Genomic DNA, 129,901 nt, shown 5'->3' with positions numbered 1-129,901 from the left:
ACTTGATCCCAAGTCTTTTTTTTCCTATGAGTCATCCTACCAACTAACCATGGTTTTCAAAATCGAACCAGACTGGATAGTCGGACCGGAAAAACCAGGAACTGATCATTTAAGTGGTTTCGTTTTCCCCCAAACCTGTTTTTTCTCCCAAAACCGTTGATTTTGGTCAGCAAATCATTGAACCGGACGATTTTCAAATTTTTTAATTTTTTTATTAGAACGGGCCGACCGTTTGGATCGAACAGTTGAACCATTTGAACTAGTAACCTGACACCTGACCGATTCAATCATCCGTTCGTTTTTAAAAATCATGCAACTAACCACTGTCAGTTCGCACTAGATTTAAGTTAGTGCCTTCAAAAATAAAAATAAAAAAAGTTTCGGCTTTTTCAAATTATCCAAAGCATTAACGCAGAGAATATAAGCAGCTCTTCTTCCCTATCCTTTAAAATTTGTGGTGGTTCGCATGTTTATGCTCTAACATGATGAAATCAATGACAACCTTAAATTTTAATTAATTTTGGATGAGATTCCAAATATTTTCGTTGGCTTCATGGGCCCACAACAGGGGTAGCCCGTTCCCTACCCATAACCCTCAATCTTGGTGGCAACAGGGGATTTAATCCCAGGTCTTCGCTACAAATAGCTAGAAAATCCATCAATTAAGCCACAATCGATTGGTAATGTCTTTGTGGTATTATGAAAAAATTAATCAATTTTGAAAAGATCAAATCGTTTTAAAACAAAAGTGAAAGATTGTAGAAAGTATGTGGTATTGAACTTTGTGTGAAAATATGATTCTAAAAGTGGGTAGGCAACACAAGAATCATCAGCGCACGCCCATTGATATAAGATAAGAATATTGAATTTGATTGGAATAAGTCAATATCCAGTCCATTGATATAAGATAAGAATATAGGTGTCAATGGACCAGATTTGGGTTGAAACCAATCTAAATTAAAATGAATTTGAACAAATTGAATGGTCTGAATATTGAATTGGTGGACCGAGGTTATCCAAATTATTCATTGAATTGGATTGGACCTAGTCCATTTATAATGGTCTCACATTGGACTAGATCGGATTGGACCAAATCCAGTCTAATTGACACCCCTAGGGAAGACAAATTCGGCTATAAATAGATCAGACTAAATCAGACCAAAGACCCCCACCCAATAACTGCATGGGCAAACAAACAAATAAATGGGTTGGAAAAAAAATCAAGAAGAGACTTGACAAAGCCTGGGTCAATGGAGAATGGGTGGGAACTATTCAGAGAGAGTTGGGCCTGGCACTTAAATGTTGAAGGATCAGATCCAACTGTGTAAAAGAAATTTTCCTTTTCAACCCTTTTGAAGTCATGGAATAAATATCGTTTGGCCAAAGGAAATTAAGAGAGCTAGTGCATCAATTGGAAGAACAACCAGAGCAAGAAACAATGTGAGAGGCATAACAAGAAACTGAGAAGCAGATGGCTTCTCAATGAGTTGACCTCATACTTGGTTGTCTGAACCAGATTTCAGAATCAGACTAATTACCGAGCTAGCTGGTTTGAATGAACTAAGCCCGAGTGCCAACTGCCAAGTAGATTACCCTAGTGTTTTTAAGAGCTCTTGTACAAATGATTTTTTGTTTCTACAATTTGTGCATTCCTTTAAATAACATCACTCTTTTTATAATAAAACGTTAAATTTTAAAAGTTGTAGAAATCACGCTCATGAGATGAAACAATCAAACTAAATGGAGAAATATCTAGAGAGAGAGAGAGAATACAACATAACATACCAAGGTTCTTAAATATCGACACAGGCCCATACGCCCATCGGCCTGTGCTTTGTAGGGGCATATCGGGAATCCTCTGAATCATGGTCTGACCCGATACAGTCTTTGTAGGGGTATATCGGGAAGCTCCTAACATGATACGTATCGATACTTTGAACCTTACAATATACATATATAGCACAAAAAGAGACGTAAGGCATAAAAGAAAACATCCAAACACTAGGGGACTGTTTGGCAACTCTCCCACCTGTTCCTATTCTTTTAGAAATTTCAGTACTAGAACACGAATTTTATTTCTTGTTCTTCAAGAATAGTACAAGTATTGGGCAATTTGTTCGTTGAGAACAGATTTTATTCTACATAAATAAAACAAAGTTTGGATAATGAAACTATTTCTTAACATCAGTTCTATAAATCCATTCACATTAAGCCTAAAATTAAAAAAAAAAACGTGTCACGTGGCGGGAGGACATGAAATTTAAAAGAACGTTCTGAATCAGTGGAGGAGAGGGACGAGCGCAAGGATTGTCCTGCAATGGCGACAACAAATTTTGGGTGGTAATGACCTCCATTCCTGATAGCAGATTAAAATCATCCCATGCGTAGCAACTCTTCAAGGTGGAGGAAACTAAGATTGGACCTTTATGATGGGTTGAATGACGACAATGGCTGCTGATGACCTGTTGATGGCCAACAACCAATACTCAATGGCTGTTGAACATATGAAACCAATGATGGACGACAGCTGAGACTCAACGGCTGGTACTGACTTGCTACTCGTTCTTAAGCAGCCTCTCCGACTTAGCTTTGGCGATTCCTTTTACTGTTTTTTCGGAGTTATACAGGGCTGTTATATAGGGTTTGAGTTTATATTTTTTGCACGAAATGACAATAGCACCCCTTCTCTCACGTGAGGACATTTCACTCGTGTTTGTTATTAGACATGGATGTTGTGGGAACTGTACGTTCCCATAGAACGTATTCTTTGAGAGCGTCAATTTGTCATTTCCAAAGGGTTTCGATTATGATATGGGCAAGATATGATATCTGAAAAACTTCTAACCAGTCAACTGGAATCATAAACGTGTAGCTAATCAGGGTCCGGATGTAGCAAGCACGCTAGGTGAGCAAATTAAGTAAGCACCTAATAACGTGTTGACATCTGGCCCAGCTAAAGCGCTTTGCATCCAAACTCTAAACGTCTTGTTCTTCCGTTAGTTATTATTTATTATTTTAAAATTTGTGTTTAAAAAAAAAAGGAAAACCCGTCCCATTAATGCGTCGGTCTCTCCATCTCCAATTTATTTATTATTTTAATATTTTTGTCAGAAATAAAAAACAAAAAAGCAAAAAGGAAAACCTGTCCCATTAATGCGCCGGTCTCTCCATCTCCAACCTTCTGCCATTTAGGGTTCTTCCACACCTCTGGACCTTCAGCGCCACTGTAACTGGTTACTTGGGGCAGCTGTTCTTCAAGTCCTCACCTGCGATTTCATCTCAAGAAACCCATTCATCCAATCTCTAGCCATTGTATTCCTCATTCGCGGGTTCTGAACTTCTCCCACCTCTGCACCTTCAACAGTTGCAACTGGTTGGTTGGGGCAGCAGTTCTTGAAGCCCTCACCTACCATTTCATCTCAAGAAACCCATCCATCAAATCTCAGGTGACTATAATCTATAATCTCTATATATGCTTTACAGTTTCAATTTATCTCCCACTTTCATTTCTTTAGGGATTTGTATAAACAACATGGGATTTCAATCAAAACGCAAATTCCTGATTTTCTGGAATGGTCTTGTTGGATTTTTGTGGAATGCAGATTATGTTACTAATCATTCATGTATGGATCGACCCTCCCCATCTTGTTGCAAAGGTACTGGTGGGAGATCATCTATGACGTATGTTCTTTACCACTTTTTTTTTTCTTTTAGTTGAAACTTAGTGATTTAATCCCTTTTAATTTGGTTGGGCAGCAGTTCTTGAAGCCCTCACCTGCAATTTCATCTCAAGAAACCCATTCGTCCAATCTCAAGAAATCCATTCATCTAATCTCTAGCCATCTGAAATGAATTGTTTGTTTTCCCAAATAGCAAATAGAGCTTCACATTTTAAGAATGCTTACAAGGTTGTTATGGAGATTACAGAAAAGCTTTTAAAAGAAGTGACAGAATGTTCAAAAACTCGTATCAATTCATGATATCTGGTGTAGGTAAAAAGTGGAAAAAGGTGTTTCCTCTAGCTAAGTTATCTATGTCATTTAAATTTTAAACTTTAATAATTCAGTCGTAGATCTTTTAGTTGTATTTGAATACAGGAATTGAAGGGCAAAGAGATAAAGGAATACAAGAGATACTTGGACAATTCTTTTCTATGAAATCTGATTGCATATAATTGTACAAAAGCCTTGCAATTCTCTTTTGGAAGCATGGCTATGATTTTTGATATAGTTTCTTTCTATACATGCTAAGCACATATTTTATAGTTTCTTTTATTGGTAATTTTTTATAGTTTCTTTGGTTAATAATATCATTGTAACCAAGGAAGTAATTATCTTTAAGGATATTTTGCTTAGTTGGGATATGAATTGGGTATTGGCCTTTCATTCCATGCTAATTCAAGCTTGAAATTTGGAATTTGTAGCCTTTCAATGAGCCTAGTGTGTTTGGGGAAGCTTTTTCTTGCTACTATATATGCAAAATTTATGAATTTTTCCTTTATTTTTGCACCAAAAGGTAACACTTAATTTGAGGGATTTATTTTGATTGGATAGAATTGGAATTTAACTCCAATTCTTGGTGGAGTGACATTCCCCCATTCCCTCCCCCCCCCCCACCTCCCTAGGGAAGAAGAATCCCCTACTAGCTTATTTCAATTCAGGTGGGGGAATAGACCAATTTCAATTTCGATTATGATTATGATGCAAATGGACCCATAGTTCTTAACTCTCATAAAATAAAATTGTTACATTCCAAGTTGTTATCGTTGAGGCTGTGCTTAGTTTGAAAGAACCGAAATTTGAGGGAAATTTTTAAAGAAATTTCACAAAATTTGTTAAAAATTCTACTTTAACATGTCCATCTTTTATTTTCTAACAAATCAAACATAGCCTAATAAATTGACATAGAGTATGCAACTTAGGAGTCAAAAGAGATACAATTAGGGTTCAAGTTGCCCATTTGGTATTGACAAATTACTAATTTCCATTACATTTAGTAATACAATCCCATAATTTTTTTGGTAATCCAATCCCGACCATAAGTTTCATATGAACACAACAAGAAGAAAAAAAAAAAACTTCAAATAATTTGATGTCCCAAATATAACTCAGCCATATCTTTACATAACTAATAATGCTCATTCTGAAGTCTATTGTTTTAGCCATACAGCCAATAAAATAACAATACTATAATAAATATAATGCATTTAACATGTTATTAATTTCAATCTATCCTCCAAGAGGGAAACTTGCTTCTCAAAACATTCCATACTACTATTCTCTTATAGTGATACTTGCTCTTCAAACTACTCCAAAACTTTGCTTTTTGCATCCAACCATCTTCCAAGTAGTAAATTTATCTATCCACTTGATGCATATGCTAATTCAGACATGTCTTGAAAATTGTATAGGATGCACCAATCAAAAATTACATCTTCTACCGTTGATACAAAAGGCAAAAAAAATATAAAAATTAGGTATTAGATAGAATGCAATTAGCATGAAAATGAAAAACATATTGAGGAGATTTTTTACTAGCCTTGTGTTGCATGTTCTTGTAATATATTCCTACAAGAGTTAAGAGAAGAAAATAAATTCAAGAAAAAACAGGAAGGACAAATTTCCAACATCTTAACATTGTTGGTAGCAAATAAAGTTCACAAAGAAACAAGTTGATTCTAAAAAAAAAAACAAGTTGCAGAAACCATAATCTAGGCTAATCATTCTCACAAGTCATCCCAATCAATTGTTTAAATTGTTTTGTTCTATCTATGGACATGTTTTAATGTTGTTTGTACTAGAGCATTTAACCAAATAGTGCTAGCTCTTGGAAATGGATTCCAAGAGCTACTAGTTCTGCACCAACAACTAAGAAACAAAGATAGCCCTTTTTAATGATTAACCAAGTGATATCCCAACTCAATTCTAATCCGAGTACACCTATATCCCACAATACAAATTGAAGTTGCAAGGGAAAAATGCTGTACATAGAAAAAAGTTACAAAGAACAAACATTTGTATTAGTTACTTTTAACTAATAAGTTTTAATGATTAACAAAAGCATGATTATTAGTGATGAGTACTGATGAAGGGAAATTTGGCCCGATCTCATAATCACTCAACACGTGGCAAAAGCAACAGCTCGGCATAACAGCTCGCCAAGCCGTGAACTCCGAAGGGGGGAACCAACAGTCCGAACTCTCCGCAAGGGGCTTGAATTCCCAGTATAGAGCCCGATCTCTCCCTTAGGCCCTGGGCCTTATGAACACAAAGGGCAACAACCTGAACTGTCTTGCCCCATGGCAGTTTGGGTCACTCTTCTTTCCGAACTCAAGACTTCGCCTCGCACACCACTCCAGCACCTCGCCCAGGACACCGAACTGAACAAACCATACCTGACACCGAAGGAGTCCGTATCCAAGGGCGGCGCACCTGACTGACTTGGGATCTGACGCTTGACAGCCGCATTCCAACGGCCACCTGCCACCGCCACCTGACCCCGCCATCTCCAGTTACAGAGACAGCTCCAACAAGGAGCAGTGGCTATTCTGTCCCAATAGAGGGGATGACACCCGAACTGGTAGAAGCACAGAACTAATCATACCCGACCTGACAGAAGCGTCAGATTGAGTGCGCGATGTGGTTATAAAAGGCTCCCTGCCCCCCCCCCCCCCCAAGAACAAGGTATGTGAACTTTGTGCCATTTGGTTTTATCTTGCCTTCAAGAGAATACTAACTTGAGCTTCGGAGCAATCGCACCAGGTTCCTCCCCGGAGATTCCTCATCTTCCCCGTTTCAGACTCCCTGTTGCTCCAGTCGGAGGCAAGGTCGTTGACAGCTAAGACCAGTCGGATTGCACACCATCAATTGGCGTCGTCTATGGGAAAGCTTCTAAAAGCCTCCCTCTAAAACTCTCATAACCTCCTCTTCTTCCAAAAACTCAAACACTCATGGCTTCTTCCAAAAACTCAAACACTCATGCTTTCTAGTCCCAAATGCACCTCGCTAGGGCCAGTGAATCATGCATGTGCGTGGCCTTCACCACCACCTTCGGGGGGGTGGCCCGCACCTGGTACAGGAACCTAGCCCCCGGGTCAATAAGAAGCTGGACCCAATTCGTGCAGGTCTTCACCGCACACTTCGTTACCAGCAAACGGTGCCTCATAACCGAGGAAAGCATCTTCGGAGTAGTCTAGAGAGAAGGAGAATCCATCTGAGGCTACATCAAGCGGTTCAATGAAGTGTGCTTGCAGATACCACGATTAGACCCCGCAGTACAGCTCGTAGCGACCAAGAGAGGAGTAACGCACAAGGAGTTCAAATGGCGCATGGTAGCCAGCTAGCCCGCGACCGTGGCCGAATTCCTCAAGCTCGCAGACAAGTTCATGAGAATAGAGGAAGAAATCAACCAAAGGACCAAAGGCGGGATCGAGAAAAGGAAAAGAGAAGGTGAGCCCTCCAACCCAGGCGATAGAGGAAACCCAGCCTGGGAGGGGAAGCCAAGCCAGCCGTCCCGAGCTCCCTTAGCAGTTCGGACGGATTACACGCCGTTAAACATGAGGCGGACCAAGATCTTGATGACGATCAAAGACGCCCCATACGTAAAGTGGCCACCTCGCCTGAAGGGGAATCCAAACGAGAGAAATAAAAATCTGTATTGTAGTTTTCATAAAGATCACGGTCATAGTACCGAACATTGTAATAATCTCCTGGATGAGATAGAGGGACTCATCCGTCGCGGATACTTGAGAAACTTTGTACAACATAATAATAATAATAATAATAATAAGGCAGGTCAGAAAGGGGAGCACGGAAAGGATGCCCCTGAATCCAGTAGCAGACCAGCCGAAGCGTTGCAACAACAGTCTCCGAAAGAAAGGCTAGTTCGAGGAACCATCCATGTGATAGTGGGAGGTTCGGTGGTAGCAGGGTGTACTTCAGTAGCAGCTCGGACGTTAGTTCGCGAGGTAGCCCGAGAGAAACAGAACCTTCCAAAGAGGCCGAAGATAGAAGAATCGATCTTCTTCACGGAAGACGATGCACGAGGTGTCCACTACCCCCACGATGATGCGCTTGTCATAAAACTAAGGATCAGCGACTTCGAAGTCAGGCGCGTACTTGTGGATTTAGGTAGTTCGACGGACATCTTCTTCAAGTCGACATTTGACCAGCTACAGTTGTAGAGAAGCGTGCTGAAGCCCGCAAACACTCCTCTGGTGGGCTTCAGCGTAGAGGAAGTTAGGCCCCTCGGGAAGATAACAGTACCTGTGAAAGTCGGCACATGGCCTTGCGCGGTTAGACTCAACCACGATTTCCTGGTGGTCGGGACCCCTCCCCATGCAATGCCATAATAGGGCAGCCAATTATGCATATTCTACGGGTAGTGGTCTCCACCTACTATCTGGCAATGAAGTTCCTCACAAACTTCTGTGGGGGGGTAGCGTTGGGTGACCAGCTTGAGTCCCACAAGTGTTATGTTGCCACCCTGAAGGGAAAAACCAAGGCAGCCGACGACCTCGAGCTGGAGAAGCCTACGGAGCAGGGCGAGGAGCGAGCTTCGCCCACAGAGGAAACGGTCGCGATCCCGACCTCGGCAACGGATCTGGCTCGAACGCTACAGATCGGTGCTTCCGTCAAGGAGCCTCTACGAACCGAACTAGTGAGTTTCTTACTTCAAAATTTAGATATTTTTGCATGGTCCACGGCCGATATGCCTAGTATTGACCCTATAGTCAGACTCATTAGACAGATGAAACACAACTTAGCCCCAAAGCGCTGGAGAGCGATCGACGAGGAGGTTGAAAAGCTCCTCGCAGCGGACTTCATAAGGGAAGTTCATTACCCGAGCTGGGTAGCCAACCCAGTACTAGTGAAAAAGGCAAATAGCAAGTGGCGCATGTGCGTCAACTACACCGACCTGAACCGAGCTTGCCCAAAAGACTGCTTCCCCCCCCCCCCGAATTGACCGCCTAGTGGACGCGACCTCGGGACATGAGTTGCTAAGTTTCTTGGACGCCTACTCAGGCTACAACCAAATCAGGATGGACCAGTTCAACGAGAAAAAAACCAGCTTCATAACCGAATTCGGTCTGTACTGCTACAAGGCCATGCCCTTCGGACTGAAGAATGCTAGGGCGACCTTCAAAGACTTGTAAATAAGCTGTTTCGGCCCTCAATTGGCACGAAAATAGAATGTTATGTAGACGACATGGTCGTCAAGACAATTCTCATAGGAATTAATACAAGACTTAGATTCTCTCATCCAAATTCTGCATCAATTTATCATGAAACTGAACCCCAACAAATGTATCTTCGGTGTCACCTCGGGTAAGTTCCTAAGGTACATTGTCAACCGGCACAATATTGAGGCCAACCCGGACAAAATAAAGGCCATCCTAGATATGAGACCACCCCAAAAAGTAAAAGAAGTTCAGAGGCTAAACGGCCGTATAGCTACTCTAAGCCGCATCATGTCCAAATCGGCAGACCGTTGTCTGCCTTTCTTTAAGGCGATCAAAGGCAAAGGGTTCGAATGGACCCGAGACTATCAGCTCGCGTTCGACGAGCTAAAGAGCTACCTCGCTACTGTGCCAATCTTAGCCAGGCCCGAAGAGGGCGAGGTCTTAGAACTGTACCTCTCAGCAAGCAACGAGGCGGTCAGTTCGGTACTAATAAAAGAAGTAGATCGGGTCCAGCGGCCCGTCTATTATGTTAGTAAAATTCTGCAGGGAGCAGAGACGAGATACCTACAGATAGAAAAGCTAGCATACGCACTGGTAATTCCAGCTTGAAAACTCCGCCCTTATTTCCAGGCTCACACCGTCATCGTCTTGACTGACAAACCTCTGAGGCAAGTCTTACTCAAACCCGAGGTTTCCGGTCGGCTGACGAAGTGGGCCATCGATCCCATCGACTACGACCTACAGTATAAGCCATGAACTACTATTAAGGCCCAAGCCTTAGCAGATTTTATCGCTGAGTGCACATTCAGCCTCGAAGCCCCTGGATCAGTGGAGACCGAGATCCCCAATTCGGGTGGGCCCGGAGCTCCCAAGCCAATAGAGTCTGAACCCTGTAAAGTAGCAGCCAGTGTGGCATCTCTCTTGGTTAGGCCAAACGTGAACTGGGATGAGGAGCCATGGATCCTTCATGTAGATGGCTCCTCGAACCAGCAGGGCAGCGGGGCTGGAATAGTCCTACGCGGCCCGGGTGGCACAAAATTTGAATATGCACTACGCTTTGAGTTCGCAACATCCAACAACGAGGCAGAGTATGAGGCTCTGATAGCCGGGCTGAGCCTAGCACAAAAGGTAAGAGCAAAGCACATAGTTATCTGCAGTGATTCCCAACTCGTGGTCAACCAGGTTACGGGCGAATACGAAGCACGCGAGCTCTCTATGATCGCATACTTGGCGAAAGTAAAGGAGGCTCTGCTCAACTTCCAGTCACACTTCATCAGGCAAAACCCGAGGTTAGAGAACACTGAGGCTGACGCCCTGTCCCGGTTAGCCAGCACGAGTCACAACACCATGAGAATCGTGTACATAGAGGACTTACCTCGGCCTAGCATTCTTGGTGGGGTAGAGGAGGTCGCTCCCGTCCTTGAAGCAGAGTCGAGCTGGATTGACCCACTCGCGAGCTTCTTGCTAGATGGAACCCTCCCTGTGGACCACAATGCAGCCAAGAGGGTGCAGCACTAGGCAGCCAAATACGTCATAATAGGCAAACGGTTGTACCGATGGTCCTACACACTCCCCTACCTGCGTTGCTTGCGACATGCCGAAGCCGAGCTCATACTCCGCGACACTCATGAAGGTCTATGCGGCAGACACCTGGGGGGCAGAGCCCTCGCCCAAAAGGCACTTCGACAAGGATACTACTGGCCAACGATGAAGGCAGAAGCTGTCGAGCTCGTCAGAAAATGCGACAAGTGTCAGAAGCATGCCAATATCCACCATCAACCTGCTTCCGACCTCAAGTACCTCACCAGTCCATGGCCCTTTGCACAATGGGGCATCGACCTCCTGGGGCCATTCCGGCCAGCAACAGGTGGGAGAAAATTCCTAGTGGTGGCAGTAGATTACTTCACAAAATTGATAAAAGCTAAACCTCTAGTAACAGTTATAGCTCGAAACATACAGAACTTCTTTTGGAAGAATATAGTATGTCACTTCGGGCTACCTTGGGTACTGATCTCCGATAACGGCAAGCAGTTCGAGGATATCAAGTTCCAAGAATGGTGCCCGGATGTGGGAATTCGTCAGAACTTCACATCGGTCGCACACCCGCAAGCAAATGGTCAGACAGAAGTAATGAATAGAGCCATCATCCGCGGACTGAAAGCACGACTAGACCGAGCTAACGGGTTATGGGCGGACGAGCTACCAAGTGTTCTATGGGCTCACCGAACTACGGAAAAAACCGCCACGGGAGAGACCCCCTTTAACCTCACCTATGGCACTGGAGTGGTAATCCCGACGGAAATCGAAATACCTACACTGCGACTAGAAGCATATGACGATCAGACAAACGGAGATGAGTTATGTACTAACCTCGACCTACTGGATGAGGTAATAGACCTCGCGCACATTCAGACAGTGGCCTACCAGCAAAAAGTAGCTCGGTACTACAATGCCAGAGTAAAGAAGCGGAGCTTCCACATCGGCGACCTGGTTCTCCGTAAGATCATGGTGCCCAAACCCAACGTGGGCAAACTTGGACCAAATTGGAAAGGGCCCTACAGAGTAAAGAGAGCGCTCGGGGGGGGGGGCATACGAACTCGAAACCTTAGAGGGCAAACAAGTACCTGAGCGTGGAACATCGTCAACTTAAGGCGATACTACCTATAGACCACCAAGCGAAGTAGACAAAATCGCTACCAGAGCCTAAGGACTTGGATACCGAGCTAACGAAGGAACCTCGGCATAGGCAAGCAAAGAAAAGTGTCGGCCAAAGGCTCAGGCGAAGCAGAAACAACTAACTAGTAGGGACATCGGAATCTCAGAGACTAAGTATTAAACATCAAAACAGGTCGTGCGAGTGCAGTAACCCGGGCAAGAAACAGATCGGGCATATGGGCAGTTCGGCAAATACGGTCAGTTCGAGATAAAGAACAACCAACACTTAACCAAAAGAAAAGTCATTCCATTTCAAAATAAGGGAGTGTACATTTCAAACAAAAAAAATTACATTTCACAGGCTCGGAGCTACTTCTTCATTATCAGAAGGCACTTCAACGATACCCGAAGGTCTTGCCTTGCCCTCGGAATCTGGCTCGCCATCAGCAGCGTTGGCCATCGAGCTCGGGGTACGTGTTCCAGATCATCCACTGACTCAGTTTAAAACCCCTTTTGTACGAGTCCACCATCAGGTCATTAAAGTGCAGCGAGGTGACGTACTCATCAACGGCCTTCTTCTTGGCATCTTCGATGCCTTGAGAAAAGATCAGTGTCCTCTCCCTAATATCCTCCTAAAGGTATTCAACCTGATGCTGCAGATCCAACCTCAGGTCTGCCATGTGCTTCACCACTACTCCCATGGCCTCGGCATCTCTCTGAGACCTCGCTTGCCTGGTCTGTGCAACGCGAGTAGCCACCTCAGCAGCGCGGGCAGCCGCCTCAGCAGCACGGGCAGCCGCCTTAGCAGCACGGAGAGCCTCTTCGGCAGCTCGCACCTGCCTCGAGCTCCTTTCCACCTGGGCCGCCAAGGCATGGATAGAAGAGTTCACCTACTAAAAGGAAAGAACAAGTGATCAGAAGAACGGCAACAAGAGGGATAAAAGCAAAAGAGTTCGACAAGAAATCTGACTCACCACCATGGCATGAGTGGCAGCACGACAGGCCACCTGATTCAAAGGAAGATCGATCCACGCCGCGACCTCCTCAGGGAAGGTGGCCTCCCTACTCTTCTGAAAAGCGTAGTTCGGCAATAACATGCTCTTGAATTCCCCTTGGGCTCCTAAGCCTGAGGGCCCAGCTCATGTATAAGCGGACCCAGAGTAGGCGGGAGCCCCCATGTAAGTAGTCTCGACATAAGGGGCCCCTGCCGCTTCTTGCATTGGAGAAGCCACCTCGAGCTCCCTGGGCGGATCCTCTGACGGGTAGTCTGGTACCTCTCAACAAGCACGAGTTCGCTTGGTGACTCGCTTCCTCCTCTTCATGCCTTGAAACAGGTGCCCACCACAAGTCCTTTCTAAGTCCATTACACCTACAAAAAAGAGTTTGGCATAAAAAAAAAAAAAGAAACCTCTAAGCAAGGAACCTACCCGAACTCAGGCCGACCGCAATAAGCTTGGCCTCCGTTAGATACTGATGGCATTTTAGCCCAAGTCGTGCCCATTGTCAGAGGCCCTTCACTGTCTCTTTATCAAGTGTAACACCGGAGTCAGGGGCGGCCATCCCCCACCCGGTCTAAAATGGCCACCCTAGTACACTTCGCACCCCGAAGTAGTCCCGCTTCCACGTCGGGACCTTGTTGGGAAGTTCGTGTAAGAGTTTAAAACCGGGCGAAGAGACAGGTAATACGTCTGCCTATGCCCGGGAAGGGGACCCTCTTGCTTCTTAAGCATTAAAATAGAAGAGAATATCTCCAAGTATAAAGGAAAGCGCTATTCGCAAAATATGGAGATTGTCCCCACCAAGTTACGAATGGAGTTCGGGTGAAGCTAGCCGACAGTAACGCCGAAGTGGTTCATGACCTCAACAAGAAGGGGGTGGAAAGGTAGTCGCAGCCCCGCAACGAGCTGCTCCCGGAATATCACGATCTCTTCAGGACCGTGTTCCCAAGGAAAGCTACCCGAAGGTATGAAGTAGGCGTAGTCCCCAGGCAAGTTGTAATAGATAATAAGGGATTGAAGCCCCTCAGGCGTCATGGTCGAGGGACCAAACTTGTCTAACATCCGACCTCGACGAGAGGTGGACGCCAAACTACCCAAGGTGACTCGGCCTACGGGTTCGAACTCTTCCTCGAGCTCTACCTCCGGTTCGCTAGGACCACCAGGGGACGCAACTCGGTTCATAGAACCTACATCTGACCCACTTGAAGAACCGTCTGAGCTATCTGAGCTAGACATCGAGGAAAAAAGATGGATTCCAGGAAAGTACTCACCCGGAAAAAGGCTTGAACAAACTACGAAAACTAGAACACGAGCAAAAAACCTTGAATGCGAACTAAAGCTTAGACGCGAGCTCAAGAAGCAAAGACGCAGAAGTGACAAAAGCAACTGAGGTCCCCCAATATTTATACCCGCAGTAACCAAGAATCAACGGCTCAGATCAAAGCCAAATCGACGGCCCGCAGTCGCGCTGACCGCACGTCTCCTGAGACCAAGACGTGACTGGCCACACGTCTCTCAGAACTGACCGCACATCTCCTCACATTAAAGGCGGTGGCGGCACGTTTTCAAATTTGAAAAGACGTCCGCTGTTACATCTCCTAGCGGCGCGCTTTTTGAATTTTGAAATAAGGCGTGCGCTATCACGTCTCCCAGTGGCGTGTTTTTTGAATTTTGAAATAAGGCACGCGTTGTCATGTCAGTCAGCATTTGCTGGAAGATCAGCACATCTCCCGTCTTTTGGGCGCTCGAGAAACCCAAAAGAATCCTAGCAACGCGCCTCGCGTTATCACTCAACCAATTCGAAGTACGAGACAAATCTATCCGCCACCTCGCGAACTCCTTGCGCCAGGGCAAGACCTTTAGCACGAGGAGTGGAGGGCAATTGATGAATAGAAATTTGGCCCGACCTCATAATCACTCAACACGTGGTAAAAGCAACAGCTCGGCATAATAGCTCGCCAAAGCGCTAGTTCCGAAGGGGGGAACCAGTAGTCCAAACTCTCCGCAAGGGGCCCGAACTCCCAGTACGAAGCCCGAGCTCTCTCTTAGGCCCCGAGCCTTATGAAGACAAAGGGCAACAACCCGAACTGGCCTGCCCCATGGCAGTTCGGGCCACACCTCTCTCCGAACTCAAGACTTCGCCTCGCACACCACTCCAGCACCTCGCCCAGGACAACGAACTAAACAAACCGTACCTGACACCGAAGGAGTCCGTATCCAGGGGTGGCGCACCTGACTGACTTGGGATCTGACGCTTGACAGCCGCATTACAACAGCCACCTGCCACCACCACCCGACCCCGCCATCTCCAGTTACAGAGACGGCTTCGACAAGGAGTAGTGGCAGTTCTGTCCCAGTAGAGGAGATGACACCCGAACTGGCAGAAGCCTCGGAGTGAGTGCGCGAGGTGGCTATAAAAGGCTCCTTGCTCCCCCCCGAAGAACAAGGTATGTGAACTTTGTGCCATCTGGTTTTATCTTGCCTTCAAGAGAATAATAACTTGAGCTTCGGAGCAATCTCACCGGGTTCCTCCTCGGAGATTCCTCATCTTCCCCGTTTCAAGCTCCATGTTGCTCCAATCGGAGACAAGGTCATTGACAGCTAAGACCAGCCGGATTACGCACCATCAAGGACCATTGTAGATGATTCCAGACCAAACTAGTTAATAAGTATGTTAAACCCAATCTTACCAAGCTGTTGAATAACATAACGCCCAAGAAACCCAATAGCTCCAAATACAGTTGCAACAACGCCGCTTTCCAAATTGAATAAATATTTCAACTTAAACAACAAAATTGCAAATGGACCAAAACGAAAGTTTCTTTTTTGATAGGTAAATGAATGTTTATTCTTTTTGACACTTACCCTTGTAGTCTAATGTCAAAACAAGTCCAAATGCATTAGCAGTAATCAAGCAGAGAAAACCATCTTTATAGGACTCTTCCAACCAAATTAAAAGGGATTAAATCACTAAGTTTCAACTAAAAGAAAAATAAGTGGTAAAGAACATACCTCATAGATGATCTCCCACCATTACCTTTGCAACAAGATGGGGAGGGTCGATCCATACCGCGAATGATCAGTAACATAATCTACATTTCCAATCAATATATCATGGTTTGAACTTATGGTTACAGAGAAAATCCCACAAAAATCCAACAAAACCATTCCAGAAAATCAGGAATTTGCGCTTTGTTTGAAATCCCATGTTGTTTATGAAATCCCTAAAGAAATGAAAGTGGGAGATAAATTGAAACCGTAAAGCATATATAGCGATGATAGACTATAGTCACCTGAGATTTGATGGATGGGTTTCTTGAGATGAAATCGCAGGTGAGGGCTTCAAGAACTGTTACCCCAACCAACTAGTTGCAACTGTTGAAGGTGCAGAGGTGGGAGAAGTTCAGAACCCGCGAATGAGAAATATGATGGCTAGAGATTGGATGAATGGGTTTCTTGAGGTTGGATGATTGGGTTTCTTGAGATGAAATCGCAGGTGAGGACTTGAAGAACTACTGCCCCAAGTAACCAGTTGCAATGGCACTGAATGTACAGAGGTGTGGAAGAACCCTAAATGGCAAAAGGTTGGAGATGGAGAGACCGACGCATTAATGTGACAGGTTTTCCTTTTTGGTTATTTTGTTTTTTATTTTTAACACAAATATTAAAAGAATAAATAAATTGGAGATAGAGAGACCACGCATTAATGGGACAGGTTTTCCTTTTTGATTTTTGGTTTTTTTATTTTTAACACAAATATTAAAATAATAAATAATAACTAAGGAAGAACAAAACGTTTGGAGTTTGGATGCAAGGCGCTTTAGCTGGGTCAAATGTCAGCACGCTATTAAGTGCTAACTTAATGTGCTCACCTAACGTGCTTACTACATCCGTACCCAGCTAATCAGGGGTTATTTATCAAAATTCATAGGTGGGTTTTGATTGGTCAAAACTCTTCCCATACCATATCTTTTCCACATCATAGGTTTTCCCCTTCCAAAGAGTGCATTCTTTGGGTGTTGTTCTCATGTGGGAATGGCTCATTTCTTTTTTTTTTTGCCAAACACATTTTGTTCCGCAAAAACACCGAAAACAATAGAAACACTCTCACAAAATGTTGCCAAACAGGGCCTAGGCGAACGAAGCGATACTTGAGTGCACCTTATTCTCCATCTTCGCTTCTGCATATTTTCTTCAGCTTAGCCCCATATACTGCCACTGCTACTACAACTTTGTTGCAGATTTTGTCAAGAAAATGGAAGTATGCATACCCCCAAGACTTGTTGAAAAACAACACACCATAAACTCCCAAAAACCCAACTACAAATTCTGGTCCAATTTCCACTAACAATTGGCATTGGAGCATTTGTTGGAGGTAAATCACCATCTTCTACTATGCAGCTCTTGAGTGGAGGTCCACATAATCCTGGGAATTGGACCAAAAAGGTTGTTGAAGGACAAGTTGAGGTGACTTAGAAAAGTCAAAGTAGACATGCTTGTAGGAATTGGACCAGAAATCTGGTTTCTCGAAAAATCCAGAGATTCTGTGGTATTTTTCCTGTCAAATTGTTTCTTGATACATTTAAACTTCGTAATCCATGAAGATTTGTTAGCTCTTCTGGGATCCCTCCGACTAAAATATTGCTAGAGATGTCCAAGCTGGTTACAAGCTGAAGTGTCTTGGTATACAAGAGTTCTATTCCTTTTGTAGTCCCAGCCAATTTGTCTTCATGCCTATAAAACATCGGCGCTAGCTGAGAATTATCAGTATAATAGTCCCAGGGAATATGATCAAGCATGCTCATGGAATGATGGAATCATCATCCCTAGTTTCATTCAACAAAACCATGGCACTAAGAATATTGGCTAAACAAGGAGGAATGGTTCCCAATAGATTATTTTGTGAAAGATCTATTACTTATAGAAGTTGAAGGTGGCAAAGTTGTGGTGGAATGTATCCGTGAAATATATTTGATCGAAGACTGAGAAACTTCATCTGTGAATGGTTCCTTCAATTCCTATCCATGGAGGGATTGTCCCAGAGAATTTGTTCTCACCAAGATCAAGAGTCTCTAAACGGTATGAATTCTTCAAAGCAGAAGGAAACTCCCCGGAGAAATTGTTTATGCTTAAATGTATTGAGGTGAGGATATATAGAGAACTTATCCAACTTGGAATCCGTCCAAATAGTTTGTTACTCGACAAATCTGGTTTCCAAAAATAATGAAAATCCACATCCCGACACTGAGGGAGCTCTCCAAGGAAATGATTTTTTGAGAGACAAAGAAATATCAGTTCCTGCAATTTGCAAATTGTTGAGGGTATTTTACCAGTCAATCTGTTATCTGAAAGATCCAAGATCCACAAGTTGGGGATTGTATAACCAATACTTGAGGGAATGTGTCCTGAAAGCAAATTTTTTGAGAGATTGATGTGGGAAGCACGACAGGAGAGGTTCTGAAGCCAATTGGAGATATTGCCTGATAAGCCTGTGTTAGAAACATCTATATATGAAAAATTCCTTTGCACTTGGAGCCACAGAGGAAATCCAGGCCCCAGTTTGCAAGATGGCATTAGAATAACAATGAGTTGAAAAGGAGAAACCCACGTGAAACTGAATTTGAGGACGTGTCTAAATATCTCATTCTTGAGAGCTTATTTAAGTGAATTTAAGATATGAAACCATCCAAGGAATTATTAGACATATCAAACACTTTAGTCTTGAAAGTTGGCCAAGAGAAATGGGGATTGGGCCAGAAGATGAGTTTGAATAAAGAATAATGCGTTCAAGATTCTTATACTGTCCTAAATGTTCCGGCAAGTAGTGCCCAGTAAAGTTGTTCCCTCCGAGATTCAAAGTCTGTAATTTAGACCCATGAATGCAATAATGGGAGGAATTTTCCAAGAACCCAGATATTTCTCCCCTAAATTTATTTTTTGACAAATCTAAACTGCTCAAGTTGCAGAGCATACTCAATGGGCTTGGTATCTCACCTTCAAACTCATTATGACTTAAATCAAGATCTATAAGGGAATGCTTTCAAAAGCATTATCTGTAATTGAACCATGAACACGATTCCGACCCAGATCAAGATTAACAAGGTGGCTAAGATTAAACAACCGGAGATGAATTCTGGAACTAAATTGGTTCTCACCGAGATCAAGGACAGTCAGATATGCAAAATTGACATGCAACTGGGGAAGTTGGCAATATTTTAAGTGTAATTCTCGAAGAGAAGGAAGCATGTTAATCGCATGAAACCACCCACTTAACTGAGAAACACTATTCCCAGAGAGGTCCAGAAACAACAGAGAAAACAGAATAGACAGCCAATCCAATTCATCAAACCTTACTCCTGAAAGAAAACTGAAATCGAGGCGCTGCAGGTTTGAGAGGTTAACCAGTTGAGGTGGAACCTTCCCTTGGAAACTTGCATCAGAGAGGTTAAGATACGTCAACTGTTTCAGGGAGCCAGCCAAGGAAATTGTGGATATGAGTTGCACTAAAGTCATTTCTGCTCAGGTCCAAATAATTCAAATGTTTCAATCTAAGTAACGAAGGATTTAACTCACCACCCAGGAATGCGTCGAAATAATCATCAACGTTGTCATCGCTTAAGTAAACAGCGTTTCGAAGATGGAACTTGAGGACGTGACCATTGCTTTTGCTGCACTCAACTCCCTTCCATGCACAGCAATCATGGCCCACCCAAGATGAGAGACAGTTCGATGGATTTGTAAGACTTCGTCTGAACTCGAGGAGAGCTCGACGCGCTCACTCTCGATGCAACTCGCGTTTGGGAATCCAGAAATACTACTCAACCCTTTTGCCAGTAGAAGCAGAAACAAGTAAAACAGAGTAACCATACGGCCATTGGATGATGTGACCATGGTTTTTTCTTGGTGAGAAGCAAAACTTAGTTTTCACAATGCAAATTGGTTCTGTAAAGGAGTATTAAAAGGACTTATAGACTCATAATCAACCCACTAGTCATGCACAGTCTTTTTTTTTTTTCTTTCTTTCTTGGATTTTATTGTAGTAATTGCAGATTATGGTTGGGATGGAAAAGAATGGTTTCCATCAATCTCGACTTATTAGAAATTTCCCACCAGAAATGGGTGGTTGTAATGGGGATTATTGCAATCCAAAACTTAGAAAATGGGAGGCAAGGAAAAGGAACTCATCAGTCAGCAAGATCTCACCAGTAACCATCTTTTGACTTCTTGTGATTCTATATTAGTACAGCGAATGCACCTTTAAGAGAAAACTAGGCCATGTATGAGTTTAATTTTACAACCCCTTTCATTATAATGAACTAATTTATCTAATATGGTTCAGTTTATCAAAACACATTAACTGAAATTATTTCTTATTCTTAGGGTACATACATTCCAAACAAGCTTCTAATATATCTGAAAATTTAATGCTTCCTGGTAAGCTTGTATTGAAAACGTCTATAATTGAGAAGTCTATAAGAAATCCAATCCAGGCCCCAGTTTATAAGATGGGATGGAAAGGTGCCCAAGAGAAATAGGGCGACTAGGAATCTTATATTCTCTCCTAACTGCTCTGGCAAGTGTACAATAAATTGTACAAGTTGCAGAGCATACTCAATGACCTTGTAACCATGCCTCATCACAAGTCATGCTTTCAAAAGCACTATCTGAAATTGAACCATAAAAATAATAATTTCAACCGACAGATATGTACTAAAGGTGGCTAAGTATATGTTTGGCATTGATGCTGCAGTACAGCACGTTCTCTTGATGTATGGGTTGGAAGCACAGTTTTTTTAAGAAAATGATGTCTTTTTTTTTTGTTTGGAAATGTTACTGTCAGGTAAGACGTTTCGTGGAGCAACAGCAACACCTTCTATTTGGTACCAGTGCTCCATATCTGTTTTTAGCACCGAAAGTGGTATCCATTATAAAAAATCCACGTCTGTCACATCATGTTCTCGTTGGCAACAACAAGCTCCAATCTGATAAAACATCAAATTCAACATTGCTCCAAAGTCTAAACCACGCCTTATTGATTTCCAAAACATGACTTAGAACACCATTTTTTTATGAAAAAACAGTTCCAAACATATTGACATTTCCTGGAACACCGTTTTTTCTGACATGGCACTGATGTGTCAAACAGACGCAAAGACAAAAGGTGGCTAAGGTTGAAATTGAAGTTAGGATTTCAACATAGCATTCGTCTTACTGCTGCACTATCTCTACAAATGTGATATAATGCCTGGTTAACGTCTCTCCTTTTATGGTCAAATTGTTCGAGGCCAAAAAATACTTTGTGCATGACTTTGAACGTGGGTAGATGCTCTAGTTAGCAGTAAGCACGTAATGTTTAGAAATGTTCTTCCAATTCCCTTTGCCATAGTACTCCAAACCCATAAGAAAAAGCCCACAAAAAAAGAAAAAAAAATTATGTAGAAATATGAATTTGAGAAAAAAACTAATAAATTAACAGGGCAAATTAGGATCCTACTAGCAACCATAGAGATGTTATTTTGTCATTCAATAACAAAATATTATTAAATGCATATATCTAAAATATATCTGGGTGACATGAGCAAAATTTAAGTGTCATATGTCATAGTAAGATTTAATCACATGGAATACATTAATCAATGGGAGAACTAAAGACCACAAAGAAAACTTTCCTGAATGTTATGTCATGTATGTTTACACCTTATTATAGTAACTGGATGGATCATAATGTCCCTGAATTTCCAGTCTCATGACGATTATCCACTGGACCTTTACACGCCTATCTATGGCCTGGCTTCAACCAGATCAGAAACAGTATTATTGCTTTTACTTCATAAAATTCAAATCGAGTTAAATATAACTCTGCCCAGTGCCCAAGTAATTAATAGTTATAACACAAATTAAATATATTAAACTAAAAGATCCCCTCAATGTATCAAAATTCTTTTATGTGAGAGAAAGAATGCAAAAATTTTATCCTCCATGTTCTAGGGTTCTTGATCGGACATCACTCCTGCTACCCATAGTTGGGGCATAAAACACCATCGTGGATGCAAATGGCAAAATCTTCTACTACTCTATGGATTTAATCCTTGAAGACTCTCCAACGGCTTCTTCCATTCTTGCATACCAGTCACCAATGCGAGTGTTATCCACCATATCTCTACCAGACTTCAAGTATCTGATGGGTCTTAGAACTCCAAACACGGCAAGATCTGCTAAATTAGGCTTGGAGCCACCTGTAGAGATGAAGAATGTGCAGGTTAACTAGGTTGGGATTAAAACAAGGAGTTTGGTGTGGATATCCTACTGATTAAGTAAGATGAGGTTAAGTTACAGACCAAGAAAATCCCGACCATCTAGAGCATCCACCCATGTTTCAGCGGCTTCGTACAATGCTGCACGTTCATCAGTTATGTTATATTTCTTCTTCAGATTCTTGGAGACCAAGTACATAGCTGCAGCTCCAGCATATTTCACTGATAGCCTCTCTGTAAAGCTGAAATTTCCTGCATTTTAGCAGATAATTTTTAAATGACATGTAAGACTAACACATTAGCATTTCCAAAACTTTAGGAGGCATATATTTCTTCCCATAAATGTAGGGTAAGAATCATTCTTTGATCAAATTAGTTGATTAAATATGATTTCATAGGTGTAGGAAGATCTTGCATATTGCATATTCGCATTATCTGTTTAAAGGTAGGTTATGTGCTACTTTGTTATGATGCATGTTAAAGCTACAGGAACAACAATGCTTTAGAAACATTTCTTTTCTGTAAGACTTTGTGACGGAATCTTGGGCAGTTAAAATACAACATGACTAGAAAAACTATAAAGAATGCCTTTGTGGACCAAGGGTTGGCTTGAATAGTTGACAAAATGAGATAATGTTGTCTGAGATGGTTTGGACATGCACATCAGAGACCAATGACCATAACAAATTGAAGGCTTTACAAGGACAAAGAAATCATGTGCAATGTAGTAATGGGAGACATAAGGACACAAGTAAACAAAAGACAGCCATAAATAGAGGGAAATGTAAATCAGATTTCATGTAATTGACCACAAAAGGTTGCAAAAAGCGCAATCAATTTAAGGCAAAGAAGAGAAAGGGAAGAGAACTAGGCAAAGAAAATCCGATCCAAAAGAACTAACAAAGTACAAATGATTGCAAACATTGCTGCCGCAATATTCTCTTAAGTTGATGCCATGATAATTTAGGCAACACCATCCCTTATGTTTTAGCTTGTCTTTCCTTTGGTCAATTAATCCCTTGTTAACCATTTAATTCATTGAATTAATCCATTGATTCTTTTCCTTTGTTTGATTTGCTCGTTTTTCCTTTTGTTTCTTATATTTCATGGTGCTTGTTAGCTTGATCCTTCGATTAGTTTTTGGTTGATTTTTTTTTCAAAATATATTACTGAGGTGATAATCCTAAGGATAATTGCTTGAATAATCTTACTAAAAGGAGCCAAGGTGGATGTGTGCACATATTGACAGCTTTTTTCTTAAACAAAAAGCACAAGACCTTAGATTGAGTGAACAGCCAACTGCCCCACCATACATAACAGCTCTCCCTAGAAAGAGAAAATAGAGGATGTGGAGTAAAAAGGAGTGAGGTTGACAGAGGATTGAACACCACCCACAAATCAAAAAAAGCAACTAAAAAGAAAAATATCTGTAGACCTTTCTTCAAAAGTTAAAAAAAAAAAGAAAGAAAAAGTGAAAAACTGTCCTCTAGATATAACTCTCCTCCTTACACCTGATGGTGCTAGCAATGAAACCTTAGCCCCAATACACTAAAGCTATGTTTGGTTTGAAGGAAAAAGTAGGGAAAGGTAGGGAAACCTTTACAAACCTCGTATAGGTTTCCTCACTTTTCCCTTCCTTTCCCTACCTTTTCCTTCAAACCAAACATAGTCTAAAGAAATGAAGATGTTCATGAATGAAACATGTAGATGAATTTTTCTTATGATATCAAACAACGCTCATGTTCCCTTTCAACTATTACCATCCTGTCTAGGATGAATCTAATAGCACCATTTAGATTCCAAATGTGTGAACAAGATTCTCCTGAAAAGAGCACAGAGAGATAGCCTTTTTTGGACTAACACCCACCATAGTTAAGTTTTAGTCTCTGCCTTGCTCCAAAAGCCTGGCCTTTGATCAAATGCTGATTTCCCAAAGCCTACAGCTCCTATAAAAGAGGCTATACCCCCTCCTCCCACTTAATCATCTTTTGCTTAATACCCACATCTTCAACTTCATTCTTCTCTACCTATATCAGTCATGATACGTGACTTAGGAGAACTCACCCCTAAAAGCTAGCTGTTAGAGGGAGGGAACCCAAGCACATATATACCCCACAACAGCATCCCATTCTACCAATGTGGGATGCCTCACATTAGCATCCCATACTACCAACATAAGACAACTGGATCGTAACATCCCACCACGCTTTCGCAGTCCCGGCGCTCACGCAGGCTGGCTTTGCACTAGTCCACCTAGTCCCGGCCGAACAGTGCAATACCGACGTCACTGTCATCCTTCTCAAACCCAAGGACACCTTATACTCACTTGAGACTTGAGATAGCCAATCATGTTCTATAAGCCTAGGGCTATCAGATTTGTCTATATATTCCAATTAGCATAGAGGACCATGAACGATCTATTCTGAGATTAAAAAATTCTAGGCCTTTATTCTGGCATTCTGCATATTAATGCTGCTAGGGTACAAATTAAGGTTAATCTGCAAAAGACCCTCATTATGAATCTAAGAAGGTTTGGATCAAAATGGGAAAAGAGGAAAGATAGCAGAGAATATATGAAACAGCTAGGGAAAATGGACAACTAGGGATTTTCTGAAAGTTAGAAATAAGATAATAAGCAATACATATTAGGATAAGATTGATGCAACAATTAAGTGAGCTGATTTCTGCTTGAATGTAACCCAGTAAGTAAATGGGCTAGTATAGGGTTTAAAAGTCAGTTCACTAGGTGGTGTTTGGAACTGTGGTGTTGTGCTCCCGTTTTTAACTCCATTTCAACTAAGTTCCACATAGGCAATTTGACTTTAAATGTATAAAAAAAATGGTTGGACAGATTTAACTTGAAATAGTCACATCACATTTTGCATTGGGTTGTATGCATGAGGGTGTTGGGGGGAACATCAAAAAGACATTTCATGTATTTGGGGGTGTTCCCACTTCAGTTGTCCTATGTGGCACCCTAATGGTGCTTAATGGAAACTATAATAAAATATTGTGCAGTGTGTTTTTGTGTCAAAACATCTCAATTCCTAACGTCATGATTTAAGTTCAAAGTTCAAATGCTGTATTTTCTTTTCTTTTTTTTTTTTTTTTGTGTGTGTGTGTGTGTTTGATAAATAACAATGAGATTACTAGAAAACCGAAAATGAATATAAAAACTCATGGCATCACATTAGGGAGGATCCTTACCTGGATCCCCCAAAGTAAACATCTTATATATTACAAAATAAACCAAAATAATTGGTCCTAGTAATCCCTTGTTTAGCCTATGCATCAGACATACTATTTGCCAATGTTTTCCAGCCAGTACTTGCATACGGTGTTCTAAAAGGCATGGGAGGAGGCAATGAGGCACCCCCAAAATGCCCTGAGGATAGGCCAAAGGCATTGATGCCTCTGAGGCATACGCCTCAAGTGCAAGAGGCGTAGACCTCATATGCCTTTTGTATGAGGCGTGCTAGAGACGTATGCCTCATGCACCTAACACAACCTCATTCAAAAAGAAAAAAAAAAAAGGAAAAATTAAATCGAGGCACACATTGGTCGGAAAAAAAAAAAAACTGAGGCACACGCGTGGGCTGAGACAAAAGGCACACCAGGCACATGCCTCTGAAAGGGGCTGCTCTAGACCTAAGCAAGGCACATACCTTGAAATGCAGCCAAGGTAAGAGGTCTGCATTTTACAGGTAATAAGTGTTAATTTCATTAAGACTCTATACCATCCCTGTAATAGTCGAAACAGTTTAACTGAAACAAGATTTCCAATATGCTACTAAGTGCTAATCTAACTGAATGCAAGAAGTTATAATAACCAAAAGGAAATAGATAAAGGTCCAAAAGCAGTTCTAAAAAATTGACATAAATAACAGAGATTATAGCTTCTAAGCCCCTAGAGCTAAGAATCATGACAGCAGTATCCTGAAGTCCTAAACCTGAGATGTGAAATTGTCCATAACTCAAATCTCACACATCTCCAACGCAGATGCTTAATGACAATGCCATAAGTCTCAGAAATTTCAATTCAAAATATGGGAAAATTTTTAACTAAATTGGCATAGAACCTATCAAAAACCCATAGCATGAGGTTAGTTCATACAACCACGAAGAATGACGACAAAGTTTGGTGAAGTACTAGCACTTGATGGGGGAGTTGTGGTGGAAGTCAAATGGTGTTTAGAGGAAGATTTAGAAACCCTGGTGTTAGGGGAAGAAGATGGGGGCAGATTCTTGGTATAACCCTAGAAGGTTGGGTTCAGGGGTTAGAAGAAATTCTTCCTGTAGGGACACAGTGGCAGTGGGGGCTTGGCCAGGGTTTGGAGATACCTTATAAGAGAAAGAGAGTGGTTGTTTCTGGAAACAGAGGAAGTGGGGGTAAATGCAAGGGGCTTCTTGATGGTCTGCCTAGTTAGTTGCTTTGATAAAGGGGTAAGGATGGAAGAAGTTGAGAGCTGGGCAGTGAGAGTCTAGGGTGATGGTAGTGTGTGATTTTCTTAAGCGGTCCAAATCTCAAATAATTCTTCTTCAAGAATCTAAGTTACATCAGGTGGATGCCTCTGTAATTCGTAGTATTTGGGGGAATGGGCAGGTGAAGTGGCTTCAAAACCAGCAGTTGGGAGTGTGTGGGGCTTGATAATCATGTGGGATCCGATTAAATGCAGTGTCAAGACTCACAGAATTGGGGCTTTCTCAGTCTCGGTTGTCATGGAGTTGGAAAATGAGGGGGTCTGCCAAATTACAAATATCTATGGTCCTCCAGAAAATAGCCAAAGAAGTGAGCTCTGGGAAGATTTAGCAAGCTCTAGAGGGTATCTTGATTGTCCTTGGGCTATTGGAGGGGATTTTAATGTGACTTTGTCATCTGAAGAAAAAAACACGAGGGGAAGAAGAACAAGGGCAATGAACATGTTTGCTAACTTTCTAAATAGGTTTAAATTAATGGACTTGTCGCTGGTGGGTGCTAATTTCACATGGACAAACAATCAGGAATCTACGGGGAAAAAGAACAAGGGCAATGAACATGTTTGCTAACTTTCTAAACAGGTTTAAATTAATGGACTTGTCGCTGGTGGGTGCTAATTTCACATGGACAAACAATCAGGAATCTACTACATTGGTTAGATTGGACAGGTTTCTGGTTTCTTCTGATTGGGATGAGTTGTTTCCCTCCTTTAAGCAAGTCGCTCTTCCTAGACCTGTCTCAGATCATAGCCCCATCCAGTTAATTTGTGGCTCCATAGAGAAAATCAAGGTCCCTTTCAGATTTGAAAATGCATGGTTGGAGGATGAGGGTTTCCTGCCTTTGTTGAACAAATTCTGGAATGAGTGTCAAGTGAATGGCTCTAGCTCCCACATCCTAGCCAAAAAAATTGGGGATAATTAAAGAAAAAAAATCAGAATTTGGAAGCTGGAGAATAGTTTGTCCTTGGAGACTGAAAAAAGGGCTTGTCTCAAGTGTGATTGAAGAGGTGGATAGAGCTGAAGAAGTTGGTCAGATTTCTCAAGAGCAAAGGCTGAAAAGATGTCAAGCCAAGGTGACATTTGATAAACTAGCTGTTAAAGATGAAATTAGGTGGAGACAGAGAGCTAAATCTACTTGAATCAAGGTGGGGGATAATAATAGTGGCTTCTTTCATAAAATGGCCAATGCTCGAAATAGAGTTGAGGAGATCAGCAAGTTAGAGTGTGAGGGTAGAATTGGTGAACCGGCTGCTGAAATTAAAGCCTTGGCCTCTGCTTTTTATAAGAAGTTGTATAAAGAGCCCTGGCCGGTTAGATCTCTCCCTGTTCACACCCACTTCAAAAGGCTCTCTGATGAGCAGAAAGCTTATCTTGAAGGTCCTTTCGCTAAGATGGAAGTTAAAGAAGCAATTAATAAGATGGAGGCAGAGAAATCTCCTGGGCCGGATGGTTTGACAAACCTGTTCTATGTGGAAGTGTTGGGAGTTCACCAAACAAGATGTGCTAAATGTGTTCTAGACTTTCCATAGTAGTGCCTCCTTGCAGAGAAGTCTAAATGCCACATTTATTTCTCTCATTCCCAAAGTGGTTGGGGCAGTTAACATCAAGGACTTTAGACCTATTAGTCTTCTCAATAGCTTTTACAAGATTTTGGCTAAAGTTCTGGCTGAGAGGATGAAAAAGGTCCTGTCTAGTGTGATATCCGAAAATCGAAGTGCCTTTTTCCTGGGAGACAGATGTTAGGACAGTGTGCTTATTGCAAATGAGCTCATTGACTCTAGGAGAAGAACTAGGACACCAGGCCCGATTTGCAAATTGGATATTGAAAAAGCTTATGACCATGTGAATTGGAGATATCTGGATTTTGTACTTGCAAGAATGAATTTTGGGCAAAAATAGAGGAACTGGATGAAAGTTTGTGTTACTTCCCCCAAGTTTTCAGTTTTGGTCAATGGACAAGTTACAAGCTTCTTTGAGAGCTCGAGGGGTATTAGACAAGGGGATCCTCTTTCTCCCTCGCTCTTTATGTCTTATGGAGGTGCTGTTTCAGTTCAGTAAGGTGGTTGTTTCTGATGGTCAGTGAGAGGGTTTTGAAATCAACACGGGCGGGGGGAGGTGCACATGTTACAGTTCACAGATGATACTTTGTGTTTTATTGATGCTTCACAGGATCAATCGGAGAGTACGCTTGGGATCTTATGCTGGTTTGAAGTGGTATCTGGACTCAAAGTAAACTTGGGGAATAGTGTTCTACTTCCAGTGGGCCAAGTTGACTGTTTGGATGAGTTGGCATAGGTCCTTGCCTGCCACGTGGATCATCATCCTAGGAAGTATTTAGGGCTCCCTCTTGGGGCCAAGTGTACCTTGTTGAGTGGGCCGACTTGTGTTTAGTTTATTTTCTTTTAAATTAAGATGTTGTTGGGCCTTGGGCCCATTAGTTTTTATTTTTAAAGAGCTGTAATTACTTAGTTTGAGTTGCCGCCCTACTAAGGGCATCCTTGTAATATCTCATACTTAAGTTAATTATAAATAGAATGTGGGGCTGGCGGCTAGGGTTATGTTAATCTATCCTAGTCGACCTTCTTCTCTTTTCTTCCCTTTCCTCTCTTGCTGAAATCCCCAACTTTCTACTCTTCCTTTCACAAGAAGCTTGGCCGAAATCAGCACATAAGGCTTTCTACTTGGTATCAAAGCAGGTTGAAGGTTCTTGAAGAGATTCATTCCTGCAGCCCTAGATCGGCCGACTGCATGGAGATTTAAGAGGCTGATCGAAGCTTTCAGGTAAGCCCAGTTTTTGGATTTTCTTGATGGATCTGTATTCCCTGTAACTGGTCTAGGGTTTCTCATCAGAATCAAGAAAAACTAGAGAAAGGGGAAGAGTCCTGATTTTGTTGGACTCTTCAATTTTGACCTAGGTAGTGGCGCCCTATTTTTTTAGGGATCCTTTGGGTTTTTTGTAAGGGGCGATTCAAGTTCCATGTGGTTTGGAAGCCTCTAGAGAGGGCGGTTGCTTCTTCTCTCCCTTATCCCCATCCCACCGAAAAGGAATCTTTCGTGGGAAGAAAGTCCAGGACACCAAAGGAGTGTCGTTGGTTCCAGAAGGTATTCTGTTTATTCTTATTGCATTTTTTAGCTGTTTTCTGTACCTCTTTGAGACACATGGAGGGACACAGAGTTGAATATAAGCCCGGGAATGAAATGGGACCAATGGGAGGAGGTGTTGGAGACCCCTTCGGAGCTGGAACCATTACTACAGTTAGGTTGGATGGTACAAATTACTTGGAATGGTCCCAATCTGCAAAGATGGCCATTGGGGCTCGTGGAAAATTGGGGTATATTACTGGTGAAGAGGTAAAACCCGAAACTGGCAACTCCCGGTGGGTGCAAGAAAATTATATGGTAATGACATGGTTGTGTAATTCTATGTTGCCACATATAAGTAAAAACTTTTTATGGGCAAACACTGCTAAGGAGATATGGGATGGGGTTGCAGAGACCTATTCACAAAAGGAGAATGTTGCTAGGGCTTATCAACTGAGAAATCAGATTATTGCTACTAGGCAGGGAGATAGATCTGTTGCAGCTTATTTTTTAGTCCTTAAGAACCTGTGGCAGGAGATTGACCATCTAGAGACCTTAGCTTGGGAAACCACCAAGGATGCAGCTACCTATCAAAGACACTTAGAGAAGTATAGGGTGTTCGAATTCCTTACTGGCCTTAACCCTGAGTATGACATTGCACGACAGCATCTTCTTTCCAGGGACAGGTCACTCTCTCCCAAGCATATGCATTTGTGTCAGGAGAGGAGTGCAGGAGGGATGTAATGATGAAGAATCTCATGTCTGATCAGTCTACTATGGTAAACCTAAACAGAATGGCAATGAGAACAAGAAGGAAGCAAAAGGGACTTAGTCTGTGACTACTGTAAGAAACCAAAGCATACAAGAGATACTTGCTGGAAGCTTCACCCACATCTTGTGCCGACCAGATTGAAGAATAAGAAAGGAAATGCACATATGGCAGTTACTGCAGTAAGGGCCGAGCTTGAGAGGTTTGGGTTACTTTTGAATCAGAGGGATACAACTAGTTCCAATTTAGCCGCAACCGGACAACAAGGTACAGGTAGCACAGGTAGTCCACATGTCACTGCAAACTATGTTTCTGCTTCAGGTAAGGAGAGATCTCCTTGGATTATAAACTCTGGAGCCTCAGAGCACATGACCCATTGCTCCACCATTTTCTCATCTTACCAGCTCAGTTCTGGCAGAGATAGGGTCTCCACAGTTGATGGATCCCATGTTCATATTGCTGGGAAGGGATCTATCAAGATTAATGATTCCATTTGTTTACCCTCTGTCCTCCATGTTCCTAGATTGAGCACCAACTTGTTATCTGTTAGTAGTTTGATTAAGAATCTGAACTGCTTAGTAATTTTTTCTCCTGGACATTGTATTTTGCAGGATCTGGATTCAAAGAGGATGATTGGGAGTGGTCGTGAAGTGAATGGAATCTACCTCCTGGATACTCTTCCAATTAGTAGAAGATCAAGACTGTAACCAGTCTTGAATCCTAAAAGGTTTTAGGTTTGCAAAGCAGAAGAGAAAGTGAGAGAAAGGAGAGAGAATAGAAGAGAAACAAGAGAACACAAGTTGTTGAAAGGAGGGACAGATTCTTACTGATCTGCCGCCGCCACTCTCTTAATATTTATAGGTTATGTTTAGTACATAATGGAAATGACACATCTGCCCTTGGTACTTACATAATAAATAAAGTAAATAAAAACTGAAATAAATAACAACTGAATTAACAAACTGACTCAAACTGACACTACTATAACTGAAACAAATAACTACACTGCTGTCCTACGAACACAGTGGGGACCACTGCAGTGGGACCCACATCAGTGTTCTCTACACTCCCCCTCAAGTTGGGAGTAGATATCTATCATGCCCAACTTGGATAGGTCTGTCTCTAACTTCCTCCTTGGTACAGCCTTGGTGAGGATATCCGCGAGCTGCATATTAGATGTGATGTATGGAAGACACTTCTTGTGATGTGACCCTTTCTCGCACAAAATGTCGATCAACTTCGATATGTTTAGTTCTGTCATGCTGCACTGGGTTGTGGGCTATATTAATAGCTGCCTGATTATCACAATACAGCATTAAGGGTTTTTCATAGTCAATACCCAACTCTTCAAGTAGTGACCTCAGCCATAAGATTTCAGCCACTCCATTAGCCATTGACCTGTATTCCGCTTCAGCACTGGAGCGGGAAACAACACTCAGATTCTTACTCCTTCAAGAGACAAGGTTACCTCCCACCAGGGCACAATATCCAGAGGTAGACCTTCTGTCATCAACACTTCCAGCCCAATCGGCATCTGTATAGACTTCCACCCTCATGTGATTATTGTTCTTGAGCAATATACCTCTACCCGGGCATCTCTTCAAGTATGCTAAAATTCTCTCTGCCGCAAGAAGATGAGAAGTTCTAGGGGAGTGCATGTACTGGCTAACAACACTAACTGCATAGCTGATATCCGGCCGAGTGAGGCAGAGATAATAGAAGCTTTCTAACCAACCGTTGGAACATAACTTTGTCTTCAAGAGGCTCCCCGCCCTCTGCACTAATCTTGTGATTTTGTTCGATGGGTGTATCGCCCGGCTTAACACCCAACTTTCCAGTTTCCGCCAACAGATCTAGAACATATTTTCTCTGAGAGATAAAAATCCCCTACTTGGATCTAGCAACCTCAATACCCAAAAAGTACCATAGTGCACCAAGATCTTTCACCTCAAACTCTTGATGGAGCTGTTTGAGGGACTCAATCTCATGACTGTCATTTCCTGTCACCACAATATCATCAACATATACTGCTAGTAGTGTCAGAGAGGACTCCACCCTCTTGATGAATAGTGTATGATCTGACTGGGCCTGTACATAACCAAACCTTCCGAGGGCTAATCTAAACCTATCAAACCAGGCTCTAGGTGACTGCTTCAAACCATACAATGCCTTGTTCAGTCGGCAAACCTTCTTACCTGTCTCTGTATCATAGAATCCAGGAGGCAACTGCATGTAAACCTCTTCTTGTAAGTCTTCGTTCAAAAAGGCATTTTTAACATCCATCTGAAACAGGGGCCAAGAATGATTTGCTGCAAGGTCTCCAAGGTCTCCAAGTAGTCTATACCATAAGTCTGAGTGAACCCCTTTGCAACCAGACGGGCTTTGTACCTTTCAATAAAGCCATCAGCATTATGCTTCACAGTGAACACCCATCTGCATCCCACCAGTTTCTTTCCTTTTGGTGGGTCAACCAGTGCCCAAGTATTATTCTTCAACAGGGCATCCATTTCGACTTGCATTGCATCTTTCCATTCTGGAACTGATAAGGCTTCTTGCACTGTTCTTGGAATAGAGACATCGGCAATGGAAGTGAGATAGGACCGGTAAGATGGTGATAGATGGTCATAGGATAAGAACTGTGAGATGCTGTGAGCTGTAGAAGTGGTGCAATGTCGTTTCCCTTTGCGAATGGCAATAGGGAGATCAAGGTCATCCACAGGAGGGGAAGTGGCAACAGTGAGAGGTATCTCAGTAGGCTCTGGATCTGGAGGTGCAGAAGGAACTGGAGCTGGTCGGGACTGCCGAAGACTAGGATCAACCTGCTTGCATCGCCTATGATAAACTCTCAACTCCGGCTCCCTTTCAAACTGTTAGAGAAATTATACTAGAAAACAGAGTCAAACAAGTCTGAAATCTGATCCGAAACCAACACAAATCTGATCTGATCTGATCCGATCTGAAACCAACCCAAATCTGATCTGAAATCAATTGCCTATCACAGTATATGCAAGAAATCAACTCAAACCTGATCTGAAATCAATTGGCATGCACAGTACCAGGCAGCCTATCAATCTGAGATGCTATTTTTTGAAATCACTACTATGGGGCCCACTGCTGCGAGAGCAAAAATAGGGTTTCAACTGTAGGTCTAAAGTAAGTGCTCAGCTGCACTCTCCAAGCAGTCTGCACAAGTGGGACTTGTCGTAGGGCAATATGAAACCCTAAAAACTAATCACCTTTGAAGAGGGGCGTTCGGCCCAACAGTTACCCTAGAAACAAACTTGAACACAGTTCGGCTGGTTGCAATCTCGGAAACTCAGTAAAAAAACTTATGTACTTCGGTTTACTGTCTTCTAGGGTTACCTGAACCCTAACCTTCGCTGCCTCTTCCTGATTACCAACTCCTTGCAAGCCGCGGCAAGTCTTCAACTGTTGCGAACCTCTCCTGGTAATCTCCAAGATTCAGCCACCGAAAAACTTCCTCAAAGCTTCCAGCCCTAGCTAGTCCTCATGTGGTCGGCTGGACTAGACACACATGAGAAGCCCTAGATAGGCTCTGATACCAAGTAGAAGATCAAGACTGTAATCAGTCTTGAATCCTAAAAGGTTTTAGGTTTGCAAAACAGAAGAGAAAGTGAGAAAGGAGAGAGAATAGAAGAGAGACAAGAGAACACAAGTTGTTGAAAGGAGGGACAGATTCTTACTAATCTGCCGCCGCCACTCTCTTAATATTTATAGGTTATGTTTAGTACATAATGGAAAGGAAACATCTGCCCTTGGTACTTACATAATAAATAAAGTAAATAAAAACTGAAATAAATAACAACTGAATTAACAAACTGACTCAAACTTACACTACTATAACTGAAACAAATAACTACACTGCTGTCCTACGAAAATAGTGGGGACCACTGTAGTGGGGCCCACATCAGTGTTCTCTACACAATTCACCAAAGTCATCATGTTTGCAAGGACAGTGAGTCAAAACTTGTGGATCGGATTATACTTGGGCATAATCGTCTGGGTCATTTGTTTTTTTCTTCTTTAAGTTCTTTGTTTCCAAAACTGTTTGAGTCTGTGAGTCTGTCAAGGTTGAAGTGTGAAGGTTGTGAACTTGGAAAGCATTATAGACACTCTTTTAAACCAAGTAATAAAAGATGTTATTCTCCTTTTGATGTTATTCATTCGGATGTGTGGGGCCCTTATCATGTTCCCTCTGGGTCATTTGTCTTTTTCTTCTTTAAGTTCTTTATTTCCAAAACTGTTTGTCTGTGAGTCTGTCAAGGTTGAAGTGTGAAGGTTGTGAACTTGGAAAGTATTGTAGACACTCTTTTAAACCGAGTAATAAAAGATGTTCTTCTCCTTTTGATGTTATTCATTCGGATGTGTGGGGCCCTTATCATGTTCCCTCTATGGGCGGCTATCGCTATTTTCTTCTGTTTGTGGATGATTTCTCTCGATATTCCTGGATTTACTTGATGAAATCACGTGATGAGGTACCATCTTTGGTGAGGCAATTCCATCAGATGGTATTAACACAGTTTGGAACTAGAATCAAGATGTTCAGATCTGACAATGCTAGGGAATATTTTGAGAGACATCTTGCCTCATATCTGTTGGAGTATGGCGTTGTCCATCAGAGTAGCTGCTCCTACAGTCCACAGTATAATGGTGTTGCAGAGAGAAAGAACAGACACGTTGAGACGGCAAGAAGCATGATGATCATAGCGACAGTTCCGGTTCGTTTTTGGGGTGATGCTGTTCTCTCGGCATTATATCTGATTAACAGGATGCCTTCTCGTATACTTCGATTCAGCACTCCATTCAGCCTTCTTTTTCCTCAGGGGGAGATGTTTCATATTCCTCTAAGGGTGTTTGGGTGTGTCTGCTTTGCGCATATTCTTGGTCCTTACCGTTCGAAGCTTGATCCCAAGGCAAAGAAATGTGTCTTCCTTGGATATGCAGAGAATCAGAAAGGGTACCGCTGCTATGATCCAGTCTCTGGGAACCGGTTTGTTACTATGGACATCACCTTTTTCGAATCTACATACTTCTTCTCAAGGAATCCTTCTCAAGGGGAGTGTTTTGGGGAAGTAAGTCAGCAGTCTATCCCTCTCCTAGTTCCAGTTCATGTGTCTACTACTGTGCTTGACAACCATCCAATGTCACCTACCTTGCCACCCCCTTTGCGTTTCGTCTCACAGTATTACTCACGGCAGAGACTTCATAAGGAGGTTGATTCCACCACAGCAGAACTCACACCACTTCCTGTCGATCCCTTGGAGACTCCAGATATAGCTGATACAGATCCAGGTATTCCTCTTGATCCCTCTACTATTTCAGTTCCCATTGATCCCACTAACACTGTTACAAATAACCTTGATCTCCCTATTGCTCTTAGAAAAGGGAAGAGGAAGTGCACTGCTCATTGTATATCCCAATACTTATCCTATAGTGGACTTTCTCCTTCCTACCGTGCTTTTCTCTCTTCTCTTAATTCCGTGTCTATACCCAAGGGTGTTAGTGAGGCTCTCTCCAAACCTGAGTGGAAGGTAGATATGCAAGAAGAGATTGAGGCTTTGATTAAGAATCAGACATGGGAGATTGTGGACCTACCAAAAGGCAAGGAGACAGTTGGATGCAGATGGGTTTACACAGTAAAGTATAAGGCAGATGGAAGCATAGAAAGGTACAAGGCAAGACTTGTTGCAAAAGGATACACACAGACCTATGGCATTGATTATCTAGAGACCTTTGCACCAGTTGCAAAGATGACCTCTGTTCGGATACTCCTTTCTCTTGCTGCCTCATACTCTTGCCCTTGTTTCAACTGGATGTGAATAATGCTTTCCTAAATGGGGATCTACAAGAAGAGGTGTATATGGATCTTCCAGTTGGTTTTTATGATAATGCTAAAGAGGGAAAGGTATGCAAGCTGAAGAAATCACTACATGGCTTGAAACAATCCCCCAGAGCATGGTTCAATAGATTCAGAAAGGCCCTGATTGTTTTTTGCTACACTCAAACTCAATCTGATCACACCTTGTTTGTGAAGCACAGGGGATCCTTGGTGTTAATCCTAATTGTTTATGTGGATGATATTGTTGTCACTGGGAATGATCTGAGTGAGATTGATAGTCTAAAGAGGAACCTGCATAAGGAATTTGAGATTAAGGACCTTGGAGAACTGAGATACTTCTTAGGCATTGAAGCTGCAAGATCGAAACATGGAATTTTTATCTCTCAAAGGAAGTATGTCTTGGACCTTCTCCAAGAAACAGGGAAACTTGGAACAAAGGCAGCTAGCACCCCCATTGATCATAACCATAGAATCAGTACATCAGAAGGTGAACCAGTAAAGGACCTTGGGAGGTACCAAAGACTTGTGGGTCGGCTACTATACTTGTGCATGACAAGACCAGACATCTCCTATGCAGTAAGTGTAGTGAGCCAATGCATGCATGCTCCACGAGACCAGCACTGGAAGGCAGTTGACAGGATCCTTGCCTATCTGAAGGGACATCCAGGCAGAGGCATATTGTTTACTGATCACGGACAGCTCAAGCTAGAGACCTATACAGATGCGGACTGGGCAGGATGCCTCGATGACAAAAGATCAACTTCAGGAGTGTGCACCCTAGTTGGGGGTAACCTAGTCTCATGGAAGAGTAAAAAACAAACAGTTGTGGCAAGATCAAGTGTAGAAGCCGAATATAGGGCCATGGCACATGGAGTTTCAGAATTTCTTTGGATCCGTTCTCTGTTGGAAGAAATCGTTGTTCAGGCAGAAGAACCTATGATGCTATACTGCGATAACCAGGCAACAATTAATATTGCTCATAATCCAATCCAGCATGACCGAACTAAGCACATTGAAGTAGATAGACATTTTATTAGAGAAAGGGTAACTTTTGGAGAAGTTTGTCTTCCATACATTTCTTCTGATCTGCAGCTTGCTGATGTCCTCACAAAAAGCGTTGCAAAGAATAAGCTGGATCATGATCTACGCAAGTTGGGGATGTATGACATCTACTCCCAACTTGAGGGGGAGTGTTGAGTGGGTCGACTTTTGTTTAGTTTATTTTCTTTTAAATTAAGATGTTGTTGGGCCTTGGGCCCATTAGTTTTTATTTTTTAAAGAGTTGTAATTACTTAGTTTGAGTTGCCCCCCTACTAAGGGCATCCTTGTAATATCTCATACTTAAGTTAATTATAAATAGAATGAGGGGCTGGCAGCTAGGGTTATGTTAATCTATCCTAGTCAACCTTCTTCTCTTTTCTTCCCTTTCCTCTCTTGTTGAAATCCCCAACTTTCTACTCTTCCTTTCACAAGAAGCTTGGCCGAAATCAGCACATAAGGCTTTCTACTCGAGTGCTACCTAGGATCTAGTGGTAGAAAGGGTGGAAAGGAAACTAGCATCCTGGAAAGCTAAGTATCTTTCCTCAGGGGGTAGAGTTACTCTCCTAAAAAGTACTCTTTCAAACCTTCCCACTTATTTCTTATCTCTCTTTCCCATCCCTTCTAAAATAGCAAGGAAGTTGGAGTCCCTTCAGAGGAATTTTCTGTGGAGAGATTGGGAGAAAGAAAGAAAAATTCAAGTAGGGAGATCATTCAATAGAAAGAGCCCTCGCCGGAGAGGATGCCATAGAAGAGGATGAACAAGAACAGAACTCTACTAGTGGCATTGATTCCAATAAAGGCAAAGCCAACTAAGGTTATCCCTTTGGAAGTGGTGGAAAATCTGGAAGAGAGTATGAACACAACTTTCAGGGGAAGGAACTCAAAATCAGGCGTGTAAGCTCTTTTAGGATGGGGAGGGTTTTAGAAGTAAGAAGGAAGTGCTAGAGTTGGCTTCATCGGAGGTGGAAAGTAAAGGGGGGTGTAGTGGGAAAGGGAGAGGTGTCAAGTCATCTTCCGCTTGGGTGACTTAAAAATTATTGGGTTTGGGGAAATTTCTAGGTATGGACGAGGAAACAATTAGATATCTTGAAGGTATAGAGAAGAGGCAATTGGAAGAGAAAGGGAAACTGAATGCTAAAAGGGGTGGGAGCTCGTCTAGGAAAAGCAGGGGCATGATGAGGCTGTCATGGGGTTTAAATGAGAAGGCTGAAAAGGGGGAGGGTTCATCAAGGGGAGAAGGAAAAAAGGTGTAGGAGTTGGAAGGAAGGAGAAGGGGTGAAGTTGTAGTTGTTCCTTGAGTGTTTGGAATGGAGATGAAATTGTAATTGTGGAATGTGAGGGGTTTAGGGTCTAGAAGAAGGTTGGCAGTTCACGATTTGCTTAAAAGATGGAATTCAGATGTGTTGCTAGTCCAGGAAACCAAACTAGAAGTGGTGGAGGTTGCAGTGATCAGGAGTGTCTAGGGGCAAGGGCAAGTAAGATGGGTTAGCAAACTGGTGAGAGGAAGTGCAGGGGGTTGTTAACTTTTGGGGATAAATTTAAGTGTAAGCTTATTTCTTCTCATGTTGGGGGGAGTTCTCTATGTTGGTGGTTTTGGAGATAGAGGGGGGTACATTGTGTCAATTTACAAATGTTTATGGTCCAACAAGAAAGTGAAGCAAGGGAGAGGCCTTGGGATCTGTAGAGAAAACCGGTGTGGGCCCCACGGCTGTGGTCCCCACCCCGTTCATAGGACAGCATGTGCAACTATTATTAGTCATGTCAGTGTTAGTTGATAATCAGCTTGTTATTTCAGTGTGTTGTTTATTTCAGTCTTTTATTTGTTTTTTTTCTTGCCATGTAAGTATTAAGGGCAGTCCTGTCCTTTCCCTTATGTACTGAACATAACCTATAAATATTAAGAGAGTGGTGGCGGCAAATTGATTGAATCTGTTCCTCCTTCCAAACCTTTGTGTACTTCTGGTTCTTCTCCTCTTTTCCTCCTACTTTTCTTCTACCTTTCCTAAATCTGAAATCTGTTAGGATTCAAGGCTGATTGTAGTCTTGATCGACTGCTTGGTATCAGAGCCAAGATTAGGGCTTCTCATGTGAGTTTGATCCAACCGACCACATGAGAATTGCCTAGGGCTGGAAGAATTGAGAAAAAGCTCTCTTCGGCTGATTTTTGGAGGTTATCTACAGCAGCAGTCCAAAGATTGGATCGAATCTTTGATAACCAGGAAGAATCAGAAGAGGAGAAAAGGATCAAGATCAGTCCTTGATCAGTACTAAGGCGGCGATCAGAATTTCAGAGGATTTCTGTTCAAGATCAGTTTATTTCAGGCAACGTTGGAAGGTGGCGATCAGAATTCTCTGGGTAAGTTTTATTTTTTGTTTCTCTTGAGATTGCTATCAGTCAAGATAGGTTGGACCTATATAGGAGGAGCGGCCGAACTCTCCTATTTTCTTGGAAAGTGTTCGTTTTAGGGTTTTCTCTCAGAGGTGATCTGTTTTTAGGGTTTGACATTAACCCTACGGCAAGACCTAACTGTTGGACCAAACTCTCCTATTTTCTTGGAAAGTGCTCATTTTAGGGTTTGCTCTCAAAACCCTAATTCTGTTTCAGCAGTACAGATTGCTCTCTAAGTTGGTTTCAGACCTGTTTCTTGGCTTCGAGTTTTTTTGGGGGGTGAGAACTTGTACGGACTACATATACCGTGATTGCCGATTGGTTTCAGATCAGACCTGCACTGGTTTCATACTGATTTCTGATTGTGATCGACTGTTCAAGTGCTGTTTTCTATTGTAATAACCCTAATAGTTCTTAACTACTGATTCTTGACCAAGAATGGAGTTTAAAAATCAGGGAAAAGGTGTTTTTGGGAACAGCGGTCATGGTAGTACATCTGAGACTGGGTTTCAGATTACAATTGTGAGATTTGACGGGTCCAATTACTTGGAATGGGCCCAATCAGCCATGATGGATATTGGGGGAAGGGGAAAACTTAGCTACCTCTTGGGAGATGTGAAAGAACCTTCCAAGGAGGATCCAATGTATACCAAGTGGGTTCAAGAGAACTACTTGGTTATGACATGGCTGTGCAACTCTATGCAGCCACATATCAGCCGAAATTACTTGTGGGCAAAGACAGCCAAGGAGATATGGGATGTCATGAAAGAGGCCTATTCCCAACCCCTTAACGTTGCCAGAGCCTATGAACTGAAGTGTGAAATGAATAGTCTTAAACAAGGAGAGAAACCAGTATCTGTCTACTTCTCTACCTTGAAATCCCTGTGGCATGAAATTGACCATCTAGAAACTCTTGAGTGGGAAAGTCCCAAAGATGCACAGACTTATAGAAAGCAAGTCGAGACCTATAGGGTGTTTGAATTTCTGGCTGGCCTGAATACAGATTATAACATTGTGAGGCAACAGATACTGACCAGAGATAGCGTGACCCTCTCTCAAGCATACTCCCAGATGCATAGTGAAGAGACTAGGAGGAAAGTTATGATGCAACATCAGCCTTTTTCCCCAGCCCTGGCAGTTGTTAAACCTAAGTCAGGAGGTGATACAGAAAGGGACAGGAAGAAGGAAGATAAACGGGATCTGGTAATGTGAACATTGCAAGAAACCCAAGCATACGAAAGATACTTGTTGGAAGTTGCACCCTCATTTAGTCCCAACAAAACTGAGAAATAAGACGGGTAATGCTCATGTGGCTTTGAATACTGATTCTACATCCTCGTCAGGCACAAAAGGCACACCCCTAGAGATCTTAGCCATTGTTCGGGCTGCCCTTATACAGTTGGAAAAGGAAGTTGGGAGTTTAGCTCAGTCATCTCAGTCACCACCTGCATTTGCTCATTCAGGTACTTGAGCCTCAGCTTGCCATGCTTCGGCTCCAAGTAATACTGAACACTGCTGGGTAATAGACTCAAGTGCATCCGACCATATGACTAGCTTGCCATCGTTGTTCACTACATATCACTTATCCTCTGATAGAGATAAAGTATCCATTGCTGATGGCTCTCTTGTTCCCATTTCTGGCAAGGGTGACATCAAGTTATCTGATACTATCTATTTATCCTCAATCTTGCATGTTCCTAAACTTGATACTAATCTGCTTTCAGTCAGTAGTATTACCAAACATATGAACTGTTTAGTAACTTTTTTCCCTGGCTGATGTGTTTTTCAGGACTTGGAGACGAGGAAGGTGATTGGGACTAGCCGTGAGACGAATGGGATCTATCTGCTTGGAGAGAGTTCTTGTTGGAAAGAGCTAGTGGATAAGAAGTCCTTTGTTTCTCAATCTGTGAGTTCGGTTATGCTCTGGCATAATTAGGTCATTTTTCTTTCCGGTCTTTGAAGTGTTTGTTTCTTATTTTATTTGAGTCTGTTGAGATGGGAGAGTTGTGAGCTTGCCAAACATTGTAGAACATCTTATTCTTTGAATAATAAAAGAAGTAATAATTCTTTTGATATTGTGCACACTGATGTTTGGGGACCATATCACATCCCTTCTATGAGTGGGTACAGATATTTTTTGTTGTTTGTTGATGACCATACCCGTTTTTCTTGGGTCTATCTTATGCATTCTCGAGATGAGGTTCCCGCTCTGACCCAAAACTTTCATAAGATGATTCTAACCCAGTTTGGGGTCAAAATCAAAGTCCTCAGATCTGATAATGCAAAGGAATACTTTGCTAAGCCTTTGACCTCTTACCTACTTAATCATGGGGTTATTCACCAAAGCACTTGTCCTCATACACTACAGCAGAATGGGGTTTCCGAGAGGAAGAATAGGCATATCTTGGAGGTGGCTAGATGCATTATGTTTACCACCAATGTACCTATTTGTTTCTGGGGTGATGCTATCCTCACGGTAGTATATCTCATTAATCGGGTTCCTTCCCAGGTCCTTGATATGAAACCTCCTTTTACCCTTCTATACCCAGACGAGGAGTTGTTTACTGTTCCTCTTAAAACCTTTGGTTGTACTTGTTTCATTCAGCTTCTCGAGCCCTCTCATTCCAAGTTTGACCCTAAGGCCTCCAAATGCATTTTTCTCAGTTATGCACAAACTCAAAAGGGTTATTGCCACTATGATCCTGTTTCAAGGAGGAAGTTTGGCTCGATGGATGTCACCTTCTTTGAGGAGACACCCTATTATCCTAGGGTTTCTCCTCAAGGGAAGCGCAGTGAGAGTGGGGATTTGGGTCTTTTTCCTCGGGGGGAGCGCAGTGAGAGTGAGGTTAACACATCTGAGGTTGTTCCTTTACCCATTCCATTGAGTGATGAAGGTTGTAATGGTGAGGATGGTCAAAGGGATCAGGAGTTGAAAGTCTATCACAAGCGATTCAGGCAGGTTGATCCCGGTCATCAGTAGTCCAGGCCAGCTCCAGTTCCTTCTGCGGCTCCAGATCCAAGTATTACAATCCCAGGGCCCACTGAGATACCTTCCACTGTTGCTACTTCCCTTCCTACGGATGACCTTGACCTTCCTATTGTCGTCCGTAAAGGGAAACGGCATTGCACCACATCTACAGCTCACTGCATTTCCCAGTTTCTATCCTATGATCATCTATCTCCCTCTTACAGGTCTTATCTCACTTCCATTGCCGATATCCCTATCCCCAGAATAGTGCAAGAAGCCTTATCAGTTCTAGAGTGGAAAGATGCAATGAAAGTTGAAATGGATGCCCTGTTGAAAAATAACACTTGGCAGCTAGTTGATCTACCCAAATGAAAGAAACCAATTGGATGTAGATGGGTATTTACTATGAAGCATAATGTTGATGGCTCCATTGAAAGGTACAAAGCCTGCTTGGTTGCAAAGGGGTTCACTCAGACTTATGGTATAGACTACTTGGAGACCTTTGCCCAATAGCCAAGATGACCACCATCCGAGTTCTATTAGCCCTTGCAGCAAGTTATTCTTGGCCCTTGTTCCAGATGGACGTTAAAAATGCTCTTTTGAATGGAGACTTACAGGAAGAGGTCTACATGCAATTGCCTCCTAGATTCTATGATATAGAGACAGGTAAGAAGGTTTGCCGGCTGAACAAGGCATTGTATGGATTAAAGCAGTCCCCTAGAGTTTGGTTTGATGGATTCAAACTAGCCCTTGGAAAATTTGGTTATGTACAGGCCCAGTCAGATCATACACTGTTCATTAAAAGGGTGGACTCTTCTTTGACCCTGCTTGCTGTATATGTGGATGATATTGTAGTGACAGGGAATAATAGTAGTGAGATTGAATCCCTCAAACAGCTCATTCATCAAGAGTTTGAGGTGAAAGATCTTGGTGCATTGCGGTACTTTTTGGATATTGAGGTTGCTAGATCTAAACAGGGAATCTTTATCTCTCAGAGAAAATATGTTCTAGATTTGTTGGCGAAAACTGGAAAGTTAGGTGTCAAGCATGCCGATACACCCATTGAACAGAATCACAAGATCAGTGCAGAGGGTGGGGAGCCTCTTGAAGACAAAGTTATGTTTCAATGGTTGGTTGGAAAGCTCCTGTATCTCTGCCTCACTCGGCTAGATATCAGTTATGCAGCCAGTGTTGTCAGCCAGTACATGCATTCCCTTAGAACTACTCATCTTCTTGCAACAGAGAGAATATCGGCATACTTGAAGAGATGCCCAGGTAGAGGTATACTGTTCAAGAACAATAATCACATGAAGGTGGCGGTCTATACGGATGTTGATTGGGCTAGGAGTGCTGATGACAGGAGGTCTACCTCTGGATATTGTGCCCTTGTAGGAGGTAACCTCGTCTCTTGGAGGAGTAAGAAACAAAGTGTTGTTTCCCGCTCTAGTGCCGAAGCTGAATACAGGTCAATGGCTAACAGAGTGGCTGAAATCACTACTTGAAAAGTTGAGTGTTGATTATGAGAAGCCCTTGATGTTGTATTGTGATAATCAGGCGGCTATTAATATAGCCCACAATCCGGTGCAGCATGACAGAACTAAGCATATCGAAGTTGATCGACATTTTGTCCGAGAGAGGGTCTCATCACAGGAAGTGTGTCTCCCGTATATCACCTCCAACATGCAGCTCGCAGATCTCCTCACCAAGGCTGTACCAAGGAAGAAGTTAGAGGCAAACCTATTCAAATTGGGAATGACAAATATCTATTCCCAACTTGAGGGGGAGTGTAGAGAAAACTGATGTGGGCCCCATGGCTGTGGTCCCCACCCCGTTCATAGGACAGCATGTGCAACTATTATTAGTCATGTCAGTGTTAGTTGATAATCAACTTGTTATTTCAATGTGTTATTTATTTCAGTCTTTTATTTATTTTTTTTCTTGCCATGTAAGTATTAAGGGCAGTCCTGTCCTTTCCCTTATGTACTGAACATAACCTATAAATATTAAGAGAGTGGTGGCGGCAGATTGATTGAATATGTTCCTCCTTTCAAACCTTTGTGTACTTCTGGTTCTTCTCTTTTCCTCCTACTTTTCTTCTACCTTTCCTAAATCTGAAATCTGTTAGGATTCAAGGCTGATTGTAGTCTTTGATCGACTACGGGATCATTTGGCAAAAGCTAGAGGTTATTTCACTCTTCCTTGGATGATAGGGGGGGACCTTAAAGTTGTCAGATTTTTGGAAGAGAAAAATGGAGGAGGTAGGAGATCCAGAGATATGAGGCAGTTTGCTGATTTTGTAAGTCAATTTGAGCTCATAGATTTATACCTGACGGGGGAACAATTTATGTGGACAAAGAATCAAGAAAACCTAGTGTTGGTGAAGCTAGACATATTCCAGATCTCCACGTGGTGGGAGGATCTTTTCTGAATCTGAGGCAGGTGGCTCTCCCTAGGCCTGTTTTAGATCACACTCTCATCCAACTAATTTGTAGGAATCAGGTGAGCAGAAAAACGCCATTTAAAATGGAAAACACCTGGTTTGAACTTTGAAAAAGAAGATTTAATTCATTTTTAAATGTAAGTGGTCTGAAGCTCAGGTGGAAGGGACAAGTTCTTTCATTCTAGCGAAGAAGTTGGGTGTTGTCAAGGAAGCTTTGAAGTCATAGAAGGTGGAGAAGTTAGGTAGCTTAGATTTAGAAAAGAGAGTTGATGGAGCGCGATCCGGCCGGTCTTAGCTGTCCACTGCCTTGCTTCCGAACGGGGTAGCAGGGAACCTGAAACAAAGGAGATGGGGAAGCTCCGGGGGGAACCCGGTGTAGAGGCTCCGAAGCTCAAGTTAGAATCCTTCAAAAGCAAGGTAATACCAGATAGCGCAAAGTTTGCATACCTCCGTTGTCGGGGGGCAGGGGGCTCTTATAGTCACTTCGTGCACTCGTCCCGGGGCCCTTGTCAGGTCAAGTATGATTACCCTTGTGCTTGTCAATTCGGCCGTCATCCTTTCTGCTGAGACAGAACCGTCACTGCCTAACCGTCATCTAACCGGAGATGGCGGTGTCAGTGGCGGTGGCAGGTGGCCGTTTAGGGTGCTACCGCCAAACGTCAGATCTCAGTCAGGCGCAGCGCCCTTGGGCACGAACTTCCTTAGTGTCAGGCGTGGTACGACTTGTTTGGTTTTGGTGCCAAGTGATGCGAAGTGCTGAGCGAGGCGGTCTTGAGCTCGGAGGTATCTGTAGGGCAGGTCAGTTCGGCGAAGTGTATCCCGAGCTGTTACAAGGTGGGTCAGTTCGGCGAAGTGTATCCCGAGCTGTTACAAGGTGGGTCAGTTCGGCGAAGTGTATCCCGAGCTGTTACAAGGTGGGTCAGTTCGGCGAAGTGTATCCCGAGCTGTTACAAGGTGGGTCAGTTCGGCGAAGTGTATCCCAAGCTGTTACAAGGTTAGTTTGGCAAGTATAACCCGAGCTATTACAAGGTGGGTCAGTTCGGGCCCCCGGTAGGGAGTTCAGTCCGCTCGTGTCCCCTTGTTCCCGCCTAGGCTTGGCCCCTTTTGCCGAGCTGTTGTTTCTGCCACGTGTCACGTAATAGAGAGGTCGGGCCAAATCTTCCTTCATCAATTGCCCCCCACTCCTTGCGCCGGGGGTCTTGCCATGGTGCGGGGAGTTTTCGCGAGGTAGCAGGTGGATTTGTCCCGTCCTTCGAACCTTCACTGCACGAGATGCTTTTGCTAGGGTTCTTTCGGTTTCCGAGAAGGCTGGAAACGTGCTTACTCAAGAACGTTGGTGGTTGTGACAGCGCGCGTTTTAAATTTCAAACCAATTCGCGCCGCTGGGACGTGACAGCGGGTCGTTTCAAAAAGGTGCGCCACTGCTGTACGTGCGCGGGCGACTGTCAGGGAGATGTGTGGCGCGTCAGTTTCGGAAAAGACGCGTGTCGAAGCGACGTCGGTTTCAAAAAGACGTGCGCTGACGTTTCGCTTTTTTCGGAAAGACGTGCGCCAATCACGTCTCGACCTTAAGGGTTGTGCGGTCGGTAAGAACGTGGGCCGTCGGATCGTCTTCGGCCTGCGCGGCCGATTCTTGGTTACTGTAGCTATAAATAGTGGGGGACCCCGGTTGGTTTGTCACTTCTGCGGTTTGTCTACTGAGTTCGCGCCCAACCTTTCAGCTCGCGTCAAGGCTGGTTATACAATCTTCACGGTTCTTTGGCTTGTTCTTCAAACTTTCCGGTGAGTACTTTCCTGAATCCATCTTTTCCCCAATGTCTAGCTTTGATAACTCAGACGATTCTTCGAGTAGGGCCGATGTAGGTTCCACCAACCAAGTCGTGTCCCCAGACTGCCTCAGTGATCCTGAGGTGGAGCTTGAGGACTATGAACCAATAGGCCGAGTTGCTTCGGGCAGTTTGGCGTCTACCTCCCGTCGAGGTCGGATGCTAGACAGGTTTGGTCCTTCGACCATGACACCTGAGGGGCTTCAATCCATACTTCTTTCTTACAATCTTCCTGGGGGGTACACATATTTTATTCCTTCGGGTAGCTTTCCTTGGGAACACGGTCCAGACGAGATCATGATTTTTCGTGAGCAGCTCGCTGCAGGGTTGCGACTTCCTTTCCATCCCCTTCTCGTCGAAGTCATAAACCACTTCGGTGTCACCATTGGCCAGCTTCATCCGAACTCTATTCGGAACCTGGTGGGGACAGTTTCCCTTTTTTGCGAGCAGAACTTCCCCTTAGACTTAGAGATATTCTCCTCTATCTTGATGCTCAAGAGACAGGCGGGTTCTCTTCCTGGGGGGAGACGGGCGTATTACCTTTCTCCTCGCCAGGGTTTTAAGCTTCTGCACGATCTTCCTAATAAGGTCCCGGCTTGGAAGCCGGACTACTTCGGCGTGCGAAGTGCACAAGGATGGCCCTTTCAGACCGGGTGGGGTGAGGCCGCTCCTGACTTGGGCGTAACTCTCGATAAAGAGACGGTGAAGGGTCTCCAGCAATGGGCACGGCAAGGCTTAAAGTGCCACCACTACTTAACGGAGGCCAAGCTTATTGCAGCCGGCCTGAGTTCGGGTTGGTTTCTAGCTATGTGGTTTCTTGCTTGCTTTGTTATTCCATTTTTTCTGATGAACTCGTTTCTGCAGGTGTGATGGACGCGGAGAGAACTCGTGGGGGGCGTTTGTTTCAAGGTATGAAGAGGAGGAAGCGGGTCGCCAAGCGAACTCGTACCGAGCTGCCCCTGGATGAGGAGCCCCAAGTTCCAGACCATACGCCGGAGGATCTGCCCAGGGAGCCCGAAGTGACTCCACCGGTGCACGAAACTGCCGGGGCGCCTTACGCTGAGACCACTCATACGGGCGCTCCTGCGTACTCAAGTGCTCCTGCTCACTCCGGGTCTGCTCATACGCGGGCTGGGCCCTCAGGCTCGGGAGCTCAAGGGGAGTTTAGGAGCGTGTTGACGCCGAACTATGCTCTTCAGAAGAGTAGGGACGCTACTTTCCCTGAGGAGGTCGCGGCGTGGGCCGATCTTCCCTTGAATCAGGTCGCTTGCCGCGCCGTAACACATGCCATGGTGGTAAGTTAGATTCTGTCTTCCTTATTTATTCTGTTGCTTCTGTTGTCATTTGCTCACTTGTTTCTTTTGGTAGGTGAATTCAACAATTCATGCCTTGGCGGCCCAAGTGGAGAGGAGCTCGCGACAGGCGCGAGCTGCTGAGGCTGCCGCTCATGCTGCTGAAGAAGCTTTCCGTGCTGCTGAGGCGGCTGCTTACGCTGTTGAAGAGGCTGCTCGCGTCGTGATGGCCAGGCAGGCGAGGTCTCAGCGTGACGCCGAGGCCATGGGGGTAGTTGTCAAGCATATGGCGGACTTGAAGTTGGATTTGCAGCATCAAGTCGAATATCTTCAGGAGGACATCAGGGAGAGAACACAGATTTTTTCCCAAGGCATTGAAGAAGCCAAGAGGAAGGCAGTTGAAGATTACATTGCCTCTCCGCGTTTTGACGATCTGATGGTGGACTCTTACAGGAGGGGGTTCAAGTTGAGCCGGTGGATGATCCGGAATACGTACCCCGACCTCGATGTAAGTGCCATAACCACTTCGCGTATAACTCAGGAGATGGCCAATGTTGCCGATGGCGAGCCGGACTCTGAAGGAGAGGCAGGGCCTTCGGGTGTTGTTGAAGTGCCTTCCGATGGCGAAGAAGTGGCTCCGGGCATGTAAATTTTTTTTTTTTTTTGCCAATGTAATGTTTCTTGCAATGGAGTGTCTTTTTCCCCTTGCTCATCTTCCCCGAACTGTTTCTTTGACGGGTTATTAAATTTCCGGTCTTTTATGCCGCGAACTGATTTTTTTGCTGAGCTGATAATGTGCTCTTCTTTGTTTGTCTACGTCGAAGTTCCTCTTGGCTTGCCTTGTGGCACATAGGGCCTGATTTCGTCCACTTCGCTTGGTGGTTTATAGGTAGTATCGCCTTAAGTTTACGATGTTCCACGTTCGAGGTACTCGTTTGCCTTCCAAAGTTTCGAGTTCATATGTGCCCCCGAGCGCTCTTTTTACTTTATAGGGCCCTTCCCAATTAGGTCCAAGCTTGCCCATGCCAGGTTCGGGCACCATAACCCTACGAAGGACCAGGTCGCCGACTCGGAAGCTTCGTTGCTTAACTCTACTATTGTAGTAGCGAGCTACCTGCTGCTGGTATGCCGCTGTTCGGATGTGCGCGAGCTTCCTTACCTCGTCCAATAGGTCGAGGTTGGTACGTAGCTCGTCTCCGTTCGTCCGATCGTCGTATGTTTCAAATCGCAACGTTGGTATTTCGATTTCGGTCGGGATCACTGCTTCAGTGCCGTAGGTGAGGTTGAAGGGGGTTTCTCCCGTGGCTGCTTTTTCGATAGTTCGGTGAGCCCATAAGACACTTGGTAGCTCTTCGGCCCACAATCCCTTAGCTCGATCCAGATGTGCTTTCAGTCCGCGCAAGATGGCTCTGTTCATTACTTCCGTCTGACCGTTTGCCTGCGGGTGCGCGACTGACGTGAAATTTTGCCGAATCCCCATGTTCTGGCACCACTCTTGGAACTTGATATCCTCGAACTATTTGCCATTGTCGGAGATTAGTACCCGAGGTAACCCGAACCGACATACTACATTCTTCCAAAAGAAGTTCTGTATGTCTCGAGCCGTAACAATTGCTAGAGGTTCGGCTTCTATCCACTTCGTAAAGTAATCTTCTGCAACAACTAAGAATTTTCTTCCGCCTGTTGCTGGTGGGAATGGCCCTAGGAGGTCAATGCCCCATTGTGCAAAGGGCCACGGGCTGGCGAGGTATTTGAGGTCGGAGGCAGGTTGATGGTGGATGTTAGCGTGCTTCTGACATTTGTCGCATTTTCTGACGAGCTCGACAGCTTCTGCCTTCATCGTTGGCCAGTAGTATCCTTGTTGAAGTGCCTTTTGAGCGAGTGCTCTGCCCCCCAAGTGTCCGCCGCACAGGCCTTCATGAGTGTCGCGGAGTACGAACTCGGCTTCGGTATAACCGTTCGTCTATTATGACGTATTTGGCCGCCTGGCGCTGCACCCTCTTGGCCGCATTGCGTTCTACAGGGAGGGTTCCGTCTATCAAGAAGCTCGCGAGTGGATTGATCCAGCTCGGCTCTGCTTCTAAGACAGAAGCGACCTCCTTTGGCTAACCGGGATAGGGCGTCGGCCTCAGTGTTTTCTGACCTCGGGATTTGCCTGATGATGTGTGACCGGAAGTTGAGCAGGGCTTCTTTTACTTTGGCCAAATATGCGATCATGGAGAGATCGCATGCTTCATACTCGCCGGTAACTTGGTTCACCACGAGCTGAGAATCGTTGCAGATGACCAAGTGTTTTGCCTTTACCTTTCGCGCTAGGTCCAGCCCGGCGATCAGTGCTTCGTACTCTGCCTCGTTGTTGGATGTCGCGAACTCAAAGCGTAGTGCGTATTCTAATTTTGTGTCGCCCGGGCCGCACAAGACTATTCCAGCTCCGCTGCCTTACCGGTTCGAGGAACCGTCCACATGAAGGATCCAGGGCTCCTCATCCCAGTTCGCGCTTCGCCTGACCAGGAGAGATGCCACACTGGCTGGTACTTCACGGGGTTCGGACTCTATGGGCTCAGGAGCTCCGGGTTCGCCCGAACTGGGGACCTCAGGCTCGACCTGTGGGGCTTCGTGGCTGAAAGTGCACTCGGCGATAAAATCTGCCAAAGCTTGGGCCTTGATAGCGGTTCTCGGTTTGTACTGGAGGTCGTACTCGCTGAGTTCGATGGCCCATTTCGTCAGTCGACCGGAGACCTCGGGTTTGAGTAAAACTTGTCTAAGAGGCTTGTCAGTTAGGACGATGACAGTGTGAGCCTGGAAGTATGGGCGGAGTTTCTGAGCTGCTATTACTAGGGCGTATGCTAGTTTTTCTATCTCCGGGTACCTTGCCTCTGCTCCCTACAAAATTTTACTAACATAATAGATGGGTCGCTGGACCCGGTCTGTTTCTTTTATCTGTACCAAACTGACCGCCTCGTCGCTCGCCGAGAGGTACAGTTCTAAGACCTCGCCCACCTCGGGCCGGGCTAAGGTTGGCACACTAGCGAGGTAACCTTTTAGTTCGTCGAACGCGAACTGGCAGTCCTGGGTCCACTCGAACCCTTTGCCTTTGACTGCCTTGAAGAAGGGTAGGCAGCGGTCTGCTGACTTAGACAAGAAGCGGCTTAGAGCGGCTATGCGGCCGTTTAGCCTCTGAACCTCTTTTACTTTCCGAGGTGGTTTCATATCTAGAATGGCTTTTATTTTGTCCGAGTTGGCCTCGATACCGCGCCGATTGACAATGTAGCCTAGGAACTTGCCCGAGGTGACACCGAAGACACACTTGTTGGGGTTCAACTTCATGCTAAACTGACGTAGGATTTGGAAAACAGAATCTAAGTCTTGTATTAATTCTTGTGAAAACTGAGTCTTGACGACCATGTCGTCTACATAGCACTCTATCTTCGTACCAACAGGGGCCGAAATAGCTTATTTACAAGTCTTTGGAAAGTCGCCCTGGCATTTTTTAGTCCGAAGGGCATGACTTTGTAGCAATACAGGCCGAACTCGGTTATGAAGCTGGTTTTTTCCTCATCGGATGGGTCCATCCTAACTTGGTTGTAGCCCGAGTAGGCGTCCAGGAAGCTTAGCAACTCGTTTCCCGATGTCGCATCCACTAGGCGGTCAATTCTGGGGAGGGGGAAGCAATCTTTCGGGCAAGCTCGGTTCAGGTCGGTATAGTCGACGCACATGCGCCACTTGCCGCTTGCCTTTTTTCCCAACACCGGGTTGGCCACCCAACTCGGGTAATGGACTTCCCTTATGAAGTTTGCTGCGAGGAGCTTCTCAACCTCCTCGTCGACCGCTCTCCAGCGTTCTAGGGCTAAGTTGCGTTTCTTCTGTCTAACAGGTCTGACTACAGGGTCAGTATTAAGTTTGTGAGTTATCAGTCCGGGGCTAATGCCGGGCATGTCGACCGCAGACCAGGCAAAAATATCTAAATTTTGAAGTAAAAAACTCACTAGTTCGGTTCGTAGGGGATCCTCGATGGAAGCTCCGATTTGAAGTGTGTGAGCTGGGTCCGTAGCCGAAGTCGGGATTGCGACAGTTTCCTCCGTGGGCGAAGCTCGTTCCTCGCCTTGCTACGCAGGCCGCTCCAGTTCGAGGTCGCCGGCCGCCTTGGTTTTTCCCTTCAGGGCGGCAACATAACACTTGCGGGACTCGAGCTGGTCGCCCCGCGCTACCCCTACACCGAAGTCCGTAGGGAACCTCATGGCCAAATAGTAGGTGGAGACCGCCGCCCGTAGGGTATGCGTGATCGGCCGCCCTATTATGGCATTGTATGGGGAGGGGGTCACGATTACCAGGAAATCATGGTTGAGTCTGACCGCACAAGGCCATGTGCCGACTTCCACAGGGACAGTTATTTTTCCGAGGGGCCTGACTTCCTCTCCGCTGAAACCCACCAGGGGAGTGCTCGCGGGCTTCAGCTCGCTCCTCTGGGGATCCCATCCGGCGAAAGGGGGATGGTGAACTGTCCAACGCACACTACAGGGACTTGAAGTTGCTCCCCGGTGGCATTTGTCTCTGTGCCACGTCCGGTGTTGCTGGAGGAGGCCATGAGTGTTGGGTTTTTTGAAGAAAAGGGGGTTATCGAAGTTTGGAGGGAGGCTTTTTGCAGCGTTTCCCACAGACGGCGCCAATTGATGGAGCGCGATCCGGCCGGTCTTAGCTGTCCACTGCCTTGCTTCCGAACGGGGTAGCAGGGAACCTGAAACGGAGGAGATGGGGAAGCTCCGGGAGGAACCCGGTGTAGAGGCTCCGAAGCTCAAGTTAGAATCCTTCAAAAGCAAGGTAATACCAGATAGCGCAAAGTTTGCATACCTCCATTGTCGGGGGGCAGGGGGCTCTTATAGTCACTTCGTGCACTCGTCCCGGGGCCCTTGCCAGGTCAAGTATGATTACCCTTGTGCTTGTCAATTCGGCCGTCGTCCTTTCTGTTGAGACAGAACTGTCACTGCCTAACCGTCATCTAACCGGAGATGGCGGTGTCAGTGGCGGTGGCAGGTGGCCGTTTAGGGTGCTACCGCCAAACATCAGATCTCAGTCAGGCGCAGCGCCCTTGGGCACGAACTTCCTTAGTGTCAGGCGTGGTACGACTTGTTTGGTTTTGGTGCCAAGTGATGCGAAGTGCTGAGCGAGGCAGTCTTGAGCTCGGAGGTATCTGTAGGGCAGGTCAGTTCGGCAAAGTGTATCCCGAGCTGTTACAAGGTGGGTCAGTTCGGCGAAGTGTATCCCGAGCTGTTACAAGGTGGGTCAGTTCGGCGAAGTGTATCCCGAGCTGTTACAAGGTGGGTCAGTTCGGCGAAGTGTATCACGAGCTGTTACAAGGTGGGTCAGTTCGGCGAAGTGTATCCCGAGCTGTTACAAGGTTAGTTTGGCAAGTATAACCCGAGCTGTTACAAGGTGGGTCAGTTCGGGCCCCCGGTAGGGAGTTCAGTCCGCTCGTGTCCCCTTGTTCCCGCCTAGGCTTGGCCCCTTTTGTCGAGCTGTTGTTTCTGCCACGTGTCACGTAATAGAGAGGTCGGGCCAAATCTTCCTTCATCAAGAGTGCTTAGAGACAATTAAGGAGGCGGATCTGGCTAGAGAAAGGGGTCCTATTACAGAAGAAGAGAGGAGAATAAGATTGTCATTTAAAGTAGCTCTAGACAATCTGGTGTTAGACAGTTTCGTATGCCCTTAGCTTCAATCCGATTTGATGTACTTTTGACATTTAGTGTAAATAAATAAAGTGCATGTTTGATTCATGTTGTTTGGTATAATTCTGTGTAAGACCCTAAAACTGGACACTTGATGAGACATGTGTTAGTTTTAAATGTTCACAGCCATTGGATAAGTCTGGGAGATTTATCCTACCAAGGCTGATACTGGTGTGCCGCCAAGTGTTGGGATGGCCTGTCTCGGCCACCAGGCTAAGACCCAAGGTACATGCAATATGGGATTACTCAAATCCTTGAACCGGACCAGATTTCTAGTGTTGCTCTGGACCTTGGAGACAGATGGGCAAAACTGGAAAGTTACACCTGACCCCTAGACTCGATTATGATACTTCACTAGGTGTCGGATCGGGCTGTCTTTGATATGCCAATCAGTGAGATCCTTAGCGAGGGTCAAAACCTGGGCATATTGGGGCAGTCTGAGAATTCATCTGAGTGGGTGATCATAGTGACAGGATCAGCCCCTTTGTCGGACAAAGGTAATGATTGGAAATGCACTCTCTCTGATGGAAACCAAACTGCCGGCAGTTGATTTCAATTATTGGAATTTTGTTTTGCAAAATTTATATATGATATATATGTACAGTTTCAAAGTATTTGCAAATGGTTTTAATTCCCGGGATCCATGTGAGCAGAGAGTGCGGCACTGTTCCTTGCAGCCGAGGGAGTGGCCCTCTTTTGTCGGGCAGTGCTTGATCATTAAGGGCTGAGAGGTTAAGTGTAAGACCATTTAGGATAGTACCTGATGGGCTAATCTTGCACCTGCCCACAGTCCCTAGGTTTTTATAAGATGGCTTGGCCCAGGGACCACTTAATGTAAGTGTTGGGCCCATAGGGTCCATGTGATGGGCTAAGGGGTTCACTGAGCTCTTTCAGTGAATTCGGTTGGGCCTTGTAATAAAGACTGGGTCGAACCCATGTAGTTGGTGTGTAGATCAATGCTTGGGTCCCACGGCATACAAAGAAGTCCAACTGGGCAGCAGATTGGAGACTAATTAAACACTGAATACTTAATGGGCCAAAAGCCCATTTCGAGCTAGGCTGATATGATCACCCATCTATGGGGTGAATCTAGGATTAAAGTTAGCAAAAGGATTGGGCCTTTAACCTTATCCAGTCTGGGAGACCAAATTCAAATTAGATTTGAATCTAGTAACCTCCCGATAAGATCAGGAGTAAGCTAACTTAATCTGCAGATAGGATTAAGATCATCCTCTATCCAAATACTGATTTGGATTGGGATAACTCCTAATTAGGAGGTTTCTTAATGAAGAAGAAAAGAGGAGAAACCCTAAGTGATAGAATGAGATTTCGAACCTAAGGGTTTTGGCAAGAATACATCCTACGAATCGAGATAGGATCTCATACACACTCCAGAGAGAAGAGAAGCAATTCAGCCATCTTCGTCTCAGGAGATCTCCTCCAGTCGCCCCACTCTTTCTGACAAGATTCAATCTTTGAAGGAGAAAGAAATCAAGAAATCAGTTCTTGAGATCAGCTTTGCAGAAAAGACGGAAAAAGATTTGGTGCTCAGAGTTTCCAGAGGATTCTTGCGAAGGATCTAGTGTGTAGAACGCACTCTACTGATTTCGTTCCACATACAGCTATGTCATCTTCAGCAGGAGCGGATCTTGGTGTCCTCTTTGGGCGTGAACACCAACTTTGGGAGATACTGCTTCTCTGGATCAGGTATAATTCCTCCATTTCCTTTTGGTTCAGATCTGGTTCGATTATGGTTCAAGTAGGATCCTTGAATATTGTATTCTAATTTAGGGAATATGATTCCCAGTTGGAAGAAGGTAGGAAAATTTTTGAAATTTGCCCACCCATTCCGCAACCTTTTTGGCGTCCATTAGATGGATCCTACCATTCTTTCATCTGGCTAATAAAGATGAGTTAAAATTGAACAAAGGGCAAAAGTGAAGTGGTTTAAGGCAGGGAACAAAAACTCAAGATTTTTCCATAAGATGGCCAATGCAAGGAATAGAGTAAACTCTATCGGTAGGCTAGAGCATGACTCTATGGTGGGAAAACAATGGCTTGAGATGAAAAGCATTGCTACTAGATTTTTCTCTGACTTGTTCAAGGAGGTTTGGGTAAAAAGGCCTTTGTCAATTGGTATAAATTTCAAAAGATTATCAAAGGATTATCAAAGAGATTTAGAAGCTCCTTTCTCTAAGAGGAAATCTGGCAGGTGGTAAAGAAGCTAGATACTGAAAAATCTCCGAGTCCGGATGCGCTCACCAATCTTTTCTATAAGAGCTGTTGGAAGGTGGTGAAAGAGGATATGTTGAAAGTCTTCCATCGAAATACCTCACTAGAGAGGAGTTTAAATGCAATCTTCATTTCCCTTATAACGAAATTAGAAGGGGCAACAAACATTAAGGATTTCAGGCTGATCAGTTTGTCGAACAGTTTTTATCAAATATTGGCTAAGGTGTTGGCCAAGAGGTTGAAAAAAGGTGCCTAGTAGTGTGATTGCTAAGAACCAATCTACACTTGTAATGGGTCGTCAAATGTTGGATATACATTTATGATCACCTTTGAATCTCCTTCAATCAACAACTTCCTAATCCCTGCCTCCCATACGTTTTGGACACCAAATACAGCTGCCTTTAGTTCTGCACCCATGAAGTCCCCTTGCCCTATAGACCCAGAATACAAGACACCAATTTTCCTTCACCATTTGTTATTACACCTCCCATTCCAGCAGCACTCAGATTGCCGATACAGCTCCCATCAAAATTCAATTTGAAGAAACCATCCATTGGAGGTTTCCATTTTACCATATGTTTCTTCTTTGCTGAAGATGATGCAGCCATTGTACCCCACTATTGTTCACCTGCCTGATGGAGATCCTAACCAACTTCATCCTTCAGGTGGGGGATGTGGGGATTTGGGAGGGGTTTGAAGTGGTTCCTGGTGGAGAAAGAGTGCAGCTCCTTCAGTTTGTCGATAATGCTCTATGTTTTTTTTTTTTTTGAGAAGAGGTAAAGTGTCGATTCATTAAAAACAGAAAAAGGAAGATGTAGGGCATCCACTGGAAAGGAAGAGCAATTACTAGTGATGTAGGGCGTCCTAAGCTGGTTTGAAGTGGTGGCAGGTTTGAAGATCAATTGGAGTAAAAGTAGCATAATTCCAGTGGGAAATGTGGAGAACATTGATGCTTTGCTTTGGCTAAGACACCTGCATGCCAAGTGGGTTTTCTGCAAACTAAGTACCTGGACCTCCATCTGGGGGCTAAATGTAGCTTGTCTCTGATCTAGGATCCAGTTCTGGAGTGTCTAGAAAAGAAGCTTGCTTCCTGGAAAGCTAAATACTTGTCCCTGGGTGGTAGGATCACCCTCTTAAAGAGCTCCCCCTCTAACCTGCCTTCCTTCTACTTGTCCCTCTTTCCAATCCCAGGGAAAGTGGTCCAAAAAATAGAAAAGTTGCGGAGCAATATTCTGTGGAAGGGTTGGGAGGAGGAGGAAGAAGAAAACCAGCCTTTTGAGAAGAAATGACTGTTTAGAAAGTTGCAAAAATTCAAAAGAAAGTAGCAGAAATCAGAGTTCAAGAGGAAAGAAGAAGAAGAAGAAGGTGGCGGCAACTTGGGCACAGAGAGAGAGATTTTCGAACATAATCTCTTCTCTTACTCCCTTAATTCTATTTCATTAAGTTAAACTTCAGTAATTTACAGAGAAGCCCCTAGTTGGGCAGAAAATTAAAAAGACATAAAATAAAAAAGAATAAAGCCCAGATTAAGGCCCATTACAGCAAAGAACATAAAAGATAAAAAATGATAAACAGCCCATGGGCCATTCGGCCCATCTTCTCTACACTCCCCCTCAAGCTGAGCATAGATGTCAATCATGCCAAGCTTGCTAGTATCATGTTGAAGTTTAGCCTTGGGAATGCCCTTGGTGAGAGAACCAGCTAACTGTCCTTCAAAAGTGATGAAAGGTAGACACACTTCTCCAGAAGCCACTCTTTCTCGAATGAAGTGTCTGTCAACTTCAATATGCTTAGTTCTGTCATGTTGCACTGGGTACATGAAGAGCATAAGGAATAACCAAGGAGTCTGTAGCCTTGATGGTTCCCTTGCCAGAGATAGGGGCAAGAGAGCCATCAGCTAGGGTGATTTTGTCACGTCCAGGAAATAAATCATATGAAACAAATAAAATAGAAAGGCTGGTCATATGATTGGAAGCACCAGAATCAATAGTCCAAGGGATCCTACGATTACCTGAAATGGTTGCATGATTGGCAGAAGCCCGTATACCTGAATGAGCAAATGCAGAAGAGGTTGAATTTCATGGAGGGTTGGAAGAAGAGGTCACATCCTCTAGGTGACTGATTATCCTCCCAAACTTCTCATATTCTGCCTTCATAGCTGCTAACTGCTCACTAGCCGTCATCTCTTCAGTTTGGTATCTGTTACTATCTGTACCAGCAGCAACATTGGCACTCCCTGCCTTTATATTATCAGACTTCTTCTGAAACTGTAGTAGGAGCTTAAGATGCAATTTCCAACACTTGTCTTTAGTGTGTTTTGGCTTTTTACAGTACTCACAGATAATATCTTTCTTCCCTGAGCTACTTGGAGTCCCTGCAACCCCCTTGGGTTTCACTCCCATATTAGCAAAGTGATCATTTAGACCAGCCCCTTGGACCTGGACAAGTCTTTTGCTTTCTTCACTACTTGCCAAGGCATATGCTTGAGACAGTGAGACACTATCCTTGGATAAAATATTTTGCTTTGTAATGTCGTACTCTGGGTTTAGCACTGTCAAGAACTCAAACACCCTGTTTCTCTCAACTAGTTTTTTGTAGGTCTCGGCATCATTAGTGGTGTCCCAGGCTACAGCTTCTATCAAATATATTTCTTGCCAAAAGACTTCAGTGTTGAGAAGTATACAGCTAATGATTTCTCCCCCTATCTCAAATTCTTCACATCACTTCTCAACTTGTAAACCCTGGCCACATTTTTTTTAGATCAATAACATCAACTTCATTAAATTAAGATAAGAGAGGGAAAAGAATACAAAGGGAGATAAAATAACTTAGCTCCCCAAAAACAGAAAACACAAGGAATGCAAAGAAAATTAAAAACTAGCCCAAAAAACAGTCTCTCTATTCACTCCTTGCTTGGCCAACCCATCCGCAAATGAGTTGGCACTCCTCTTCACCCAGTTGTACTGAATCTCAATGTCCCTACCCAGTCGTAAGAACTTTTTTTTCTCATTGTTAAAGTTCCACAAACCACTGTCCTCTGTCTTCAACCAATTAACCACCACCTTCGAGTCACCTTCCAGAATCAAACGGCTAATATTTAAATCTTTTGCTCTTCGAATTCCTTCAAGCGCTGCAAGGATCTCAGCCCTAAGAGAGTCACCTTCTCCAATAGGGCCAGAGAATAAAGCAATAACAATCCCTTCCTCATTCCTGAAGACTCCTCCAATCCCAGAGGGCCCTGAATTCCTTACACTGCTGCCATCAAAATTCAGCTTTATAAAGCCTGAGGGGGGAGGGAACCAGAACGGACAAAGAGTTCTCTTGCATCTAGCAGTGAAAGTAATCTCTTTCCAGTTTCTAAGCAAGTCATCCATAGGACAATCTGAAAACAACTCCAAAGATTTTAGCCAGTGGACCGCTCTTATAAGGATTCGATCTAACAAATCTTCCAAAGTTTTTTCCTTGTCAGAAAATATGCGTTTCTTTCTTCCCACAAAGACCAGCAAACCACTGCCCTAATACACCTCCACATAGTCTTCCCTCGCTTCTTAAGCCAACTGAAAAAAGAAGGAGAAAACAAACCTTGTACAGTCTCCGGAGGATACCAAGAACACCCAAAACGGGAGAAAACCCACTCCCAAACAGATTTAGCAACCTTACAAAAGACCATGAGGTGGTAGCCAGATTCCCCATCAGCTTTACAAATAGCACATCTATTAGGAAGTAGACAATAGTTGGGTCTCTTTCTTTGGAGTAAGTCTAAAGTGTTGATTCTTTCCAGGAAAATTTTCCAACAAAAAAGCCCCACCTGAGGAGGAATGGGTCTGCTCCAAATTTCCTTATCTGGAAAGGACAACCCTAGGGGGGTAGGAAGCTAAGTTAAGGTTTCAAAGAAAGAAGCACAAGAAAAGGTACCAGAGCTAGAAAGGGTCCAAAATCTAGTGTCTTCCCTAGCAAGGTTTAGGAAGACACCCTCAAGAGAGGTTAGCAGAGCTACCAAGCTATCCAAGTTCATATCCCTAATTGCCCTACGCAAGCCAAGGTTCCAACCAAAGCCCAAAGTGGAAGCTGAAGGGACTAAGAAAGAAAACATTGGTTCATTTTTCAAGTCTGAAAGAGCATACAAGGAAGGAAACTTGTCTTTCAGAGGAGAATCCCCGACCCAAAGATGTTCCCAGAAATTTATTCAATTACTAGAGTTTAAACCATATCTGATCCAAGGGGAGAAAACTAGAAGCAGATTGTGGATGGATTTCCAAGGAGAAGTAGTTGAAGCCCTTGCCAAGATTCCAGGATCCCAGCCATTGTCTTCCAGCCCATGAATGCTAGCCACAATCTTAGTCCACAATTTATCCCTTTCTAGAGAGAACCTCCACAACCACTTCCACAAAAGAGCCATGTTCCTTTTCTTAAAATTACCAATCCCAAGACCTCCTAGTGTTTTACACCTAGAGACCACCTCCCAACTCACCCTATGATCTATCTTCTCCTCTCTAGGCTCCCAAAGAAAGTTCCTTATTAATTTTTCCAAAAGATTTGAAACCTTTGAGGGGATCTTAAACACTGACAGAAAGTAAACAGGAATGTTAGCTATGGTAGATCTAATGAGAGAGACTCTTCCACCTGGAGCCCAAAAGCTAACACTCTTAGGATTATCTCCTAAAGGGAGGTCCAAATAAGTCAGAGGCCAATCCGTAATGGCACAACCTAGCTCATCTGCAGATTCCCTTAGGTCTCTTTCGTTCACATTCACTCCCGCCACACAACTCTTGTCAAAGTTTACCTTGAGGTTAGATATCTGCTCAAAAAGTTGTATTGTCAACTTTAGATTCCGTATCCAACTGAGGTTCCCTCCTTCACAGAAAATGATAGTATCATCTGCAAACTGTAGAAGAGTTAAGGGAACCTCCTCCCTTCCTACTCTCCACCCTCTTATCAGATTCCTCGAGTCTGCTCTATGGATCAACCGCCCAAACACATCAACAATAAGGGTGAAAAGAAAAGGGGAAAGAGGATCTCCTTGTCTTAGACCTCTCAACGCCGGAAAGAAGTCAACCACAGTCCCGTTCACCAGGATAGAATAATGGCAAGTCCTAACACAGCCCCAGATCCACTTGCACCACCTGTCACCAAAACCAAAACTCCTCAACGCTTCCATCAAGAAAGACCAATCAACCAATTCGAAAGCCTTCTCCAAATCCAATTTGCAAACCACTCCCTTCTTCTTTGACTTTCTAAAGCTCTCAAAGCTCTCATTTGCAACGAGGATCTGATCGGTGATCTGTCTTCTCTCCATAAAAGCACTTTGGTTGGGTGCAATAATAGAGGGCAGCACCTTCTTTATCCTGAGAAACAGCACCTTTGCAATGATTTTGTACAAGCTAGTCACCAGACTAATAGGTCTAAAATATTTTGGTTGAGAAGCATCTTTCTTCTTTGGGACTAAGGCAATGAAAGTTGAGTTCAAGCCCGGGTTTATTACACCCCTCCTGTGAAACTCCAAACCCTGACCACATTTAATTTTTTGGAATAGGTTTCAGCAACACTATCCCAAATTTCCTTTGCTGAATTCATCCACAAATAGTGTTGACTAATCTGTGGTTGCATTGAGTTCACAAGCCATCCAATAACAATATAATTTTCTTGCATCAACTTTTCATATGATGGATCATCTTCCGAATGAGCATTTTTGCTCCTGGAGATAAAACCCCATTTGCCTCTACTACAAATATGAATTTTTACTGATTGTGACCAAGCCAGATAATTAGTTCCATCCAGCTTGACTGTGGACACAACCAGTAGAGAGTCTACAAAGGCTGCTCCCGGAACCTGTCCAAATTCAGCAACATGCTTGTTTTCAAAGTCTGAGGACAAAAATGACTTCAAACAACTTGAATAACAACAAATGAAGACAGAACAAAAACTGTGTTGTGAGCCAACCTCTATGCAGCCGTACCAGTAACCTGCGTCACACCCGGAAGCTGGGAGAAACAGAGAAAACTCAATCACTCCTTGTAGACTTCACAGAACACCAATCCACTTGATTCGATCTTCAAGAAGATGAATGAGAAGGCATTCAATCACTGAGCGCCCAGGTCAAACTCCCTATGGGGCCCGCAATCAAATTTCTTCAGAAAATTAGGGTTTCGGGCAACACACTTGAACCTGTCAAGAGGACGCCAAAACCAGTCCCCTTCTCTCCAGAAACCACTAACAAATGGGCTGAAATAGGTTTCTTTAACTATTCATATGATTCAGTTCTCCATACACACTGTGTATGGGAAAAAACGGTGAAAAAAGAGGGAAAAAACGAGTCTGCTCTGATACCAAGAAGAAAAACAGCCTTTTGAGAAGAAGGGATTGTTTAGAAAGTTGTAAAAGTTCAAAAGAAAGTAGCAGAAATCAGAGTTCAAGAGGAGAGAAGAAGAAGAAGAAGAAGAAGAAGGTGGCGGCAACTTGGGTTCAGAGAAAGAGATTTTCGAACATAATCTCTTCTCTTATTCCCTTAATTCTATTTCATTAAGTTAAACTTTAGTAATTTATAGAGAAGCCCCTAGTTGGGTAGAAAATTAAAAAGACATAACATAAGAAAGAATAAAGCCCAGATTAAGGCCCATTACAGCAAAGAACATAAAAGATAAAAAAGGATAAACAGTGGGCCATCTCTACAGAGGAAAAAAGATCCATTTAGCTAATTGGGATCAGATTTGTGCTCCAAAGGATCAAGGACGCCTGGGGATCAAGAGGCTGAACCGTTGAAGATATCCAACAATGCTCTGTTGGGAAAATGGATTTGGAGGTTTGGGATGGAAAGAGGAAGGCGGTGCAGAGATAATAACTACTTCATCGTTGCCCTCTTTAGGTTGCTCATTGTGGAGGAAAATTATGAGCATATCCAAGTTTCAGCACAGGGCCTAGCCCTAAGTTGGGCAATGGTGAAAGGCTGGCCTTCTGGAAAGACCCTTGGTGCAGCAACTACCCTCTTTCAGAGTTGCTACCACAGTTGTTTCAGATTGCTGAGTATCAAGATGCTGCCATGGCAGACTGCTACGAGTTTAATGGAAGGTCAGTAATCTGGTGCCCTTCATATAGAACAAACTTTCAGGGATGGGAGATTAACTTGCTGAGATGCTTGAGCATGTCTCAGTCCAGGCTGTGGACACAAACAGCAAAGACAGTTGAAGCTGGAATTGGAATGCTGATGGACTTTTTTCAGTCAAATCTTTTGCTCTCATGCTTTCAGAGAGAAATCTTATTGATGTGCCTGCTTCCAGAATTTGGAACCCTATTTCTCCCTAAAGTAAATCTGTCTAGAAGAGGGGTGCAGGTCCCTAACCAGATGTCTGTGTTGTGCAAGCAGGCTTTGGAGGAAATTAATCATCTGTTCCTCCATTGCTCTGTCACCTCCCGTCTCTGGTAGCACTATATCTCAGCACTGGGATTGACTTGGGTAATGCCTGGAACAGTGCTGGATCTTCTTTGGGGCTGGTAGGTTAAAGGACTCTCGAAGCTGGCTAGCAGTGTGTGGGTCTCTGTTCCAGCTGCTGTGATAAGTGTATCTGGACTGAAAGAAATAGCAGGCTTTTCCAGAAGACTTTTAAGGAAGTGGATGATTTAGTATCTTTCTCTTTTCGGAAGCTGGTTTCCTGGGTGTTGGCTGCAAAGGAATTTCAGCAGTTTAACCTGGGGGTGCTGTTGAGGTTTTGGAGTTTGTTGGAGCTGTAATTTTTTCAGTTGTTGTTAGTGCCCATCCAAGCTGTTTTCCTTGGGGGGCTTGTTGTACTCTATCTGTGTTTTAATAAAATTACATTACCTATTTCAAAAAAAAAACTATAATTCATCAAAAAATTTTGAAAGTTTATAATCCATCCAGTGGGTTCAATTACCAAATCATGCAAGCTTACATTCACCAGTAATTTAAACTCCTTGGCATAGTGTTGGATAAAGCATCACATTAGGAATTAAAAAAAAAAAACAGCCTAAGCACTTTTTTTCCTACAGAGTTCTATATTTATTTTTACCTCTTTTAACCTATGAGAAAAGTTAGCAGGAACAAAGGGGGAAAATAAGAAATAGACAAAACCCTTTGCAGTATCTTCTGAAAAGCAAGGGCTGTGATATGTTTCTTACCATTGCTTGTGATATAGTCAAAGGACTCAAGAGCCTCAGAAGTAGTCCTGTATATGTTCGGTGATAAGATATGCACCAAGTGATTATCCACCCACCTACATTATGGAAAGATGGATTATCAACCTCCCCGATGCAACACAAGGTAGGTTTTTTTATTAGATTTTAAATGATAATCTTCAAGAAGAAGAAAGTAAAAAGACTAAAGACTTAAATTGGTCTCTCTTTTTCTTTTTGATCAGCAACTGAAAAGGACTTCACTAGATAAGAGAAGATATCATTACAACCAAGTGAGCCTCTAGTAGGCTAGCTTCACTAGCCTACCCAACAATTTGATGTTAATATCAAGTATGAAGAAGTAGAACCTAAAACATGCAACAAGTAATGGAGTATGTTTTCTTTCAGGAACAATGGAGTATATGCATCAAGAAAAAGCATTTAGAATATTAAAATTCATAACCACTACCAATTCCCACCATGAACAGGACATACTGGAAATTGTAGGGATAGACTCTAGGCAGAAGAGTTAGATAAAACTATTAGAAACTGACACCCTGAAGAAACAAAAGAACCACACCTGCGCCACTTTCTCTCTTCATCATCAGAAAGAGAATCAACAGATTTGTCAGGATTAGTCCTCTGGGCCAGTTTGTCAATTATATCTGCACAATCATCGATATCCAGTTTTAGATAACAAATAGTAACTCAAACTCAAATGTTTGGATATGCTCTTTACCGTGTCTGTCTGATTGTTGGAGAAATAAAATGCCTACTATCATATATATTTCTATCATGAGTTAAAGAACAGGAATTTGCTTGAGAAAGAAGTAATAGGAAAGGAAAAATACAAGACAAAACCTGATGAATCAACCAGCTGTTCGCCATCAACTGCCAATATTGGCACTTTCTTATAATCTGACCATTTTATCTCTTTTTTACTGAGGGGGTTCACTTCCACAACTTTGTATGGTATATGATGATAGTCTAGAAATGCTGAGAAAAAATAAGTGGAAAAACATCACCAAGGAGATGACAAGCCAATCAACAAAAATAATTAATTAATTAATTAAAAGGAAATGACCTCCAAAGATGTTAAAGTAACAAAAGAAGAAAAAACAAGGACCAACCAAATAAATATATATCACAGCAAAGGGATTTCTTCAAAACCCTAAATTGGAATTTTTGGACCCTGACATTTGGTCTAAGATAAATATAAGATAAAAATAGAACTGCATACAAAAAATATAATAAGTTATTTAAGGAAATTTAGTAGTATATGTATTTAGTAACAGCTCTGTAACCAGTCTTCTTTTAAATCAGATTCATTATTAACAGGCCAAACTAAACAACAGAATAAATAAGAAATTCTGTGAAGATCAAACCACTGAAATCCTTCACATTATTTATATTTATATCCCATAACTTATCTAATTACACTTCAACCAAACAGTTATAGATCATATTACCCAGAATACAATTTTTCTTTTTTTTCTGAAGAAAAAGATAAAGTATTATATTAAAGATCAAAAAACAAAGTACATGAGATGATGTACAACAGCAAAGAAGGGATCTGCATAGATACTACACCAGTAAAGAACTTTCACTATACATAGAATTTATATGGACACCCATTTTTGCTAGCTCATCAGCTAATGAAATTAACTCCCTAGGAATCAAGTAAATTTTTGCAGTCATTGAACCTAAAATGCCTCTTGCCTCAGCCAGAAAGTGTGCCAGCCTCCAAGGACCCATCCTTCTTTTTTTTTTTTTTTTTTGATCAATAAGGACCCATCCTTCTCGCCCAACTATTTTGTTGTGTTTGCAGAATCTGCTTCAATGATTAGGAAAGAAATGCCCAGGTTTTTGGTTAACCAGAATACAAAATTCACCATCTATTTATTGGTAATAGATGAGAAATCCTTCCCATTCCTTGTATTTATAGCCCCTACCTTCTCCAAGCGCACTTCAATCACTAACCTGAAGACAAGATACATCATATGCCTATTGGCAATAGATAAGTGTTATAGAGCCATTAATTCTACTGAGAAAATCCAATGCTCGAAATCATAGAACGTTATCACCAATCAAAAAAAAAAAAATTATAAGAATTACTTAACATACAGAACCGGAAAAAAAGTTAATCATAGCTTTGTCCAATTATCTTATTCAAATCGAACTGAATAGTTGTTTGGGAAGGGTAGTTAGTCGAAGAAAAGAAGTATACCTTTGACCTTGTTGCAAAAAGGGCAAGCTTCGTACTGGTAAAGGACAACCTCCTTAGGGAGGAACTCAGGCGATAGTGGTTCTTTAGCGTATACCTCCGGTATGACTGCAGAAGCGGCTACGGAGAAGGAGATAGCTCCGGCGAGCCCCAAAGATACGGCTCGAGTGGATCGCCCGAGGCAGGCGGCTATGCTCTGCAAGAACCACCGCGAGGGACCAGCTGAGCTGCTACTACTGTTGTACAACGCCACCTGGAGAAGTCTGTTTTGGACGCCGGCGGTGGTGGAGGAGGCAGCAGCTAAGGACTCATGGGCTGTGAGCGTAGCTCGCCCCACTACGTACGAGGACAGACTCTGAGCCCTTCTCATCGTGTCAAAAAACCAAAACGAACAAGACGAGGCAGATCAACGCCCCCTTAAATCAGATTTTAGAGCTTAACAACCCAATAGATGAACAGACCAGCTTATATCGGTTCCGATTTTCCGACTTCCTCGAACACCGATTTTAGCCGGCACGAGTCACGAAATATCGCGTTACCATAAAACGACAGCCTTTCTTTCTTGCCGTTTGATAATAGGCTGAAGGCCTGCAGCAACGTTATAAGACTCGACGGCTCACAAAACCGAAAAAGCCACAACGTCACGGGTCATACGGTCCGACCGTTAGGTAAACTATAACTCAATGACTCATGATGTCATAATTGAGAAGACAAATATGTATGGTGTAAATATTTGCAAACCTGTAATTGGTCTAAACCGGTTTAGGCTCAAACTAATTATATAGTAAATAATATATAATGGTTTTTTGTTTTTATAAATTTTTTTAAAGCCTAAAAGGGTAAATTTAATACACATTGTATAAGATAATTTTGGTTTCAACGGAGAAACCAAAACGAACAAGACGAGGCACATCAACGCCCCCCTAAATCAGATTTTAGAGCTTAACAACCCAACAGATGAACAGACCAGTTTATATCGGTTCCGATTTTCCGACTTCCTCGAACACCGATTTTAGCCGGCACGAGTCACGAAATATCGCGTTACCATAAAACGACAGCCTTTCTTTCTTGCCGTTAGATAATAGGCTGAAGGCCTACAGCAACGTCATAAGACTCGACGGCTCACAAAACCGAAAAAGCCACAATGTCACGGTCATACGGTCCGACTGTTAGGTAAACCATAACTCAATGACTCGTGATGTCATAATTGATAAGACAAATATGTACGGTGTAAATATTTGCAAACCTGTAATTGGTCCAAACCGGTTTAGGCTCAAACCAATTATATAGTAAATAATATATAATGGTTTTTTGTTTTTATAAATTTTTTTAAAGCCCAAAAGGGTAAATTTAATACACATTGTATAAGATAATTTTGGTTAAAAACACATTTTTTCTCAATATGTAAACTGTTTTACTATTTGTTGTCATTTTTAATAAAATTATATTACCAAAAATGAAGCTCCAAATTATTATTATCATAGGTAACGTCTATAATGGGTCCAATTTGGTCGGACCTGATAATTTCCCTTTAATATTTGGTTTGGTTCCGAGTCTATTCTATATAATTGGTTTTTTATCAATTATTCTATATAATTGATCAATAATTGGTTTGGGATTGGCCCACCCTATCCCAAACCAGACCCAACCTATTTTACATTTTTGGCTTTTGAAATGATTTCAATTATTCTTTTTTTTTACCATCAAAAAAAATTATTCTATTTTTTTTAGAACATATTGCAACTAGGTGTGAGTACGGGTCGGTTTGATTCAATTTCAAGGCAAAACCTAGAATCTAGCTATAGGGGTTGCTTCTAGTCTTTGGAACTAGAACCTACCCTATCAACATTTGTTTTAAGGTCCATTTTGGCCTTGGTGGTTCTAGGGTCTATCCCTTCTTTATACTAAGAAAATGGAACATGTTCTTAAATTAAAAAAAATATATATAACATTGAGAATCAAATTAGATAGCTATATATGCTGTTGAGTTTAATATAGTATTATATATTAAGTCATATATTTTCTAACATTAAAAATTATAAATGTAACATAATTACATAATCACAAATTGTATCATAATGTTGTTACTATTTATATATATTATTGATTAGAAATCGCAATCATAAAATGTTTAAACTTGATTTTCAATAACAAAAAAAATAAAAATAACAATGACAATAATAATAATAATAATAATCTAATTCAAATTTTATCATTATAATTATTATTTTATAAATATTATCTTTTGCATTACATATTATACACATTCAATTCAAACATTAAATTGATGAATATTATCAACTAGCTTGTGCCTTAGTGATCAAGTGAGACCATGATCTTTATAAATATTAGTCATTGGGTTCAAATCTCCACATGCTCAAAGTATTTTGAGACTTAGAGGCATGTTTGGTTCCAAGACCAATCAGGGCTGTTTTTTCAAGTCAATTCAAGTAGTATAAGCTCCCCCAAACCTTGAAACTAGTTTGGGTGGGAGTTAATTCCAAGAATTTGAAACTAAACCCTACCCAGTAACAAATTGGATGGGGTCAATTCAAGGTTGATTCCATTTGGTACTGAGTAGAGCATATTCCACTAGTAGAACCAATCTATTTAGTCACCCTTAGCTAAAACCAATGTTTTAAAAAATGACTCAGAAACGGAACCGTTCTGTCCACCAATTTTTAGGTCGACGATTCGACCATCCGATTCGAACAGATGACCCGTTCTGACAAACAAATTAAAAATAATTAAAAATGGTAAAAAACCGTTGAACAAGTCAACAATTCAATCGCCCATGTCAACGGGTTATTGACTTTTTCAACAGTTTTTTGCCAAAGACCAAATTTGGGGTAAAACGGAATCAGTTGCCTAAATGATTCCCGAGCCGAATGGTCCAACCATCCGGGTCAACAACTGTTCAAAAACCTTCACTAAAACAAGATATTCTAACTCAAATGGATTCATAGTTTTTTTTTTTTAACCATCTCCGGTGCATCTATTTCTACCCAAATTCCTAGAGCTGTTCCTTTTTGCACATACAAGTACTAATTTGATGACTCCAAATTTATCATCAATAAAACAACTACAAGGAGTTAATTCATTGCCAATTCACTTGATATCGAGTTGGTAACAATATCCCTCATAATGGGTTCAAACTATGAAAAAGTTAGGCAATATTTGCCATTGGTATCGTTTTCTAAGAAAACAGTGACACGTAAACTCCATGTCACCAAAAGCAGTGCCAGAAGTAATGATGCATTGTTTGGTTCTGTTTTTTCAAAAAATGAGGACAAAACGACCTTGCCTTAAAAATCGAGAAGATATGGTCGAAGGCAACGACGAAGTAGGTGTTTGGCATCAGTGCTGGGAACACCGCACTGTCCTCATAAAAACAATGTTGAACATGGGTAAGTTGTAAGAAAACGATACTTATTCTTTGTTTAGAAGCGGTGCTGCCATATAAATTGTTCTCACAAAAACAGTGTTGAGCATGGGTAAATTGTAAGAAAATGATGTTTATTCCTTGTTTAGAAGTAGTGCTGCCATATACGCTGTTTTATGGGAAAACAACACTAATTTTGTTTGGTACCAGTACTGTAGAATCGTTTTCAGCATTGATCATATTATCCAACATCCAAGATAATGCCACATTATTGCACAGTTGACAGCAACGAACTGTTTTATGAGAAAATGTCAAATCTGGCATTGCTTCAGACCACACTTTCTCGATTTCCAAAACGTGATCTAAAGCAACGTTTTTTATGAAAAAACAGTACTAAATAAGGCATTTTTTCTAAAACACCGCTTTTTCTGATGTAACACCATTTTCTCATAAAATGGCATCGATGCCAAACACCCACAAAATTAACATTTTCCCAAATTATTTACCGTTGCTGCCAACAGTGACCTGATGTATCGATTACGTGGCACAACTTTGAATTGATATGGTGTGCACCACAATTGTTTCTCGACTGTTAAACAAACCCTAATACGGTTTGTTTTCTTCCCACTGCTATTGCCCTCCCAATCGGCAGCAGCAGATGTCGAACTCATCGCAGGAGGCCGGATTTCTTCGTTTTCAGCCGCCGGAGGTCAGGCTGCTGTGTTCAGACCATCTGTCTTCTCTTTGGAACCGCCTCACCCTATTTGTCTTCGAACCTCCACAGTTGTCTTCAAACGTTTTCTTGATTTTTCTTATTTATGAATTATCAGATCTTAGTAGGATGTCATCAGATCTATGTAGTTATTTCTGTTGTGGTGGTTAATAATGGTTAAGGAATCGTCGGACCTGAGTTTCTGTTTTTCTTTTTTTTTCTTTTTTTTTTCTTTTTTTCATTCGTTAACATGATTAAAGAGCCAAATTACAACGTTCCTCCTAACCTGCTAACCATTGTTAGAGAAGTAGGATGTCAGCCAGGGAGGAGGATTTCTTTCTCTAGAGACTGCTATATGAGCTATTATATTTCTTTCTCTTGGGATATAGGAGATTTTAGAGTAGACAATAAATTGCATTGTCCATCTGGTTTATTTCTCTTTGACATTAACCTATCTGCGATCCAAACAACCTATCTGCAATTTTCATTTTTTTTGTCATTGTCTTCATAATTCTCTGATTTTGTTGTTTTTGAATATGCTAATATACAATTGAGGCCATATGATGAACATGGGATTTTCCTACACGATTGGATGTAGGATAGCATCATAAGAGAAGCACTAGATAATGGGTATCAGTGCAGAAAACCAACAAGAAGCATTGATATCAAAAAAAGTGGTGCTATTTTCTGGGAAAACGTCCTACCTGGCAGCACCATTTTCAAACAAAAAATAAGCACCATTTTCTTTGAGAAAATGGTGCGTACAATTTAAACATGTACAGAAAAAACGGTGCAATGTTGCCAAACACTTACCTAAGCTCTCTATGTTGTGTGCTAGTGGGCTCTGTATGCACCCTATCACTAACTCATTAACCCACTAACTAGGTTTAGTGTATAGCACCTAGCCCTATGGAGTAGGGGTGATCATGGGTTAGGATGAGCTCGCCTTTGCAGCTATATAAGGCCTATAGCTTGGGCCCCTAGACCTAGGCTAGGTTGGGTTTGATTTTGGCCTTATAGTGTTTATCTATAAAATATTAATGGTTCATTTGTTTAGTAATCATAATCAGAATTGGAATTGGAATGGTATATTTCCATAGTCTATTAGGTTCAAATAGGAATTAGAATCGGAATTGGAATAAGTTGGAATGCAATTTCATTCCCAAGGGAGGGAGAGGGAATGGCCATTCCCCCATCCCTCAAACGAGGAATGTTATTCCAGCAAGAATGGGGATGGGATTTGGATTCCGCCCAACCATACAATTAGAATCAAAACGATCCATTCTAATTCTGATTCCAAACCCCTATTCCCACAAACCAAATGGGCCCTAATGGTGCATGATCTGGTAGCTCCCCGACAGAGGATAGCTCGGACGCTAGACTATGTAGGTCTCTTGGTCGAACTGCAAAGAAAGAGAAAATATCAAAGTACCCGAGCTACTTTTACCCGGTGTGGGCACTCTGATGCTCAGGTTAGCGAGTTGGAGTTTTAGAGAGCTAGAAAGCAAAAGAGAGAGAGAGAGAGAGAGAGAGAGAGAGAGAGAGAGAGAGAGTGGTTAGTGCTAAATTGCGCGTACCTCATGAGGTTGGAGGTGATGCCCTTATATAGGTAAGCTATCGTGAGCCTCACAAAACACATCCAATATCTCCGGCCCAGTCAGTTCAGAGGTGGTTCCACACCTAGAGGTGGACTCCGTGTAATCAGGTAATGTCTATCCAATCCTGTCCGAAACGGATGGGGTGATAACCATCTCTTCCAACGTGGCATTGTGATCCCGAGAAATTCGGAGGTGATTGACCACTTAAGGGGGAGGTCGCTCGGCACGTCAGGTGGGTCGCTAACTGAGGCCAGGGCAGTTCAATGGAAGTAGATTGCCTCTTCGACCTAAGGTTCTGCCTAGCTGTTCGTAGTTTGGCCTACCAAGGTGGTGCTAAGGCTACTGATGCAGTTGCGAAGTGTCCGAAGTGGTTTGTTTACATGGTGCTGAGGTGTCACCCAACTATTCTAAGATGCCACATGTCATGATATCATTGGATGACCAAATTATCCCTCATCAAGCCCTATATATAACATTATATAGTATGTGTATAAGATATACTATACTCTATAGTATAAAATATTATATAAAATGTTTACTATAAGTGTTGTATTATAATATTTTTATATAAAATATAAAATACATGCATATATATACATGTGTGTGTGCGGGCTAAGCTGGGCTTGAAGTATTGGGCCCATTCTCAGCCTTAAAATTTGTTAACCTATGCCCAGGCCAGGCTTGAACACAAAACCTAGGCCCAAGCCTGGAATATCGGCCTGAAAATGATCACCCCTACTATGGAGGCTAAATGGGAACGATCATGGGCCAGGCTGGTTCCGACCAGTTCAGGCCCATGTCAGGATTTTATAGTGCATTAACACTCTTTTGGGACTGCTTAGGCCTGGACAGGCCTATGGATCCATTCCATAGGGCTGATAATATATTTGGGCCCAAGCCCAAGCCCAATTTGGGCGTCTGGGCTGGCCCATATAAATTAATAAAATAAAAAATTGGAAATTGGAAATTTAATTTAATTTGATAATAAACTAACAGAAATACTTGATATTTTGTTATCTATATATACCATGTATATGCTATAGTATATAGGTAACTATATATTATACCACATATGTTATACTATGTACATATATAGAGCTGATATGTATTTGGTAGCCACAGGTTGGGTGTGTTTTTGTTATGATAACACTCAGACCTGTCATAAAGCCTGACATATCATTACTTTTATTGGTCATCATTCATGGGTTTTTTTTTCTTTTATAATAAAGAATTGCCATGGTTATTATCTTTACTGAGTTTTATATTGACGTTAAGATTGTTCACTCAAATAACGGATGGACTAAACTTTGGCATCTTTTGCACAAAGCAGCCATTTTCAGTCTCAAACCTGCATTAATTCCCTTCAAACTTGTCAGCAGTGGCCCCTAAACACGAGTAGCTAATTATGAATTAAATAAAATAAATAATGCATTCAAGAGAGGCTTAGATCCATCATCCATTCTTGACTTCAAAATATAAAATAACGAGGATCATCTTTTTCTTTTCTGCTTTCATTTTCCGAAGACAAACAGATCCAACACTTTAAGAGCCTTTTACATATGAATGCACTTTTATTACTTTGACTACAAAAAAAAAAAAAGGTTAATGACAATGGGCGTTAAGGGGAAAAGCACCTAATCTCCTCATTTCCATGCCACGGAATCAATTTCATCCCTGGCCGACTTGTACAGCTCCAGTCTCTTAGCTATGCCCTCTCTTTTCTCCATGAGTGCTGGGTCCTCATCCAACATCGCCCCTAGCTGCTTCTTCTGTACACAAGGTCAAATCTTCTATTAGCTATTTTATGCAAGGTTTTTAATCTCAAGTCAAACGGTTCGACCATTCGAACCAAATAAATGGCTCATTTTGATAAAAAAAAAATAAAATTGATAAAAAACAACCAAATCATTTAAAGGTTTAAACTGTTCAACCACCTATGTCAGTGATTTATTGAAAATCATGATTTTATGTCATTAGGAATCAACCAAATTTAATTGATCTTTGATTGCCTTTTAAGACACCGACACAAACAGTCTTTGTATAAACACGCTTGCTAATCTTGCTGTTCAGTGGGTTTCATGCTTACCAATGACGAGAGAGAGAGAGAGAATTAAATTCAAGGGATTTGAATTTGGAAATTGTACCTCCTTTTTCCCAACTTGGCTGTAAAACTGGTTCAACAGCGACTTTTTTGCTTCTCGAACCTGACAATAAACGACTGCCTTTGGAATGGAACTTTTTAGTGTATCACAGACCATGCCCACGTAAGATGAGACATTAGATCCTGAAACCAATTTGCTCATCATGAGAGATTATAAGGCAAACGTACAATAGTTGGAATGCAATTGTTAATTGTTAGTAGAGATGATGCAATGCAAACTGCAAAAGAATGGCCTGCATACCAATCCTCCGGAGGTGGTTCTCTGAGTACCGATCCATGGTGGGTACCGTGGGATTATTTCCCTTCTCTGGCTCAACAGGGAGCTTCCGGAAGAATTCCACTGTCAGGTAACTAGCCTCCATCTCCACTAGACGTATAACCGTTTTCCGGCTGTCTTCACGGAATCTTTCCAAGGCCTCTGTCGCCGCAGCTGCTATGTCAGATTGAAGTGTCGGAAATCTCTTCAATTCCTGTAAATGCCACAACACACCATAAACTGGTGGAAGCTAAGAATAGTTCATGCTTTCATATCCACCAAAGATTAATGGTTTTGAATTCCAACAAACTTGCTGTTAAAAGAGTTGTTGCATATATATATATATATGATAGGTATTACGACTCTTATATGATGACAAGTACCTAAATATTTTTAAATTGAAATGCTAAAGCTGAATTTACCTCAACCTTTGAGTCAAGGAAATAAAAGGAAACAGAAAATCTGGCCAACCCGATCCGAACCTTAGCGTTGGGGTTGGGTTCCACAACTCAAATACTCAACCTGAGCAAACCTGGCCCAAATTGCACCTCTAGTGAGAATTACTACTCATATGTTTTCCCCTATCTAATCTAATAGATGTAATTAGGAGAAGTTAAATTCCATCCTTGGGTCATCAGCAACTGGTCAGACTAACACACAACTAGAACTGGGCTGAGTGGTCAACCAAATATTATATTGCCTTTAAGTGCCTAAATAAAAGAACTAAAACCAAGCTCATATCCAAACATTTTTTTTTCAAGGCCCTCAGGCTCATTTAATTTCACCAATAAAAACTGATTGCAGTAAATCCTCCAATATAGTAGAAAATAGCAAGTAAAAAGACCATTACCCAATGTCCGTCCCAGATATACAATTCACAGCTCGAGATTTTACCACTACACCAAGTAATATCTCCTTTAACTAATTGGTGGGCCACTTCTTTGCAGTTTCTATGGATAAATTGGACAATAATCGGAAAATAGTTCTGTAATAAAAATTGACAGTTAGCTAAGTTGCAATTCACCATGGTATTTCACTGTTAGGTTCCCCAAAGAACTTAACAATCCTTTCTGCACCAGATCTTTAATTCCCATATCAATTGCTATCTGTAATCCATCTTTCATAGCTATGGTTTCAGCCTCATATGAAGAACACACACTCAAATGCTTGGCTCTACCCACAATAAAGTTTCTAGCCTAGTCCTGATAATAATGTTAGTCCTGGATCCCTTACTTTTGCTTGTGCCACGAAGCAATATTTCAAAAAAAAAAAAATCAACCAGAGCCCATTATACCAACTTTGAATTTGAAATGGTAAGAGAATGAATTGAATGACAAGATTGATTCACTAAAATAACTATAATCAAGTCCATATTCTAAAATCCATCAAAAGGTGATTTCGAAATCCTGATTAGATTGGAAGTAAAAAGTGAGTAATTTCAATCAAAATTTGGTTTGAATTTTTAGGACTGTTTGTAAAAATATTCATATCAAGAAAAATTATATAGTGTTCAAAGAACATGCAAATTTTATATTAATAATTTGGGTTTTGATAAGAGAGAAGCCAAGACCCAAAGACTTTTTACTACTAGTAGCAGCAGCAGTAGTAGTATAAGAATAACAACAATACAACACAGGAACCTGGAAATATAATGGAAATCGTGGACTTTATGTCGACACTTGAGTCAGAACAAGTTCCAGATTTATTTTACTTACTTCTGTCTCGGCTATGGACTTCCGAACAAGTTCTTTCAAAATAAAGTGCACCTGAAGAAAAAATGAAAAAAAAAAAGTTAATTAAAATATAAACTTAATGATCTAGGTCTAATATTATTATACATGGGGATTTGATCGTTTTTATTAAAGGTGCATGTTGTCTTACAAGCATGATTGTTTAAATTGAACAAACTTAATATTGTAATTAATATCCAAACTTGCATGTTCATGAGATTTGCACACTTTTTCAGGTTAATGCATCATGATTATTCCTTTGAAGACTTTTGAAACACAATACTTTTTTAACAAAGTACCTATATATTTTTTGCTATTTGTATTGATCATTAGTTTCCACCCAAAGACATCCTAAGAAATTTAGATATGTATAAAGAAACAATAATATCACGAATATCTAAAATAAAAATGACAAAGAAACACACAGAAATCATATGCACCACCCATGAAGCCCTGAAGCAAAATTAAGACTTAGGAGAGTCAAGCCAGTAAAAACAAAATAACTAAATAATTGGGAAAAAATCTTTCATGAATACCAAATTATATTGCATTCCATGGATTGGAAGCAATAATAGTTCTACTTACCGAAAACCCAAATAGTAAATGTTAGAGAATAAATGTCTATTCAGATACCTCACCTAATAGCTTAAGCTTTTAGGTTGAACAGCTTCTTGAGATGGTACCAGAGCTTGTCACCCTCATTATAATTAATTAAACTTGAGCACAAGATATGGGCAGACTTGTACTTGTCAACAATTCAAGCCCAACGGTCTTTTGCATGAGGGAGAATGTTAGAGAATAAATACCTATTCAGGTGCCTCACCTATTAGGTTAAGCTTTTAGGTTGAAGGGTTCCTTGAGAGTAAATTCCCTGTCTCAAAATTAACACTAAGAAAACTGAAATGGTTTCATTCATATAGTACTAAAATAAGAGAATTACAGCATCAACTGATGCTTCAGCTGGGCCTTTAAAGAAGCCGAGAGAAGTGTCAATGAGCCTTCTGTAGCCTTGTTCTGGAGCAATCAAATGGGGCTGATAACCATCTGCCTCCGAAATAACTTTTCGAACATTTTGTAAAGAAAGATGGCGATCAAAAGGCAGCTTTTTCAGAGCAGCCGGTAGTTGGTTGTCAAAAACTCCATAAATCCGATCACCGCCAGGTCGCCTGAACAGCAAACAATATACTAACTACATAACCTTTGAAAGTATGATTGCATCAACTTGAGGAAAGCAAGAGAACAAGGTGAGAATTTAAGAGAGCTCACTTCTAAATATAGATAACATTTTATCACATCATTTTCATGTTATAGAGGTATGAATATATAAAATGGAATAATAGTAAAGGGCTTTTAGTACTTGTCAAAAGTATTTTCACTCTAACTATAACTGAAATCATGAATAGTAGCTTCTAGTTACAGTCATGGCAGAGAAGTAATACTACAGACCATCAAGTGGTAAAATATAAAGATAAAAGAGTAGAGGACCAAGTATTACTAATTAATATACTTCGGTCAAAAAAATCTTGGAATTAACAATGCTGCACTCTTCAGACATTCCTCCCCACAGGTGATGAACTTAAGAATCATGAGTGGCTCATAATGATCTCTCAAGGCTATTGCTGTAAGATGAAGTTCAATTCTTATTAAGGAAATTTTCCCTTTGATGTAGGGAGATTTACCTGAGCTACAATTTGCTTTGTCTATTCAGAAGAAGAAATTACGTATTTATAAAATCTCTTATGGGGGATCCTTGGACTTAACCACTGTTTCTTTCTAGCTTAAATTACTGTCAACTTAATACACAGTATATTCTTGAAAAGGTGCATTCAAAATGGATATCTTGACAATGGTTAAGTAGCAGGTATTGTAAAGAGATTGTCTCTATTTGGAAATAATTGCTTTGCAACAGAAATACTAGAGTTCCTGATCACATTGAACCTCGTTTCTTAACTTAAAACAATCAATCTGGTAAAATAATCTGTGGATAAATAAATTAAATAGTAATCTGAATGTAATAAAAACAAAACTTGGCTTATAGAACTCCCATATTTAATAAAAAAAAAAGGTTTTTCAATTTTACCCTCCATCTAGGTGTTCCCTGAAAATACGGTCAAATGCACGACACATCTCTAGAATTGTGTATAGCTGGGCCTGTATATTGAAAATTAGTGATGAGTAAAATCAGATTAGCAAACCATTTCATTATTATCAGTAAAGATAACTGATTCTAGCTAGGAAAGATATCGAATTGCTACCCCTCCCTCTGTTCCAATAGGCCTGCCAAGACGATCAAGTTCCGCATCAAGCTCATCAACTGCCTTATTTATTAAAGCTGTAATACTCGGTATTCTTTGCCTAATAACAGCCTCCAAATGCTGATAATAAAAGTTCCTCGTGGTGAGAAAGAATTGTAAATTCAGTAAAACTGGTGGAAGAGATTACAAAATCTACAGCAGATAGTCGTGATCCACCTGAGACAGAAGTTTTGCAAGATATTCAGAACCCATTTTATGTGCCAAGTGGCCATATTCAGAACTACTTTGGAAATATTCTCTCTCCCTTCGACGAGCAGCAATCATATCAACATTTTTGTTGATATCAGCTTGTGAACGGTTGACAATTCCAACCCAGGGATTCTGAAGCCTATACGATCTTCCTTCAAGAACCTTTAACATTCATAAACAACAAAAGATAATCATGTTTCAATACTGTGCACCTTGACCTTATTAGACTAAAGGAAAATAAGAAAGTCATGATATTTATTTAGAGGGATCGGGGAGAACATTTTATGGTGACAAAACTGTAAAAATGAACAACCGGTAGGCAAAATCTCTGATAATGATGTCTATGCTAATTAATCTATTGTATGATATAATGAATAGAAATAGCAAGTAAAGCCTGAGAAACTTATAAACAACTAAAACGAATCCTTACATCCAGGGCGTTGGTACCCTTGTCCATCAGATCAAGCTTTGTTAGCACTCCAAATGTTCTTTCACCTATAATATTTCCAGTATGTACTCAATGAACCAAATATTTCCAGTATGTACTCAATGAACGAAGCGACAAAATAACCAGATTATTATGCATCTAGAAACAGAAGCAACCAACTTTTTGGTACCGGATGGATCGACTTCTCTTGCAAGCTTTATAGCATCTGAAGTGGCAATATCTTGATTAGCAGGAGAAATGGCCAATATAATGCAATTTGGCTACAAAAGACATATCATTAGTAAAAAGAAACTCAGGATATAGTCAAATAAATGATTATGTAAATGACTAGATGGGTCCTTCACAGGAATGTGACCTTCCCGAGGTAAAGAGGGCAGAATGCACAAGAGTGCATCCCAAATGACAAAAGAAGGAATAGAAGATAAAGAAGGCATGAATTATCTTTAGAAGAAATCTCATAAGGTATCATTTTAGAAAAGAGAAATCCAAGGTCTCATCAAGCAATCACAGTGATAAACCACCATCTTCTTCACAGCAAAAATGATACACACAAGCGGGTGGACAGGGAATGGCACCACCATGTCTCACAAGATAGGAAATCTCCTATATACACCAAAAAGAACTACTATATTATCTAAAAACTCAATCAACTTCTTTTATTATAATAAGTTCCCCCAGACGGGATCTACCAAATGGCGGGTCCAAAACAATCCCTCTTGAGCTACTTAAATTCATGCAGGTACCTTGGTGATATGCAAGAAATATCAAATATGGACTCAGGACATTTTTCTTTAAGGGAAAATAATGAAGAATAGACGGAAAGAAAGTTGCATCTTCCAACACCTACGTACAAATGCCAGAAAATTAAATTTAGTGCCCTCACCTTTTCAACATAAGATCGGACCATGTTTTCAATATCTTCAACTATGCTGTCTGGCTGTCCCTCTGCCAAGGCCAAAGTTATCAGCAATCTTATCCAAAAGAAATTGAACAGCTCCAAAATGGTATAGTCAAGAAAATTACCAACGGCAACCTTTGTCAACCCAGGAAGATCTATGAGTGTTAAGTTCACAACTGCATAAAGTAAATAAACAAATAAACAATAGTGCACCTAACTAGCATAACATATTCATTAGGAAGTCCAAAAGATAGAAGGTCCATTTAAAAAATAGAAAGATGAAGGAAAAAAAAAAAAAAGACTCCAGAATTGAAGCCAAATACGATGCAGGTCTTCTCAGAAGTGCCGACCTGAATAAAATATTATGTTTTCTTCCAATTTAACAAGAGGATTATAAATTGGTAATATACATTATCAGATTCAAGGCTCGACATCATATTAAAAATCTCAAGCACATTTGCTAGGACTAGGACGGACTAGGTTGACCCGTTGCTTCATCAAGTCATAGTGCATGCCAATATAGGATAGGGGAGATAAATGTTTGTTTATGCAAAAGAAAAACAAATTTTAGCTGTATTCATGCAGTAATTATTATATTTTGTTTCGTAAAATTAGCATGTGTATACCAGACCATCAATACAGAGAAAAACATGTAGCACTCAACCTATTCCTATTGATGATAATTAATAAAGCAACTCAAAGCAACAAATAAATGCAGAACAAAAGACAAGTATACTCTAACCATTTGGAGAGTAAATGCTAAGGTGGATCGGAATATTTGATATGTGCTTTGTTTTCCCAGTTATACGATCAGTTTCATCCTGAATCTCCTTACGCACCAATGCTACACAAGTAAAAAGAAAGTTCACTGTCAGCTAAAAAAACTAATTTTTTGACTTGAAACTAAGGTTGCAACTTGGGCCGGGTTGGCCCCAACCAAACCTGAAAATTTTTGGTTGGGTTGGGTTGGTTTGATATTCGGGTTAGGGTTAGGGCTGAAATTCATGAACCCAAGTTTACTTCGGGTTGAGTTAGGGTTGACCCCTTAGCCAATCTGACCCAACCCGAACCCGACTCTATAGTACATGTCATATATAAATATATGTTATATGTAATATATAGCATATATTGATTTGTTTAGATGCATGATATTTGTATACCTCCCACCACATAGTATCATGTATTTCTCTTAACATAATCAATTCACTTAATTGTAATGAGAAAGATTAAAACCTTAATAATATTATTTTATGTTTTTTTTTTTGAAAATTTTATTCTTCATCTCCTCTATGTTGTTTTCTGCCCAAGAAAGATCTATCTTAAGCCATAACTCATAATAAACTATGATTATTTCTAACACTTGTTTTTTCTGAATTGTATATTAAAAAAACCAAAAAAAAAAATGTCAACAAACAAATACTAATGAAAGATAGGATTAATATATGTAGTAAAAGTTGAGTTAAGATATAATTAAGATATGTAATTTATGGATCATTGCATATATTAAAAGCATACAAGATTTAGTTGTTAATAACTCTTAAGAAAAAAATCTCAGAGAAGCTCTCGGCCGAGACCTCCAAATCGTCAAATTTATCACATCTGACTATTTTCATTCCATTGCAAAATTCACATGAAAGATGCATTTTCAAGTAATCCTAAAGGGTGAACAAACATTGGATCCGCTACCCAATGCTAAAGAAGTTCATGGTTTCACCATGAATCCAAAATAGAATACTTCAGCTTACACAAGAAGTATATTCTATTAATCCATGTGGAAACAGAAAGACACATATTCCCACAGAGTAATTCTACAAAGAATTTCAAATGTTTGCACATAATGGGTTTTTAAAAATGGCCAATCCCTAGCTCAGCATTGTAAATACAGTGGTTGTACAAATAGGGCTTTTCCATCATAAATTAGACATGAAGAATTGAAGATTACATGGGCTGATTCTAGCTTCTTGATTTCCTTGCCTAGCTTTATAGAATTTCGATGCATTGCAATCAATTTTCAAATTAGAAGCAAATGCCAATTTTCCATAATAAATAAATTAATTAAATTCTTGTTGATTAAGTTGAATTTAAGTCAAAATGTTTAAAGCCACTGATAATATATTTAACTTAACCACCAAAACTAATTTTGGATATGGTGACCTGCACCATACCATCCAAGAATTCTCAAATGCCAAACAATGTTATATAGAAAGAAAAAGGGAAGTTTGGAATACTTGAAACGAGAAAATTCTTCATCTAAAATTCAATATACCAAAATCAGTGAACTTCTTCTTTGGAGTGTGAAGGAACTCTGCATACTCTGACTTCCCCTCTTCTGTCTTGTGAAGTTGCAACACCAATGGCCTCCTTGTCACAATACCTACATATCAGAAAATAATTAATTAAATAAATAAACAAATGGCAAATAGAAATGCAATATGAAAGGCTTGAAATCGAAAACTATATACAATACAAGACAACTCCTAAGACAGTGAATTGACGATTACCGGATCCACGAGGCAAGAAATCCCTCCCAACAACGCTTTCCAACACCGAAGATTTTCCCGAACTCTTGATTTCCACAAACAACAAGAAATTCAAAACAGAAACCTTGAAACCAATCAAAACAAATGATGAGAGCATCAGAAGAGATAGAACCTGGCCTCCTACAACGGCGACCGAAGGAAGCGCTTCCCAGAGCGACATTCCCTCGCCTCCATGATCACCTAGAACGGTGCAGGCCCTCTGGATCCTGTTCACCAACCCAATCAAGCTCTCCATCGTCGCCATTCTTGGATCCAAGCAACTGAAGATCTAGAACCTCTTCCAAACTGAAATAAGATTTGATCAAACCGAGATAAGAGAATCGGCAAACGAGAAATGAATGATTAAAAAAAAGAAGAGGGAAAGCAATCGTGCGTATACTTTTTGTAAGAAGAAACTCACAGAATTGAGTGGATCCAAATGCAAGAGGTTGTAAGCTCAAATCTCTAAATTGAGACGCAGTTTGAGATTTTGTTTGTTTAGGTGAGGGATGTTGCACCCGCCATAAGCGTTAGAGAAGTGATAACTAATGTTAACTAATCTTAGTTAATCTTATTAACTGATCTTATTAACTAATGTTATTAACATTAGTTAACATTATTAATATTAGCTAATAATCTTATTAGTTAACATTATTAACTAAATAATGTTAACTAATCTTATTAGTTAATAATGTTATTAACTAATCATTATTAACTAATAAGATTATTAATAACATTATTAACATTATTAATAAGATATTATTAACAAACTTATTATTAATATTATTAACTAATAAGATTAACATTATTGTTAATAATGTTAATAATAAGATTAACTAAAGTTATTAGTTAATAATGTTAATAATAAGATTGACTAATCTTATTATTAACTAATAACATTATTAACATTAGCTAATAATCTTATTAACTAATAAGATTAGTTAATAATGTTAATAATCTTATTAATATTATTAACTAATCTTATTAACTAATGTTAACTAATCTTAGTTAATAATGTGTAAATCACACTCATAACCCCATTATTTTGTTTCATGTGATAAATTTGATTAATAATTTGTAAATCATGCAATGACCCACTTTATCTACAATGAATCTTTATTAATTAACTAATTGAAAGTCTTAATTTTATGGTGAGTGCATGTAACTAAGCGGAGGTAATCACGTATTTGATACTTCCTTCTTTCTAACTAAGAAGAGAGACTATACCTGTTCATGGGCGGTTCAACATGCTCTTAATTGGACTTGGACATGAATTTAAGTTTGTGGGCTTGAATTTGGGCTTAAAACACCAAGTCCAACTGTTTTGGGGCTTAATTCGGGCTTTCTAAACAAAAATCCAGTTTGAGTCTGAGCCCAACGGCCCCAACCTGATAATATATTATACAAAAAAAAATATTTTATATAATATGTTGTTTTTTTGTTCATCTTTTTTTGCAAGTCATAATGAAATCTTTCATTATTTTTGGGTTTTGAGGTTTTTTAATATAAATAAATCAGTTTTGTTAGTAAAAAAAAATTTCAATTTTTTGGCTGAGCTCAGGTCAGGTCTAGGCCTGATGATCAGGTCAGGCTCGAACTCAAGCCTGAATGTGTTTTGTCAATATAGAGGCAAAGCTTGGCCCAGCCCATAACAGGTCTAGAAGAAGAAGAAGAAGAGACAACCACAAGTCTAAATAAAACGAGTCAACCACATCTATACTATATTCTAAAACTAGTGGGGCCCATGTACAGGATTTGTAAAGAGAAATTAAATTTTATTGTTTTTAAATGGACAATAAATTAAAAAAAATTATTAAACTTGTTTTTTTTTTATTTACATTTTTTTTGAAATAATTTTATTCTTATTACTTTTATTAAATTTTATGTTAATATTTTAAAGTTTTGTTGTATCTATCTATCCACCCCATTATTTGAAGTTTGAGTTTAGATGTCTTCATATTTTGATCAAAGTTATACATTTTTGTGATATAGCCCACCTTATCATCAAATGAAGAAAATGAAAGAAAAAAAAAAGTGATTTCCAGAAAGTGCTTTTTTCTTCTCTCTAATTGTAAGTAAAATGGTGTGGAAGGTCTTTATCCAACGAGTGAGTCGTAATTGAAGGCAATCAAATGATTTTTCTAATTTTCCATAAATAATCCCTAAACACACTTCAGCCCACTTGATTCATTTTTTTTTTCGACATCCATATATTTCAGCAAAAAGCATTGTTAAGTAAATTTGAGGTTAGGTGCACTCTGTGAGGAGAAAAGCCCGATTGCTCTTGGGGAAGGAAAGATACTGGCAACTTGTAGACTATGAAAACACCAATACAATTTGACATAAAATTGTATAGTTCGTTGTATAGATAAATGGTTCAAACACTTATTGGATTAATTTTGGGATTATAGCTGATAAGAGCAACTTTTGGATCTTATTATCAATAAAAATAATCTTTTTAACATAATTTTTAGAATAGGGTAACTTTCAAAAAAGGTAGAACCATTGTTCATCTCCTTCCTCCTTTAGACCATCGAACAAATCTCCTCACCTCCGGTCTTTATCTTTTTTTTCCTCCTTTGATGGCTATGAATAGGGGTGCAAGTCGGGCGGGCGGGCCGGGTTTATGGTCAATCCATGCCCGGCCCTAAAATTTGGGCTTAAGGCCTAAGCCCGAGGTCAAGCCCAATTATCCCAACCCAAGCCCAGCTCGCCCTGTAATTTGATAAACTTAGGTTGGGCTCGGGCCCGGGCTAGCTCGGGTTGGGCAATGAACCTACTCTAAAATTATACATATATAAATGTATTTATGCTATATATATATATATATATATATATATATATATATATATGTATGTATGTATGTATGTATGTATGTATATAGTTAGGCTAGGCTTAGGCCTGGTTCAGGCTACCTAAGGGCTAGGCCCGAGCTCAGCCCTAAAAATATAAAAGCCCAACTTCATAGGCCCGAGGCAAGCCCTAGGACTGAAAATCCAAGCCCAGCCCATGTAAAATTTCGAGTTGGGTTGGTTCGGGCTTGGACTGAGCCCGCCCAAGTTGCACCTCTAGCTATGAAAGAGCTTCATCACCACTTCCCGAACCCTTGGCCCTCATTTTGGATCCACCTCCATGCCCAAGATCGTTGGAATCCTATACTAAAGATCCTTGAGAGAATCGATAGCCGAGAATTCGGAATAGCAGGGAACAATTACTGGTTACTCGATGGAGCTCCTATTACAAGCCAAAACACCGTTAAAAGAACTGAGGTCTGTGTTAGGCACAGTTCCATGAGTCTCGGCAGCCTCTACATAGAAGAGGCTGGGGAGAAAGTATGTGTTTTCAGGAGTTCAAAGTTCAAACTATAAAAAGAAAGAAAAACCTTCGAAGGTTGAGAGGTTCTATAAAAGAAACACACACACACAGAGATTTGGCATCTTTCGTGCCTACCATTGCATGAAGCCATGAAGACTAACCGAAAGAAAAGAAAAAAAATAATCTGAATAGAAGAAGAAGAAGCAAAAAGAGAAAGAGAGATAGAAACCATTTGTTCGATGGCCTAAAGAGGAAGGAGATTAACCGTGTTTCTACCCTAAAAAAAAAAAAAAGTTATCATATTCAAATATTATGTTAAAAAATATATTTTTATTGATATAAGACCCAAAAGTTGCGCTTATTGCATGTTTTCCCTCCATGCATGTTTTCCCTTGTTTCTTTCTTCTTTAACCAGCTATATTGCGTTAAACCACACATCATGGACATTGTCAGTCCAGGTGCATTTTCATCCAGTACAATTTATTAGGGAAAAAAAAGGCTGTGCCTCAGTACATCTAAGTACAATACATTGGCTCCAACTTCATCTATAGCACTATCAACTAGTTTGTGCAACTAGCAGTCTTACCTGTACATGATTGTAGGCTATGTAGCTAGGCAAAAAAAAAAAAACATATGTATGTGAATATGTGCCTAAAGTTGTTTCACTGTCCAACATGTGCATGGTCAAAGCTGACAAACATCTCTAGGATAGTCCAAATTACTATCATACTGAATTACTTGTCTCAGGGACTGCACTGCAACTCTGGAAGTCCAGAAAGCAATAGGCCAAACATCATCATATTAAATCTTTGCTTTTTTGAGTTTCTCGTTTTGTCTTATCCTTTAACATCAAGTCTGTGGTTGCTCCACCAAATTAGAAATCACTTACACCGTTTACTTTGACGGTTTGACTCGCCTGCACATTTTATTGCCGTCCACTTCTGAGCGCAGTAGAGTTTCTCATTATTGGTTAGTACATCGCAGTTCCGCTTCAGAAGACCAAGTTGCAACCAAGTGCATTAGCTTAACCAAGAATTCTAATCTTGAAAGTTGAAACCAAAGAATAGTAAATAAATAAAGCAAAGAAATACAGACATTACTCTGAAAAGTTACATGTTTCACAGATTGAAATAATAGAAACGCCTCAACACCAGAAGCAGAAAAGAATTCTCCAACTCATTTATGGAGCGCCAACTTCAAATAGACAGATGCCAGGAGCTAGAGCTACTGATCTCACACGTTAAAAGCATCATTTTCTACTGTCCATACTTGCCCCCCAACAACAGGTAATGCAACGTTGCAACCTTATACGGTGATACAGGTCCAGTAAGATAGGATTCCACACCCATCATTTTCTTCTGTCCATACTTGCCCCCCAACAGCAGGTAATGCAACGTTGCAACCTTATACGGTGATACAGGTACAGTAAGGTAGGATTCCACACCCATCAAACCTGTAGCGTCTAAGCCTGGATCTGATGGTCCCCTATTTTTGCTGTATCATTGCTGGATTCCCAATAAATGCAGACCATTGTATTAACATTTACACACGTTAATGACTCACCCATGTTCATGATTCCCTCGTTCATGGAAAATACATAGAACAACCTTTCCATAACCTCTGCATTTATATGGTCGGAGCCCGGAGGACAAGTGCAATCCTATTGTTGGAAATCAAGCAATGGATCAAGCTAACAAGTAACTGGTGATCTCCTGTCATGAAGCCATTATAACACAATCAGATATCCTAATGAATAGACAAGCTATTGTTTATAATATGCCCTTCCCAACAGCTAGCGATAGCCTGTAAAATTACTACCACCAATTCATTGGGAAGAAAAATAACACAACCATGAAAACTCTGATCTCTTGATCTGATTACAAGAATATTCACAACCCTGAAGCAACAACAATCTCACACTAACTGCAAATTACAAATATAAAAGGAAAAGAAGAAAACCCCAATAACCTATACACAACCACACAAACACTGTTTCTCAATGTAAACCTGACAAAAGGTTAGTCGACTTCAACATCCTTTGCTACTTGCGAGTACAGGGACAGTCAAGTCAGAACAGACCAACTTCCTCCACTAATTTTTCATTTTTCTTCTCTCAAACTAAATGACTGAAAAGTCAACGGAGTGCTGGTTGTAATCTTAGAATCAATCATGAAAGACAAAATAAAAAGGAAAAAAAGGAGCGAATCAGGAATAAGGCCTACTCCATAATGCTTGGCTCGGCACTATTATTGGATATTGCGCATCAGCCCACTTCGTGGTATGTTTCTGCACAAATCAACTATTTATTAACCACACGGCAAAAACTCCATAATAATGATATATAAGAAAACAAGTAAACAATCTCAAAACAGCATTTCCTACTTGTTGTCCATCCAAAAAAACAAGGGAGACATTACCAATGGGTTAGAGAGAAAAAGAGAGAGGAAGTCATCTGGCTATGATACAACCAATAGATTCTTTTAGATCTTTAATGACAATAACCAGATTATTCCAACCATCCAATCAATAGAACATTTTCAGACTGTTGTCAATGATTCCGTGTGACTCAAAGTGCTTGAATCACTCAACAATTCAAGCATATGAAATTCTAAATGCAGTCGTCTATCTCCTAGTTGCATTACTTCAAGTAGCTAGTGTGATGTTATATATTTTGTGTTCCATGCAAGGAGGGGCTTATGATAGTGCCACCAACTCAAATTTTTGGCCCATATATAGGGATGCAACTTGGGACCGCCTAACCTGACCCAACCCGAGCCACTGTACAAGTGAGCTTGAGTTCTCAGGCTCCAAACTAGGCCTAAGCCAGAAAATTCGGGTTGGGTTTAGGTTGAGGCCTCATGTAGTCCAAGCCTGCCCAACATTGTATGATGGCTCTTCAACAAGGTTCAGCACTTGGCCCTTATTTATTTGCACTAGTCATAGATTAATTGATTAAACATATTCAAGAGGAGGTCCCATGGTTAGATCTGTTCGTGGGTTGGGCTCAGGCTTAGCTTTTGTCAAATTTTGAATGAACCCGGCCCAAAGCCTGGCCCATGAACAAGTCCGTCTACCCATAGTGCATGTTATTTGCTAATGAGAATGTTTTACTTGATGAAATTATGGATTAACTGAAAATTTTACAGACAAATACCTTTGAAACAAGAAACTGAATATATAATATCTAAACCTAATAATAATAGGAGCGCAGATCAGGGTAACTTAAGATCAATGTTTTAAAATGCGGAGGCATGATGCGAGGTGTTCCACTACCTGGAGGCCTGAGGCATAGTTAAGAATGTAAGAGGCATAAGCCTCCTTGACAGAGAGGAGGGGAAGGAGGAGGAAGGAGGATCTCATTTTTCTTTTCTTTTTTAATAATAAAAATAAAAGTTTGACCTCAGCTTAACTGGGTTGGGTCAGGTCGGGCTTGGGTTGGGCTCTGCCCAAGTTTCACTCTTGCAGTCCTTAAGCTAAAGCTACAGAAGGTTGCAAAATCTGACAAATGCTTCTCTTGTTGGATGGAGTTCAATTAATGGTACAGGTTTTTGTAGGTAAAGTAAAACATGCCACTTCAAATGACTGCTCTTTGGAAGGTTTGTCAACACATGGTCTGACCCATGGTGTAGTTGATTGACAGCTGGTGACAGGACAGGGGAACTGTGATGATTTTGGTGCTAGATGAAAACTCTCTAGTGATGAAAGCTCTTATAGCTCATTCTTTGATAAAGGATTTGGCTGTAGTTGTTAAACCATGGAGGATATATTCATGTTGGTGATCCCACTCAATATAGACACTAATACTGATCAAAAGTTTTTCATTTGCAGACACAATTCACGATTTCCAGACTAGGAAGAGTACAAGAAATCATGTGAAAAATATACATGGGAATGATTTTTTTTCATTAATAATTCTCTTAATGCGTAGAAGAGAGAATGTTGTTTTCCCCTCTCTTTCTTAAGAACTTAAAAACACCAATCGACATCAGAAAATGCTTTAAACCAATAAAAAATATAGAAATGTTTTATAGTGAAAAGGTTTCCAGACAAGCAGGACTAGGACAGAAGATATGGGGACAAGTGTGCATAAAGTTCCTACACTTTCTGTGTCTTACTTTGGGTGCTTTTGTTAGACATCCTACTTCTGGTTTTCCTCCTTCTCAATGTCAACATCACTACTGTATTTTGAATTGTTGATTTCATGTCCCAGGTCTTTGATTCACTTTTTGATTTATGGGTGGCACAGGAACTGAGAATCACCTGATTGATGTTAGTTACCTGTTCAATTTTGTCTTTTATCTATAAAAAAAAAATCTCTTTTCTTTTTCCTTGTTCTTTTAATACTATATTAAGTCATCTGATGACTTCTTTTTCAGAATATAAAGTCATTTCAGTGTTTTGAGGCACACATGTCTAGGTCCAAAGCTGAGGTGCATTTGAAGGCATGCGCCTTGGATACTTCAACCCAGACACAGGTGTGGGTGCACACCTTCTATGAACTTATCTTTTTTCTTATGCTTTTACACCTTCATATTGGTTTTCTAACTTCTAAATTACATTTTATTGGTGCTTGTGCACTAGTAATAATCTACTAACTTAAAAAAAAAAAAAAAAAAAAAAAAAAAAAAAAAAAAAAAAAAAAAAAGAATGAAGACCTTTTGAATACCTGAAGCCCTAGTTGTCATGGATAGGATAGGATCTCAAATAGCAAAAAAGTATAGTAGAGACAGAACAATACAACTGAACCTCATCTCTAATCACTCACCCTAAAATAGAATGAACTATGACCAAAATCATAAAACCAATCTCTTCATATGTATGGGAAGGGAAGGGATGCAACTTGAGCGGTTGGGGTGGGTTGATGGTTAACCCAGGCACAATCCAAGCTTAACCCAACAAAACTCGAGACCGCTTGGGCTCAGGCAGGGGTTGGTCATGTGGGGGGGAGTTGGTTGGTTGGTTTGAAGGTATTATTTTAATATGTTTTATATATTTGTTCTTTTATTGGGCTCTGAAGCCCGACTTAGGAGTCAAATGGATTGAAAAGGTGCACAAACGTCATTAATGAATACATATACATGTATTCTGTACATATAAATATATAAATGTGCATTTTTACATGTTTGTGCATGGGTGTGAGTGTTAGATAATCATATGCATATTGTCGTCATCATCACCACCACAGCCTTTAACTGTATGGGGTCAGCTATAATCATATGCATATTGTCATCATCACCATCACCACCACAGCCTTTAACTTATGGGGTCAGCTATACAAATCCTGTTTTGCCATTCCATTTTGTTTAAAGCCATATCCATTGTTAAATTATTAGCACTTAAATCATTTCTTACTGCTTTGACTCATGTCCTTTTCGATCTACCCTGACCCCCCCCTTCTAGCTCCTTAAACTTGCAACAGATAACTTCTTATGAGTGCTGTTGAAGGTTATGCACGTGGACAAACCATCTTAGTCTACTTTCTCTTATGTTATCACCAATTGGAGCTACTCCTAGGTTCCTTTGTAATTTTATTTATGATCCTATCCTTTCTAGTTTTTCCACTCATCCATCTCAACATATGCATTTCTGCCATGCTTTTTTTTTACATGTTTTCTGACCACCCAACACTCTGCTCCATAGTCCATACAACATAGCTGGCCTTACAACTGTTTTATAAATTTTCTTTTTGATCTAAGTGGTATTCTCCTATTGCATAAGACTCCAGATGCATCCCTCCTCCATTTTGCCCATCTTGCTCTAGTTCTTTGGCAATATCATTCTCATCCCTCCCTTGTTATGAGTTATCAAACCAAGATACTGGAAAAAGGTTACATTGATTTATCTCATGGTCTCCAAATCAAGCAAGGTGCCCTCTAAACACCCTAAGGTGCATGCTGGAAGAGTTGATGCTTCTGAGGTGCGTATATGCGTTAAACGAAGAAAAAGGAAAGAGAAGAAAAGAAAAGAAAAAGAAAAGAAAATGAAAGGAATGAAAGAAAAAGTGTGTTTCTTCCTCATGCCTCCAGGTAGTAGAATGCCCTCATATCATGCTTCCGTGTTTTAAAAACATTGCTCTGGAGTTCTGCAAATAATTTTCCTGAGTGATGGCTCCAGAATATATTGCAATTACTACTCCACCATGATTTCTAAAATGACTCATCCAACACCTGATATTCCTGGGTTGCCCAAGCTGCACCCATCAAAGTTCAGTTTCATAATGCTCTCTGGAGGTGGGGACCAAGTGACAAATTCCAAGTAAAATATATTTAGAAAATAAATCACATGGATCAAGTTATATGAAAATGGATGAATTAAAAATACCATTAAAACATTGTATTTAGATACTCTCTATGATGAATAAAAGGGCGATACACATATCACAATACTAAGACAGAGAAAGTAGTTACAGTAATTCAGAAAACTTTACTACAAGTACCTTCCAGGAAGCAGCTGAGAACTATTTACAGAGCCCTTGGAACTACCAAGTCGTTTAGCCCTATTATCGTGTTCTTTTTCAACACGCATTGCAGCTACTTCCTTCTCCATTGCAGCCACTTCCCTTCTCATCTTCTTTGCCTCCACCTCCATCGCTTTGGTCAATGTGTCTACCTTCTTTGCTAACATCTGCACAACAAGAAGTTGCAACCAATAGATAAACATGAAGGTTAAGCAAATACATACACACATACATGAAGGTTAAGTAAATGCAACCAATAGCAGAAGAATATTAACCTCAATTGCATCATCCTTGTCTTTAAGGCTTTGATCTTTTTCGTGGCAGGCTTTCCTCAAAGAAATGACCTCTTTCTGTAACAAGTCATATAATAATCCAGATACACTATCTTCTGTTTCAACTGTTGGTGGAAACTCATTGGGCTTTTCATCTACATTCCCTTTCCAATCACCAACTGCCCCACTATCTCTGTTAGTTCCATCAGAAGATTTGTTTAGTGAATAGTTACAACCTGCTCCATTTAAGAGGACTTTCCCCCTGTCTAATGATCTCGTTCCTCCATCAAATGACTTTGATGTTCCTTTGGCATGCTTCAACAATGCACTGGTACCAGAAGAAAATGAAGATCTCAATTGAGAGGATGGCATTCTCTTGGATAAAAAACCATTGGAGGTCAATTTTGAGAAGTTATCAGCTCCACTCAAGGATTGGCGACGTGAAGGCCCATTGCTCACACTTCTCCCTTCTGAACTAGTGCGACTACCACTATTTGAAGGTGCTCTCAAGCTCTCCTCTAGTACTTTCAGGCGTAAGTGATATTTTTCCTGCTCAGTACAGGAAAACATGTTTCAAATTTTGTCAAACCAGTTGAAAAGAGGCTAATGAGGAAATGCAAATAAGGCTGCATAACCAAATCATACTTTCAACTGTGCTTCAGATTTTGCAGTTCGTTCAGTTATGGCAAGTTTATCGCGAAGTTGCTGCATTTCCCCCTGCAGTTTTAGATAATAATAGATAACCATCAAAACTAAAGAAACCATACAAAACTGTTGGAAATAGGATAGAAAGAACATCTAAAACATGAACTAAAATGATAAAAATAAATCAATACAACAACACATACTTGCAAGAACCTCCGTTCTTCAAGCCATTGTTTTACAGGCATCACTTTGTCATTGGCATCTTTCCATTCATTTGCTACAACCACTGCAACCCTATTTGCTGTGACCTTTGCACGGGCCAGTTCCCTATCAAGAGTTTTCCTCTCCTCCTGTAGAACATAAAAATGATTTACTCATAAGTCATAATTGGAGATGCCTTACAGAGCACATACACCACAGGAATAAATATTGAAATCTTAAGTAGATCTGTATGCTGCACATTCATATTGGAAACATGCACATTACATTCATCTCCTGGACTTTCCGTTGGTAATCCCTCACAGCATTTGCAGCTGCACCACCAGCAAGAACAGCTTCCTCTAGCTCCCTTACAGTTTGGCTGAGCTTTTCAACCTCTGCAACCTTTTGGCGATGCATTTTGTCCAAAATCTTATTTTCTTCCTAATATATGCCATAAAAATATTTACAAAATTACAAATTACATGATGAGTGTTAGATTAGATTAACAAAACAAATATCTGGTCAAGATCAAATAAATTTGAAGAACACAGAACATATATGATCCTACATACCTGGCAGATTTCAATCTGTTTCATCAACTCTTGGTTCTTATTTTGGAGATCATCTACCATAGAGGCCTTTGCCAGAGCAACCTGCACAGTTCTCTCTGCTTCAAGCAAAGCTGCTTCTTTTGATTTGGTAAGGCGATCTAATGCCTTATTGTCATCCTGCAGCTTAGTGACCTGAAGAGAAATGGTGAAGTTATAGGTGACAGATCAGTGTACATATATCAGAAGTTCCATTTCCATGATGATATTGCAGTATGTCAAACAAAAAGATCAACTACCTCCTGTCGAGCAAGCTTCAGCTCAGCCTCAAGTGGCGCAAGAATGGCTTCAATTGGTGGCATGTCATCATCTTTTTGAGCAGCATGGACCCTTCGGAGGGTGGCTTCTGCTGCAAACTGAGCAGCCATGGAAGCCTTTTTCTCATCATTGATTTTCTTAATTTCAAGATTCTGCACATGGAATTTCACTAATCATCCAGCCAGCCAGGGTTGCAACATCAAAGAAAGAGTAGATGATGATGATGATGACAGTAGTAAGAGTTTTAAGTGTAACAGTAAAACCTTGCTTTCTAGAAGGGATTCAGTTAGCTTGAGTTTTGCCTCCACCTTTGACAATTCTTCAGTGAGCTAACAAAATTAACAAAAAATGGCAAAACAAAGTCAGTACACATCCACATGTTGAACACAACAAGGGAACAGCTATTCGTAGCATAGTTGGAAGGAGACTTGAAATCCAGGCAATGATCAATCTAATTGCATTAATGGGTTTTGATGTGAATAACAGGGAAAGCATGGTGAAAGAAGTCAGTACTCATTCTAATGGCATGCTAAGATTGCCCAAGCATTATCATCATCAGCCAAGCCTTATCCAAACTAAATGGAGTCGGTTACATGAATCCTGCTCCACCATTCTCTTTTGTTTAATGCCATATCCATTGTTAAAATATTGGGACTTAAATCATTTCTTACCACTTCTACCCATGTCCTTTTGGGTGTACCCCTAGCCCTTCTAGCCTCTTCAACTTGCAGCACATCAATTGTAATCCTATCCTTTATAGTTTTTCCACCATCTCAACATACACATTTCTGCTACAGTCATTTTTTGGACATGGCATTTCTTGACTGCAAACTGCCCAACACTCTGCTCCACACAGCATAGCTTACCTTACAACTGTTTTATAGATTTTTCCTTTTAATCTAAATACAGTTCCCCTATCATGAGATGCACCCATCCATCTTGCCCATATTTCTCTAATTCTATGAGTGACATCCTCCTCTATCTCTCCCTTGTTATGAATTGTCAAACCAAGGTACTAGTAAAGGTCATACTGAGTTATCTTATTTCTTGGTCTCCAATCCTAAGTGTACCTGGTTTGTAATCATATTATTATTAAATTTACATATCATATATCCTGTGCTAGTTCTACTTATTTTAAATTTGACCAAACTTGAAAGCATGCCCACATCGTGGATTATGATAAATATAAAGCCTTCAACTACATTTATATGAACTCTCAAAAGATTGATAATTGATAACGAGAAATTCTTTCATTTTATTATTACTTTTTTTTTCCTTTTGCTGGAAAGAGAAGGAAATTGTAAGTATAAAACTTGTACATAATGAGACTAAAATGCATCAATAATAATAATACAAGGGACTCAACGGCATGAAATATAAGAAATTGATCCTAAAAAAACATCGAACAGCTTAGCCCAAAATTGGAAACCATCGAAATGGAATTAGTTAAAATTAACCAGTTAAAATATGTAAACTTAAAAATTATTGTGGAACAAGAATAAGGAAAATAATGCATTGATTCCTTCAGAGAAATAACACCCAAAAGCATCAGTTAGTACACTATGCATGAAAGGAAAAGGGAAAATGGGGGCATCCCCGTCACAACATTTCAAAAACAAAATTACTTATAATAATAGTAATCCATTAGAAAGTAGAAATCTGAAATCACACATCAAAATAACTTTTATATTTCAAACTAGAATTAGAAGTGAAAGATAATAAGTTGGATGATACTGAAGATAAAAACTTCGAATAAATCAAAATATTTGAGTCCAGGTAGCACTCCAAGTATAAGCTGATAAATAGAGATAATAAATAAAGATAATAAAAACTAAAAAAATACAGATGGAGCGCAAGTATTTAAGCAAAAAAAAAATGAAGAAAAAAAAGAAAACAGAAATGACCTCTTCAACGGCCTTTTCTCTCTGGCGTTCCGACAATTTCAATGCCTTGATCTCTGCCTGAGCTTCCCCTAATTCTCGATCTTTGTCTGCAAAAACCAAGCAAAAAACGCCACATTCAACATGAAAACCCCATAAACACACACATCACTCTCAAAACCCTTCCAAATCTCCCAAATATAACCGGATCAAATCGCATTCCCACCTCTAACTTCATTCTCCAACCGATTGAGCTCAACCTTCACCGGATCCGACCCGTGCAACAGATTTATGAACTCATCCGCGTCCAAACTCGGCCTCACCGACGTCCGCCTCCTCGACGTCTTCCCTTCCTTAAACGATCCCGAAACCGTCAATGGCGGCGTCGGCACCGTCGCCAGCGTTACCTCATTCCCCGCCGAACGCGCATTTCCTCCCCCGCCGCCGCTCCCGCTGCAACTCACCTCCGCTGCTGGTGTAACCGGTGAAACACCCTCCCCACAGCCCGTAACATCGGCCATCACGGATCTCGCGCTCTCACATTCGAATGACACAGTATCCCCAAATCTTCAGCTTCTCCGCTTCCAATTCTAGGGCTTCCTTGCACTATCTATTCCTTCCGACGTCTTCAAGGGTTTCCAACTCTACAGAGAGAGAGAAAGAGGGATAGTCGTTCCGTTTTTTTCTTTTTTGTTTCTCCCTATTCTCTTCAACGGACAATATAAGAACAGGAGCTTTTCAGAGAGGAGAGAGAGGAATAATTTTGTTTTTCTCTGTTTCTCTCTCCAAGTTACTGTTTCAAATCCGCTTCGTGTCTCTCTCTACTGTTACTAGAGAGAGAGTAGCTGTTGGATTAAAAAATTGCCTGGAAGCAGAGACGCTTTGCTGTTAAGCAGAGAGCATTGCGGGGACGTGTATCGAAAAGGTAATCAAGCGGCAGACTGGCTATAACCCCTTCGATTTTCTATCAAAAAAAGAGAGCATTGCGTGAGAAGTCCCTACTCCAGTGTATTTAGTAGCTTAATTATTTATTAATCGCTGTTATTAGTGTAAGAAGGGTGCGTAATGCGCGAATCCTATGCACATGGGGAGGAGGTGAAGCGTAAGCGTAACACGCACGAGTGCGCGTGGTGACACGTAAAGCTCTCGCCTCTCGTCGTTTTACTTTTCCTTGTCCAAACTCCAAAGAGTCGTTGCGAGTCTTTGGGTAGAGGACTTTGGACAAGACGACGCATAGAACGGTCGGGGGCTAATAGCTCGCCACGTAGGAGAGCGCCGGATCTGAGAGTTGCCCTGTACCATTGATTTGATGAATTTTACCCATCTCGTCTTGTCCACTGAAATTGTACTTTCAGGGATGGAGCTCTATAACTATATAGGATTTGTGTCTGGTACTGTTTTGAAAATTGGGCCAGACATAGCGGTTGAACCGGGATAAGACCGTTGTCCGGTTCGATGTAATTTGGGAAAACCAATTTCAACTCTCGAATTTCGACCACCATGTTTTTTTTTTTTTCTCAATCTAACTATTTGGCAGCAGAGCGTCTCATAAGTGTTCAGTTTCTTTCTTTTTCTTTATTTTCTTGTTTGGCACTAGAGCGTTTCACAAATGTTTTATGATTCATCTCTGATTTGCCATGCAATTAAGTTGAATTGGTGAGAAATTCTCATTTGACAATCCTATATAAAAAAATTAAATTGACATTTCTTGAATCCCCTTAATAACATCATGGCATATTGAAATTTGAAAGCTGACCAGTTTTTGATATGTAACAAAATTGTTATTATAAATATATTATAATTTTAAAAGTCAAATCACTTTTAAACAGCCAATCAGCTTGCATCCCGCTTTGTTGTGTTTTTCAGAAAAAAACAAGTGAAACTAAACACTTGTGAATCACTCCAATGCCAAACACCATGTAAATAGTTGGGTTAGAAAGTTCAAGATTTAGGGCTGAGCTGAAGATTCAATTAAAGTAGTTGAAAGAAGCTAAAGCATATGATCCTTCAGATGATTGACTTGAATGAGATCCAATTTGGATTCTTTGGATTTTCACCAAACATAGCTTATGGGCTGTCCATGTGGGACTCACCTCGGGAAGCTAGAATCCATTATGCTTCAATCCTCTCAAATAGGCACTAATGAAAATATGAAGATAGGGCACCCGAGGAAGCTAGAATCCATTGTGCTTCAATCGTTTCAAATGGGCACTAATAAAAATACGAAGATAAGGACAGGGCAAGGTGCACGTGAGGCCCATAACCACAAGGTCAATATCATGGTTTTTAAAAATGAATCGGTCAGTGGTCTGGTTAGCGGTTCGAACGGTTTGACCGTTCGACCCGAACAGCCGGCCTATTCTGACAAAAAACTTAAAAATTTGAAAAACGGTCAAAACTGTTTGAATGGTTAACCAATTGGTTCAGCGTTTTGCTGACAAAAATCAACGGTTTTGAGAGAACAAACAATTTTGGAAGAAAATAGAACCAATTAGGTGACTGGTTCCCGATTTTTCCAGTCCAATCATCCGATCCGATCCAATTTTAAAAACAGTGGTCCATATAATTGAGAGCCTGAAGTTCCACAGATTTCATCCCACATACTGACTACAAGTGATGCTGGGCAACCATCTTGGGTCGGCTTATTTGGGAATCCATTAAATTTTCAATGAGCCATAAATCCTACTATTTGCTAGACCTAGGTTATTAAGTGATAATATATATTATTTAGTAAAATTTGTATTTATCAATCCAAAATGTTTCAACTAAAATAATAATGATACCAGATACAATCTTAATTGCCCAAATTGAATGGGACAAGAGAGAGTGTGTGTTTTCCAAGGATAAACAAATATTTTGGTATGATATTAAAAGATTTCCAAGGACTAAATGACCTTTGTCCTTTAGTCATTTGATATATTATGCATTATTTCTAGAGCTTTCTAACAGTTGTAAAACGAGATCTTAACCCCAAAGCCAATGTGTCCGTAACAAAAACAGCTGTTACATCAATTCAAAAGAAAAAAGAAAAAAAAAAAAAAAAGCAAACCAATGTTTTAAAAATCGATTTGCAACTGTTTGGTTTGAATGAATAGTTTGCTTTAAATTAAAAATTTTTTAAAAATGAAAAAAAAAATTGTTATTCATATCAAACTGATCAACAGTTTGACCACCCTGATCAATGGATTGCTGACCAAGTTAACAATTTTTAATCAAAGAATGGGCTAAGAATGAAAGGGAACTGGTTGTTTGAATGGTTTTCAAACCAAAAAATCCAATCATGTAGGTTAACGACGATTTGAAAACAATGAAGAAGTGAAACCGATTACAAAAGATGGAAAAATAAAAAACCAGGAGGTTGTTCGTCAGTATGTATCATTTTGTTTTAGAATAAGTAAGACACTTGGCATGGTCAGAAATCCAATAAGAAGGCAGGTCTTGAATCTATGAAAGCATGAGACAACCAAAAGCTTTGTTGTGAGTGTCCCTGGCATACTTGAAAGACAACCAAAAGCTTTGTTATGAAAGCAATAACAAAGCTTTCTGCAAAGCCAGATATACCGCCATAAGCTCCGTTTCTTCTACCATTCCATTAGAGCAAAAAGTGCCTCCTCCTGAACCAAAATATGTGAGCTATCCTGCGAAGGAATTATTGCTTTTGTAAGGAATGAAATAACTAAAAAGAACTTTGTTATGTTCGTTAATTTAGGCCAGTTTATTTTTGTTTTGTAAATAGACTCAGTTCATAGGATGGCCGAATATGTTAAGCGTTTAAATATAGATGCCGTATGGTTTGACCATTCTCCATAATGGTTAGCCCAAATCATGTAAGTTTCAGTGTTTACCGATTTACACTTCAAAGACCAAAAGCACTCGGTGCCTGTTTGTAAGGGTTCTGGCATTCTAAGTTGGGCCCAATATGGAAACATCAGAAGTTGTGTTTGGTAAAAATCTGGAAAGCTAAATCAGTGTTCGAATGCCACTTGAACAACAAAAATAGTAAAATATGAAGCTATTTTGAGTAATTTATGTGAAGTATTAGTGCTCAACATGAGCCTTTTTTTGTAGCAGCTTAATCCAAACGCAAAAGCCCTCCCAAATAGGATGATATCACCTAGGAGGGATTTCATGCATGCAGCAGCTTCTAGCTAGACCTGTTCATGGGCCGGGTAGCCCAATGGACCAGCCCTGCCCCGATGGGCTTGAGCATGAGTTTTAGCCCACAGGCTTGACGTCGGGCCTAAAAGCCCAGTTCAATTTTTTTGGGCCGGGCTTGAGTAGGTCAAAAAAACCCAGCCCGAGCCGGTCTGACCCGACTTTTATATAGTTTAACCTTTAAACCCCAAACTCCTTCTATCTTTTCACTTATCTTCTTTCTCATTCTCAGTTTATCACTCTCATACTCTCAGAATCGGTGAACCCAGGCGCACTATTTTCACTCTTCGAACTCAGGCACCGGCGGTCGGCGCCACCAGAACTAGGTCGTCTCTCTCTCTCCCTCTAGCTGGCACCGTTTTCATCTTTTATCTTATCACTTTTCTTCTCATTCTCAGTTTCTCACTCTCAAACTCTCAGAACCAGTGAACCTAGGTGCATTGTTTTTTCTCTATGAACTCAGGCACTAGCGGCCGGCACCACCAAAACTAGGTCGCTCTCTCTCTCTCTCTCTCTCTCTCTCTCTCTCTCTCTCTCTCTCTCTCTCTCTCTCTCTCTCTCTCTCTCTCTCTCTCTCTCTCTCTCCGATTGGCACCGTTTTCATCTTCAATCTTCTCACTCTCAATTTTCATTCTCACTCTCAAACTCCTAGGAACTAGCGAACTCAGGCACCAGCGCTCAGACTCCCTGGTCGGGCTTCGGGCTTTTTATGAGGGTCGGGCTCGAGCCCAAGTTGTAGGCCCATTGGTCAGGTTGGCCTCAAGCTCGGTCTTGAAAAATTTTTGTTAATGAAGAGAAAAATCCCAGCTCGGCCCATGAACAGGTCTACTTATAGCTTTTTGATATAGGCCCCACACAAACAGCCTAATGCATATTTGGCGATAAATCTGAAAATTCAAATACACTAATGTTCAACCAAAAAATTGGCTTTCCCATGAAGCTTCTTTTAGTGCCTTCTTCAAAGCAATTCAATCAAAGTTTCTGCCCTCCCAAATGGGGTCCTTGGGTTTAATTTGTTTAAATCGCAGATTTCAATTGCACTAGTGTAGGTAGGGGTGGCCTTGAGCCAAGCTTCTCACGAGGTATTTAAGCTGAGCTTTGAGCTGAGCTCAAGTCCAATATATAAGCTTGTTTGCTATTCGAGCCAAGCTCAAGCCCAGTAAAGTTCGGTTCGTGAGGCTCACAAGCCCAATCGAGCCTAATATAATAAATAAATAAATTTTGTTATATATAGTAATATTTTTATATATAATATATTTTTTATTTATAATATTAAATAATTTTTATAATTTATTTTTTTGTATGTAAAATAAAAAATATATATTTTTATATGTATAGTTTTTATTTTTTTAGAAAATGCTTGGATTGCAATCGAGCTTGAGCTGAGCCAAGCTCAAAGTTGCGAGCATTTGAACCGAGACAAGCTCAAGCTTAAGTCCCTAGCTTGAATCGAGCCCGAGCTCAAGCCTAACACTATTTTTGTGAGCCAAGCTCGAATAGCCAAATATTTAACTCGACTCAGCTCGAATCCACCCCTAAGTGTAGATGCATGTGAGTGCAAATTCTGGATTAATTTTGCTTTGGATTTGACTTTGTCTTGATTTTGAGAAACTAAAATAAGAAGCAAAATCAAGTGGTGCCCACTTTATATAAAAGAGAAAAGAAAATGACGAGGTTATTTGTTTTGGAGTGTATAAGAAGCTATATGATGTTATCCTACTTTATATGAGAAAACTGGGGAATGAGATGATGCTATAAATTTTTGTCTCCATTTTTGGGATGCAAAATTTGCACTATCAATAAGTGCAAATGAGACAAAAAAAAAGAGTACAATTATTGTATCAGATAGGAATGCAAATGATAGCAACAAATAAACAGATAAATAACTGAAATAGGTGCAAGATTTGCACTAAATGAAATAGGTGCAAGATTTGCACTAAATGAAATAGATGCAAGATTTGCACCAAAATTTAGATTTACACTGCAAACACACAAGACCTTAGGTTTTGTACTTTTGAGGCTTAACAATGTTTTGCGTATAGATTATTATTTTTGGAAACCAACTCTTATCAATTGCTTAAAACACTTTTTTTGGTTCATTTTTATCTCACAATTCAAAGCTTAAAAAATTAAAATATAAACTCATCTAAATAGAGCCTAAATAATCAAAGCCATTGATAAAAAATAAGGACTCAGGGGGTGGAGACAGAACAAGGTGCATGTGAAGTTGAATGGCCATATACCAAAGAGAGCATTGTTCAATAGAATCAACCGGCTCATCCTCTCTATAGAAGTGATGACAAGCAATTATCTCATGTACCATGTCTTTGTCTGTAGATTTAAAGATTTAAAGTATGTGCTTTGAAATTTGAATGTTAAGGCTGTGGATCAAGGCAGAATTCGGAGGCCAATTCCACAAGTTCATTGATTCAATATACTATACCATTTGATTTCGTGGTAGAGTTGAGGAGTAGAACTGGAACTCACTTCCAATACCATTCCTAATCCAAACACAGGCGAAAAGAATTTATGCTACATTTAGAATTGTAACAGAGAATTGTAATAAAAAATTTGATGAATTTTCTTGAGAACTTTTCCTCAACTTCTTTTTCTCTCTTAATGTTCCAACAGCCACACATGATGGCAATTTCTACCCTATCCAGTGGCTAACCGCCCCTACCTTCCTTGAGGGGGCAGATTTTTTTTCCCATATATTGTTTGAAAGCATATAAACTTTATGTACTGAGTGATGAATTTAATAATATTTTAAAATTTTATGTGAAGAATAATTGCTAGTTTATGTGTTTTTTATATATCTTAATCAAATAATTAGAAATATTGATGTTTATTTGTGTTATTTTAATTATTTACTGCTTATATATGATAAGAAATAATAGAAAATTAGATGTGGATTTTAAACCCAACCACCCCTACTCTTAAATATGGGGAGGGTAAGGTCGGGAAGGGTTTTGGACTTTCATGCGTGAAGAGGATTTGGATTCTCAAAATCCAACCCGCTACGGGTTTTGGGACAGATATGGATTGGGAGGTTTAGGGAGGCGGGTAAGATCTAGAATTTACAATGTGTGCCTAAGCTCCTTACTGTTTTTAACATTAAACATTGTGTTGAAGGAATTAAGCTTTGTTTGGTTTGAGAGAGAGGGAGAGAGATCTTGAGAATTTTCAAATTTTATGTTTTGCTTTAATATTTTGTCAAACCAAACATAGCCTTAGGGACATATATAAGCCAAATGTCATCATTGCAGCCAAACAGGATACATATAAGGGACCCATATAGTTAGATGAGGTTTAAATGACAATGATAAAGCACCATAAGCTGCTAGCCTTTGGGGACTGAAAATATCAGCAAAAGCATTGACATATCGATGGTATTGGGCTTCATTAATATATGTGCTATAGTTAGATAATCAAGATCCTCCATTACAATAAAATCACGTACCGTATTCTTAGGGACGTACATGAATTTTCACAAAATCACTGTTTTTAAAACCGGATCGGATTGGACGGTTGGATCAGAAAAATTGGAAACCAGTCACTTTATCGGTCTTGTGTTTCTCCAAAGCCGCTTTTTCCCTCAAAATCGTTGATTTTGGTTAGCAAACCGTTGAACGGGCTGGCCGTTCGGGTGAATGGTCAGACCGTTCGAACTGGTAACTGGACCCCTGACCGATTTGATCACCAGTTCATTTTTAAAAGCCATGCACAAAATCATTAGAAGTCGATACATTTATATCAATTTTGGACTTGGAATGTTTTTAGTAAGACCTAGAAAATGGATGGTCCTAAGGCTCAGTTTGGAAAGAATACAAATGCGAATATATACAATACAAATACATAAAAAATAATACAAAATATAAGGTTTTACACTCTACATATTTGCATTTATAGTCCTTCCAAACTAAGCCTAAAGAATTGCTATTGAATGTTGAAGTTTCTTGGTTCGAGTCATGAAAATGCTGACGGCCTTAAAAAAATGATAGGACCTAGTAGAAAATATGTTCACTTAGTAAGGTGAATAGACCTCACGCACCCCACCCCACTACCCTTCCTTCCCACCAAAATAGTCATGAAAATACCAAAAAAGGGCCTTTTGCTATCTAACATCGCAAAGGGCAGTTAGGCTGAAATTTGTCTATAAAAGAAAATGGAAATGAAAATGAAATGTAATCCCTTTTATGATATCAACAAGGCTAATATATCTGGTCAGTAATTAGACTTCCTATTGGTCATTATTATTATCTCCTTTTCAGCAAAAAAAGTTCACGAACACTTAAACAAAAACAACTAAATAGTAATACATCACTTCAAGGTTTTAAATATAGACACGGGCCGATACACCCTATCTGCCTATGTCGGTGCTTTTCTTTTATGCTTCACTTTTTTTTTGAAATAGGTTTATAGTGACTAGTTTAAGGCCCGACTATCCTTTGAATCAATGGTTGACCCGATACAACCCTTGTATTGGCGTATCGGAAAGTACTGACACGATATATATCTACTGATATATGTCAATACTTTGAACCATGGTTTTTAAAAACGATTCGGAGATTGAACCGATCAAGAGTCTGTTTATTGGGTCAAACAGTTAGACCATTAAACCAAACGGTCAGCCCGTTCTAACAAAAAAAAATTAAAAAATAATAAAAAATAAAAATAGTCAAAATTGTTTGAACCGTTAACTGCCCAAGTCAGCAGTTTGCAGACCAAAATCAATGGTTTTGGGGAAAACCAAAACCGGTCACCTGACCGGTTCCCGGTTTTTCGGTCCGACTGTTCGGTCCGGTCCTGTTTTGAAAACCTTGCATCACTTACCGCCACCCTTTTAAGCCTTTTTTCCCCACCAACCTAGCTAATAACATGTAAATAGATATGTATAATACAAGACCCCTAATCCCTAGGTCTAAGACTAGGATCTACAAAATGGTCCAGAAGCTTGAGACCGGAATATGTCCGCACAACACTTAGGCTATGTTTGGTTTGAAGGAAAAGGTAGGTAAAGGAAGGGAAAGGTAGGAAAACCAATACAAGGATTGTAAAGGTTTCACTACCTTTCCTTACCTTTCCTGACCTTTCCCTACGTTTCCCTACTTTTCCTTTTCTTTCCCTACCTACATTTTCCTTCAAACCAAACATGGCTTTAGAGTGGTGTATTTGGATCTTTTCCATACTTATATATATATATATATATATATATATATATATATATATATATATATATATATATATATATATATATATATATATTATTTATGGATAGAATCTGCTCTTCACAGAACACTCTCCACACCAATCTCATAGCATGTCTTGGGCATACATAGGGAACATTTCCCATACTTGCATATAATATTATTCATGGGGAGATGCTCCCAATACATGGTGGAATGTGGCTATGAGGTCGGTGTGAGGATTGCTTTGTGAGGAACAGATTCCAATTTAGGGAGATGTTCCCATTGCAAGGCTGCAAGTGTTGTGAGAACGATGTGAGGATTGAACCCAGTCTCTATAATCCCACTACTTGCCCCAATCTTTATGTTTATATTAGGTGATGTTTGGCATCAATGATGATTTCCCATAAATCAGCACCACATAGGATCCACATCAGAATTTGAAGAATCAGTGATTTGTTTTCTTGTTCGATTAACCGATTATGCCAATTTCTAGGAAATCAACCAAAAATCAATTATTGAAATCAACCCTTTTCATGGATCACCTTTTTTGGTGATTTCCTGATTTTTAACTGATTCCGGTTTATTGAGGATGACATGACATCCAACATGGCATTGAATAATAACTCTAATACAAAAATAATCGGCCCTTGAAAATCAGTACTAAACAAACTCAAAGCTTATTTCTCAAAAATTTACATGGCATACATGATACCAAACAACAATTTTTTATGATTTTTAAAAAATCACTAATTCTAGAAATCACTGATTTCTAGATATTTTGCAAGAAATGCCAAACAACACCCTAGTATTCATGTAAGTTTATTTTTTTTGGAGGAAGGCACTTTATATGGTGCTTAGTGGATATGTGACACCTAATGGATGAGTAGGGTGGGTGGGTGGGTGGGTAGGGTGGGGGGGATTAATAGATATGCAACTCAAAGCTCCACGTTTAAGGGCCCCATGAGACTCATGAGATATGCGATACTATAGGAAACATAGTAAATGTGTAGGAGAAAATTCTAAGTTGGGTAGCCCAATGCCCAAGGCCGTGGGAGGCACTTAATAGGGTGATTAATGGATTAAAAAAAATCCAAGTTTTGGCCCCCTAGAGGCTCATCACTTGTGCCTTATACCATATTAGTGTAATATTACTTCCTGCTTTTTTCTTTAGGCTGCTTTTGGAAGAAGTGCAAATGAGAATCGGGGCAAATTTTATATTCTGGTTCGATTTTGCAAGCATTTGGTAGAGATGTTAATATACCACATTAATGAGTGTAAAAGTCCATTCTTGTCAACATATTCATTGAAAATCAATGGAAAATTTATATCGATAAAATCGATGTAAGATTTTACCTTTCTCTTCCTCTAACCAACGGTTACCTCGCGTCTCCTCTCCTCTGTCCAACAGTTGCATCTTTTTGTTCTATCGAAGAAGAGAGTGAACCAATGTGATGGTGGTGGCATATTAGAGTTCCGTCCAGAGAATGAACCAGCTCTGGCGTATCAGTGAACGGTGGTGGTGGCATATTAGAGTTTCGTCCAGAGAGTGAACCAACTCCGACGTATTAGTGAATGGTGAGCATATTAGAGTATCAGTGAGCGGTGAGCATACCAATGAGCGATGAGCGGTGACAGTGTATCAGAGTTTAATCGAAGAAGAAAGTGAACCAGCTCCGAAGTATCAGTGAGCGGTGAGCAGCGAGCGGCGTATCTGAGTTATGCGCAGACCCAGTTCTGGTGTATCAGATTCCGGTGGTGGCGAGCGGTGTATCAGCGGAAATCACTGCACAGTGGTAAGATTCACTGCATAAGCATTGCTTGTTCACCTTTTTTTCCGTCGATACCCAGTTTGAAAATTTACACCATATAAAACCAAATATGATCGGTGTAAATTTTCAAAATCAACCAATCCCAATTTCCATCGATCATTAAACCGGTTCACATTTTTCCATAGTGTAAAATTTGAATTTACACTTCAAACAAATGCAGCCTTAGGCTCAATTTGGATGGAGTACAAATACAAATATGTAGAGTGCAAAACCATGCATTTTCTATTATTTTAACTTGGCCTTAGGGGGTACTTTGCTATGTAACACTTCATAGGAACCATAATGGATATATAGGAGAGAAAATTCTAACTTCTTTCTCTCTCTAGGAGATTTGAGTATTTAAGGTTCTTTGAGACATAAGCAAGATCAGACTTATTCCCTTATTATGAGCAAGGTTGAAGGTATAACAATTGTATAGGTAATTTTAAGATATATATTGGAATATGCTTAAAAATGCATGAATATGATGTAAATGACTAGAATGAACAAGAATACATTAGGGCAACTCACATGAATCAAACAAATGCATCAATAACAACTAATCTAAGACTCAGTAAACAAGTTATAAGCACATAAGGATCTAATTGTCTAAGTGAAGTGTAACCAATATAAATTTTATGAACTCTTAATATTCATCTTAAAGTTCATAATGTTGGGTTAACAGTTAATAATTAATGTCATTTTAATGTATGTCATGGTGTAGGGCAATAAAGAATTTTTTTTTAAGCCAAAAGGAAGATCAAAAGATCCAAGAATTACATCTATAGACCTTAGGGCTGTTCATAACAAGACCCAAACCGACCCGAACCGACTTATTTTCAGAAATACACATGTTATATATAAAATATCAGTTTTAATCCATCAAATCATTTTTAATTTCCAGGCATCTGGCCTTTGCTTTCTTAGACTTGAATCCTTTACTGTTCACATCAAGAGAATCATTCACAAAACCTACCAAACTGACCAGGTCGGTTTTACTAGTATTGGGTCGGTTTCAGTTTCATTTCTAGGTAAATCGACTAGGTCGGGTCGGTTGGAAAAATGACAGTAAACCGACCCAACCCGACCCGTGAACAGCCCTAATAGACCTGGCGAAATCTGGGGGATGAATTCGGCCAGGTCATAGCACATCCATGCTTAAAAGCATAACTTGCTAGCCCATGGGATAGGAGATTAATGAGCGAGATGTATAGATAAACCTGGAATAAGAAAAGCAAAATGCAAGATATTTACACTAAGACCATGTTTGGTTAGAAAGAAAAGTAGGGAAATTTATACAAGGTTTGTAAAGGTTTTCCTACCTTTCCTTTCATTTCCCTACCTTTTCCTTCAAGCCAAACATAGCATAAATGATGGTGGAAAGTAACCTCCAAGGAGGATCCGGTCCTATTTGGTTGAATTCAGATCACCCCTGTTCGGATCTTCAGATTGGATTTGGATCACCCCCTATCTGATTCGAGAAGATCCGATCCGATATATATTATATATTTATAAATATAAATATATATAATACATATATATGTCATTTATTTATTTATAAATATATTTTTTTATATTATATTTTTATAAATTTGTTATATTATTTTTTTATAAAAATATGTATACATATGATGAAAACAACTAAAAAATGCTTATATTTTTTTACTTTATTTAAATTAGTATATTTTAATAATTTATTATTTTTTAAAGAAAAAAAGTTAGACCGGATTGAATCTGAAAATCCAATTAAAGTTAAATCGAATTCTATCAAATCCAATCGAATCTTTGGATCAGATTATATTCAATATGAACAATGTTAGATCAGATTCAAATATACCTTAATTCTAATCCGATCCAATCTATTTGCATCCCTAATTAATACCCATCACCTTCGCACACCTTAGACCCTCCAGAATCGCCAACACTTCAATTTCTGCGGGAGATGAGCATCGAAAAAGAGCAGTTCTACCAAAGACGAAAGCAACATTGTGATCCCTGATAGCCAAGCCTATGGCAGAATGAGTGACACACTATGCACCACCCGTGTTGATTTTCAGGACATCATTCGGGGGTTTAACCTTAGTCCACCACTGAATCATATGAGGACCAGAACTGAGTTGGGTTTGAACAGAAGTGTTCTGGTTAATATCAAAAGACCTTGAGACAGAGTCCAAATGGGCACTAATGCCAACTAAGGTCTGGTATCGGAGTGAACACCGGAGCAAAGAAGTTATCACTCGCTTTATGAAAGACAAATTATTTGCAACATATTGTGTATATTATTACTCTTTCTTTTACGCATTAACCTCAAATAGGAGAGTTAAGATATAACGCATTAAATACAAAGAAGTAGGGGAGCCAATATTAAATATGGCGTCAAAATGACTTACAAAATGAAAAAAAATACGGGATCAAAAAGTCATGATGGCATTGGTGGGAGGAGCTTTTGAAGGTTGAACATAAAAGTTTAAAACCTAAGTGATGATGCATGGGCTTTATTATATAAAACTAGGACAAAGAAGGAGCCCTATGACATTCCAATGCTTCTTATGTTTAGATAGACAACACTGACTTATTTCAAGAGGAGTCCCTAATTGATCATTTATAGAATTTTTCTCAAAATTTAAAACTAATTAGGTTGGACATCATATATGAATAACCATTTTTCCCATTAACTAATGGCGAAGATAAGCATCACCCCAAAAACTTGAAAATGATTGGTATAGTAGCTAGGAGTCTGACTTGGAAAAGAAATTGGAAAATTAGAACTGTGCCTCCATTCGTGAAGTTGTTCCTTTGAAGAACAGTTCATGATGCACCACCACCAATAATGTGGCGTACAATCTATTGTAAAAATGTAATCAAGAAGGTAGAATGGAATTTAATCGGTTTTCACTTTTCTGCACTGGAGTGCAATAGTGTTTGTAGAGAAATTAAGAAATGTAATTTAGACAAGGTTGAATCGTGACACTTGGTTATTGTCCTTAAAACCGCATTTGCCCCTATGGTGCAACCGGGTAATTGCAAATCAGTCTCTAAGATAAAACAACCAATAGGCTTCTGATAGATGTGCACTCACTTATTAGACCTTTCTGAACCACTAAAAATGAGCGAGAAGATGAAGATAGAGGATTGTGTATTGTGTGTGTTTTGGGTCACTAGGCCAAACAATATTCTATTTATAAAGTGCTCTTAGTCACCTAGTGTCTTTCACAGAGAGTGATGTCTCTCAAGAACAATGTGCAAAGCACCCGTTCCAAGTGACATAGAGCCAAAATGCGAAAGGACAAAAGAAGAAGAAAATGTTTTCATAAAAAATTAAATTTCAAAAGGTTAAAACAATCAATGATAAAATGATACAATGTGGTGCACATGTACATACACACACTCGCACCCTAACCTAGCTTAGCTCAGTGCGCGTGCATGTATGAAAAGGACCCCCCAACCACTCTCACATGCATGTGGACATTGTGTAGTGCTTTCCTCCTTGCTATGAGTCCCTACCCACAAAGAGAGCAAGTTTAGTGATATATTCAAAACCAGCTTTCTTTCAAATAATGTGGAACAAAAGGTCTTCACATGCATTCAAGAGGAGAGTGTTAGACAGTTTTTGTATGCCCTTAGCTTCAATCTGATTTGATGTGTTTTTGTTATTTAGTGGAAATAAATAAAGTGCATGTTTGATTCATGTTGTTTGGTTTAATTTTGTGTAAAACCCTAAAACTGGACATTTATAGAGACTCGTGTTAGTTTTAAATGTTCACAGCCGTTGGATAAGTCTGGGGAGATTTATCCTGTCAAGGCTAATACTGGTGTGCCACCAAGTGTTGGGATGGCCTGTCTCAACCACCAGGGTAAGACCCGAGGCACATGCAGTGTGGGATTACTTGAATCCTTAAACCGGACCAGATTTCTAGTATTGCCCTGGACCTTGAAGATAGATGGGCAAAACTGGAAAGTTACACCTGACCCCTAGACTCGATTATGACACTTCACTAGGTGTTGGATCAGGCTGCCTTTGATATGCCAATCAGTGAGATCCTTAGCGGGGATCAAAACCTAGGTATGTTGGGGCAGTTTGAGAATTCATCTGAGTGGGTGATCATAGTGACAGAATCAGCCACTTTGTCGGACAAAGGGTAATGATCGGGACTGCACTCTCTCTGATGGAAACCAAACTGCCGGCAGTTGATTTCAATCGTTGGAATTTTGTTTTGCAAAATTAATATATTTATATATATATATATGTACGGTTTCAAATTGTTTGCAAATGGTTTTAATTCCCGGGATCCATGTGAGAGGAGAGTGTGGCACTGTTCCTTGCAGCCGAGGGAGAGGTCCTCTCTTGTCGGGCAGTGCTTGATCATAAAGGGCTGAGAGGTTAAGTGTAAGACCATTGAGGATAATACCTGATGGGCTAATCTTGCACCTGCCCACAGTCCCTGGGTTTTTATAAGATGGCTTGGCCCAGGAACCACTTAATGTAAGTGTTGGGCCCATAGGGTCCATATGATGGACTCAAGGGGTTCATTGAGTTAATCAGTGAATTCGGCTGGGCCTTGTATTAAAGAAGCACAACTGGGCAGCAGATTGGAATGTAATTAGACACTGAACACTTAATGGGCCAGAAGCCCATTTCGAGGTGGGCTGATATGATCACCCATCCTTGGGGCGAATCTGAGATTAATGTTAGTAAAAGGATTGGGCCTTTAGCCTTATCCACTCTTGGAGACCAAATTCAAATTAGATTTGAATCTGGTAACCTCTTGATAAGATCAGTAATAAGCTAACTTTATCTGCAGATAGGATTAAGATTATCCCCTATCCAAATACTGATTTGGATTGGGATAACTCCTAATTAGGAGGATTCTTAATCAAGAAGAAAGGAGGAGAAACCCTAACCAAGAAAGAGAAATATCAGATTTCGAACCACCTTGAAGACAGATAGGATATCTCCTGCGAATTGAGATAGGATCTCATTCATACTCCAGAAAAAGAAAAAGGCAGTTCAGCCTTTTCGCCTTTAGAGTTCTCCTCCTGCCGCCGCCATCTGTTTTTGCAAGATTAGATCTTTGCAGAAAAAGAAAGTCAAGAAATTTGTTCTTGACATTAGTCTTGCAACAAAGACTAAAAGGATTCAGTGTTTAGTGTTTCCAGAGGATTCTTGTGAAGGATCCAGTGTGTAGGACGCACCCAGCTGGTTCTGTTCCATCCACAGCTGTGTCATCTTCAGCAGGAACGGATCTTGGAGCATTCTTTGGGCATGAACACCAACTTTGGGAGATACTGCTTCTCCGGATCAGGTATATTCCTCCCATTTATCTTTTGGTACAAATCTGGTTTGATTATGGTTCAAGTATGATCCTTGAATATTGTATTCTAAATTTAGGGAATATGATTCCCAGTTGGGAGAAGGTAGGAAATTTTTGAAATTCGCCCACCCATTCCGCAACCTTTATGGCGTCCATTAGATGGATCCTACCATTCTTTCAGAGAGAACAAAATAAAGACAAAAATAAACCAAAAGAAAGGAGGGAGGTCAGATTCTTGTAATTTGAATCTTCCCTCTAACAAAACATGTGTTGAGATGTGTGAAGTTATCTTTATATATTGACTAGAGTTTGATTACAATTGTTAACATCAAAGAATAAAGATAACCACTTGCTATAGCATACAAGATAAGGATAAGAAGAGAAAGTAATTAAAATGGATAAGTTTGGTGATCTATAGCTCATGTTAAGTGTCCATGCACAAACATGCAACACAACAGTTATGTTTGGTGTTATTCTCCTTAACATCTCCCTTCAAGGTGAACATGAGGAAGGGAACGTTCAGCTTGCCATAGAGACAAAAAAATCATTGTTCACACAAGTGGTTTTGTCCATGACATTGTAGAGGTAGTCTTTGGAAGAAATAAACTTCATAATGAGTAGTCTTTTGCTTACTTGATCTTGAACAAAGTGGACGCCCAATTCAATTTGTTTGGCCCTAGCATGGAGTACAAGGCTGGCACTCAAGTATGTGATGCCAAGATTATTAAACCATAAGATGGGGGGTGGGGGCGGGGGGGGGCTAGGGCAATGGAAAACCTAAGTAATGAGCATAACTATAGGAGTTCATATGTGGCCATTGCAATACTTCTATACAAAATTTTGATACTTGACTTGGATACAATTGGTTGTTTTTGGATGATTAGGAGAGTAGGTTGTTTCCAAGGTACTATTGAGATTTGTGATCATCCCAATCAACATTGCTGAATGCATGGATGATAGAGAAGATGCGAGTGTTAGACAAATGCCATGAAACCTTAGTATCCTCTTTATAGCCTAGGGGTGAGCATGGGTCAATTTGGTTTGGTTCCATGCATGGCATAACCTAAAACCTACCATTAGGGGTCAGTTTCAGGATTTTGGAACCGGAACCTACCATGTGAAAGTCAATTCTAGCTTTGGTGGTTCCAGGGTCAATTTAGGGTCTACCTGTGGAACCTACTTTTTTTTACTATCCCACTTATAAAAACATGTTTTGTAAAATATTGATTTTCAATTAATACAATATAAACTTATGTTATTTTTATTGATTAAATTGAGTAATTCATATGTAGATTATCGAAATATATTAATATATGGTTCAAAACTAATTTTTATAATTTAAATTTTATAAATATTGCCTTGTGCATTACTTATTATACACATTCAAATATTAAAATGAAAAACAAATAATCAATCATTTAAGTAACTCAATAGTTAGGTGAGACCATGGTTTTTTTTTTTTTTTTTTTTTTTTGTAATCATGAGTGCTTAAGTTCAAATCTCCACATCCTCAAATGTATTTTGGGATTTATTTCAAAGCAAATTCGGTTTCACCGAGGTAGGGTAAATCCATAAACCCTAAAACCAACTTGGAAATTCATAAAAAGCATGGAAATTCGACCATACATTGGAAACATCTTCCATGAATTTAATATAAATATATGAGATTCTCAATGTGTGGGTGGATGCTATTCAAAATTCTATTGTAACCGAGTCATAAGGCATTGGGGGTCAAAACTTAAATGCCAATATCATTCACATAAATCAAGAAGAATGTACATGCCAAGAGCCACATTAAACGAAGAGTGAATATAATCAGATTTGAAACAAATAAGTGTTCGAAAGTGTGACTCGTGGTGCAGACCATTTTGGTTTGCACCATGAGAATAGTTGCATCTCAATTAGAGTACTAGCGGGGACCCGTGCGGTGCACGGGATTTATTAAGAAAAAGCCAAATAATAGAAATGGTCATATAATAAAATACCCCTTATAATTTCATGGATTTGCTAAAATCTACCGTATAATTAGCATTTTACTGAAACACCACTTATAATTTGCAATGGATTTAATCAATCTTCCATTAGATGATAGTGAAAAATGATAGTGTTGACCCTAATGTTCATTTAAAGAAATTTAATCAAAACAAAATAAAAATAAAAATACCATTTCTGACCTTAATAAGGCACGGGCATCCACTCTATTGGCTATATTTGGTCAATTTTGTTTTTTATACAAAAAAAAAAGTGTTAAGGGTATTTTTGTAATAAAAAATCATGGGCCTAATGGTAAAACAAACACTTATTAATGAAATGTTAATTAAGTAAATAAATTGTAAAATATATGGGATGTTTTAGTAAAATGAAAAGTATAAGGTAGGTTTAAGTAAATATGCAAAACTATAAGGTGTGTAGGAATGGCAACGGGGCGAGGATCATATTCCCTTTTCCTGACCCCGATTCTAAAATTAACCCCATCCCTGATCCCTGACGGGAATGGGTTCCCTGTGGGAACCCGAATCCCCAAAATGTTTTCAAATAATAATATTTTTTTAAATAAATTTATTTAAAATAAATAAAAATTTTAAATTATAAATAATGTTTTAAATATGTTTTGATATATATATATATATATATATATATATATATATATATATAAATAAATAATGTAATAATATATTTAATATAAATAACATTTAATATATACATATACATAATCGGGGTTGGGGCGAGGCGAGGACCTTAATCCCTAACCTTGACCCCGACCTCGACCAGAGATTCCTATTAATCCCCGTCCCCATCCTCGCCCTGCCCCGCCAAAACAATCCGCAACCCCAGCCCCATCGGGTCGGGGAAGTCGAGTCCCCGTCGGGGATGGGGAAAATTGCCATTCTTAAAGTGTGTTCTAATAACTAATAAAAACACATAGGAGTATACAATTATTTTATATTTTCAAAATTTTAAGTAATTAATAATTATTCATATTTTATATACTAATTTTAATATTTTTTTAATAATACAGAAAATAATAGTAATTAATTCCAGTTAGGTTTATTTATCAAACTGTTGAAATCGACCAACCCAATTAACTCGGCCTAAATTGGTCGGTTTTCAAGTATTTTAGGTTGGTTTTGGTTAAAAAATTTCCCAATTCGACCAAGTTGGATTAATTTCACTTTGGCCATTTGTAAACCAACCAAAATCGAATGACCTAACCATATATATATATATTATTTTAAATATAATTTTTAATATAGAAAAGTGGAAATTTTCCCATATTTCTTAGTTTAAAATGTTATATATCATAAATCTAATTTTTAAATTTATTTTTTTAATAATTGCATTATAATTTTTAAAATTAAATTAAATTTTTAAGTTTAAATATTTTGAACAGACTGACTAAACAAAAAAATCGACCCAAACTGATACAACTTGAGTGGGTCCGTTCTCACAAAAGGTTAGTTAGTTTTAGCTAACCAACTCCTTAACCTGACCATGTCAATTTGGTTGGCCAAATAGCCTACAGTTGAACCAAACCAACTCTTGTACATTCATAATTTCAACTAAATTAATAGTCTTATCTCTAATAAATAACAATAGTTTAATCTCTAATAATTATTGCAAATTTAAAGCAAAAATACACAATTATTAAAAATATATTGATAACAAAAAATACAATAATTATAAAAATACAATAAGTACTAAACATATAATAACTTACTCAATAAATAGTATAATGCCAAATAACAGGTTAATCTCTAATAAATATTAACCAATAACTTATAACAAAAATACAATAAATACAATAAGTACAATAAATTAAATTTAAAAATTTCAACAATAGTAATTTAATCTCCAATAATTATTGAAAGTTTTCTATTAAATAACAAAACAAGATAAATTTATACATAATCACAAAAGGTAACAAATATTAATTTTAGTATATATAATTATATAATAAATACAAATTAAGAGTTTAAAATTATTATTAATAAATATTATTTTTTATGAAATTTATTTCTCAAATTATTACTTGATATAAGTGAAATTAATTATTTACAATATAATGTAAAAACATTAAATTATTATTAATTTCAATATTATGTTATAATTAATTTTCTACTTTTTAGATTTTTTTTAATTTATTACATAGTATCTTTATTTTAACTATTTAAAATCTAGTTATGTATAATATTTAAAATTTAAAATATTAATTATTTATTGAATTTAATTATCCATAAAATCATAATTTACAATATCATTACATAATTTCATTATTAACTTTGTAATATATTGAATTATTATTAATTTCAATATTTTGTTATAATTATTTTTCTACTTTGAAGAATTTTTTTAAATTTATTACATAACTTTGTTCTTTTAACTATTTAAAGTCTAGTTATGATAAATATTTAGTTATTTAAATTGATAATTCAGAAAAAAATAATTTAAATTATTAGTACATAATTTTGTGATATATTTTGTAAAAATATAAAATTATTTTGTGTTTTTAATAAATATTTTAAAGTTATTATATAATTTTGTTAGGATATTTAAATAATTCTTAAATTTTTAATTCCAACTTTCTATAGATAGATATAGATTAAAAGTAGGGGAGAGGATAATAGAAAGTAGAGATAATGTAGAAGAGAAGCTCTCTAGTAAATTAGAGATAATTTTGGAGATAAATAGGAATTAGAGATAACTTCGAAGATAAATAGGAATTAGAGATAGTTATGGAGAAAGTGGGAGAGGTAGTTTAGGAGTAATTTTATGAGAATATATTATTTAGGTTATTGGAAAAGTGTATCTCATTGGTTGTTTCAGAAATGAAATGAAATAACAAAAATAAAAAATTCAAAAAAAAAACTTTATTGACCACTTTGTTTTAATATATATATATATTTATTTATTTATATATAGATATAGATAGATAGATAGATAGATAGATAGTGTGGATTGATCTACATTATATCATGGATTGGTCCAAATTGCATAACAATTTGTCGTCTATCAAAAAAACGTGGTTCTTTCATTTCCACTATAATGAAAAACCAAAAGAATTATCCATTACATTTTAGCTTAGCTACAATTATTTCACCCAAGAGATTACCATCGGAGAATACCGCCATTGAGAGCACTTCCATTTCTACCGTTCCTTCACCACTTTTGCTCTTCACATTTAATAATTTTTTATTCAAAAAAAATGACCAAAAACCATTGAACAAGTCAACAGTCTAGGTCAATGGGTCGTTGACCGATTCAATGATTTTCGGTTAGGGATCAAGATTGGGGTAAAATAGAACCGTTTGCCTAGATGATTCCCAGGTCGAAATGGCCGTCCATCTAGGTCAAGGACGGTTTGAAAATTATGGTTTTTATGCTTTTGGATTTTCACTATTCAAAAGTTTCTTCTAAAGTGGTCTTTATTCAAGCATGTGCATATATATATATATATATCCATTTTCTACTTTGGCTGAGTTAGTAAGGAGTACGAATGCAAATATGTATAATGCAAATACATACAAAATAATACAAAATACAAAGTTTTGCATTCTACATATTTGTATTTGTACTCCAAACTCAGCCTTTTTTTTGTGTGTGTTTGATCTTTTTCTTTAAGATCTTCTAAAACAATCTAGGGGTTACCATCATTTTATTTATTCCCTTTTATTTTTTCTTTGGATTTTCTTGTACAATGTTTTTTTTTTTTTACAAGAATCTACTTTATCTCTTTCTTTGATTGCATGCATGTTTAGCTCCGTCTCAAAGTAGAACTTTACACTTGATTTTCTGATTTTTTTTCCTTGATTTTTCTAGTTTGGTGGATTTATTACCTTTTTCTTGTGTTTAAGTTCATTTTAAATTTATTTTTTAAGGTTTTGCTATCCCTTGTCCACCATTCTCATAGGAGTACAAAGTTATTTCGTCTAATTATTGACATTTAGAAAAAATGACCTGGAAACAAAACCGTTTTGGCCACTGATTTCCAGGTCAATGGTTTGATCATCTCATTTTCGAATGGCCCGTTTTGACAAAAAAATAAAAAATAAGAATGGCCAAAAGCCATTGAATGGGTTGATGGTTCGACCACCCAGATCAATGGATCATTGACTGATTCAATGATTTTTAGCTACAAACCATTTTTGAGAATAAAACAGAACCAGTTGCCTTGATGGTTCCTGGGCCGAATGGTTCTACTGTCCGAATCAATTGCGATTTCTCGATGTCAAACAGAAGACAATTATGAAATAAAACTGTCCGATCGTATTCTTTTAAAAAGCGAGCACATAATAATAATCTCTTTTAAGTGTTATATAAATTCTAAAACTTAGTAGTTATAATTACAAAGTTTCTTATCGAGAAACCGTTGTTTTTTTAATGGAATTGTCTTTTTTAATGTACAATTCCATTCCAGCGAACCCTCCGCTAGTTTTTCTGTTAAAACGAAGAGTCAACCCGGCCCAGCAACCCAGAAGGTGTTAATCACTTGATCCCCATAGCCCAACGGCCCAAACACACAAATGGTAAAATCTCACAAAACCCTCTCACTCTAAAACCCTAGAGTGAGAGGTGTTAATCACTTAATCATTCTCTACCTCTCACTCTCTGTCTCGGGCGCGCGCACACACACAGACGACTCACTCAGACTGTCAGGCATGTCCGAGATTGAGTTCTCGCGCTCAGAAAAGAAGAAGAAGAAGAAGAAAAGCAGCGGCATCAACGAAGAGGGTCAAGAAGAAAATGGAGGAACCAAATCTCTGGTACCCTTCGATTCTGCGCCGACCCAGAACGACGATTACCTGATCAAACCTCAGAGCTTCACTCCTTCCTTAGACACCTCCCAGTGGCCAATCCTCCTCAAGAACTACGACCGCCTTAACGTCCGCACCGGTCACTACACTCCTCTTCCCTCCGGTTACTCTCCTCTCAAGCGCCCCCTTGAGCAGTACATACAGTACGGTATCATCAATCTCGACAAACCTGCTAATCCATCTTCTCACGAAGTTGTGGCCTGGATTAAACGTATTCTCCGAGTTGATAAGACCGGCCATAGCGGAACCCTTGATCCGAAAGTCACTGGCAACCTCATCGTTTGCATCAACAGGGCGACCCGGCTCGTAAAATCTCAACAGGGTGCCGGAAAAGAGTACGTCTGCGTTGCCCGGCTTCATTCTGCGGTGCCCGATATCGGCAAGGTAGCTCGAGCACTTGAGACGCTTACTGGAGCTCTGTTTCAGCGGCCGCCGCTGATTTCTGCTGTCAAGCGCCAGCTTCGGATTCGAACGATCTACGAAAGTAAGCTTCTCGAGTATGACCCAGATAAACATTTGGTTGTTTTTTGGATTTCTTGCGAGGCAGGTACCTATGTAAGGACGCTTTGTGTTCATTTGGGTCTGATTTTGGGCGTCGGAGGGCATATGCAGGAGCTCCGGCGTGTTCGGTCCGGTATTTCGGGTGAGAAGGATAACATGGTTACCATGCACGATGTGATGGATGCTCAGTGGCTTTATGATAATTACAGAGATGAGAGTTATCTGAGGCGGGTTATCATGCCCCTTGAAGTACTGTTGACGAGTTACAAGAGGTTAGCTGTGAAGGATTCGGCGGTTAATGCTATCTGCTACGGTGCCAAGCTGATGATACCAGGGTTACTGAGGTTTGAAAATGATATTGAAGTTGGTGAGGAGGTTGTGCTGATGACCACCAAGGGGGAGGCAATTGCATTGGGTATTGCGGAGATGACAACAGCAGTAATGGCGACTTGTGATCACGGTGTGGTGGCAAGGATTAAGAGGGTAGTGATGGATCGGGATACTTATCCAAGAAAATGGGGATTGGGGCCGAGGGCTTCAATGAAGAAGAAGCTGATTGCAGATGGCAAGTTGGATAAGCATGGAAAGCCAAATGAGAAGACACCAGCAGAGTGGCTAAGAAATGTGGTGCTTCCTACAGGAGGTGATTCTATGGTTGCTGGTCTTGCCGCTGCACCAGTTCCTGAGAAGGGTGAAGCAGGTATAGTTGAGGAAGAAAAGAAAAAGAAGAAGAAACCTAAGGGGGGGGAAGATGGGGAAGGCCGTAAACGTAAGTTAGATGAAGACAATAATAGCCCTGTTCCTGTTCCTGTTCCTGCCAAAAAGGTAAAAGTTGAAGAAGGTGTTGAGAAGGTGAAGGAGGAGATAGAGGAAGTAGTTGAAACTGAGAAGGTCAAGAAGAAAAACAAAGAAAATGGTGAAATTGGAGGATCCTCTAATACAGAGAAGGCAGAGAAAAAGAAAAAGAAGGATAAGGTAAAGGACGAATCCAAATCCTCTGAAGAGGAAAAGTCTGAGAAGAAGAAAAAGAAGAAGAAAAGCAAAAAGGCTGAGGATGGTGATGCCTCTGGATTGCTTACAAGCACTGGTGGCAGCGATGAGGATGCAGATAGAAGTGAGAAGAAAAGGAAGGAGAAGAAGAAGAAGAAGAATAAAGATGCAGATGAACAAAATAGTTGAATTGTATCAGGATGCTTTTGCTCAAGAAACACTTAGCTGTATGCTTATTTAGATTTAACTTATTTTCAATTGGTTTTGGCAGCTTTTGTAATCCTTCGTAAGTTCTGTGCCGGGCTATTTTTCGCATTTTAGTTCTGCACAATAGACAGGTTCTGAGCTGAGTTGATATTTGAATTGAATTTATGAATTCATGTCTTGTCTGTAGAATATTTTTAAGTGAATTTTCATATTCTTATAGGAAAGGAAAAATGGCTAGATTGGTTTATATTATGATTTATGAGTATGCTAGTTTTTACAGAATTTGGGTTTAATTTTTATTTATAAAAAAAAAGTATGCTGTAAACACAGATTTTTTGTGTCGACAGATCAACCATGTACAGCCAGGAACTATACATCAGAATTCACAAAAGGATCCCCAAAAAATCATTGTAACAAAGTATACCGAAAGCGAGATTCAAAAAAACTGACCTGCTTATCCGATTAGCCGAAAAGGATGGTGTTTTCAAAAATACATGATTGGTTTGTAACAAAACAGGCTTTTACCAATGTATAATTGGTCCCATGTCATGATATATCACTCTACCTCCATAGAAACTGGTCCATAATACCTTCCTTTCAGTGCAAACATCTGCAATTCAAATAAAATCTTACTAACTTCTCGAATTTTCCAATCAAACAGGTTTCTGTGGAACTTTGGAGTCCAAAAGCTTTTGTCCCCATCCAATTCTAGTTCTGACCTCCCCTTCTGCAATTGTATGTTTATTTAGGTTTAACTTATTTTCAATTGGTTTTGGCAGCTTTTGTAATCCTTAGTAAGTTCTGTGCAGGACTATTTTTCATATTTTAGTTCTGCACAATAGACAGTTTCTGAGCTAATTTGATATTTGAATTGAAATTATGAAATCATATCTAGTCTGTAGTATCTTTTTCTGTGAATTGTCATATTCTTGTAGGAAATGAAAAAGCACTTGGTTTATATTATGATTTACGAGTATGCTAGTTTTTACAGAATTCAGGTTTAATTTTATGATTGTTAAAGTAGGCTTTTCCCATGGATGATGGATCAATATCACATAAAATCAGAATGAATATTATGGTATAAGATTGGTTTGTAACAAAACAGGCTTTTACCAATGTATAATTAGTCACAGGTCATGATATCCCTCTCCACCTCCATAGATGCTGGTCCATCATACCTGCCTTTCAGTGGAAACATTGCAATTTAAATAAAATCTTAACAACTTTTGGAATTTCCCAATAAAGCAGGCTTCTGTGGAACTTTAGAGTCCAAAAGCTTTGTGTCCACTAAATTGTAGTGCTGCCACTCCCCTTCTGCAATTGCATAGAGGCTTGGGAAAATGTCCATGAAGGGCCTGTTGGCATACCAAGCATCCAGGATCAACCTCCCATCTCAGAGGTCATATCAATAATAAAAGAATCATAGGCTTTCTCTCTTCCATACTGATCATCCAAAGGATGTAAACCTTTGTCCTGGGTCCTATCCACCATTTGTAATCCCAAATTTTGCTCCAATAGGCTGCCTCTAGCTACTCTTTTGTTTCTCTTTTTTAGTGCCAATGTCATTTGCCAAGGAGAGCCACATTCATATCCTTCAACTTGCAAAATCCTAAGCCACTGCCTGATTTTGTGAATTAGTTTCTATCCAATTCACAAAATGAACCTTGTTCTTAACCCTACTGTTCTTCCATGAAAAGTGCCTCTAATTTTTTTCTAGGTTTTTTGCTTTCTTTGAAGGAATTGGGAAGGTCAGAAGGCAGTAGGAGGGAAGATTTGACAATATGTTCTTTTATTATAATTATTTTCCCTCCTTTTGATAAATAATTCGACTTCCATGACTTCATGAGGATAACTTCCTCTCAAAGAGTCCAATTACAAGGTTCCAAATTACACTACATTTGCACTTAGTAGCAACCTGCAATCCAACATATTTAAACCCCCCAAACTTCCCAACAGGAATTTGGTCATATACCTTCTCACATCAACTTTACATTGTAACCCAGGCTGGGTCTGTCTTATGGATTCTTCTTTATTACAATAACTATAATTTCAACTCTGTTCAGGGATATTAAAAGATGAATAAACTGCAAATTAAGTATGAAAAGTTCCCACTGTGGTTTATTGACTTTTGATTCATTTTTTAGGTTGGTAATAACTACCACATTGTGAATGTGTTAAAATATATGGCCATGTTGATCAACAACATATGAATTGGCTGGAGTGGTTTTAACCAATCTCATAGTTCATGCTTAAGAATACCTTACAAGGAACTCCATGATAAGCCCTAGTTATTGACAATCAGAAAAAAAAAAGAAAAGAATAGAGAAAACATTTGCTGCTATCTTACAAGCTCACCTATGCAGTAACTTTTAAGAATGAGGTTCATTATTGTTGCATAGTTGAAGACTGAATGGAATGATCTGGTGGATATCCATATTTTTATGAAAAGTCCTTATTTATTAATGCCCTTTTACCTCAAAGTCCTGAACAAAATATGTTTGTGGCTTGACTGCAGCAGTCATAAATGAAAAGAAATAGACGGACTCCAAATCTGTACGTTGGTCCTACAATCCTGAATGTGCATCCTAATTGTAGCAGTCCCTTTTGGTTTTAGCTTTAAAAGTACAGTCTCTATAGTTCTCCCGACTTCCCAATGAGAACACCTTCAATAAGTAGGGCTATTACCCACTGATAGTCTTGACCAGCAGTACTAAAATACAATAATACAATAAAAAGAATCACCAATTTGGTCTTACAATTCTTTAAGTTGCAATGCCTTTTCTATCTCACTGTTGTCCTTTCCTTGGGATGCACTTCCCTAGGTGAGTAATTATATAGATTGATAATTACTAAATGATGTTGCTTGTATTCTTTTAAGTTTTCATAATAAATGAGACAATTTATTTGGCGTTCTTCCTTATTTCTGGTCTTCTTATTTTGTTGTCTCTCCTACTTGTTTAATTGTTGAAGGCTTGATGCATGACTCACAGATTTGGAACAGTTGAACTTAATGTGTCAGAATGTTATGTTCTAAATTCTTATGGTATGTGTCTATCTTTCCTTGTGCCTTTCTTCTGTCAAGACATTGATTTTCTCTTTTCTTGCCATGAGTTCTTCATTATTAGACTCTTTTTGTCTTTTTGTCTTTTTTTTTCTTATAAGCACCAGCTTCATTGGTTGACTGTTATTCTACAACTTCCATATGGATGTCTACATGATGGCTATATTACCTGGATACCTGCACAAGGGTGTCGTATCATGTATGATGCTTCAATTTTTAGTGTAAATTCCATATCAGACACCATCTCCAATCCATGTTGCATTTGGGCAACATAGCATGACAAAATCAAGCAAAACATAAAGAAAGACTGCTCTAGATAATGAGGTTGTCATTAGACTGAAAATGCAATAGACTAGACTTAAAAATAAAATAAAGGAACAAGAAAACCAGACTTAAAGTTGTTGTGTGTAAATAAATAAATAAATAAAATTAACAGCATGCACCTTAGGGACCTATGATATTTCAAGTTAATCTCTGATTCATTTTTTTAAGTTACTAAACCCTTGATGACAGAACAACTTATATGGCATCAAATTTTTGACTACTTTTTTTTATCAGAAAGGTAAATTTTATTGAAAATCCAGAAGATGATGCTTATGTACAAGGTATACATAGTTCTGTATAGGAATAAAATAATAATGAAAAAAACATCCTTTTCCATCCCCTTGTTTCACTGATAGCATCATTGTATTACAATATTAACCCAATGGATATTCTCCCCAATACAGCTGTTGTCTACACACCTCTTCACAAGCTAGGGAATTAGAGCCAGAAGTATTTATGCTTGTGTTCTTTGACATAGTTGTCTTGCTACCCTAAACCCTAATCATGTTCCTTAGGGCCCAAGGACCTTCTGCCTCTCCTCTTTGCCAGCTTATGATTGATCTTGAAAAATCTGAAAAGCCTAAATGCACTGTTATTCGGCCAAAAAATTGGCTTTCCAGTGAAGCTTCTTTTAGTAGCTTCTTCAAATCTATTCAGTCAAAGTTTCTGCCTACCCAAACAGGCCGTCTTAGTTTGTTTGCAGTGCAAAATTCAGTTGCACCAATGTAGATGCATGTGAGTGCAAATTCTGGTTTAATTTTGTTTTGATTTGACTTTGTCTTATTTTTGAGAAAGTAAAATAGGAAGTAAAATGGAGTGGTGCCCAAGAGAATAGAGATTAGGAGGTTATTTGTTTGGGAGTGTATAAGAAGAATCTACATGATGTTATCCCTGGTTTATATGAGAAAACATTCAGGTAGGAAGTGCTGGTACAAATTTTGTATCCATTTTTGGGATGCAAAATTTGAACTGTCAATGGGTGCAAATGAGACAAAAAAGTATAATTCTTGTATCAGATAGGAATGCAAATGGTAGCTACAAATAAACAGATACACAACTGAAATAGATGCAAGATTTACACTGCAAACACACAAGACCTTAGGCTTTGTGCTTTGAGGCTTAACAATGTTTTGCGTCTAGATTATTATTTTTGGAAACCAACTCTTATCAAATGCTCAAAACACTTTTTTTGGTTCATTTTTATCTCACAATCCAAAGCTTAAAAAAATAAAAAAAAAAACTCATCCAAATAGAGCCTAAATAATCAAAGCCATTGGGGTGGAGACAGAACAAGGTGCATGTGAAATTCAATGGCCATATACCAAAGAGAGCATTGTTCAATAGAATCAAGATCAACCCACTCATCCTCTCTATAGAAGTGATGACAAGATCTCATGTACCATGTGTTTGTAGTGTAAATCTAAAATTTTCGTTCAGCACCAGCTTTCCTCTTATGCTGCGTTTGGAAACGATGCAAATATGTAGAGTATAAAACGGTTCATATAAATTGCAAAATTGGGTTTGTTTTACATTGACAAATTTATCTTCTTACCAAATAGATTTTTAACTGTAGTGGATGCAAACATGAATTCCAATAAAACATATGCTTTTTTTTTTTTTATCAAAAGCCCACTTGAATACAAATATGTACTTTTACATCTTATTATTAATGTAGATATGCATTGGTCTGTCATTTGTCAATGCATAAATGTAATGTTGCCAAACACAGGCAAAAGTGCATATTTACCCTGAACCAGGATTTACACTCCATTTGCATTGTTTCCAAATGCAGCCTTACTAACTAATCCCATCGAACATTAAAAAAAATTGAAAACAATAATTGTTCTTCACGTTTGTATCTTGGTGCATGTGAAGACCTACACTTTTTTCACTCTTCCTTTTCTTTCCACTTGACTTCTGATGGAAGAGTCTTCATCAATTAGTGTCAAATAAATCTTTTAATGGGCCATGTCACGCTGGGTTTGGACTGAATTTTGCCTCTTTATTAATAGAAAATGTCCAAGCCTGGTTCAAACATAAAAACTTTTACCTATATTGTAATTTAATAAACTAATGCTTGTATATATAATGTTATCAATCCCGACTTATTATGTCAAGCTTATGGGCCTGAAATTCTGTCCAAGCCCAATCAAGAACAGGCTAGACTGGGCCAACCTGTCGTGCTATCCAATCCATGAACAGGTCTAGCGTCGAATCAATCAATTGTGGCTTATTTGGCAAGGGGATTCTCTGTTTTCAGTTACTAAAAACCCTCAAGTCCTCTTCGTCTTTGTCAATGTCACTCATGAACGATAGATTCATTTCTTACTCCTGCTTTTCTTCAATTTCATCATTTTAGGGTTCTGCACTTTTTTTCATTTTGTATCTTTATTTATATTTTTGTAATATTTTCTTCTTTCTTATCATTTTTGTTATTTTTTTCGTTTGCTATGTTTATTTATAATTGTTGTTATATTTTCTTATAATTTTTGCTTTATTTGTTTTCTATGTTTTTTGATAAATTTTGTTATATTTTTATGTAATTTATGTTATATTCTATTTTTCTAAGATTAATGAGTTGCACGGATTGGATTGGGTTGAAGCCAACCTATTTAAATTTTCCTAAATAGGTCATTAACAGGTTAGTAGATACGTAACAAAAACATACTGGGTCAAACGGGTTGGGTTGAAGTTCAACCCAAACCCAATCCAACCCAACCATCTAATTGCCTTCCCTAAAGGTGATCAGTAGATATGTAAAAAAAAAAAAAAAAAATCCAAATTTAGGCCCACAGGAGACCCTCTAAGTAAGTAGCGAAAAAAAAGATGCGTCCAAAGCCCATATCCCCCAACTCTGCCCCTAAGAGAAGGGAAAGGGGGGTAACATTAAATAGGGTGACACCCGTAAGAGCCTTCTAAAGTGTTTAAAGGATATGTGACACTATAGGAAGCATAGTGAATGTGTAGGAGAAAACTCCAAGTTTGGTGGGCCCAATTCTCAAGACCTAGGGGAGGCACTAAATAGGGTGATTAACGGATATCAAACACACACAAAAAACAATAAAACTAAGTTTAGGCCCCCTAGAGGCTTATCATATTAGTGTAATATTGCTTCCTTTTCTTTTTCTTAGCGGGGTACTCTCCTATGTAACACTTCATAGGAACAATAGTGAATGTGCAGGAGAGAAAATTCCAAGTTTTCTCTCTTATTATAACCAAAGTTGAAAATATAAATATTGTATAGGCAATTCTAAGATATGTACTAGAATGAACATCAAGGCAACTCATATGATGCCAACAAATGCATAATAACAACAAAAGTTTTTGGTACGGACATAGCGTGTGTACGGAACAAAACACACGCTATGTCACAATGTATCGTCTACACCAAAAGTCCTTGGTTTTCTCCCTTCCATGGTGGTGAAACACCAAAAAAAATGATCACATAATTCACAATTTACCCTAGTTATTATTATTTACCTTGGGAGTACCGTTGGAAAATACTGCCACTAAGAGCATCGTAATTACTACCATTCCTACTAGTACTCTTCACATCTAATAATTTTTAACTAATTACTCAGTAAATCTTTTTGATGAAAGAAGATTTGGCCTGACCTCGTAGTTACACAACATGTGGCAAAGGCAATAGTTCGACATAACAATGTGCCTAAGGCGTGAGTACCAAAGGGAGGAACCAACAACCCGAACTCCCTACCAACAGTCTGAACTCCCTATTAGGAGCCCAAACTCTCCCTTGGGCCCCGAGCCAAACCCAAAGGACAGTAGCCCGAACTGGCCTGTCCTATGGCAGTTCGGGACACCTCTCCGAACTGGCCTGCCCTGTGGCAGTTTGGGATACCTCACCGAACTGGCCTGCCTTATAGCAGTTCGGGACACACCTCACCGAACTGGCCTGCCTTAAAGTAGTTCGAGACACACCTCACCAAACTGGCATGCCTTATAGCAGTTCAGGACACCTCACCGAACTGGCCTACCTTATACAACTCATGACACACCTCTCCGAACTGGCCTGCGTTATAGCAGTTCAGGACACACCTCTCCAAACTGGCCTGCCTTATAACAGTTTAGGACATACCTTTGAACTCAAGACTTCACCTCGCTCACCACTCTAGCATTTCGCCTCCAGGACGCCAAATTGAACAAACTATACCATGACTGACACCAAGGAAGTTCATATCCAGGGGCGGCGCACCTAACTGACTTGGGATCTAACGCTTGACGGCCGCACTTTAAACGACCACCTGCCACCGCCATTTCCAGTTACAGAGACGGCTTCGACAAGGAGCAGTGACGGTTCTGTCCCAGTAGAAAGGATGACACTCGAACTGGCAGAAACACAGAAGTAATCATACCCGACCTGACAGAGGCCTCGGAGTGAGTGCGCGAAGTGGTTATAAAAGGCCCCCTACCCCCAATAACAAGGTATGTGAACTTTACGCCATCTGGTCTTTATCTTGCCTTTGAGAGAATACTAACTTGAGCTTTGGAGTTATCTCACCGGGTTCCCCTCGGAGTTCCCTCATCTTCTCCGTTTCAGGCTCCCCATTGCTCCAGTCAAAGACAAGATCGTTGACAGCTAGGACCAGCCAGATTGCGCTCCATCAATTGGTGTCGTTTGTGGGAATGCTTCTAAAAGCCTCCCTCTAAATCTCTCTTACCTTTCTTGCCTATTCTTCTTCCAAAAAAAAAAAAAAACTCCAACACCCATGACTTCCTCCAACAATACCGGATGTGGCACAGAAACGACCACCACCGGAGAGCAACTCTAAGTTCTTGTTGTGTGCATCGGGCAGTTCACCATCACTCTTTCAGTGGATGTGATCCCTAGTTTGAATGCGCCACAAGCAGTGGCGCCCCTGAACCTTCCTACATTGAACACCCCTCTTTCACTCCCTATCGAAACAACCTTCGCTGAACCAACTGCTGTTCCACTGGCGACCTGCTAGAACCAGTTGGACGACCTAATGCAATGCATGTGGGCAATGCAAGCCCAAATGCAACAATTCCAGTAGCATCAACTCCATAAACACCAGGTACTACACCACCTCTCCTAACACCATTATCAGTAGCAGTTCCCTCAGCTACCCCTAAACCAGTCACTACTTCCCCCCCGACACCCTGTCCCGAAGCCGGTTAAGGCCTCC

At 40.0% G+C, this 129,901-nt stretch overlaps 3 protein-coding genes and 1 pseudogene across 6 annotated transcripts; 1 reads left to right on the top strand and 3 right to left on the bottom strand.

Moving 5' to 3' along the window:
* Positions 1–21,409: 21,409 nt before the first annotated feature.
* Positions 21,410–66,966, bottom strand: LOC148863963 (uncharacterized). The gene is made up of 6 exons (XM_088978361.1): positions 66,537–66,966; positions 65,171–65,305; positions 64,890–64,974; positions 64,316–64,410; positions 22,173–22,340; positions 21,410–22,070 (listed from the first exon to the last, which is right to left on the bottom strand). Exons 1-6 carry the CDS (start codon positions 66,901–66,903, stop codon positions 21,904–21,906), a joined length of 1,017 nt encoding a protein of 338 aa, XP_088834487.1. The 5' UTR covers positions 66,904–66,966; the 3' UTR covers positions 21,410–21,903.
* Positions 66,967–73,631: 6,665 nt separating this feature from the next.
* Positions 73,632–83,264, bottom strand: DL1C (DYNAMIN-like 1C). 2 transcript variants are annotated; one of them, XM_088975151.1, is made up of 17 exons: positions 83,163–83,264; positions 82,875–83,047; positions 82,724–82,787; positions 82,489–82,596; positions 80,965–81,066; positions 80,348–80,398; positions 80,208–80,269; positions 79,494–79,584; positions 79,307–79,371; positions 78,844–79,038; positions 78,628–78,747; positions 78,453–78,523; positions 77,313–77,538; positions 76,358–76,408; positions 74,628–74,856; positions 74,370–74,509; positions 73,632–73,994 (listed from the first exon to the last, which is right to left on the bottom strand). In XM_088975151.1, exons 2-17 carry the CDS (start codon positions 83,004–83,006, stop codon positions 73,869–73,871), a joined length of 1,833 nt encoding a protein of 610 aa, XP_088831277.1. In that variant the 5' UTR covers positions 83,007–83,047; positions 83,163–83,264; the 3' UTR covers positions 73,632–73,868. The 2 variants fall into 2 exon arrangements, with proteins under 2 accessions (XP_088831277.1, XP_088831276.1); XM_088975150.1 differs by having other exon boundaries at positions 83,142–83,245.
* A 3,811-nt stretch (positions 83,265–87,075) lies between these two features.
* LOC148863961 (microtubule-associated protein 70-1-like) lies at positions 87,076–97,359 on the bottom strand. 2 transcript variants are annotated; one of them, XM_088979266.1, is made up of 12 exons: positions 96,604–97,320; positions 96,402–96,487; positions 94,761–94,826; positions 94,479–94,649; positions 94,204–94,374; positions 93,917–94,072; positions 93,634–93,780; positions 93,431–93,502; positions 92,789–93,334; positions 92,493–92,680; positions 88,279–88,342; positions 87,076–87,768 (listed from the first exon to the last, which is right to left on the bottom strand). In XM_088979266.1, the coding sequence occupies exons 1-11, from the start codon at positions 96,896–96,898 to the stop codon at positions 88,303–88,305; spliced, it is 1,938 nt and encodes a 645-aa protein (XP_088835392.1). In that variant the 5' UTR covers positions 96,899–97,320; the 3' UTR covers positions 87,076–87,768; positions 88,279–88,302. The 2 variants fall into 2 exon arrangements, with proteins under 2 accessions (XP_088835392.1, XP_088835391.1); XM_088979265.1 differs by lacking the exon at positions 87,076–87,768 and having other exon boundaries at positions 87,801–88,342; positions 96,604–97,359.
* A 21,998-nt stretch (positions 97,360–119,357) lies between these two features.
* Positions 119,358–121,603, top strand: LOC148863960 (H/ACA ribonucleoprotein complex subunit 4 pseudogene; annotated as a pseudogene). Its single transcript, XR_016109656.1, has one exon. The product of XR_016109656.1 is annotated as an H/ACA ribonucleoprotein complex subunit 4 pseudogene (transcript).
* Positions 121,604–129,901: the final 8,298 nt, after the last annotated feature.

This window comes from Nelumbo lutea, chromosome 3 (genome assembly GCF_056320005.1).
Source record: "Nelumbo lutea isolate HS-2025 chromosome 3, American lotus-T2T, whole genome shotgun sequence".
Classification (NCBI taxonomy): Eukaryota; Viridiplantae; Streptophyta; class Magnoliopsida; order Proteales; family Nelumbonaceae; genus Nelumbo; species Nelumbo lutea.
The sequence above is the reverse complement of the archived record's forward strand: the minus strand, read 5'-3'. Positions and strand labels throughout refer to the sequence as shown.

Bases quoted from the DNA above. Each gene is read 5' to 3' on its own strand.
- LOC148863963 (XM_088978361.1), bottom strand. From the start codon at position 66,903: ATGAGAAGGGCTCAGAGTCTGTCCTCGTACGTAGTGGGGCGAGCTACG. The intron at 22,341-64,315 runs GTAAGAAACATA...GCTAAAATGCAG, and splicing joins TGACTATATCACAAGCAATG to GAAATTTCAGCTTTACAGAG. The intron at 22,071-22,172 runs GTCTGTAACTTA...TCATCTCTACAG, and splicing joins AGATGGTCGGGATTTTCTTG to GTGGCTCCAAGCCTAATTTA.
- DL1C (XM_088975151.1), bottom strand. From the start codon at position 83,006: ATGGCGACGATGGAGAGCTTGATTGGGTTGGTGAACAGGATCCAGAGG. The intron at 82,788-82,874 runs GTTCTATCTCTT...GTGGAAATCAAG, and splicing joins TCGCCGTTGTAGGAGGCCAG to AGTTCGGGAAAATCTTCGGT. The intron at 73,995-74,369 runs GTACAATTTCCA...CCTTGTGTACAG, and splicing joins GCCAAGTTGGGAAAAAGGAG to AAGAAGCAGCTAGGGGCGAT.
- LOC148863961 (XM_088979265.1), bottom strand. From the start codon at position 96,898: ATGGCCGATGTTACGGGCTGTGGGGAGGGTGTTTCACCGGTTACACCA. The intron at 93,503-93,633 runs GTATGTGTTGTT...CTAAAACTGCAG, and splicing joins AAGAACGGAGGTTCTTGCAA to GGGGAAATGCAGCAACTTCG. The intron at 88,343-92,492 runs GTACTTGTAGTA...TGATTTGTGCAG, and splicing joins TCTCAGCTGCTTCCTGGAAG to AAACATACCACGAAGTGGGC.